The 144,179-nt window shown below is 29.0% G+C and overlaps 8 protein-coding genes, 1 non-coding gene and 3 pseudogenes across 20 annotated transcripts; 7 read left to right on the forward strand and 5 right to left on the reverse strand.

The window, feature by feature from the left end:
- Positions 1 to 5,313: 5,313 nt before the first annotated feature.
- On the forward strand, positions 5,314 to 26,161 carry LOC111312512 (glycine-rich RNA-binding protein RZ1A-like). 6 transcript variants are annotated; one of them, XR_016345220.1, is made up of 6 exons: positions 5,314 to 5,902; positions 22,266 to 22,384; positions 22,914 to 23,458; positions 24,145 to 24,342; positions 25,592 to 25,790; positions 25,865 to 26,161. XR_016345220.1 is itself a non-coding variant. In XM_089765959.1 (4 exons), exons 1-3 carry the CDS (start codon positions 5,782 to 5,784, stop codon positions 23,442 to 23,444), a joined length of 771 nt encoding a protein of 256 aa, XP_089622085.1. In that variant the 5' UTR covers positions 5,314 to 5,781; the 3' UTR covers positions 23,445 to 23,458; positions 25,865 to 26,161. The 6 variants fall into 6 exon arrangements, 5 of the variants coding, with proteins under 5 accessions (XP_089622085.1, XP_089622083.1, XP_089622084.1 ...); XM_089765959.1 differs by lacking the exons at positions 24,145 to 24,342; positions 25,592 to 25,790; XM_089765957.1 differs by lacking the exons at positions 24,145 to 24,342; positions 25,865 to 26,161 and having other exon boundaries at positions 25,592 to 25,858.
- Positions 26,162 to 47,273: 21,112 nt separating this feature from the next.
- On the forward strand, positions 47,274 to 48,455 carry LOC111303452 (protein RKD3-like). The gene is made up of 4 exons (XM_089765226.1): positions 47,274 to 47,392; positions 47,471 to 47,610; positions 47,685 to 48,025; positions 48,123 to 48,455. The coding sequence occupies exons 1-4, from the start codon at positions 47,274 to 47,276 to the stop codon at positions 48,453 to 48,455; spliced, it is 933 nt and encodes a 310-aa protein (XP_089621352.1).
- Positions 48,456 to 49,259: 804 nt separating this feature from the next.
- On the reverse strand, positions 49,260 to 52,413 carry LOC111312527 (malate dehydrogenase, chloroplastic pseudogene; annotated as a pseudogene). 2 transcript variants are annotated; one of them, XR_016345222.1, is made up of 2 exons: positions 52,074 to 52,413; positions 49,260 to 50,843 (listed from the first exon to the last, which is right to left on the reverse strand). The product of XR_016345222.1 is annotated as a malate dehydrogenase, chloroplastic pseudogene, transcript variant X2 (transcript). The 2 variants fall into 2 exon arrangements; XR_016345221.1 differs by having other exon boundaries at positions 49,260 to 50,875; positions 52,074 to 52,408.
- A 3,249-nt stretch (positions 52,414 to 55,662) lies between these two features.
- On the reverse strand, positions 55,663 to 58,322 carry LOC111317484 (geranylgeranyl diphosphate reductase, chloroplastic-like). The gene is made up of 2 exons (XM_022919919.2): positions 57,573 to 58,322; positions 55,663 to 56,514 (listed from the first exon to the last, which is right to left on the reverse strand). The coding sequence occupies exons 1-2, from the start codon at positions 58,251 to 58,253 to the stop codon at positions 55,813 to 55,815; spliced, it is 1,383 nt and encodes a 460-aa protein (XP_022775654.2). The 5' UTR covers positions 58,254 to 58,322; the 3' UTR covers positions 55,663 to 55,812.
- A 3,715-nt stretch (positions 58,323 to 62,037) lies between these two features.
- Positions 62,038 to 64,674, forward strand: LOC111317494 (GDSL esterase/lipase At1g74460-like). 4 transcript variants are annotated; one of them, XR_016345225.1, is made up of 7 exons: positions 62,038 to 62,440; positions 62,559 to 62,689; positions 62,788 to 63,027; positions 63,115 to 63,364; positions 63,508 to 64,203; positions 64,379 to 64,419; positions 64,582 to 64,674. XR_016345225.1 is itself a non-coding variant. In XM_022919930.2 (5 exons), the coding sequence occupies exons 1-5, from the start codon at positions 62,176 to 62,178 to the stop codon at positions 63,753 to 63,755; spliced, it is 1,134 nt and encodes a 377-aa protein (XP_022775665.2). In that variant the 5' UTR covers positions 62,038 to 62,175; the 3' UTR covers positions 63,756 to 64,292. The 4 variants fall into 4 exon arrangements, 1 of the variants encoding a protein (XP_022775665.2); XR_016345224.1 differs by lacking the exon at positions 64,582 to 64,674 and having other exon boundaries at positions 64,379 to 64,494; XR_016345223.1 differs by lacking the exon at positions 64,582 to 64,674 and having other exon boundaries at positions 64,326 to 64,444.
- LOC149516900 (uncharacterized) lies at positions 64,633 to 66,217 on the reverse strand. Its single transcript, XM_089765961.1, has 4 exons — positions 66,080 to 66,217; positions 65,938 to 65,996; positions 65,669 to 65,835; positions 64,633 to 64,762 (listed from the first exon to the last, which is right to left on the reverse strand). The coding sequence occupies exons 1-3, from the start codon at positions 66,159 to 66,161 to the stop codon at positions 65,701 to 65,703; spliced, it is 276 nt and encodes a 91-aa protein (XP_089622087.1). The 5' UTR covers positions 66,162 to 66,217; the 3' UTR covers positions 64,633 to 64,762; positions 65,669 to 65,700.
- Positions 66,218 to 74,516: 8,299 nt separating this feature from the next.
- LOC111303457 (putative calcium-binding protein CML47) lies at positions 74,517 to 75,576 on the forward strand. The gene has a single exon (XM_022899737.2). It carries the CDS (start codon positions 74,673 to 74,675, stop codon positions 75,450 to 75,452), a length of 780 nt encoding a protein of 259 aa, XP_022755472.1. The 5' UTR covers positions 74,517 to 74,672; the 3' UTR covers positions 75,453 to 75,576.
- A 6,405-nt stretch (positions 75,577 to 81,981) lies between these two features.
- Positions 81,982 to 83,163, forward strand: LOC111303463 (chlorophyll a-b binding protein 4, chloroplastic-like; annotated as a pseudogene).
- Positions 83,164 to 83,516: 353 nt separating this feature from the next.
- LOC111317505 (agamous-like MADS-box protein AGL65) lies at positions 83,517 to 88,812 on the reverse strand (annotated as a pseudogene).
- A 4,880-nt stretch (positions 88,813 to 93,692) lies between these two features.
- LOC111317515 (thioredoxin-like 1-2, chloroplastic) lies at positions 93,693 to 95,422 on the reverse strand. The gene is made up of 4 exons (XM_022919949.2): positions 94,961 to 95,422; positions 94,677 to 94,856; positions 94,281 to 94,445; positions 93,693 to 94,178 (listed from the first exon to the last, which is right to left on the reverse strand). Exons 1-4 carry the CDS (start codon positions 95,183 to 95,185, stop codon positions 93,927 to 93,929), a joined length of 822 nt encoding a protein of 273 aa, XP_022775684.2. The 5' UTR covers positions 95,186 to 95,422; the 3' UTR covers positions 93,693 to 93,926.
- Positions 95,423 to 108,341: 12,919 nt separating this feature from the next.
- On the forward strand, positions 108,342 to 108,415 carry TRNAI-AAU (transfer RNA isoleucine (anticodon AAU)). Its single transcript has one exon. It is a non-coding gene; the product is annotated as a tRNA-Ile (tRNA).
- Positions 108,416 to 136,453: 28,038 nt separating this feature from the next.
- On the forward strand, positions 136,454 to 138,956 carry LOC111312536 (2-hydroxy-palmitic acid dioxygenase MPO1-like). Of its 2 annotated transcripts, XM_022912903.2 has the most exons (5): positions 136,454 to 136,748; positions 136,863 to 136,987; positions 138,347 to 138,409; positions 138,502 to 138,573; positions 138,668 to 138,956. In XM_022912903.2, exons 1-5 carry the CDS (start codon positions 136,631 to 136,633, stop codon positions 138,782 to 138,784), a joined length of 495 nt encoding a protein of 164 aa, XP_022768638.1. In that variant the 5' UTR covers positions 136,454 to 136,630; the 3' UTR covers positions 138,785 to 138,956. The 2 variants fall into 2 exon arrangements, with proteins under 2 accessions (XP_022768638.1, XP_022768629.2); XM_022912894.2 differs by having other exon boundaries at positions 136,454 to 136,987.
- Positions 138,957 to 144,179: the final 5,223 nt, after the last annotated feature.

Here is a 144,179-nt window from a genome sequence, read left to right on the forward strand (position 1 = left end):
TTTGTTAGTATTTTGCTTATTCTAGGTCTAATAGCATTATTTATTTATTATAATTACTTTTTATCTCATCAAATTTTAATATTTAAAATTTATTTTTAAAAAATAATTATTCAAACAATACTATTACAAATTCTATTATTTTAAATGATACATTTTCAAAATACTAGTATTTCAAAATTTTAAAATTCTTCATCTGAATGCACTCTAAAAATAATTAGAGATAGAAAAAAAATGAAGTAACAATAATTAATATCAACCTTAAAAAAATATTTTTTGTATTGTTGAGACTTACTCGAAATACAATTTTTTAATAAAAAAAAACATAATTGAAGAGAAGATATTTCTCAAATATTCTCAACGTTAAAGATAATTGCATAAATCAATTAAGTTAAATTTTAAAGTCAAAATACAACTTTTTTTTAGATTTTTTAATAATTATCAAATTTGAGAATATGAAAGTTTTATAAGAAATTGTTTTGTGAGTTTTGATCCAAAATTTAACATTTTTCCTCAAGATGATTTAAACATGTTTTTAGTAAATTATGGTTGAAGAATGAAGCAAATAAATTTTGGATTAGAAAACCCATTTAATATCTTTATAAACGGTAGTATTGATTTTAAAATGTTATAAATTAAGAAAAATTATGATACACATCAATAAAAATTTCATAAATGAGATTAAAAATTTGATACATGTCTCATTCATATATATTTTATAAAAAATAATAAATTAATTAATTATTAAATATTTGTTAATCATTTAATTTTTTATAAGATTTAAAAAAGAATAATAATGAGAAACTATAAAAATAAATAACTTTATTTAAATTAATTCAAAGTAAGGATGCACTACACGAAACATAAAAATCTCTTATCATTAAAAAAAGAAATTTGAAGAAGCATATAGATGTTTGAAATCAACATATTTGTAAGGGGAGTTTTGTAATTTAATCTAATTATTATTTGCTAATTACACACTTTTTGTTTTAAAAGAAAAGAATGAATCTAAGTAGTTAAAAAAATATTTACAAACCTCAAAGCATAGACAATTGTAAATAAAAATGCAAAATGTGTTTTAGAAAACATATTTAGAAAGTCTTTTCAACATAAAAATAGAATATTAATATTTTTATGATTGAAATAAATATGAAAAATTAAATTTTAATATATTTTTAAAAAAATGAAGAGTGAAAGACCCGCTATAGGTTTTGTTGGGTGGAAAATTTCTTGGCCGTGGATATTGACTTCTTGCAAATATCTTTGCGTTCCACCAATCCAACTCACCAAGCCTACTTTCTTTTGGGAATTGAGATGAAGACATTTTCCATTTTCTTGACTTTGACCATGTCTCTTAGCATTTTTTTTCTCTTTTGAAACTACGGAGTTTTTTTGCCAACCCATCACATCAATTTTCAATTCAACTATCAAATATGAAACTTAAAAATAAATAAATATTGCATTTGCCTTTTTTTTTAAAATCTTAATTTAAAAATAATAAAATTATAAATGTTAGAATTTAAATTTTATATTTATTAAATATTACTTTCTAAAAATAATGAAAGAAAATAATTGAGTTAAGAATTAGTTCTACATTTGTTTATTTAAGCAAAAAAAAAAAATTTGTAGTTTGATCTAGTATTTAATATTATATTAATATAATTTTTTAATTTTACAAGTTGGATTAAGGGATTGATTATGTGCTAATTTTTAATTAATTTTTTGTTTTTAAATACACTTTTAAAATATATATTATTTTATTAATTTTATTTATTAAGTATAAAAACTTTACTTGTAATGAATGAAATAATTTTTTTTTAATTTATAATGATGGGGAAATGGGTGGTTAGTTGAATGTTAAGCCAAATTTTTGTCGTAAGATTGGAATATGAGATGAAATAGGGAATGTAATGTTAGATATTTTTAGTGGTGGGTAGCTAAAAACATGCAATTGATATCAATTGGGCTAAGGCCCTAGGCCCTAGGCAATAATTTGAAGAGATATACATGTATGAACTTAATCGATGGTTCTTTTGAACAAACATTATCATTACAAACATGATAATTAAGCGACTCTAAACATGTTTTTTATTTTTTTAAAATAATAGTAATAATTTTTAAAGTTAAATGATATATCAAAATATGCAGCAGTCTCACCTTTCGGCTCTTTCTCATGCCAATATAGCTACAACTAAAATTTAGTAGCCGTGTAGATTTTATTTTCGATGTGATGTAATTAAATTTATCACATTTTTAATTAAATTTAAATGTTAATTTTAGTGAAATTAAATTAATATAAAATTTTTATTAAATTTTTTTTAATTATAGCTATAAAATTTTTTTTTCAATTATAATTATAGTAAATTTTATTACTATTTTTAATTTCACTGTCCATTTAAATTGAATTTTAATAGTGTATTTAGATTGAGGAGAGAAGAAGGAAAGTAAAGTAAAAGAATGTTAAGAAAACAAAACCACATTCTCTTATTTGGATAAATTTTTAATTTAAAGAAAGAGAAAAAAGTGAAAATCAAATAACTTTTGGTTTCTTTTATAAATCTAATTTTTTTAATACCCCAATTTAGAGGAAAAGTTAAGAAAAATAAAGCTGAAAATTATTTTTTATAAAAAGATTATTATGTTCATATTTTTATTAATACTAAAAATCTAATAAAAAAACTTAAACAGATTACAATTATTTTGTAATTTTTTTCAAAATCATATCTTTTTTGGAGTAAGTTTTACATATTTCTTCCAATATAAAAATTTTTTTATAATTTTTTGATGATTTGATTTTGATAAATGATTAAATATGAATAGATATATTTTTTGGATTTATGAGATGACAGATCAACTCAAAATCTATCAATGCATGTTTGTAAAATATTTTTCTATTTCACTTGATTAAAAAATATTGATATAGCAGTAATTGTAAGGTCAAACAAGATAACAAACATATCATGATTCAAAAGTGCTCAAAAATCACAAATAATAAAAGATTATAATTAAAAAAAATTATTATAATGAATCATTTTTTTTATCCAAATAATAATTATTAGAATTCATTTTTTTTATTAATTTTAATTATTCAAATAAAAGTTACATATATCATTTTCTTTCTTTTAAAAAATATTTTTTTTAATTTTTTTTATTAATATTTATCCAAAGGGGAAAAAATGAAAACAAACTCTCTGGACAACAACCTTGCTCTCTCTCGTGAAAAAGAAGATGCTCTTCGGTGCAGCACAAAGAAAATCAAAGATTCTCACACTGGGAAAGAAAGTAGTGAGGGAGAAAACTCTATTACCCTCACCCAAAGAAAAACGATTTCTTATCGTGATTCCTTACTGGAAGCTGCATATGGAAAAAATGAAAACAAACTCTCTCGACAACAACCTTGCTCTCTCTCGTGAAAAAGAAGATGCTCTTCGGTGCAGCACAAAGAAAATCAAAGATTCTCACACTGGGAAAGAAAGTAGTGAGGGAGAAAACTCTATTACCCTCACCCAAAGAAAAACGATTTCTTATCGTGATTCCTTACTGGAAGCTGCATATGGAGCGACGGATCAAAACTATGTGGAACCTGAGGAAACTGACTCCGAGGAGGAGCCAATGGACCAGGAGAATGGAGATGAAACTGATAATGTAAATATCAAGCTCAGCATGGAAGAAAAAAACAGAATCAGGATCAAATGGGCCAAAATGCTGATAGTTAAAGTTTTTGGAAGAAACGTTGGCTACCAGAATCTTGTCTTCAAATTAAATCAAATATGGAAGACACAAGCCAAATTCTATGCCATTGACCTAGGATGCGATTACTTTCTAATCAAATTTCAGAACTTAGACGACTATGATTATGGTATTAAAAGGGGGCTATGGTTTGTGGGAGCTCATTTTCTAGCTATAAGGAAATAGTCACCAAGCTTCAGAGCTTCAGAGGCATCATTCTCCTCGGTGGCAGTATGGTCTAGACTGCCTGAGCTACTTATCGAGAATTATGACATTGGAATCCTAACCAAGATAGGTAAGCACATTGGTATGCTATTACGAGTGAATAGTTGCACCCTGAATAAGGAAAGAGGGAAATTTGCAAGGCTATGTTGCAAGTTAACTTGGATAAACCCTTGAAGAGCTTTGTCATGGTGAAGGGGAAGAAACAAGCAATCATTTACGAGGGGATTGGTATGCTGTGCTTTGTTTGTGGGAAAATTGGGCAAAGAAAAGATTTTTGTCCTGAAATACCATTAATTACTGCTACAAACAACCTCAACAAGGAAGAAGAAGCTCCTGCATCAAGCATGAATGCAAAAAAGGACGAAGATGATCATGATGGGTATGGACAGTGGATGTTGGTCCAAAGGAAAAAGACAAAACAGAAGCCAAAAGTTTCAACAGTCAACAAACCATACAGCACAACCTCAGTCTCTCTAACACAAAAAAGGGAGACAATCAAGGTAAAAATATTGAGACAGGAGGTAAAACACAGTTGGCTCAGAAACGAGGTATCAAGGAAAGCGTAATCGCAAACCCTGGCAGGATGAGTGACAAACAGAAAGGCAAAAAGCCTATGCCCCTATTTAAAACAAATCTGGGGTTGTAGGAAAAGAAAGATTTGATTGTAGATAAAAGTAAGGGACCTGTAAGGAGAGTACAATTGGTGACAAGATGTTAGAAGATCGTGTTCCAAGGCAGGTAAAGAAGAAGTGGTAAGGAGCAGTAAATTGGAGATAGCTCCAAGAAGTGATAATCCCTCTCACGTGAAAAATAGTGGCACCATGCAAGTGGACATGCAGATGGACAAGACAATTCACATGGCTTCAATCCCTTACGCCTAAGCAAAAACCCTTAAGGCAACAATACCATCCATACAGAAAATACCATCCAAGAACAACCAGAGAAGATCAAGCTGCCTTTAATGTTGACGCCGTGGAATCATCGACGTTTTCACAGGCCAGAATTCAGAGGGCTGAACGCAAGCCAACGCATGAAAATATGCCTTAACAAACGACTGAGGAGAGAAAGGCTACAACAGACAAGCAACAAGGCCCCCTCCCAAACTTCTTCAAATTCTCCTTTGGGCTTTCTAGGATACAACCACGACCCTCTTCGCCAAGCACTAAGCGAGATCAACGTGAGGGAAGACCTAACAGATCAATTTCACCATGAGACAAAGGATACCAGGGAATCCCAAGGACAAAGGAGACTGGCCCCACCACATCCAACAGTGAAATTGTGGTCCACCCCTCCACTACTAATATACCCCACCTGTTTTGGTTTTCCTACACCAGACAACCCATTTCCCAGAAATGCTGAACCCACTCAGCTCGTCGGTTTAGGAGATTGCTCGAGGAAAAACTCAATGGACAGCAAACATTCCCATGGTCCTACTTCAGAAGAGAACTATGGAGATGCATGTCAAGAACACTCAGATCTCGGCAATAAAGCTAGTGGTGGACAGATCAACCCACCAATTTAAAATTTTTGCAAGCTCTCTAGCGATACAAGGGATAGAGAACCTGCTTCACAAAATAGAGGTGATACCGAGGGTGGACTTGGAGTTATCCCAGAAATGGAACATGAATCTATTCTCGAGATATCCAAACCCCCATCAACTCAGTAATCCCATGTCTATTGTGTTTTGGAACTGCCGTGGGGCACGCCACCCAGATTTCATTGGGACAACAAAAAACCTAGCTAACTTCCACCAACCCCTTATCATGGTGATAATGGAAACACGTGTGAGAAGAGAAGACGTCAAGCACATCATTAACCAACTCCCTTTTGATGCGTGGAAGGACACAGAGACGGTCGGATACCAAGGTGGCATTTGGATGCTGTGGAGGTCTGATCTGGTCTTGGTGTATGAAATCTGCCACACTGAACAGAAATTCATACCTCAATCAAGGTAATGTCCTCAAATTCTTCTTGGTTATTTTCTGCTATTTATGCCAGTCCTAGATTAAAGAAAAGGAAATTACTCTAGGAAAACCTTAAATTGGTAGCTGCAAATCATGATTTGCCCTGGTTAATAGCAGGCGATTTTAATAAAGTCTTATCATCTGAAGACAAAAGAGGGGGGCACTAGTCTCTGGTCTTAGATTAAGGAAACTTCACTATTGCCTAACGATTGTAATCTGTTTGACTTTGGGTTCAAAGGTCTAAAATATACTTGGTCTAATATGAGAGGTGCTCAACACCTCATTCAAGAACGGATTGACCACGTGCTTGTGAACCCGGCTTGGAATCTCCTGTACCTCAAGGCTAAGGTCACTCACCTTCCCAGAATAAGATCTGATCACTGCCCTGTCCTCATTTCCCTTAAAGATTGCAGCCCTTCCTTTGGAAACAAACCCTTCAGGTTTCAAAGGATGTGGCTTGAGCATCCCGAATTTGATCAAACTTTGGTTCGTGGTTAGTCTTCACCGGCACTGCCCCTTAATCAAACCATTGAAGAATTTGTTAAGCATTTGAACGCCTGGAATAGAGAAAAGTTTGGTAATGTCTTCCACAAAAAAAGAAAACTCTTGGCTAGATTAAGTGGTATCGAAAAAACCCTGGAAAACAGACCCAACGATTTCCTCTGAGCCTCCAAAAACTATTGATGAGTGAGTACCAAGCAGTGCTTAAAGATGATGAAACTTTATAGGCTATGAAATCCAGGATAAATTGGTTGATCGATAGGAATAGGAACACGAAGTTCTTCCATATTTCTACCTTAACCAAGAGAAGAGAAACAAAATCGGTGGTCTAACGAACTCCAATGAGCATTGGATCAATAGCAACACAGGGGTCAAAGATATTATCATGGAGCACTTCACGTCTCAGTTCTCAACCTCCAAGGTGATGGAGTTTATTAATAATGATTAAAATGGTCTCAATGGGTGACCTTAAATGAGGAAGAAATCCACTAGCTTCTTTGCCCTCTTCAGGAGGAGTAGATTTGCAGGGCTTTGTGGAGCCTTAAACCTTTCAAAACCCTTGGTCCTGATAGGTTTTTTTCAGCATTATTGGGATAAGGTTAAAAGAAAAGTTTGTGAGGCCATTAGAGATGTGTTCGAGAAGAGAAGACTGCAAGAGGGAATGAATGAATCGCTTATCACTCTCATTCTTAAGAGCCAATCTCCTACTTCGATTAGCCAGTACCGACCAATTAGTCTTCTTAACACCACTTACAAAATTGTTTCAAAGATTATAGCGCAAAGGCTTCAACCTCTTCTCAGTAAACTCATCTTATTGCTACAAGGGAGCTTCATTCCAGGAAGACAAGCTATTGACAATGTGGTGATTGTTCAAGAAGTTCTCCATTCCATGAAAAAGAATAAAGGAATGCATGGTATTATGGTTGTTAAACTCGACCTGGAGAAGGCTTATGATTGCCTAAAGTGGGGCTTCATAAAAAAAATAAATCTTTAACTTTTTCAAATTTCCACCTGAATGGATCCAACTGATCATGAATTGTATTACTTCATCAAAGCTCTCAGTGGTCGTTAATGGAGGAAAGTTAGAGAGCTTCCAGCCCTCAAGAGTGTTAAGAAAATGTGGTCCAGCCCCATGTAAATGGTTTTAGACCAAGTAAAGGCTATAGGCCTTGATCTTTTATTTTACACAGAGCCCTAGCTACTTAATAAGAAAGAGGTGGGGTTGTTTTGAGTGTGTGTCAAAAATCAAGTAGATAAAGGAAGAAAAGTCAGGAAAAACAGAGAGAAAAAAGAGAAGGGAGAGTTGGTTGAACGGAAGTCGATCCATGGTCCGATTGAGTTGGAACCTTGTCAGGAGGTTTATGATTCAGAGTTCTACATTCTGAACGGTGAAGATCGAGTTTGAAGCTCTCTAGAAACAAATTCATGATGTATTTATTGAGTCACTTATTTGGTGAGATTTCTTCAATTATTTTTTTTAGTTGTTGTTTAGCTCTAGTTTTAGCTAGAGAAGAACTTTGTAGACCTATTATTTGATAATGAAGATTTTTTTGGTGGTCTGTGATTTTTTTCTTCTACACTGGAGGGTTTTCCACGTAAATCTTGGTGTGTTTTATTTTTTCTGCATATTTGATTATTGATTGTTGTCTATTGCTTCTGTATTATTGTGATTATTGCTTCAGGCGCAACAAATGGTATCAGAGCGAGGGTTATTTTGAGACATCAACACAGAAGTAACCTAAGATAGAAGTAAATTCTGTTTGAGATCATGAAGGGTGATACAGGTTTCATGATAAAATTGACAGCATCAAATTATTCAATTTGAAAGCCTATGATGGAGGATCATCTATACTGCAAAGATTTATATGAGTCAATATTGGGTGATTCAACTAAACCAGCGAATATGAAAGATGAAAGCTGGAAGAAGCTAGGTAGAAAGACGCTGGCTACAATCAAAAAATGGATTGATATCAGTGTGTTTCATCATGTAGCACAGGAGTTAGATGCTCACATTGTTTGAGAAAAATTTACAGCATTGTATGAGAAAAAAATAGGTATGAATAAAGTTATGCTTGTTAAAAAGCTTATAACTTTACAGTACAGGGATGGACGATCTGTTACAGAACACTTGAGTGATTTTCAAGATATATTTAATCGGATGATTATTATGGAGCTTAAGATGGATGATGAAATGAAAGTGTTATTTCTTTTGGGTTCATTGTCAGACAGTTGAAATACTCTAGTTGTGACTGTTCTTAATTTAGCTCCTGATTATAAAGTGATATTGGAGATGGTAAAGGACAATATGCTTAATGAAGAAGCGAGGTGAAAAAATGTAGACCCTGAAAATCAAGCTCTGGTCACAGAGAACATGGGTAGAAACATCGACAGAAGTCAGGACTCAAAAGATCGTGGTAAATCTAAACATAAATCCAAGTCTAGAGATAAAGTAAAGTGTTTCTATTATGGTAAGGCGAGTCATATAAAACGAAACTGTAAAATCTTGAAGCAAGAGCGAAAAGATGAGAAAAATAAGAGTTCAAATGATGATAATGTTATGGCAGTGAATTCAGATAGTGATTCAGTTACTTTGATTTGTACACATGATGATTGTAAGCATGTTAGTGATCCCGACATTGAATGGATAGTTAACACAGAAACGACATATCATTGTGTTCCTAATAGAGAGTTGTTTACAACTTACAAAGCAGGAGACTTTGGTTGTACCAAGATGAAAAATAAAAGTGTATCGTAGATTATTGGGATTGATGATATTATTGTACAAACTAGTACAGGATGCATGTTGACTTTGAAGGATGTTAAACATATTTCAGATATGAGAATGAACTTGCTTGCTATTAATATCTTTGATAAGGAAGAATATGAAAACCAACAAAAGAATGGACAGTGAAAGCTTTTCAAAAGATCATGGTAGTTGTAAGGAGAAAATTATGTTGCACAATGTATAAGACATGGATGCAATTGAACGGTAACCAGGTAAATACCGTTAAAAATGATGCTTCAACAAACTTGTGACACAGGAGGCTGGCACACATGAGTGAAAAAAGATTACAAGTTTTGGCAAGACAGTCTCTTATTCCCTTGACCAAAGGTATATCTTTCGATTCATGTGATTATTATTTGTTTGGTAAGCATCATAGAGTTTTTTTTCGTAAAAGTTCTCAGAAAAGAGAAAATAGATTGGAATTAATTTATTCTGACATATGTGATCCCATTGAGGTTAAGTCATTAGGTGGTAGCAGATATTTTGTTACTTTTATTGATGATGTTTCATGTAAGACTTGAGTGTATATGTTGAAATACAAAAGTTAGGTACTACAGTATTTTTAAAAATTTTATGTCATAGTTGAAAAGATGACAGGGTTACCCTTGAAGTGTATTCGAACTGATAATGGTGAGGAATACACATCTAAAGGCTTTGAAAAGTATTACTCAAAGCATGAGATCAGGCATGAGAGGACAGAACCTGAAACACCGTAGCATAATGGTTAGCTGAAAGAAAGACACCATTGTGAAAAAAGTCAGATGTGCGTTGAGGATGATAAAATTACTAAAGCCATTCTGGGGTGAAGCAGTCAACACAGCTTGTTATTTACTTAACAGGTCACCATCAGTTTCTTTGGGCTTTGACATTTCAGAAAGAGTGTGGACATGAAAAGATACTTCATACTCTCACTTGAAAATTTTTGGGTGTAAAGTATTCATGCATGTGTCGAAAGAATAGAGATCAAAGCTTGACAGTAAAGCTACACAGTGTGTGTTTATAGGATATGATGATGAGGAATTTGGCTACAGGATATGAGATCCAGTAAAGAGAAAGATAGTTAGAAGCAGAGATATGATCTTTCATGAAAAAAAAACATAGCAAACTTTGAGAAAAATGAGAAAACTACACGAGTTACTGTTAAGTGTAATGTTTCAACACCGACAAAAATTCCATAAGAAAGAGCCACAGATGGTGAAAATGAGCAAGAAACAAAACTTGAAGATATGAATGAGCCAGCCACAATAGGTGATGAGCCAGATACAATTAGTTTTGAGTAGTGAGAGCAATCCTCTCTATCTGAGAGTGTTGAGTAGGGAGAGCTACCTTCGACATCAAGTGATGTAGAGTCTCAGCTTAAGAAATCTACTAGAGAGCGCATGCCATCTACCAAGTATCCAAGTTTAGATTTTATTTTAGTTACCAGTGAAAGAGAGCCAAAAAACTTTCAAGATGTATAGGCTACTCTGGATAGAGAGCACTGGTTAAAAGTAATGAAAGAAGAGATAGAGTCATTACAAAAGAATAGTACTTATGATCTTGTTAAACTTCTAACAGAAAAGAGGCCATTAAAGAATAAATGGGTGTTCAAGTTGAAAAAATATGGTGACAAACTAGTGAGGTACAAAGCTCGATTGATAGTAAAAAGTTTTTCTCAGAAACCAGACATCGATTTTGATGAGATTTTTACTCCAGTTGTAAAGATGAGTTCTATTTAAGTGGTACTGAGATTGGCAGCTAGTTTGAATCTTGAGCTTGAGCAACTTGATGTTAAAACTACATTTTTACATGGTGATTTGCAGGAGGATATTTATATGAATCAGTCTAAGGGTTTTGAAGTGAAAGAAAAAGAGCACTTAGTTTGCAAATTGAAAAAAAGCTTGTATGGCTTAAAACAAGCTCTGTGACAGTAGTATAAGAAGTTTGATTCTTTTATGGTGAGTCATAACTATAAAAGAACAACAGCAGATTCTTGTGTGTATGTTAAACAATTCTCTAATGGTAACTTCATTATCCTATTATTATATGTTGATGATATGTTGATTGTAGGACAAGATGCTAGTATAGTTTACAAGTTGAAAGAACAATTGTCTAAGTCATTTGATATGAAAGATTTAGGTCCAGCAAAGTAGATTCTTGGTATGGATATTATCCAAGATAAAAAAATTAGAAAGTTATGGTTGTCACAGGAAAAGTATGTTGAATGAGTGCTTGGTAGATTCAACATGTAACATGCTAAATCAGTTAGCAGTTCACTTATCAACCATTTTCATCTAAGTAAAAAATCTTGTCCAGTGTCTAAGAAAGAGCAACTAGCTATGTCTAGTATTCTTTATTCTTCTGCAGTCGATTCTTTAATGTATCTTATAATTTGTACAAAGCTTGACATTACTCATGCAGTTGGTGTAGTGAACAGATTTCTTTCTAATCTAGGGAAGGTTCACTGAGAAACAGTGAAATAGATTTTTAGATATTTGAAGGGTACCTAAAAAATGTGCTTGACTTATGGAGTTTCACAATCAGTTCTAGAAAGGTTTACTGATACTAACATGACAGGCGATCTTGATGGTAAAAAATCTACTTCAGGGTATTTGTTCACTTTTATAGGAGGAGCTGTATCTTGGCAATCTAAGTTGTAAAAGTGTTTGCTTTATCAACTACAGAGGTTGAGTATATTACAGCAACCGAAGCATGTAAAAAAATACTTTGGATGAAATATTTTTTTCTTGAATTAGGATTAAATCAGAAAGAGTATGTGATATTTTGTGATAGTCAAAGTGCTTTAGATTTACGTAAGAATGCAATGTACCATACTAGAACAAAGCACATTGATGTTAGATATCATTAATTACGTTCAGTGATTGAAAAATATCATATGCTATTAAAAAAAGTCCATACTGATAAGAATATAGCAGATATGTTGACTAAGATACTTTTTAGGAAAAAGCTTGAGCTTTGCAGTAACTTGACCGAAATGAGTTCCCTGGCCAAGGTAAGTTTCAAATAAAACTGTTATGGTGATTAATCTCCTCCTAATGGGACTGAAAGGGGAGATTGTTAGAAAAATAAGGTTCAGCCCCATGTAAGTGGTTTTGGACCAAGTAAAGGCCATAGGCCTTGATCTTTTATTTTACATAGAGCCCTAGCTACTTAATAAGAAAGAGGTGGGGTTATTTTAAGTGTGTGTCGAAAACCAAGTAGAGAAAGGAAAAAAAACCAAGAAAAGTAGAAAAAAAAAAGAGAATGGAGTGTTGGTTGAACGGAAGTCAATCCGTGATCCGATTGAGTTGGAACCTTGTCAGGAGGTTTATGATTCAGAGTTCTACATTCTGAACGGTGAAGATCGGGTTTGAAGCTCTTTAGGAACAAATCCAAGGTGTATTTGTTGAGTCACTTATTTGGTAAGATTTCTTCAATTATTTTTTCTAGTTGTTGTTTAGCTCTAGTTTTAGCTAGAGAAGAACTTTGTAGACTTATTATTTGATAGTGAAAATTTTTCTGGTGGTCCGTAATTTTTTTTCTCTACACTTGAAGATTTTTTATGTAAATTTTGGTGTGCTTTATTTTTTCTGCATCTTTGATTATTGATTGTTGTCTATTACTTCTGTATTGTTGTGATTATTGCTTCAGACGTAATAAAGAGAAATCAGGCAAGGTGACCTCATTTACCAGTATATATTCATTTTATGCATGGAATACCTTAATGTTTTGATTCAAGATGCTTGTGAAAAACTAAACGTGGTATCTAATCAGGATGTCGAGGAAGGGGTCGTATATTTCCTATTTTCTTTTTGCAGATGATGTTATACTGTTCTCAAGGACGAATAAAAAGTCTGTGATTACCATCAGTAATATCATAGATTTATTTATGGAAGAATAAGGTCATAAGGTCAACTTTGAAAAATCGAGAATTGTGTTCTCAAAAAACATTACAAGAAATCATCAAGATTGGATTAAAAAGTGCCTTAACGTTAGAAGTACTAATGAACTTGGAAAATATCTTGGGTTTCCCACACACAACAAACAAGTGAGAAACCAAGACTTTGATTTCATCATTGAAAAAGTGAATTACAAGCTTGTTGGTTGGAAAGCTAGTCTCCTATTCCCTGCTGGGAGATTAGTGTTGATTCAATCCACTATGGAAGCCCTCTCAACTTACCATATGCAATGTAAGGCACTTCTCATCTTCATTTGCTCAGAGTTGGATAAAATAAATAGAAGATTTTTATGGGTGGAGAAAGTAACAGGAAAAAGCTCCACATAATGAATTGGACTGAAGTTTCCAAAGCTAAAGATGAAGGTGGTCATGGCCTGACGTCAAATTGGGCAAGAAATAGAGCTATCCTAACCAAACAGTGCTGGAGGATGATAAATAACTAAAATGATCTGTGGGTTAAGGTTCTAAAGGAGAAGTATCTACCTAACATGAATAATAAAGGAAAGGCTACTGACATATCAGTCACTTAAAAAGCTTTAAAAGGTTGCCATCACGTTTTAGAAAGGGTATAAGGTGGTCGATCCACGATGGAGCCCGTAAAAGCTTTTGAGATGACAATTAAACTGGTCTTAGGAAAATTAAGGCCTTGGTTGAAAGTTTTCTAAATCGTGATGATGAAGGCATCACTGTTAAGTAGTTCAACAAAGGCTTTTTTTCTGGCAATCAACTTCTAAGCTTTTTAGATCTTCCTAGAGAGATCTGGCAAACGATACAGAGTATCCCTTTCAACTCTCTTGATGGTGAAAATGACTCCGTATGCTGGAACTTTTCCAAGTTAGGGGAATTTGGCTTAAACAGTGCTTATAAAATCACCCTTAATCAAGATACGTATATTGGGAAAACTAAGAGAGAAAGATGTGTTAGGCTAAAAAGCCTCAATCCCATCACACCAGTGAAAACGAAATTAAATAATCAATCAATCACATAAGAAATAATAATTTAACGTAGTTCGATCCAATCAACCTACATCTATGGATGGGAAACAAAATCCACTAGTTGTAGAGAATTATAAACATACAAATCAAATCATCAATCTCTCAACAATCAATACTCATAAGACACTTTCAATATCTTCTAGTCTTATAGAGTATTCTCGACCCAAACAAACACATCACATGTGCACTTTTTCAATACAAAAAAAATACATATCTATATGTACCATTCATTATACTTATGTGGATCATCTCAGTCTCTTTTAGTCCACTCTCATGCTCCATACAAATATACATATTCATAAGACATAAATTATTAGTACTCTTATGAGGTGTCTATCTTATAAAATTTTATAACTCTCTTACATCTTTTTCTCATACCTAACTCTATAGAGACTTCACTTATTTATAATCATACAAACTTATCTATTAAAAATCTCTTTCCTTTTAAAATTTTTCTCCTGCAAGTTAAACTTACCTATTGAGAATCTTTTTTCTTTTAGTATTCTTTTTTTGCAAGTTTTTTTATCCATCAAGCAATATCTGATCAATCTCAAACAAATCTCTTATAAGATTTGAGTTATTATTCCCAACAATCTTCACCTTGACTCAAATTTCATTAAATCATCTGTCTTCATGCTAAACATGCTTGACTTCACTTGTAATGAAAAATCTCACAATCATTTTTTCTTGTGTGTCTTCATGCTTCACGTAAATCAATCCTCAAACTTGAACTTGAACTCTTCTTTTAAATCGAGCTTCTCTAGACTTACCTTTTCATGTGTCTCAAACCATGCTTTGATATCACTTGTTGAAAATTATCACAGCTTTAATACCACTTGTTAGGTAAAAAGGCCCCAATCTAATCATATCAATGAAAGAAAAATCAAACAATTAAATAATCATAAGAGACAATAATTTAACGTTGTTTGATCCAATCAACCTATGTCTACGGATGAAAAATAAGATCTACTAGTTGTAGAGAATTACAAACATACAAATCAATCATTAACCTCTCAACAATTAATACTCATAAGACACTTTCAATCTTTTCTAGTCCTATAAAGTATTATTAATCCAAACAAATACATCTCATGTGCACCATTTCAACATAAATAAATACATACCCATATGTACCCATTCATCATACGTATGTGGACTCTCTCAATCTCCTCTAATCCACTTCCATGCATCATATAAACATATATACCATTAAAACATAAATTTTCGATACTCTTATGGGGTATCATCCCATAAAATCCTATAACTCTTTTACATCTTTTTTCCATATCTAACCCTATAAAGACTTCACTTATTTATAACCATACAAACTTACCTATTAAAATTCATTTTCCTTTTAAAAATTTTTTTTTGCAAGTCAAACTTGTCTATTGAGAATCTTTTTTCTTTTAGAATTTTTCTTCTGTAAGTTTTCTTATCCATCAAGCAATATCTGACTAATTTCAAATAAATCTCTTATAGGATTTGAGTCATTATTCCTAATAAGATGAATCTAAATATGGAAGAAAAAAATCCCCTTCAAACTAAAATTTTTTATGTGAGAATATGCTAGGAGAATTCTCCTCACGAGCCTTTCTTAGGGGAAGAGGGTTGAATATTTAGGAAGGATGTCCTTTTTGTAATGATCATGAGGAAATGTTAACCCATATGCTTGCTAAGTGCACCATTGTTAAATCTTGGTGGGCTTCATTTCATCACCCCGTTCAAATAAACTTCACCAATAACAACTCATAGGAAAAATGGCTCAAGTTTAACGCCACTGATAAAACTTGGTTGGCAGACAATTAAGCCCCTTGGAGTTATACATTTGTCTTTATGGTATGGGAAATTTGGAAGACTAGAAATAAGATCATTTTTTAAGGCAAGCCATTAAAATCAAAAGTAACTGAATTAGCCTAGAACCATACTACTGAATATACTGCCTTAGCTGGTGAATTGAAGAGAGTCCTACTTTCCTCGAACATTGCTATCCAATGGAAACCACCGACTCAGGGCTAGTTTAAACTTAATATGAATGGCTCTTTGAAGGGTAATCTAAGCAAAACAGGGGTTGGGGCAATTATAAGAAACCACGAAGGGTCATGGATTAAGGGGATGGGCAAACACATTCCTAAAGCCATTAGCGTTGAAGCTAAATTATGGGCCCTATGTGATGGCCTAATCCTAGCAAAGGAAGAAAGAATAAGAATGCTAGAAATTGAGTTGGATGTGATGGTCGTGATCAATATGATTAACAATTCTAGCATTACAAATTGGCATCTAAAAAATACTATTTAAATTTAATAATTCAAAATTATTAACTAAAAAATATTTAGCTTAGAATAGTTTTATGGTTAAGAGTTAAATTCATATTTTATTAAAAAAAATTAAAAAATTGATTACTTTCAAAAAGTAAATTAGCTTTTAAACAAAAATAAAAAAATAAATTTTATCAAAACAATATTTTTTATTTATTCAAAAAAAGGAAAAGAGAGAAGAAAAGAAAAGAAAAAATAAAGAAAAAAAGAAGGAAAAAAATAAAGTAGGGAAAAAAAGAAAACAAGAAAAAATTAAAAAAAAAAGTTTTGGTTAACCAATTAAATAATGACACTTATTAACTTATTAAATGTTTAAGTCAAATTTTAAATATGAATTTTAGGAGTAAAATATGTAATTTATAATGAACTATTATATAATCTTATAAGATTAAAAATAATTTTTTTAGAAGTTTTAATTATCCTATATGATCATTTTATTCTATCAATAATTGTATACTCTACACATGGGCTAAGAGCTTACAAATTTATATTTATCTAGAAATTGTTGATAGATTAATGGAAAATGATTTAAATAGCAAAAAATGTTCTTAGTGTTTCACTTGATATAAAATGAAAAGTCATAGTATAAAAGAACATAATGTCAAGACATGATGCAAATGTCAGTTATTTTAGGTTTTTGTTTAGTAACTTTTACATGTTCTCCTTTTTTTAGGTTTATTGCCACCATTTATGATCTACTAGAGAGTTAATCAAATAGTCATAAGATGTCATAAAATTTTTATTTGATTTCATTTTGTGCTAACTAAATCAAACATCTAAATACTTATTAATGAGTGAAAAATTTGTATATTTTACGAAAAAAATAGTGAATAAAAGATTTCTACTATTTTCAAAGAATGAAATGTGATGTCGCCAAAAAAAAAAAACGTGTTTGATAAATCATTAAAATTTTAGATGATTTTATATTTTCAATGCATTTGATAAACTACTTTTAAAAGCCACTTAATTGAAGATTTTCAATGAAATAATATTGAAAATGCTAAGTAGATTTTAACTACTTAATGTGTTAATTCAATTTTATTTAAAGAAAAAATGCTATCTAATTGCATTAATTCCATATTTTTCGTTTTAACATTTTACTATTTCTTTTTTAACTTTTATCAATTAAAAATAATTATAAAATAATATCTCTTTTTATAAAAGATTAATAAAATTTTTTTCTTAATATTTAATTTTCACTAGCATATCAAACAATTTTTATATCATAAATTCAATATTTAAAATTTTCAAAACTAAAAATTCAATACTTAATTTTCAAAGTTAAATTTGTTCAATTTATCAAACAACATCTAAATATGATGTAATCTAAATTCTTGTTGTGTTTAATATGGTAAAATGATCTTTCACTTATTTTATTTATAGAAATCTTGGTCAAAAGTTATGATTTTTATTATGCTTTTTTTTTTGCCAATAAAAAAAATCAAATTATGTTGATTAATCAATTAATTTATCTTTTTATTATATCATTGAATCCAAATATATCAAAACTCAATTGATGCCACTAACAATTCTTTACAAATGAAAGAATACTTTTAAAAGAAGTTTACAGTCTCTTTGGTTAGGGTGAATGGCAATTCCATTCCTCCTTGTTCAATGACGAATAGCTAAGCTAAGGTTTGGTTCATGGAATTATTTTTTAATGGAATAGACATTCAATGATTATTCCTCAAAATAATGAAAAATCATTTCAAGCGTATACCTTAAAGTAGCTATTTTGTGCTTCACATAATAAGCATCAATATTTTTTAACCATTTTGCTCTTATATTTTTACTTAATTTCAATCTTATCCTAGTTAAGGAGAGAAAAGTTTGCTGTCACCACATGTCCATCATTGAAAACTTCATTGGAGATAAAATAACAAGAGTGTTGGGATTAACTTAAATCTTATAAGAGATTTGGATAGAGATTTATTTAAGATAGGATTAGTTAGATATTGCTTGATAGATACAAAGATTTGCAAGAGAAAAATTCTAAGAGAAAATAAATTCTTGATAAACAAATTTGTATGCCTATAAATAGTGAAAGTCTCTATAAAATTAGGTATAAAATATATATATATATATATATATAAGAGTTGTAAGATTTTATATGGTAAACACCTCAGAAGCCTTTTGGATATTGAGATATCCTTTATAGATGTGTATGTTTGAGTGGATTAGAGAAGAATGAAAAGGTCCATAAAAGTATGATAATTTTATGTTTGTTTGGATGAATTATAAGAAACTGAGATGGGCTACATATGGATAGGTGAACATAAATATGTGTTTATTTTACAAACCAAAATTCATAATACTTATTCTACCTTATTCTATTTTCATATAATTCTTATTTCATTTCATTTTTTTATTTCATTCTACGAAGCAAACTAGTTGGTACATAAAAGAATAGTCAAATTATGTTTGAGGTTTTTATACTTTGCGAAAATTTAAAATTTAATTCTTGTACTATAATTCATATAAATTTAGTTCTCGTACTATTCTAATTTTATAATCTTAGTCCAATTACTAGCTTCATTAATTTTTTATTGTTAAAAATACTAACATGATCGTTGACTTGATGACATGGAGGTTGACTTTACTGATATGGCATTAACTTAATGACATGACAACTTAAATGGATAAAATCAGTTATTAAATTATGTAAATAGTCCTTATAATCATATAAAATTTGAAATTTAGTCTTATAGTCACATAAAATTTGAAATTTAGTCTTTGTATTCATATGAAATTTGAAATATAATCCCTTTAATATAAAATATATTATGAATTTTTTAGCTTTTTAAAAATATTAAATTTTAAAAAATTTTAGTTCTTCTAATTCGAAAATATTTTTTGAAATATATTGGTTTTTATTATATAAAATTAATTATTAATAATATCTTATTAATAATATTATTAATAATATTGTATTAATAATAATATTATTATAATTTATATTAATTAATTATAATATTAATAATTTAAATTAATATGTCAAAGTTAATATTATTTTAATTAGTTTAAATATATTATATAACAAATTTTATAATGAACTGAACTATTGAATAGAGTTGCATTTATAATGAATTCGATATAAAACATGAATGAAATGACCATTCTATCCAATTAAACAAAATAAAAGAATCAAACTTAGATTTTTACGAGGGACAAAGTCCTATTAATTTGAATTACGAACTTTGAATCTTTAAAAAACAAAAGAAAGAAATGATTTATTTGATAAATTGAAACATTAATATCATATATCACAATGAAAACTTTCAATCTTTTGTGTCTTAGCAAAAAAAAAAGAACTTATCTAAATAATTATGTTAAAGTAAATAATGAGATTAATTTTAAAAGTAATACACATTAAGTTTAGTGAATTACTTTAATGTATTTAGAATCTTAAACCTAGATTTGATTATACAAAATCATTTAAATAGAGTTTAATTTAAATAAATATAAACATTGTTTAATGGATAATTTTACTCTTATGAGATATAATTATAATTATAATTTATTTAATAAATTAACAAAAAAATATTTTTATTAAAATTAAATAGTAACAGATTTGTATCATATGTGATAAATTTGGGATAGATTTTTAATATATTGGTTTAAGATTTTTTTTTATATGGCCACAATATATTAAAATTGTGATAGAAAAGTATAATAAAATTAGTAATAGATTTATATTTTATGATAGAATTTAACAAGAAATAGTGATAAAATTAATAACAGTATTTTAAATGAGTGACAAAAAATTGTGAAAGATTTAATGATAATATATTAAAATTATGACAAATTATTATGTTAAAAATTTCAATATTATGATTAAATATTATGAGAAAACATTGTGGTAATTTTTAAATATTAATATTTTAAAAAGCTAGAAAATTTTTAAATATTTAAAATATTTTTTGTATTAGAAGAATTGTATTTCAAATTTTGTGCAAGTATAAAAACTAAAATTTAAATTTCGTATAAATATAAAGATTAAATTTTAAATTTAGTATGAGTATAAAAATCATTAGCATAATTTAACAATTGATGTCATTAATTTCAATTGTTACGTCAGTAAGTTAATGTTATATTAATAAAGTCAACAACCACATTAATATTTTAAAAATTAAAAATTAATGAAACTAGTGATTGAATTAAAATTATCAAATTAAAAAAAAAGATAATTATATTTAATTAAATTATAATATAGAGATTAAATTTTAAATTTTTACATAATATCGGGACTTATGAAAGAAATGCAAATCCCTTGTAATGCATTTCCTTGTATCCGTTTATATACATATATGGTATGGGGTTAGTATCACTATCATAGAACTAGCCTCATATGAATATTTCTCGGAACCAAAACAAGATTTTGACACCGCCTAGACTTACACCACCGACTCCGCTGCCGATTCTCTCTCTTTCTCTCACTCTCACTCTCCATCCACAGTTAATATTTTAAGTTTCCTTCGAAACAGAGCAAACTTAACAATTCTTTTGAAGTTTACTTCTCCTTCGCCTCTGCTTCTTTGGTACGCTAATTCTCTCTCTATTCTCAATCCCTAATATTTCCATTAAATCTGCTTCTTTTCTGCAATATTGTTTTTTTTATCGATTTGGTTTTGCTTAATTGCTTGTTGGCTTCAGATCTGACTAATTGAATTTTTTTGTACTGTTTTTAAATGCAATCTGTCATTTTCAATCGGTTTGCTGATGTGAAGTGTTTAATTATCGGCTTTTTAAGTAAAATTTGGAATTATTTTCGAATAAGCTATATAAACATATTTGTTGCTGACTCTTTTCTTTTAGGGTTTTGTGAAAACCGATTTTGAATTTTGAATTTTGAATTTGAATGTGTACAGTTAGCTAAATCGATTGATTGAGATGTTGCACAATTGCATTCACATGATTGATAATATAGTTTGGATTACGTTGGTAAGTAAGAAAGGGGATTTAAAAAAAAAAATTTATTTCTGGATATGTATATAGGGCTATCTTAATTTCAGTGATTAATGTAGAGTGGAGATTTGTGGCAATTGTAGGCCAAGCTTGTTTTTTTGTTAGTTCTGCTAGCAGAAGCAAAATGGTATTGGAAGCAAAACACAAGAAGTGCCTTTATATATACAAAAACAAATATTAATAATACTTTTTGAATGGTTGAAAAGTGAAAACTAAAATTTCTAAAACAGCTAAAGGCATTTTTTTTTTTACTTTAATGTCGAGCAATCATAATTGAATGTGTTGGATTTAATTATTTGCTCTTTTTCAATCAAATATGATTTGTTTTTTCATTGTTTGCTTTTCCCTTTTTAGCAACACTTGTGGAAGCAAAAAGGGAACAACCAAGCAGTGCCTGATGTTTTCTATTTTGAACTTGGTTAATTGAATGCAATGAAGTGATTTTTTACATGTCATTCATTTAATTCTTTTATTACCCAAAAAGTTGGTACCTTTAACCATTTTTATTTCTCATAAGTGATTGCTTTTGAATGTGTGGTGTGGCATTTATTAATATGGAGTGTTTTTCCATCTATTGGGTTATGATCTTTCCAAATAAAAGATGCTGTGAATGCAAGAAAATGAATTCCTTATGGTCATAGAAGTTTTAATAGACATAAGCTGCTTCTTATTCTTTTGGTTGCTTGGACTTCGAATTCTTTGTACTCGATCCTTATTTTTTTTTTATCATGTTGCCTTGCTGATCTTGTGAGGTGATCGCCTGTTTATTCCAAGAAGATGTCTCACATTGATATAACATGCATGTGCTATTGGATATTTTTGTGTTGATGTTTATTTGCTGAAAAAATGCAGCTTACAGTATGCCAGAAGACGTAGAATACCGCTGTTTTATTGGTAACCTTTCATGGACAACGTCAGATAGGGACCTAAAAGATGCATTTGAAAAGTTTGGGAATCTTCTTGAGGCTAAGGTAAAACTCTCTTTTCCTGAAATCTCTTATCTTATTCATTTTTTTCTTTAAATACTTGACTTCATAATTGTGCGTTATCGAATTTGATCCTGGTCAAGACATTTTGTTTCTTTCATCCTATCTTTTACACAAGATAATAGTTTTCATTAGTTCGTAAGCTTTTTCAGTGTCTTTGTTTTCACTTCCATTCTGCCACCTCCTGTCCTTGAATGCGTGACCTATCTCCCTTTCGAAAATTATTCTTCTACCTCCAGGTGTCAATTTATTCTCCAATTTAGAGTGAAGGCAATGCAAAACCTGAAAGATTTAAATACTTTGATGAAAATTATTTGTTTTATGGAACAAAACTAGTAATTGTGATAGCCCTGTTTGTTATAAGCATTATAACTGATAAACTATTATGGAACTTTACTGTCTTTTAATGCGTTATGGCATTAATTTTTCTGGTTCTGGCCTGCACTTCTAACTATATTTTATTATTTTTTAATTAATCATGAAAAAGATTTGACTGAACTTTCATTTGATTCAGGTTGCTGTTGACAAGTTTTCTGGCCGTTCTCGTGGATTTGGATTTGTTACTTTTGATGATAAAATGGCAATGGAAGAAGCTATTGAAGCAATGAACGGAATGGATTTGGATGGGCGGAATATAACTGTTGATAGAGCTAAGCCTCATCAAGGGTCAGGGAGAGATTATGATGGTGATCATAACCGTGATCGTGGACGTGATCATGACCGTGATCGTAACAGGGGGTATGATAGTGGGCATCGACCTAATGGTGGTGAGTGTTATAAGTGTGGGAAACCTGGACACTTTGCTAGGGAGTGTCCTGGTGACGGGGGTAGGGGGGGCAAGTATGGTGGTAGGGGCGATCATTATGGTGGAGGTGGTGGTGGTGGCAGTGGCAGTGGTCGTTACGGTCCTGATCGGAATGGAGATCGATTTGGTGGGCGCAGCAGGGATGCAGGTATTCGCGGGGGGCTTGGAAGTGATAGATACAATCGTGATCGTTCTGGACCGTATGAACGTCGTGGAACTGGAGGTCCTCGTTCTGGATAAGATGATTGTGCGTGGTAATGCGTAATTTACTTGTATTCATTTTGCTTGCTACTTTCTTCTTCTTTTTCTATTTTGAATTTAAACTTATGAGTATCGTTGTACTGATGGAAGTGTATTTTGATTGCGGCTGACGAACTAGGATTGCTGCTTTTATGCTCTCGATGATTTTTTTTTTTTTTTTGCTGGATGTGATTTCTTCATTGTTGGGGTGGAACAATATAATAGTTCAGTCCTTTGAAGAATGAAACGTGGCATGAATCTACGACTATTTATGTGTTCCTAAAATGCTGTGTTCGATGTTTTGGTCCAATGGAATCTTGTGCTTTCTTGAAATGCTCTTTCAAACATGGTCTTGTGCTCTCTGAATGCTCCATTTTTTGTGACTCATGCATTGTCAACAGCAATTGCCATTACTTCTGTCAGACTTCTCATTGACTTTTTTGAATGCCCAATTATGGAAGATGGTTTGGTCTTTGCATGGGTATATGGAAGGATGATGGGAGGGGCCCACCATTTGGGTTTTTGCTTCTCACTTGAGGAGTTGAATCATTCTTTTAAGTAAATGCCCAATTTGGCTGCCCTGTTTTCAGTATGTTAAGAAATAAACAGGAGTCAAGCGGGTAATTTATTTTTCTTACATATTGCTTTGCTCTATGCTAGTTCTTTTTGTGCAGTATTAATACTGTTGACCTTTTGGCAGGATGCTTGGCTGTTTCTGGCCTTTATGGATACTTGATTGGGTTTCTTTGTTGCAAATTGGCCATGGTTTTATAAACTTTAAAATTGTGAGTTTTTTTGGGCGAAACAAGGGTTCTGCATACTAACTGAATATAAGGACACCCCATGTTCTTCATGGCGCACTGATGGAAGAGTTCCATTTCCTCTAAACACATGGCAGGTTGTTTGGAAGCTCTTTGATGAGTTCAGCAACTTGTATTATTTCGTTCCCTTGAGTCTATACTGTGTTGCTCTGTCTGGGTGCAGATTGCTGTTCTTGCCTTATTTGTGTATTGGGCTGTAGTGTCATGATCTTTTTGGCTAAAATTCAGAAAAGTGGTTAATATAGTTCTTTCAGCTCAGATTGTGCTTTGCAAGACGTTTTTGGTTCCTATTTTCCAAACTCTTCAACTTTGAGGGTTGGTCTGCCTCTGGCCATGTAGGAGATTGATGCTACCTTAGCTCTTTCTGAAATATCACCGAAAGGAAACTGCTTTTCGGTTCTTCTCCTAGTTCTTGATTTGTTGTTTTCTTTTTTCCAACTTCAACTTGGAAGTCTTGACCCTTCGTCCTTTAATTATTGGAGTGCACTATAGGCATGATGGAATAGTTTTGTGATTTACCTGTATTGCTGCTTGCATGCTTGAATTGTTTGTTGAGTTTGTTTTTTGGATTTTGTTTATAGGCACGATAGAATATTTTTGTGGTTTACCTGCATTGCTGCCTACATGCTTGAATTGTTTGTTGAGTTTGTTTTTTAGATTTTGCTTACATGCTTGCTTTTGTGATAGGGCCTGCTTGTTTGATTGGTATGAATAATGATAATTAATTTGAATCACTGTATATTATGTGTAAATGGATATTAATTTTAATATCCCATCAAAGGGATACATAGAAAGCAATAGAAAATTTCAAGTTCTTGTATTCAAGTTAGATGAGGAAGATGCTATATGTACTCTTCATCTTCTTCTTGGTTGCCAGATGTTAGTTATGTTAATATAGGCATGCATATGTAGCATTTAGCTTTTCTTTAGGATCCAAAGTGATTGGTCCAGCTGGCCTTTTTTCTATAAATAGTAGTAGGACCTGAATGGCTTCTCTGCAAAGCTCAAGCTATGTACTTGTCATAATGTTAAGAAATTAGGATTCGTTTTAAATATTTAGATAGATAATTGAAAAATTGGATGTGACATTAGTTTATGCTGTGAAGACTGAAATTGTGAGTACATACATCAAAGCCAACAGTCCCTCCCATTTATTTTTTCTCTTCCATGCATTTTTAATCCTGGAAAATAAAGAAGCTAGCATTCTCTACCCTGGTAGTAACCAACCTTTTTCACCTGCATGACATTTCATTGTTATATATAAGTAGCTGGGTGCTTTTGTCCCAAGACATTTATATTGTAGACTTGAATCTTCTTCAAATACAGGCATAAAATAGCCAGAATTCCAAGTTACCGCCCAACTGATTTGGCAGCTGCTGTTTCTCTGTCTTTTCACCATCTAATTGTACTCTGCCTCCCATTTTCGTCTCTTTGTTCGTTCGAGTCTCGTTGCTTTACTACAGGCCTCTGCTACTAGCCCTGCAAAACTATTACTTGCCAGCATTTCTTTCAAGTGTTCCCTGAGGTTTGTTTCAGTAGATGTGAACTCATCATCATCTCCAGGTTCTTGGTAGTGACTTTTCTTACAATAATCCACAGTTCTGAAGAAGTTTTCTACATCATTGGGTGACGATGGTTGGTGAGCAGTTGATGCCATATGCATGAATTGGAAAAGTTAAAAGAATGTGAAGGGGAAGAAGAAATTGAGAACGGATGCTTGTGGAAGACACGAGCAATGAATCTTTGGAGGGTATTTATAGAATGAGATTTATCATTCATTATTTTGTCTTGAGTCGTGTTATAGCCTTTAAGGTGAGGATGCCGTGGAAGACACGTTAACCCTTCAAACTTGCATTTGATTTAATATATGAGTATAATTTTTGGTTTTGCCACTAATTTTTTAGGCTGCTATTGCTTTGGGTTTAGTCTGATTCTACCAGAATTTGCTTTTGGTTGCCCTAAGTGTGTCTTGAAGTGTAGGTCCAATAGCTTTTTGCTAGTAAGAGGAGTCACACAAAATTGAAATTGTTTGGCAAAATCACTTCCAAATTCTTCAAACATTCTTGCTTATGCTTAAACTCTTTCAACATTTAACATTTGCATAAATCTATATGGCATACATATTTGTGTATATATAATTTTCCTTGATAATTTGATTTTGTCAAGATTAAATGATGTTGGCGTATTTCATAAATGTCATCTTTACAAACCTCTGCCAACTTTTGTCAAATGAAATGAATTATTCAATTCAAGAAGACTGGGTGATGAATAATGGAATAATGGAACACTGCTGCACTTAACAGAGAAAGAGTTTGCGCAGCTTATGCTGTGGAGGTCGTAGGAGTGTGCTTTTAACACAAAAGAACAGGTTTTTCATTTTGTAAGGCTTAGTGTTAGGTATGATATGTGGATTATAGTAAAATGTTTAATATAATATTAAATTTTAAAAATGTTTAGTGTAATATTTAAATTATAAATTTGTTAATTAATATAATATTAATTTTTAACATTGTTAGCTATCAATGATGATATATGGTTGATGAATAATTTTTTAAATATCATATTAATTAATAAATTTGTAACTTAAATATTATATTAAAAATTTTTAAAATTTAAGTATTATATTAAATGTTTATTATATTTTATGATTATTTATGATATTATTTTTTATTTATCAGTGAGAGAAGTACTCTAACCAGATAAAGTTCACTTGATCTTGACCAGCATAGCTAGGTGTTACACATGATCTGCTTAGTTATAAACTGTTACAAACAACAAATATATGTGGGTTTAACCAATTTTTATTGAAAAACATCTCAAGTCATTAATTAAAAGTATAACACATAAACTACCAAAAAGAAGCTAACTGATGAATAGGAAGGCATTAAAAATTGAAATGGGAAGTAAATTTTATTTTATGATTATGAAATTTAATCAAGTTAACATATGTCTGCAGCATATCTTACGTACTAATTATAAATTATCAAGAGTGTGCATTCCACACGAAAGTTACGTGAAGGACATGGCTACTAAAAACTTGGGCCTTTACTTTACATCTTAGGCTCTAATGGCACTATAAACTTGGGTTGGATCTCTTCTCAGCAGCTAGCTATCAATGATAATCTTTCCTCTCATGAGTTTAGCTCATTAATCATTATTGATAATTCTTGGGTAATTTAACATTGGAAAATCAGTCACCAAAACTCCAAAAAAAAAAAAGAAAAAAGCTTTTTTTAAATGGAAAAAAAATTGGGGAACGAACTTTAGTAAGTTTAGATTTTAGGTTTGACTATATATACTAATGGCATAATGTACCATTTAATTAAATTATTGTTTATAGCAATATTTTATATTAAATACAATACTTATTTAATTCAAAAAAATACAATACTTACTAATTAATTTGACGAATTTTAATGCATTGAAAATTGTAACTTATTTCTAAGTATGATAAGCTTAAAGGATGCTCCTAAGCATTCCTTCGCAAAATTCTAATTTTAATTGGTGGCGGCGGGAGTTATAGATGGAAATTACATTATTTCTTTTGCTAATGTGCTATTCAAGGTCGCATTGGTTTTAATTATGCCATATATAAGAAAGCAATAATTGGAGAAATAAAAAAAAAAGGTGGTGATCAAACCAAATGTCAATTAATTTGGCAGCCTCTAACTCTATCTTTTTCTCTCTTTGCAGAGAGATGGATCAAATTGTGAATAATTGAACTGTACTTGTTGAGTTAATAGTGCAGAAGTTGCAAAAGGAGGAATTAGGAGAGGGAAGGCATACAGGGTTTACTTTTGAAGGAGAGGAAGATGAGGGAAGAGATACTGGATTTACAACTAGAAATCAAAGACCAAGAGTGCGTAGGCCTGGGTTACAGTTGCGGTTGATTATAACTTTTTTTTTTTTTTTTTATCAGAATACAATGTTAAATAATAAAATTTTTTTACTTTTCAATCTAAAAATCTGATTTTTTTTTTCATTTTTAAGTATACCTGACAATTCATGTTTCTATTTCGTGTCTATATAGTGTTTAAAACGTATAATGAAATGAATTATTAAAACATGAATATGATATATTATAAAATATATTTAAATCTTAAATACGAATACAATATGTTTAATATACGCGTTACACATGATAAGATATGATTAACATGTGTATTATTTAATTCGTTTAAACACGATATAAATAAACACAAATAATATGAATATACACGAATAGACATGACTAATACAAATAGACATGAACAGATATGACTAAAACGAATATATACAAAAACACAACTAAAATAATAAATAATTATAAACTATCCATTATTTATAATTTAATAAATTTGACATATTAATAATATAAAAAAAAACTTACATATTAAAAAAATAAAAAAATTTAATACTCATTTAATATGTATTTAATATATATATTTAAATTTTAATTTACATTACAAAATTATATTAATTTTTAGTATCAAATTTAAAATTATAAACTATTAAAGATTAAAGAATAAAATAATAATGTACAGGACTAATATTAATATTTATATTGTATTTATATTATTAAAAATTTTGTAATAATTATTAAATAAATATCATAACTAAATGTTTAAAATAATTTTTATATGAAATTAAATAGCAAATTAAGTATCATAATTAAAAGATTAAAAATTAAAATAATCTTTATATGTTTTATATTAAATTAAAATAAATATAAAAAAATATATTAAACGTGTTAAACATATTAAACGTGTATTCATATGATTAAATTTAATTAAATGTGTTATTCATATTGTATCACATATTTAGACAAGTAAATACATATACAACACGAATTGTGTCATGTTAAAATTCATGTCGACACGAAAAAACATGAAATATATATTTTTAAAATACATACGATTTTTTTCATATCATTTTCGTGTTGTATCACCATATTATATTTAAAATTATCAAATCTATTTTTTGTGGTGAAAAGTATGTTTGGAATAGAAAATCACTTTATTATCCTTATATTTATAATATTTTATTATTTTATACATATATTTTTAGGTAATTTAATTACTCATAATATTTTTTTACAACAATACCAAACACTTAAAATTTCTAACCATATTCCTCTCATCACATTTTTTAAGCGCATTTTTTTAACTCAAATTTTTTACAATCACAACAATAATTTTAAACTAATTCTTAATCTACAAGCTTGTTTCAAGGCAAGTTATTATAAGAAGAGAAAATTGATGATGATGGAGTTCCAAGTATATATAATCTTCTCTGTTATATATATATGTATATAAAACATTGCAAGGGTTTAAGTTTTTAGTGACATTTTTTTTAACATTTAGCGATGTTTATAAACGCTACTAAAAGATTTGCGGCCTTTGCGAAAAATGTCACTCAGAGTGCCCACTATACACGCGTCATAGAAAATAGCGACGTTTTAAAAAAAACATCGCCATTTTACAGGCGTTTTTATCTTTGAAACGTCGTTAAATTATTTGCATTTTTATAAGAAAAACATCATTGCTTTGGTGACATTTGTAACTGAAAACGTCACTACTTTGGAGGCGTTTGTATCTAAAAATACCTTTATATTAGCGGTGTTATATCTTTGAGATGTCGTTAATTTAGTAGCGTTTTTATGAGAAAAGCATCATTGCTTTTGTGGCATTTGTAACTGAAAACGTCGCTACTTTAGAGGTGTTTGTATCTGAAAACGCATCTATATTAGCGACGTTTGTATCTTTGAGACGTCACTAATTTAGTGACATTTTTATAAAAAAAAATACCATTGCTTTGGTGTCGTTTTTGTATAAAGAATGCCACTTACTAGCGACGTTTGCTGGTAAGAGCGCCGCTACTTTTAATCATGTTTTATGATACAAATGTCACTAAATTATTCATTTGGTAACATTGTTGAACGCAAATGCTGTCATTATGTACAAATGTATTTTTTTTTAATTTTTGTTAATAAATTTTAATTTTATTAAATAGCTTAAATTCAGAAACTGAAATTAATATAAACTTAATTCACATTTAAGTATGCATTTAATTAATACAAAGTTTAATAATTAGTATAATAACATTCAAATATTTTTAATACATTAAGAAAATAAAAATTAAAATGTATGAAATGGATGACTGCATACATTTTGTCGGCTGCCGATTGATGAGGAAAATTTTTCACTTTGGTCATTAGCGTGCTTAAGAACATATTGAATAATACCATACAATTTTGACACTTCATTGTAACTTTTTTCTATATTTAAAAATTTAAATATTTATTAAATATAATACTTGAGTTAGTGGAGCACCAAGATCATTTCTTGAAAATTATTGTTGCATAAAATTCATAAGATGATCAAATCGATTATGCAATTGCTAAAATTTTGCATGCTCTTACTTCATTCTAGTATGTTCTTTTTCAATTTTGCCATGCTTTTGTTCTCTTTCTGCTTCCATTTACTGAAAATGTTGTTCATAGTTTGCAACTCCCCTCTTAATATCGAAATGTCTCGCGAAGACTGACTTACTGAGGATGTAAATTGCTGAAAGCTATGTCCATAGTAGGCAGATGATGTTGGATCTAATTTAAGGCCTTAGACCCGTCCATGCCTTTCTTTTCCAGCAACTTCTATGAATATCCGATTTTTCATTTCTTGCATGTTGAGAGAACCATCAGATGTTACTTCAATCTTAGTAGCCATTTTCTCTTTCACTTTCTCCTGTGAATTTGTCATATACAACTATCAAGTTTAATGATTAATTGATAATATGTTAAAAAGAGTAAATATTTATTTTTTATTAAAATAAATGATACAAATTACCACAATTTCTTGTGTTTTAACATTAATGTAAGATTCATCTTTTTTTGTATGTGTTATGTGAAAAAGTTTCACACTTCCAATTGTACCACCCATCACATTCTTCTATATAAAAAAATATGTTATTTGATAGGATACATATCAAACGTAACTTATTCATGCATATTAAGCCTATCAATCAAGTATTAACATTTCGAATAATTTTAATCTAATGTATTTATATTTTGGCTCCGTAACAACACAATAGTCTTAAACATAATCACACCTAAAAGCATTTTGGGCTTTCACACATATAGATCATGGAAACCAAATTCAATTATTTTCTCCCGATTTAATATCATGGATTGAAGCCATTCAATATGTTGAAAGCCATCCAAAAATTTAATTTTTATATTTACCTTTTATATGTAAAAATAGTCCCAAATAGACATAAACGTCAACTTTTTCTCTCATATCAACTGTAGAAACCAAGTTCAATCAATCGGACAAGTTTAATATCAAGTACTGAAGCTATCCAAACTGTTAAAATACAACAATAACAACAAATTTGTATTTTTACCTAAATATACATAAACAATAACTTTTTCATACATATCATCCATGTCAACTAAGTTCAAAACTTTTGATAAGTTTAATATCATGTATTGAAACTATCAAAACTATTAAAATAGAACAATAACTATTAATTTGTATATTTACCTTTTAATGACAGAAAAAGTTCATTCATTGGAATAAGTTTATTATCATAAATTTACTATTTCTTTTTGCTTTCTTGTAAAAATTTTTGATCCACTTGTGTGGGAATATTTCTGTTGCTTTTTGCTATCAATCCCAATCTATTCTTTTTCCTATCATAAAATATAATTGCGTATATGATAGAAATACAAATATTACCAACTTAAAACACTTTCATCATTTCATTCTACTATACAAAGTTATAAACTAGTATCTCTCATTTTCTTGAGAACCAAAATCTAAATAATTGTTCATATTGTCACCTAATCACATTACGGGGTAGATTTTTCATCATTGTCTCTACAGAAGTATTTTGATCGAAATACTTATTCTTCAAACTATGCTTATAATCTTTTCATTTATTTTCCAATGACTTAAACACAAATGAAGTTAATATTTCAAGTACAAATCTTGACTATAATAACACAATAAGAAAAGTTTGAATAAGTAAACAAAATATAAAATAAAAATTTTTTTATTTCTAATTAATTATACTAATACCTCAATAAAGTTTAAAGTATTGGCCTTAACTTTTTTTGGAACTTTATACCATGTTTCATAATGAATAGGCAATTTCATTCCATTACGGGCTAGTATGCCTAAAAATTCAGCCAATAGTTGAGCCTTTTCACCAATTAGTTACCTATCGGAGTTTGCAGACACTACAATACGCTCGTTAGAAGGTAGTGCAAACAATTTCTTCAAAGTTATCTGGCCTTTGGTCCTCAATTGACCATTGTTATTAATTGTAACAAATAAAAAATAAATTTGTAAAATCGTAATACTTTTATCATTATACTCGAATTCTAAAATTGGAGTATATCATACCTGCATTCAAATTTAAAGCATAATCAATTGATGTGGTACTATCTACACTTGAACCTCCTGTATTGCCAGATCCAATATTAGTTAAAGGGTTAGAAGTGATGGAGTTAGATCTGACAGTACATTCATTTTCTTTCAAAGGATTCAGTCCATAGCCAATATTTACAGGTGCTACAGACGGTTATGAACTAATATCTATGATATGTTTTTCTTTCAACCTACTCCTTTGCATTTTAGTTTACATACATCATAAAAGAGAATATGGAAAATATATTAGTTTAGAACATATATAAAGCCATTGAGAAGTTAAGAAATCAAAACCTATGATATATAAAGAACATATTGATTTAGTTAAATCAAAAGATAATGTATGATTTAAAGTACAATAATTATATAATAGTGAATGTGACATTAATTACATACAATCATTTACTACATTATGTCTTAAACACTCGAATTATAAATTATAGATGCACCATTTCATGGTTCATAAATGTCTTCAGTAACATCTTCGCGGACCATTGAGCATAGGTATTGGAGATATTTTCATCCAAGTTTTGTTCAGTAAAATGACAACATTCAGTTCTATGTTCAACATAATTTTTGGTATCTAATCCTATATCAAATAAGTCTCTAAGTGTGTTTCGAAGAACAACAACCAACCTAATTCTTTGGGATCTTCAGAGTAAAATACTTGTTTGACTTAATATGAAAAAACATAAGGTTCATCAATGAGTAGTTGTTCAGTGTGAATTAATCGAAAAAAATTCATAAGTGTAAATCCATACTGATCTTTCTTAATACCTATTGGACTATTCACATCAGCCTAATCACACCAAAATAAGACAACTTTTCACTTGCCATAATAATCTAACTTAATGATGTCATTAATCATCCATAATAATCAACATTTTCCTCTAAAGGGTTTGTATCTTAGCACTAGTATAGCTAATAGTTGATGAAGTCACAACAACTCTTAAATTTTATGTACTTTTAAATCTCTCATAGGATTTAGTGTGAAATCTAAATCTATTGATGATGAAACCTTTGTATCATTTCATAATCTGGTTCAAACCGTGTGAAAAACACTTCACCTCTTCATAACAAACCTTCCACTCCAAACCTATAAAAGTGGAATAAATATATATATGTTGTTAATGTTATTTATACCGTAAGCATTCTATGTAGATTTCTCATAATGGAAAGTATGGCATTACTTACAGTTGCTCTTAACTATTCATGAAAGTTTTTAGTGAACAACTTATCAAGCTCTCAAGGGTTTGATCGTCGATAATGTGCAGGATCTCTCAAATTATTTCTATACTCACTATAAAATATCATGATAAAGTATTAAAAAAAAAAGACAATAAATTATGCTTAATGTAATAAATAACTTTTGTGCTAAAAAACTTATGTGCGAAATGATTCAATTGAGTCATGATGAGAAAGAACATATTGATGTGCTTGTACCCAAGATTTATCATCTAACTCTACCAATTCAGCTTGGTCTGTTAGTTGTCCAAAACTTTGAAAAAGATAATTGTATGTAGAGTTTGTATGCTGCATACCAACATTTCTCGATGGTATGTTAAATCTCGTTTCAACATATTTCAAATAATGAGAACAAAATGTCATACACTTTTCTGGTAAATATCCTTCAGTAATAGAACCTTCCGGATAGTGTTTGTTGTGACAATAAGACTTTAACATCCTCAAAAACCTATAGCATAAAACATTAGTCATATGCTATTTTAAGTAGAGTGGCTTGATCATCAATAAAAACTAATCAATCTATTAACAAATGATACTTTTTAATAGGATACATCCATCGATAATAAACTGGCCCATCGACTTTTGCTTCATATGAAAAGTGAATAACCAAATGCATCATAATAGTGAAAAAGTTTGAAGGAAAAGTTTTCTTTAAATGGTATAAAGTAATCACAGCTCGATCTTGAAATTTGTCAAGCTCTTCCACATTCATACATTTCTGACATAGAGATTTAAATATGTTACTCAATTCAATTACCACAGAAGTGACTCAGTTTGATATTGATGAAAGTAAAGCAATCGAAAATAAGTCTTGCATCAAAATGTGATAATCATATGGCTTCAATGAAGAAAGTTTTTACTTCTTCAGATTCACACATCTTGATATATTTGACGCATAGCCATCTGAAACTTTGACATTTTTTAAAACCTTACAAAATATATTTTTTTCAGCTTTAGAAATCCCAAAATAAGTAGCAGGTAATTGACATTTGCCATTAGAAAGAAACTTTGGATGAAGGTCTGAGTGAATCCCCATATCAACTAGGTCAAGCTGACTCTTTAAGTCATCCTTAGATCTTCTATTCACATTGAAAATTATCCTGATAAAATTTTCGTAAACATTCTTCAAATCAAGGTTATAATGTAATGAATTATATTCTCAATAAGGTAACTATAAAAAAACTTATTTTTTTTCATAACTCAGACTCATTATGATCATCTACTTTATCATCTTTTTCATCACTTTGAAAATCAAGATCACCAATTTGAGTATGAGTATCACCAACTTACGTAATATGAAGCCATACACCTTCAAAGATATCCCTCACTCTATTTCTTGATGGAGTTATTTTTTTATAAGTGAAATTGATATCTTTTAACTTTAATAAGATATTTGACCCACTAATGGGTAAATGTGATCTCCTTAACTCTTCAGTTTCATTAAAGAGATATTTTTAAAATCTAAATCGATGATTGTCATCTAACCATTAACGATGTCCCATATAACAGAACTTCCTATCATTAGGTAACTACATTGAACATGTCTGTACAGCACAACATGAATAAGCATAATGACCTTTTGTACTTCAACCAGATAAATTCGTATAAGTAAAAAATCATTGATAGTCCATAATAAAGCAGCACGTATATTGAAGTTCTCTTCTTTTGATGCATAATAGGTCTCAACTCCTTCTTATAATTACTTTAACTCTTTAATAAGAAGTTGTAAGTAGATATCTATATCATTGCCTGGATCTTTTTTTCCAGAAAATTATCATAGACAATATAAATGATTGTTACTTCATAGCTATCTATGGTGGTAAATTATAAAAAATCAATACAACTAGCTAAGTACTATAAGAAGTACTCATCATTTTGAATGGGTTGAATCCATCAGATGTTAGTCCAAATATAACATTTCGAGGATCAGATGCAAAGTCTGAAAACCTAGAATGAAATGATTTTCATGCTAAAAAATCTATAGAATGCCTTAATGATCCATTATCCGTCCATTTTTCATGATGCCACCTCATTGAATCTGCGGTTTTGAAAAACATGAAGAGTTGTTGAAATCTTGGTATTAATGAAAAATAACGTAAAATCTTAATAGGCTTCGTTTTGACACTTACCTCATCACCATCCTCATTTAACCTTTCATTAGAGTTTTTGTCCACCTAATGAGAAATACCACACAAATGACAAGATTCTTGATTTTTTCTATTCTCTCAATACAACATGCAATCATTGGGACAACTATGAATTTTTTCATATTCGAAACCTAAATCTTTGATCATCTTCTTTGATTCCTTACAAGATTCAAGGATTTTTATAAAAGGAAACATTTTTTTCATAAACTCTAATAATAAAATCAGAGAATTTTTTGTCATCCACATAGATTTCAAGTGAAAAAGATGAACACAGAAAGATAACCTTGAATGCTTTGATCCCTCAAAAAGTTTTTCATTCATATCCTCGAGCAACCTATAAAACTTTGATGCTTCTTCTCTAGGTTATTGGTTACGTACACCTATCTCAAGTTCACTAAATTCATGCATTTCAACATTGGACTGATTAAATCTTTCATTTTGGGGAGAAAGATTATGAAAATATTGGTTATGAATATTAAAAGCATATCGCAATATGCCTTCAATGTCATTTGCTATAAAAAGATCATATTGGTGTTGGGGAGCCCTTGAAGTTGAAAAAACTCTAGTGGAAGACCTTGATGGTACAGACTCTCCATGAAAATATCAATTAACATATCCCAAAAGAAATTCAATACAAATTAAATGTTTAAAAATAACTTAACACATTTGTCACTCGATATTAACACACTTCACATATAGGCATAATATCATATTATCTTCACTTGTATTCTCAAATGCAAAATTAAGAAAAATTTTAATTTCATCTTTGTACTCTTGACTTAATCTTGACTTTTGCATCCAACTCTTATCCATTTAGTACTTGCTACATTATCAAACCAAATGTATATAAATAATTTATATGAAAACGAACATGTACAATACTTAAGTTTACTATGTTTTAAACAAAAATAATAACAAGACCAGTACTTACACAAAATGAAAACTCCTTGTTGTGAAGTAATTTATCAGCTATCAAATATTATGAATATTAAAACTCTATTGCTAACATAGATAGTACCCAAGAGTATTTGTAGTTGAGGTTGAAATAAGGTGAAATAAGGTGGGTTTTAGAGAAAATTGTTTACACCAAAAAGAAAATCATGAATTGCAAAAGTTGAAAGAGTAGTCGAATGAAGTAAAAGCTAAAGTAAATAAGTAATGAATAGTTAAAATAGGGTTTTAAAAGACAATGCTTGAATACTAAAAGTTAAAGGAAAGGAAAAGTAAATTGTACTTAGTTTGGAAAGAGAAATAGTATAATAATAAAGATGAAGCTTGAAGTTGATAATTAGATGCGCTAAGTTTGAAAAGATTTTTATTGGACCAGATTATGGAAGGCATTTACTAAGAAAAATGCCTACAATAATTTCATCCTAAATATTTTTTGAATATATTATAGGTGTCTTCAACAAAGTTGTGATAGAAAAGTTATGTAATATTAAAGGCGTTTACGCCATAAAAAATACTGTCACTAATTTTATCTAAATTTTTTGTGTATTTATTAAAGGTATTTTTTACATAATAAGCCTTCAATAATTCTCTTATTTTTATCTTACAATATTAGTGAAGATGATTTTCTACAAAAAACACCTTCAAAAATTTTCCTTTAAAAATTGTTTGGGATTATTAAAGGCATATTCTATTGAAAAATACCTTTAATATTACATGACTTATATTTTAAAGGGTTATTGAAGGCTTTTATTCTAAAAAAATGCCTTCACTAATTTGTTTTATTTTTTGAAGCAATTTATTGAAGGCGTCTTCTAGTGCAAAATGCCTTCAATATCATACTGCTCAAATTTTAAAATGAACAGTGAAGACGTTTATTATAGAAAAATACCTTTACTAAATGCTTTATTTTATTTTAAGTACAAACGCATTAAATAATTTTTAATTAAAATTATTGGTATTATTAATGGCATCTTCTAGCAAAAAATACCTTCAATAATTGAGAACTTAAAATTTTTAACAGTTAGTGAAGGCGTTTATTCCATAAAACTACCTTCACTGACTACATTTTATTATGTACATAATTATTAAAGGTGTTATTTATAACAACCACTTTCAATAATTTTTGTTTAAAAATTTTGGGATTATTAAAAGCGTCTTCTACAGAAAAATGCATTCAATATAATACTACAGTTATAGAAGGCATTTATTTCATAGAAACACTTTTAATAATTTTCCTCTAAAAAATTTTGGATTTATTAAAAGTGTCTTCTACTGACAAAAGCCTTTAATAATTTCATTTAAATTATCTACATAAATATTAAAGGTGTTTTTTGATAATAAACGTCTTCTAAAATTTGTAGGGATTATTAAATGCGTTTTCTACTATAAAACGCCTGCAATATACAGCTACATAAATTTTAACACAATAATTAAAGGCATATATTCAAGAAAAATACCTTTAATAATTCCTTTTAAATTTTGTAGATAATTATTGAAGGCTTTTTTAAATAACAACCATCGTCAATAATTTCCTCCTAAAAAATTTTTGGGATTATTAAAGGTGTCTTCTACTAAAAAACACCTTCAATATACCATTATGGTTATAGAAGGCATTTATTTCAAAAAAATACCTTTAATAATTCATTTAAACTTAGTACATAATTACTGAAGGCATTTGTTAATAATACACGCCTTCAATAATTTTTCTCTAAAAAAAATTTGAAACTATTAAAGGCGTCTTCTACTGACAAATGCCTTTAATAAATAAATTTTAAATTATCTTCATAAAAATTGAAGGCATTTCTTTATAATAAACGCTTTCAATAATTTTCTTTTAAAATTTGTTGGGATTATTAAAGATGTCTTCTACTGTAAAATGCCTTCAATATAACGCCACACAAATATTAACACGATTAATAAAAGCGTATATTCAAGAAAACGTCTTTTATTATAAATTATTTACATAAATATTGAAGGCATTTCTTGATAATAAATGCCTTCTAAATTTTATTGGGATTATTAAAGGCGTATTTTACTGTGAAACGCCTTCAATATATAGCAACACAAATTTTAACATGGTAATTGAAGGCGTATATTCAAGAACAATGCCTTTAATAATTCATTTTAAATTTTTAGATAATTAGTGAAGGCATTTTCATATAACAATCGCCGTCAATAATTTTTTTAAAAAAAGTTTTGGGATTATTAAAGGCGTCTTTTGTTGGAAAAGGCCTTCAATATACCACTATGATTAGAAAATGTGTTTATTCTAGAAAAATACATTTAATAATTCTTTTAAACTTACTGAAGACGTTTGTTGATAAGACACGCCTTCAATAATTTCCATATAAAAACTTTTTTTAGGGTTATTAAATGAGTCTTTTATTATAAACATCTTCAATAATTTGATATAAACTTTTGAAGTCCATAATTATTGAAGGCATTTTTTACATAATACGCCATCAATAATTCCCTCCATCTTTATCACAAGCATATTAGTAAAGGCAATTTTCTACTCAAAATGCTTTTAATAATTTTTAAAAATTGTGAAAGGCAATTTTTGAGGATAAATACCTTGAATAATTTTGTTGAAAAATCATTTTTTGGATTACTAAAGGTGTCTTTTTGTAAAAAAAAAAATGCATTCAATAATCTCCAATAAAATTTTAAGGGGATTATTGAAGGCATTGTTTCCAGAAAAATACCTTTAATAATAAATTATATATTCATTTTCCTACCTTGAACATCGGAATGACAAACTGCTAGTACACAAAATAATTAAAAGCTGCATTATTCAACCAAACCAAACCCTTAAATACATTTTTATTAGACCGTTCATTTCTTTATCCTTATCGTCACCATCTACCTTTAACAAATCAATGATGCACACCTCTTTTTCTATCGGTAAGTCTTTTTTTTAATTTATTGTATTATTTATAATATTTGATAGAGATTTTTTTTTTCGGTTCCTTAATATTTACATATGTGTTTATATATTTTCATTAACTTCATTGTAAGTATAGTCGTCCAAGTACCTTTCATTACATATATGTTGTTTCTATGTAATACGCCTTAAATATTGTGGTTTACTAAACCTTGTTGTCTGATTTTTTTTACTGAATTGTATTGTATAATATTAGAGGGCTGAATCGTATGCTGAATGATTTACTGAACCTTGTTGTATGATATTGTATTATCGAATGGTATTGTATGATATTGGGAGGCTGAATCATATATTGAATGGTTTGCTAAACCTTGTTATCTGATATTATTTTACTGAATGGTTTTGTATGATATTAGGGGGTTGAATCGTATGTTGAATAGTTTACTGAATGGTGTTTTTGAGTGATTTACTGAAGGGTGTGTCTGAGCACATTGCTGATTGGTGTGCTGAAAGGTATTTCTGTATATAGTATGGTATTGGTTGTATTTAATAACATATAGTGTTAAATTTAGATGATCATATTGTGTAATTCGTATAATTATGATCAATATTACAGGTATCATGAACTTCGAACAACATCATTCTCTTTTTAATGAATATGCACAAGATACAACTGTAGGCTAAAAAGAAAAGGAAGGGGCTTAAATAAACAAATTAAAGTAAGTGACACAAAAATTCATGTTGACTTAATCAAAATGGGTAGCATGTGTCTAAAGGAGCTACCAAGATGGCTATTTATATTGGAGCTGTCGTCCGTCATAGGATTTTCATTACATACACCAATTGGCGACGAGTTTCTGATGATTTAAATGATGAGATATGACAATCGGTTGTGGTATGTTTATTCAATTATTTCATAAAATTTGTTAAATGATCATTTAATTAAAATTCAATGTGTTCATACTAATTGTGTTAACTTATTTAGGAATGGTTCAACGTCCCAATTAACTGTAAAAAGATTGTGTTGCAATTTGCTGAAAAAATATTCAGAGACTTTAAAAGTAGATTGACAACCTAATATATTTTACCGTTGGCTGGTGAAGGTGATGTATTGGTTGTTCCACCTACGGCATATGCAGATGTGATAAGTGTTCAAGATTGGATAAATTTTATTCAATATCGACTTTTAAAAGATTTCTCAGTATACAAACCCATTACCAAAAAAATTATTTGTAAGTCTTTATGCAATATAGCCTTTGATCTTCATATGTGATTGACATAATTTCTTGATTTTATAGAAAATCAAAGAACAGCAATGGGACATTCGGGCCAAACAACAATATCACCATCGGACAGCAAGAAAAAGATATACTAATGTGAAGTATGAGCTTGTATGTATTCACACACTTGTTTTATACTTATTAATGAATATTTATGAACATTTATTTCATACATTATGATTTTTTTATTACGATAATTTAATAAAAATCAACGAGATCTGGCACAAAAGTTTTCAGATGGGATGTTTGCAAACAATGACATTTCTAGAAGGATGGATCTTTTGTAGATGAAGCAATTGAGAAAATTTTAAAAAAGATTGTATGTATAACTATTTTTTTAATAAAATGTATGATTGGCATTGTGGTTGTATGCATGAGTGTATACTAGCATGTATAGATTTATTGTTACAGCCCATCTTATTATTATCCTTTAAGATGATTATACTGCCAAAGTCCAATCTGATGAACTGGTAACCCAATATGGTGAAGATAATTTGTCTTTAGCATTAGGTGCTAAAGAAAGGCCTGGTCAAGTTGTGAGATTGGTAAATTTGTCTTGCCATCAAAGTTTTTGGTAATTAACAAAAAACCCCGCGAATGAGAAATGCATAATATGAAGCAATCATTGAGTAATAACAGCAACGAATTAATGATCATGAGCAATGCCTCAATGAGCAACAACAAAGACTCATTGTTTTAGAGTCCATGTTGGCAACAATGCAGCATAACATGCCAGTACACCGATCTGACAACATTGTTCCTGTAAGAGAAACTTTTGTTGTAAGTAAAGAAGTGAACCCATCCTCTGTTACCACCTAAGAAGTATGATATTGTTTATAATTTTAATATTAATTTGTTTATTATATTGATTGATTTGGTTTTAATACTTATATTTCATTAAATATTGTAGCAGGATGTTCGAACTCACAGTATGACCTTTACTCAGGCTTCCATGGATGAGTTATCCAAATATTCGTTGGAACATTTTTTTAGAGAAAACTTCATAACGATTGAGTCTGAGGAAGGGTTATTTGATAAACCATCATTTTTTTTTCATTGGTGTGGAGAAGGTTAAAAAATTTTATGAACTGGATGAATTATCAACTGCTGAGATCGTTGCTTATATGAGGTTAGCTTATAAATACAAATATGCACATTCAGTATGTAGTAATCTATATTAGATTCTAATACTAACTAGTAGTGTTGATTGTTATTGTGTAGCTTTCTATATAGAGAGCTCAATAGGAGACAATTGACCAATATATTTAGATTCATTGACCCCAACTTCATTAGTGAGCAGAGTGGGACAGTTGCTTATTATGCTAATCATGTGATCCTATGTATGAAAACACCAGCTGATTATTATTTGCTCCCATATAATGCGTAGTAAGCTATATTCTAACCTTAATTACTCTAACCTTACCCAAATCTGATTTGATGCGTAATCTAAATATATCATTGTTATTATTTTACAGTCGTCATTGAGTACTTATTGTGATTGACACCAAATCCTTAACGTCATACTTACTTAATTCAATTAATCTAATGGCAATGCCTAACATTGATATTCAAACTTTTATAAAGAGGTATTACATTTTATTATATTATATATCTTTTGTTTCTTCATAAGTAATTTTATTTATGTATTAAGTAATTTTTTTTCTTTTTAATTTAAGGTAATATCTGCATTCGATAAGAAGATAAAAAAATTGAAATGGGTGTCATTACCGATAAATGTGAAATATATTCTTTTATGCCAAGTTTGTGTAGATAAATATTTCCTAAACCCACTCAATTTAATTTTTTGATACCTCATCAACCCGGTAATATTGAATATGGATATTATATCCTTCGTTTTATGCAAGAGATAATGTTACATGATTTTATGACTACACCATTCAATGTTAGTATAAATTTCATAAACTCGTTATATCTTCAAAAAAAAAAAAGGTACATTATGTTCTCATTTCTTAGCATTTACTTCTGATATTTTTTTTTAGTGGAAGAGTAAAGAAAGCTTCACAGAAGAGGAACTGGATAAAGTTCGTAAAAAATGGTGTGATTATATATTATCATTTATCAATGTTGATAAACCTTCAGGTTAGACATTGTTGGTTGAATGTAAATATATAAGGAACAAAATGTTATAATGTTTTGACCATGCCATGTTGAATGGAAACTTTAAGTTTGTACATTGGGGTATTGGTTTAATAATATTATTATACTTAATATGAATATACTATGTGTACTTAATAAATTATTGAGTACGATTATTTTAGAAAAGTATATTAATATGACAATGTTATCAGTTTTTATTTTGGATGTGTGATCAATTTATTGAAATACAATAATGTTCATTATGTAAATTCCAAAATGTAATTCATAGTATCACATATAAAAACTAAATATTTTTTGGGCATTAATATACAATTAACAATAAATGTTTTCTGGGTATAAACCTACAACTGACTTGACATATACAATATCAAATATGTTTTTTTGATGAGATTATTAAAGGTGTTTTTAGCAAAAAAAATGCCTTGAATCATCCATAATAGAAAATTTTGAAGGCGTTTTTAATCAAAACTGCTTTCAATAATCACCCAAAAAATTAATTGTGTGAAATATTAAAGGCGTTTTGAGAAAAAAATGCCTTCAAGAATCTGTTGTATCTTTTGTGTATGAATTATTGAAGGCATTTTAAAAAAACACCTTTAATAATACTAACTAAAAATTAATCGAATGGATTATGAAGGGCGTTTTCTTACGGGTAACGCTTTGAATAATCCATAACAAGGCATTTCTGGATATAACCACTTTCAATAATCCGACCATCAAAATTTATCGTCTGAAATGTTAATGACGTTTTTTACCAAAACGACCTTCAATAATCCTACCAAAAATTTATTGTGTGAAATATTAAAGGCATTTTGGGCAAAATACACTTTAAAAAATCGGTCGCGTCTTTTTTGTATAAATTATTGAAGGTGTTTTAAAAAAAATACATTCAATAATACCAACTAAAAATTAATCGAATGGATTATAAATGGCATTTTCCTATGGGTAACGCCTTGAATAATCCATAACAAAATGTTATTAAAGGCATTTCTGGATCAATAGTCCTACCATCAAAATTTATCTTTTGAAATATTAATGACGTTTTTTACTAAAATTGTCTTCAATAATCCCACCAAAAATTTATTGTGTGGGATATTAAATGCGTTTTGGGTAAAAAATGCCTTCAAGAATCCGTTGAGTCTTTTTTGTATAAATTATTGAAGGTATTTTAAAAAAAACACCTTCAATAATACCAACTAAAAATTAATCGAATGGATTATAAAGGGTGTTTTCCTATGGTAACGCTTTAAATAATCCCTAACAAAATTTTATTAAAGGCATTTATGGATATAACCACCTTCAATAATTTGACCTTTAAAAGTTATTATCTGGAATATTAAAGGCGTTTTGAGCTAAAAATGCCTTCAATCATCTGTTCAAACTTTTATCTATGAATTAGTGATGGCATTTTTACAAAAACTGCCTTTAATAATCATAACAAAAATTTATTGATTGAGTATAGAAGGGAGTTCGGCCAAAAATGCCTTTAAGAATCCGTTCCATATTTTTTCTATAAATTATTAAGGACGTTTCTTTGCGGAAAACACCCTCAATATTCTCAGCAAAATTTTTTAAAGTAATTGATAAATGTGTTTTTGCCAAGAAAACACATACTATAATCAATTACAAATAATCTCTGTAAAAACCCAAAAAAAGTTAAAGGGAGGGATCGAACCTACAACCTTGTGATTAACATTCGTACGATCTAAATATTTTGATATGATATTTATTGAAGGTATTTTTTAACAAAAACGACTTCAATAAGCTAGTGGAATTTTTTGGTTAAATTATTAAAGGCATTTCTTATAGAAAACGCCTTTAATAATCTCATACAATTTTTTATTAGATAATTATTGAAGGCGTTGTTTGTTAAAAACACATATTTAGTATTCATTAAAATTTTTAAGGCCGGATTATTCAAGGCGTTTTAATTAAGAAACGTCACTTATATCAAGTCGTGGGTAGCGTTTATAAGTAACAACGTAACTATTTGAATATTTAGTGACGTTTTGATAATAAACACCTTAAGTTTTATAAAAACACGAAAGCTAGCGACGCTTACAAAGTGAATGGTCGCTACAAAACTGTCGCTAATATGTAATTTTCTTGTAGTGAAAGCTTGTTTCAAGGTAAATTATTATAAAAAGAGAAAGCTGATGATAATAGAGTTCCAAGTAGAGAGAGATCAACTTACATCAATATAAAATTAAAAAATCTTATATTTTTTTAACCATTAGTTTTAATAAATTCAAAAAATGAAATAGACAAGTTAAAAAAAAAAAATCTCATCTCTTAAATACATTGAAATCAATAATTAAAAAAATTAAAATTTTTTATATAATTTGATTCTTCATATATATATATATGTATGTATATACTGCACTTAAAATGCTTTTCAAATTCTCTTTTGGATTATCTAATATTTAGCATCTAATAACTATGAGTGTTTGATTAGACTATTGGATATAACAATAATCGGGATTATGTGTTCATGATCAATTGCAATGAAAAATCCTCGATATAAATATTATTTTTATATAAAAAAGCCATATATTAAGAATAAGAGAAAAAGTACAAATATAAAAATTTAAATTTAAACTTTAATATTATTTTTAAAAATAATTCTATGAATTAATTGGATTAAATATTAAATTTAAGTTTAAAAGAGGCAAATCAATATTGCATATATATAATTTCACTTTTTTTTAGAAAATTTTCCTCCTATTCAGCAAATGACAATTTGGTATCCCAAAAAATTACATTAAATAATGAGAAGGGATTCACTTATAACGATTTAAATATTATACTTTTTTATATTTAAAAAAAATTCTTAAAATTATGTTCATATATCTCAATAAATTATCACAGTTTTCAATTACAAACATAGTAACCACAACTATAATTATGATGATAAAGTTGATAAATTGGCATGTCATGTCAAGATGTAAGAGATTACTAAGAAAACTGAAACCTTGGTTTTGTTTGGTTTGTTTGAGAATAAGATGAGGTCCTTCATTCTGCTAGTTTTCATTGCTTTAATGTCAATGTATCGTAATTAATTAATTAAAATTTAGTATTATTTAAAATTTATAAAAAATATATAAAATATACATTTTTAAATGTTAAATTTTATAAAAATAATAATTATTATTGATTAATTGTAATATTATAATAAATTTATATTTGATGTATTATTTATATAAATTTAATATAACACTTCGAGTAAACATATAATTTTATAAACATTTAAAATAAATATAAAAAATTTATCATGCAATGATATAACATAATTTACTAACAATTTATAAAATATATACATAAATAATACATCATATATATATATATATATATATATATATATATATAATACACCATTCCACCTTTTAAGTTTTCATTATTATAGGGAGTTACATTGAAACACATAATTTTCATTTGATCACAATCAGTAATTTACAGTTACAAAAAATTAACTCTTAAGGCAGTTGTTATTAGCCTAAGCTTATTATGAGCCTTTAAAGACTAGTTATTAGTCAACTTTCTTTTCTTCTTTTTTCCCACTCATTTAAACACCCTTTTTCTTGGGAAGATTCATATATAAAAAAACCCTTTTTCGTGATTTAAATCACTCATACACACTATGAGAAACACTATTTATGTTACATTCTGCTTTTAATCTCATATATCAACCAATATTTTCTCTTTGTATCCCCCGATAACTAACTTTGTGAATCTCACAAGCACATAGAGCAAGGATTAAATAAGCAACGCCATGCATGCATGACGGCGCACCACCTTCCACAAATAAATATCCACTCAATAATTACTACATTAAGATCTTGATTTAATCACTTCACTTCTTCACTATATATACAACCATTACCGCCTCTCCACATTTCCAAGCCCCTCCCCCCCCACAACTTCCCAATCACAGCATATTCAACCTACTTAATTTCCTCTCGTAGTCTCAAAAAAGAAATGGGAAGTCACTACTCGCTTAAGGGTTGGTCTAAGTCTGAACTTCATGCGGCAAAAGAAGAAGAAGAAGAAGAAGAAGAAGACTCTCCTTTTCCACTCCAGCTTCCTCTAGATTCAAGGTGGCATTACATCAGTTTTTCTACTTAACTTTCATGGTTTCTCTTCTTCTTATGAATCTTCTGCTTGAAACCTTTCAGTGCAAGTGTGCATTGGCAAAACCATGAGTTTCCTATAGTCCCAGAGAGCTTTTATGATGCTGTTCCTTTGATGAGCAGTTTCTATACGGATCCTTTATACGCTTCATTGTGCATTGAACAAAGTTCAAGTCTAACTCAAGGTGATTTATTTTATATATTTCATACACTGAAAAAATAAGGAAAATTTTTGTAATTTTAGTATGCATCTTTGCAGAGAACATCCTACTTGGTTATGAAAATGGCAATGGATTTTGGAATGAGCTGGATGCCTTGTTTGAACCCAACAAGCAAATGTTTTCTCAAGGTAACAATACTGGAGAAGAATTGAAGGAAGAGAGGAAGGCTAAAAGATGCAGGGAAAAGAAATGCAACAGTACTACCAAAATGCTGTCTAGAAAAGTTATCTCCCAATACTTTTACATGCCTATAACTCAAGCTGCAAAGGAGCTTAACGTTGGGTTAACACTATTGAAGAAAAGGTGTAGGGAACTGGGAATCCATAGGTGGCCTCACCGCAAGCTTATGAGCCTCCAAACTCTTATCAACAACTTTCAAGTACATTTCATCCTTGGGTTGATCCTCTTTTGTTCTCCATTTCTTTCTATTTTTGGCTAATGGATTAACTTGGGTTTTGGTTACATGACTAATACAGGAGTTGCAGAAGGAGGAAGGAGAGGAAAGTGAAGGGAAACTGAGGGAAGCATTGGAGGTTTTGGAAAAGGAGAAGAAGTTGTTGGAAGAGATGCCTGACTTGAAATTGGAAGACAAAACCAAAAGACTTAGACAAGCCTGTTTCAAGGCAAATTACAAGAAGAGAAAGCTGATGATGATAATGATGGAGTCACAACCGTCTTCTGGTGGTAGCCGCCTAGCAAGTTTGGGTTTAAGTAGAGCTCATGACATGGAAAATGAAGAAGAAGAAGAAGATGAAGAAATGAAACCTCTTTTGTCTGACTCTTTTTCATCAACCAACATCATGATCTAAGTCTAAGAAGTGACTTCATCTCTAACAATTAATATTTGTGGTTTATGTTGCTTTCTTTTGAACAATTTGCCAGTTACATGTATAAAGATACTATGAATATTGACCAGATGAAGTTTTTTATGTTTCTCTATCTGATCATTAGAAGGAGTAAGAGATCGCACTTAGAAGTGTAGGAATATCAAGTTTTGTTCAACTACTTCATTTCTTTTGAACTAGTGGTGGAAAATTAAATTCAATTAGATATATTGACAGCAATCTTCTATTTCATAATTTTTACATTTTATGCCTTACTAATTTCCACAAAATTTTGTAACATTTATAGTTACTTTCTTTAAATTTGTTTAAAAGGTAATTTCTTCTAGATAGATGCAAAAGAATTATCCTTTTGATAAGAGTTACTTTTTTTACTTCAATAATAAAAAATTTTGAAAAAAATCAATCAAATTGAATTCATTTTCTTATCTCCAAACTATCGCCTGAACTCATGTTTCTTCTTTAGTACAAAAAAATCTATGATCTTGATATTGGGTATTAACTAAAATTTAATTAGCCCATCCGAAAGATAAAACATGAATATGGTTTGTGAGAAGTATTTTACTTGATTATAATGCTTCAATTCGACGACAGATGAAGTGAAGAACTGATGCAAATTACAAAATTTTGTTGTTTTCAGTCCATTCATTGACATCATTGTTAAGATATTATTTACACGAAATACATTAAAAACGGCCTAATATGGTGAATATTTACTGAGAAATGTACTATTTTCTCTATGTAATCAGGAAATGGTAACCGACAATCATCTGAAGCTATCAACAAAAATCTTATCATTATTATTAAAGAAAGTTGAATTTAGCACTCAATTATACAATAATAAAAGTAATGTAGCGGAATAGCCATGTTATTCCAAAACAGTCAAATGTACAACAAACTCTGAGAAATGATTACATTCTTCTCATCTACAGCACCAAAATACCCTTTAAATTTCCTGCTCTGTGATCATCATTGGAAAAGGAAACTAAAAAACTTCCCATTCTACAAAACTGGTACTGATGAAGGGAGAAATCGAACAAAATCACCAGACTTAGCTATCTCTCTCTTAAACATTATTTTGAGGAGGTTAGAGCTTCAAAAACTTTAGTTTTAAGCAGTAATCGGTTGGTTCTGCACAAATGCAATTCCCTTCTCAATGCTGGCCTTCAGCTCTGGCTTAAGAGCTTCCAAAGCCTTCTCTTCATACTCAGATAACCCTGCAAGGTCAGATCGAATCAAAGCTTCAATCCCTTTCCTTCCAAGCTTGATCCTGGATGCAAAGAATGGAAGATCAGTCAGATCTGACTGCACAAAAGAGCACTCATAGACATCCCCGTCTCCATCCAGAGCACGAAGGGATGATTCAACAAATCTTGCAGCTGCATAGGCCATGGACAGGGTGGCAGACCCTGCACCTGCCTTCGCCTCCACGACCTCTGTCCCAGCATTTTGAATCCTCACAGTTAATTGCTGCACTTCTTCATCAGTAAAGCTAACAGAGGGTTTCGTCTTTGACAGCAAGGGTAAAATGGTGATACCAGCATGTCCGCCTACAACTGGAACATCCACATCAATAATCTTAAGGTTTTTCTTCTGAGCAATGAATGTGTTAGCTCTCACAACATCCAATGTGGTAACACCAAAAAGCTTCTTTGGATCATAAACACCCTTCTGCTTCAGAACTTCAGCAGCAATTGGTACTGTAGAGTTAACTGGATTGCTAATAATGTGGATGAAGGCATCAGGACAGTTATCAGCTACAGCCTCGACCAAGGTCTTCACAATGTTGGCATTGATGTTGAAGAGGTCATCACGAGTCATACCAGGCTTTCTTGGAACTCCTGCAGGAATAACCACTACATTCACACCCTTCAAACAATTTCCTAATTCAGAAGCACCAGTGAAATCCAGAACTTGAGATGGAGTATTGCAGTGACTGAGGTCAGCAGCAACTCCCTTGACATTTTCTATATCATAGAGGTTCAGGGCTGAAACTAGCGGGGACATCTTGATTAGAAGTGCCAATGGCTGACCTATCCCTCCATCAGCTCCAAGTATTGCCACTTTGTAAGTTGCCAGAGGCTGTAGGCCATACTGAGGCCTCTGGTTTGCTTTCTGTGCTTTTAGTGCAAAAGAGCCTCTAAGAGCTGCACTGCTTTCATTGCCTAGGAAGGAGGATACGGATTCACAGTTCACAGAAGTTGCTGCCTTGAGACCACAGAAACTTGCAAGTAAATTTTGGGAGGTGAACCTTACAGCAAAACGTTTTGTTTGGGGAAGTGGGCTCCCCCTGCTTCTAAAGGAGACAGTTGATCCAATCAAGAAGGTAGTTGCTGATGTTGTAGCCATCTCACACTATAAAGGAAGGAAAAGTGTCAACACCTAGCCTACAGATACAAAACCAGATATCAAGTAATATAATCAACAAGCTGGATGACTCACAACCAAAATTTACGTTCTCATTTGCAAAAGTAAAAAAGAAGCAGATGTCATAGACAAACAAATAGATGCAAAAGAAATAAACATGAAGTTCATATATAGGAATGTTTGCATCCTAAAATATGAAAAACAAAATATTAAGCATATATTTATATCTCAATAATCATGAATTAGCATTGAAAGGGAACAAAACGAAAAAGGAATTATTAGAGCCATTATGCCTTTAGATCAAAGGCTGGAAATAATAGCAGGGGCCTTCCATGAAACCAACGGTGTCAATTCATATTCACTATCATTTCAAAGCAAAATGAGCCATTCTCGTCCTTTGCAAAATCCCTCTGTCATCTGAGAAAATCAGATCCTAGAAACCTTATAGAAAAACACTGAGATCCCATTGCGTTTGCAGCACATGTCCAGTTGACAAATCTACTCAAAAAGACAAATCAGGTTTCTTTGCTATATAAATTGGGATGCCATTTCCCAATAACTTGGTTTTGAGTTACCATAGTCTTTCTATTAATCAAATATCCCTTATCCATAATCCACAAATCTTGGATGTTGAATCTAGGAATTTCAATATTGAGGACCATCTTTCCCCTTTTACAAATCACCCTTTTACAAATCATTGAAAATAAACACCCAGGTTAATTTTTAACTGTTTGCTCGGCAGCATCAATAAACAAGCTCCTCTTCGCTCACGAACATTTACTCAGGCAACAGAAGAAAAATCAAGAAACAACTTTCCCCAACAACATAGCATACTTTTCAAGAGATAACCTCAAGGCATACATTTCTATCAAAAGTATAACAACAAACTAATCATAGAAAAAGCAAAGAAAAGAAACAATAATCCCAAGTTCCAAGCTGAAAATGAAAGAAATATTAATCAAATAAAGAAATCGAAAGCAGCAGATCTAATCAATATTGCATCTTAGTCCTTTACTAAGAAAAGATTACAAGAAAAATGAACATCTTAAACAGAAGAAACTAACACAAAAAGAATCACAAACAACCAAAGAAACCAAACCCAGAACATAATATAGATAAATAATCAAAACCCAAATCATAATTTGGATAAATAAACAAAAGCCTAAGCTTAGATTTGAAGAATTATAACTCCAAATGAAGAACAAAAATAAAACGAACCTCGATATCTGAACAGAGAGAGAGCTAGCTTAAATGAAGCGAGTAATATATAAGAAAAATGGCCGCTTTTTCAGCTTTTGATTATAGGAAACTCCGCCAATGAGCTTGAACAAATCACCAAAAATTTTCAACCACACCTACTCTTTTAGCAGCGCTGTTTTCTGTTTCCCAAAATTTTTTCTTCGTTTTTCTTTCTGCGTTCCGAATGCACCGCCGCTCACGGAAAAGAATCTACCCCAAAGCATTATAGTTTCTGGTTTTGTTTTTTCACGTTTTGTTGGCAAGAAGAGATGGTGACCGTTGGCTGATGGTTGAATTGGTGCTTTCCACGGCTTAGATTAAAGCTTGCGTTTGCGCTTTTACTTGCCTTTATTCCTTCTCCAAATCCATTTAATTGCTATTTTGCATGGTAGCTTATTTTGTTTTCTTGTCAGTTGTCAAATATTGTTTTGGTTATTATATACATCAGAAAAAATCAGATTTTAATTCAAAAAAAATAAAACCAGATTTTATTTAGTGCATAGGAAAATGCAATTTGTTCGTCTCTTGTTTGGTTTCAAAGGTTAGGAGCTTGAGTATCTGAATGGTACATTAGTATATTCATTGAACAGCTAACGTAAACAAAAGTTTAAAAGGAAAAGGCTTATTACTAACCAAAAATTAAAAATGAAGATCCTGAGTTATTTTTATTTTTTGTTCATATGAGATTGTTAGAATTTTAAATTTGATTACTACTAGAATTAAAAATTCATAATTTAAATCACAATAATTAACTTTAAAAATTTAATATTTTATTAACAAATTACATGAACCAGTTTTATTAACAAATCCTATAGTGCAATTTTATTAACAAATCACTTTGTTACAATTTTATTAACAAATCACTTTATTGCATGACTCTATTAACAAATGATTATGTAATCATTTGGATTCAAAAATGCAGTATGATTAAATTTATCATACTTTCAATTGAATTTAAACATCAATTTCAATGAAATCAAATCAACATAAATTTTTCATTAAATTTTTTTTAATTATAATTACAGTAATTTTTTTTTCAATCATAATTATAATAAATTTTATTACTGTTTTCAATCTCATTATAATCAATATTACCGTTCTTTCTAATTGAGCCTATACCAACAAACCAGTCAATGACTCGACTGACTCTCTATCAACAAACTGCACCAACTCTGCTCCTTCAACAAATCATGCAACTCCATTAATAAACTACGCAGCTGTTAGGAAGGACAATAATGTTGGGTTCACCCCTTAGTTATCTAACCTATGAATAGTAATTTTGTACAGTTACCCGCTACAGTGTACAGTATAATTTTATCTACAATATCACTACAGTGACTTGCTACAGTGTCTTTCGTAGTAGGTCTCTATCTTTTTCTGCTACAGTGACATCTTATTTTCTGCTACAGTTGACTGTTACAGTGTTTTCTGTTTGCTAGTCGTTGGTGCCGAATGAAGTTTTGTCCTTTTGTCTCGGCTGTCTATTCTGGCTTATCCTAGATTAGAATATGCACAGTTTATCCTTCCATAGCATTGTTTAAGTTAACCTCTATACCATGCACACCTACTGACCTACTATACCGGTATCAAGAAGGATGGAAGATGTGGAACAAATCACATTCTGGATCTCCTTAATCTCCCCAATCCCTTAACGCACTGGATGAAGAATTTCATAACTTAAACAATGCTATGAAAATATAAACTGTGCATATTCTAACCAGGATAAGTCAGAACAGATAACCAACACAAAAGAACAAAACGTTATTCGGCACCAACGACTAGCAGACAGAAAATACTGTAACAATCACTGTAGTAGAAGATAAGATGTCACTGTAACAGAAAAAGACAGAGACCTACTACAGAAGACACTGTAGCAATTCACTGTAGCGGTATTGTAAATAAAAATTCTACTGTACATTGTAACGGGCAACTGTACAGAGTTACTATTCATAGGTTAGATTTTTTCTATTTAAAGCCTCATTGTAACTAAGCTCGGAAAGGAAAATTCTTCTTACTTTCTCTCTCATACACACACTCTCTCTACAATCCTTTTTTCTGTCCTCTATTTGTATACAAATATATATAGCTTTTGTAATCCTTTATATATAGATCCTTTTCGCACCCCCTTGTAAATGATATCAGAGCTCTAGACTTGTACAAAGGTTTGCTAAAGCTTGTATTGCAGGTTCTACAATAAAGATCTACTTATTATTCATCTTATAAGATTTTTTTTACTCTTACTTGCATCTTCTTCTTAAGCTCTTTGTTTCAAAGTTCATACGTGCATATCTGAGTTATAGCTGACTTTTATGGCCTGAGTTACCTTTTGTTGCTAGCGTTTCAAAACGGCACATCGATTTTAAACACCAGAAACATGAAAACTTATGAAAAAAATTCTTGTATTTGTCAAGATAAGTCTTATAAGCATGACTTGCATATAGATCCTAAATATGAATCTAGTAATATCAGCATAAGTAGAACTGTAAATGGTTTAATCGATTTAACTTCTTCTTTTTTTCATAAACGTTTTGTAAAAATTGATAATATTAAAGATAAAGTAGATATGCTTGTAGAAAAGATGGACCAAAAGCATGTTTCTTCAGATACATCAACAAACTTTGGACCACTTTATTATGACAATATTATGATGAACGATGACGAACCCTCATCTTCCTTAGCAAAAAAGAAACAAGAAGAACTTGATTTTGACTCTTATAAATATATTATTGAAAATTTTAAAAAAATGAAAAAAATTAAAGATCCGCAATAACGAATTGATTATCTTCAAGCAATAAAGACTCTTTATGAAGAACATAAAAACCTCTTTATTAAATATAAATATCATTATATGCTTAACTATGATACAACCAGTGCTAGTAGTAATGAAGTAAATGATGATATAGTAGAAGATAATTTTGAAATTCTTGCTACTAACCCAGTAGTCAATGATGAACCACCTTCATCAGATGAAACCACATTAGAGGAAGAAAATAGTTCTGATGATCAACCATATCTAGAACAACGTGAAATTTCAACCCCTCAAATAGAGACGCATGGGAAGAGAAAAGCCGAAGCAATATCTAATCCATATATTGATGATTTAAGGTGATTTTTAAATTTATTAGATCCTGATATAATGGATCAACATCTTCCTCATTTAAAGGAAAAATATTCTCACCTAAACAAGGATGAGGATGAGATTAAACAAACTTCTGATTCTGGCCAAACAAGTCAGGTTCAGATTGAAACTCCTGTAATCGACTCATTAAACAAACGAACGGTTTCTCAAGGAGGTACTTATTTAAACTTAACCAAAGTCCCTCTTCAAAACTATGAAAAAACCATAAATGATTGGGCACTATTGTTGTCACAAGTTACAAAGAGACTTGAAACAAAGAAAGATTCCTCAACTACTTTTGTGGCACATGGCAAGGTGATGTCCATGCACGCCTGACCCCATTTACGATCTAATAGATGTGGTTGTTCTTTACTCTATTTAATGTTATTGAACCATTTTCAACTTTCACGTCACTTTCTAAAAGAAACTTACAATAATGCAGTAACATCATCACTTGAACATCATTATGATCTATGGAATTAAATAGAAATGCAACTTTGTTCTTCTAAATACAAAGATGATCTCTCACAAGCAAAGTGGTAAGAAGGAAAGGAACATCACTCTAACAAAGACCAGTTACCCGAAACCAGTGAGAATATCTCATATGTTTAGCTTTTCCATTTCCTTCCTAAGTGCATTGGCTCTCACCAAGCTCCCGATGGTATTCACAGCCAACTTTAGATCCTCCAATGGATTCCCGGGTGCCACTGTCTTGTACAAGTAACTGTCGAATGTCATTTTCTGCACATACTCGTCTGCGCACATCTCTACAAAAGCTTCCCTTGCAGGATTGGATCTGTAGAAGACCTTCTGCAAGACATCCAGAACCTTGTAAGTAGGCCAGTATGTCTTGTCCCACTTCTCCAAGTACTTCCTCAAGTCCCCTTCGTCCACCATCTTTTTCCCATTCTGTGACCCCTCGACAATGGCCTCAGCACACATTCTCCCGCTCTTAGCTGCAAAGTAGATACCTTCGCCTGAACATTTTGTCACATATCCAGCTGCATCCCCAACTAAGGCTACTCTCCCTGATAACCTACGTGGACGAGGGTGCTCAGGAATTGGGTGTGCTTCCACTCGGATAATCTTACCGCCAAGGATCTTGTCCTTTGCTCTGTTTCTAGTGGCTAGCTGGAACTTCTTGATGTCACTCTTGTGAGTCACTGTGCCAGTTCCAACCGCAACATGATCACATTTGGGGAAGACCCAACCATAGAAATCTGGTGAGACATCGTCGCCTACATACATTTCAGCAAGATTCTCATAGTACACCATTTTGTCATCAGGGATTTTGATTCTCTCCTGCAATCACAATGAGATTTCATGAATCATTCAATGACCAAGTAATTAAAGATTCAGATACATGATAAAATAGAAATGGCCATGCACAATGGCCAGACAAATTCCTAATCCTCCAACTTAACTATACAAATATTTAATACTAGTAATAGAAAGAATAACAGAACCACAATTATGAAGTCAAAAACATGCTTTCTCAAAATCAGATAGAACTTTGCTTAATAAGCTAATCAAATGCATCTGAGCTCTTAATTATCCATCATAAAAAACGAGCAAAGAACCCGAATCTGTATTTTCAACACATGTTCTTCAATTAACGATTTGTTTAACTCCATAGATTAGTGTCTAACTTCTTTAAATTTAGTGTAAAATAAACACTATGTAGGAAAGGAACCCCACCAATGAAAAATTTTGTGCTCAATTATATATGTAATACTATATTTCAAGTAAAAACCCTTTAATAACAATTCTTTCACTTCTTGACCATGCACATAAATCATTTAAGATCTGTCAGAGCCTTCTCAAAATAAAAAAAATCAAATAATAATACTTCTAGTAAAATATACTCAAAACACTCGATTGGTAAGAAGACCTCGGTACTGTTAGGTTTCAGGTTCAAACCCTACCTTACATGAATTTTCTTTAATTATTTGCGGGTTAGTCAGTTCAATTACTTTCCAATTTCCTAATTACTACGATATGCTAAAGGATGTTTGATTATGATCCTACTTTCTACTCGTTCATCCATGGTTGATCTGCAATTTTAATTATCAACGGTGAGAGATACGAAAACAATACCAAAAAAACAAAAAGCAATTTAAAATTTTAACAAAAATTATATATGAATTTAAAAAAAATACAAAAAATGTTTGACACGACAGTTTTCGAATTTTTATATTTTACATGTCACGAAATAGACACGAAAATGATATAGGATTCATCAAGTCTAACTGTTATCCATGGATCTTCTGCAAAAATAAAAATGATTCCAAAAACAATAACTCAAAAAGGGAAAAATATAAAAGAAATGAAAAGTGAAGCTACGTCTCAGAAATGTATACCTGAAATGCAATAGCATAATCATAATCACCAGCATTAATCGCTTTAGCGACTCGAGAATTAGCCCCATCAGCTCCAATCACAGCATCGACTTCCAAAGTAACTTTCTCCCCCATAGCACCCTTCTTCCCATCATACTCGGTGTAATGCAAAACATAAGGCTCATCCCAATGCTTAGGCATATCCATCTTCAAGAACAACCCATTTATGACATTAGCCCCATTCTCCTTTGCTCTGTCTCTCAAGTAAGCATCCAACACTTCCCTTCTCACCATCCCAATATACTCATGCGGCTTCAGCGTTTGACCGATGTCAACAGCTATGTTGGAAGGCGAAATCATCTTCATTTTGGTGACTCGCCGGTCGATGATGTCCAATGGCAGGTCAAACTCACCCACCATGCAAAGTGGGATGGCTCCACCGCAAGGTTTGCAGTTGTCCAGTTTGCGCTCGATAAGGAACGTTTCGATGCCACCCTTTGCGAGCGTTTCAGCGGCTGCGCCCCCGGCCGGACCACCGCCTATGACGGCTACCCTTAGGCCACGGTTGCTTAATTTTGGAGAGGTTTTGGCGGCTGACACATGGAATTTGATTACAGGTTTGGAGGGGGTAGTGTTGGTAGTGGTGGGCACGGCGGAACTACGGCGGAGGCCGGTGAAGGGTTTGAAAGCAATGGAGCTCATTTCAGAGACAGTACGTGAAAGAGAGGCTTGACAGTATCAGCAACGAGAGAGCTACATTGCAGTGTTTTTGCAATAAAAGGTTAGATATGGTAAGGGATATGAGTGGTAAGTGGCCGTTGGATTTAGAAAATGAACGGTGAGGATTGGATTCTGGATACTGTAGAGATAGATTTTGATTTTTTCTTAAATGTGGGAGGATTATGGCTAGTTTTTTGCCACGTCATATACTTTTTAAGTCAGCTTCAGTTTAAATAACTTGACATTCATACAACGTCATGTGAGTGATAAATTTTGATTTTTTATATGAATTTATTTATTAAATATTTTGAATAATAAAATTAAAAATATGGTGTACTCTATTAGATCAATTGAATATTAATTCAAATAATACATATAAGTTTTAAAAATTATGAATTAAAAAAATTTTAAATGCACAATATTTTTAAATAAATTAAATAGATAAAAATTAAAGATTAAAATAAATAAAAATTTCAAAAAAATGCTAAATTGCAAACTCAAGACCTATATTATGAATCTCACATGGAAAAACAAAAGATAATTTTAGACTTCTAAATCATAAATATTTTTATCTGACATATATTTTTAAATTAAATATATAAACTTATAACAAATATCTCCGTTAATATGTTCTCATAAAAAAAAAAAAAAAAAAAGGATCGATAAAGGTCCGACCTTGAAAATTGACAAATAAAACACTTCAGACTTGAGCTGGTGGGGCTTCTTGGTTTGTAGGATGGGCTGGATGCTATGAATCAATAAATCCTTAACCGCCTCCTTAACGCCAATCATAAATTGGGCAGTTGGCATTGAAATCAGGGCCTGCTGCCCTTTGAATTAAAGATTACTGTTTTGGAAAAGATTCTTTTCACTTTTTTTTTTATTATTTCAAAATAATTTCAATTGTTTTATTTAATGATAAATAATGTATTTTTATATAAATTTATAATTTATAATTTATATTTGGTTAAATATTTTTTTATTTTTAATTAACTTTATTTATTTAAAAACTCAATTTAAAATCAATCATATTAATATAAATCTAGATAAAAGTATAATATTCATCATTAAATAAAATAATGAAAACTTTCCTACTTTTTAAGCAACAAAAGAATCTTGGCTCTGCTGCTCCACTCAATATGGCTTAAAATTATGACTTTAATCGGTAACCCCTTTTCTCTAGTAATGGCATACCATTATTATGGTTTGGGATCACCAAAATACTGTATAGAATTATAATGGAAGTTTATAAACACTAATTAAAAGTCCTAATGTACAATGGAAAAGAATGATTTATAAATTTTTTAAGTTTTATATTTTTAATTATTGATTTTAATGTATTAATATCATATTTGGTGTATAGAATAATGAATAAAATAAGATAATAGTTATATTATATTATATTTAAGTTGTATCTAAAAAAAAGAATAGGATTACAATAATGATTAATTATTCTCTTGGAATAGAATGATTCAATCTTTTTAGAGTGGAGAGAATTATTTTTAATTTATAAAATTAAATTTACATATTTTATTATATTTTAAAAATTACATAAATAATTTAAATTGGATAAAGTTTGAGGAAAGATAATTTTTATTAATAAATAAATTATTCTATAATAATTCTTGTACAAAGTACATTTTAAATATAAAATAAGATGACGTTATTTAATTTAATCTTAATCATAATATTATCTTATCCTATTTTATTATAATTTTGTATACTAAATGTGATCTAAATGGATGAGATTAGAACTTTTTTTTTTTCTTGTTGACTTGTCTATCTCATTTTTTGAATTTATTAAAATCAATTATTAAAAACAATAGAAAATTAAAAAATTTTACACTAGCTTAAATTGATCTTTTCCATGTCCAATAATTTGTTCATTATTATATATTTTTGCTTGCTAATATATAATAAATTTCAGAATGATAAGTAGATATGATAATTTTTGACATGACTTAATGTTATAATGTTAAAAATAATATGAAAAATAATATGAAATGATATGGTTTACAAGTGACAAAATCATATATAAAATTGGCCAAAATTTTTTTTTAACATATTGATATAAATTGTGATATAATAATTTTTATATTTTAAATATATTTAACATGAAACAAATACTAAACAAATATAAGAATTTTTAGGTTTACTATGATAACTTTACTTATCTTTCTTTTTTTGCTTTTAAAAGTCTATTTGAATAGGTAATAAGATTAGTTCTGATGAGATTAAAAATAATTATGAAGATGAGATTAATTATTGTAATAATGAGATTTATTACTGTAATAATAAAATTAAAATAAGTGGTGAGATATATATTTAAATGTAAAGTAGCAACGATGGTGGAGTAAATTATAGTGAGAAGAGAAAATAATTATTAAAAATATTAAATTAAAGTTTAGTTTAATAATTTTTATTTTAAAGTTTGAATACTATAATTTTTATAACAATGTGCTTAATGATCGGTAGATTGAAATTATTTTTACTCATATTAAATTAAAAATTAATAATATTTATTTATTTTATTATTTATGTAATTATTTATTTTAAAGTCTTTCTCATCATGCTTCACATGATTTCATTTGAATTAAAAAGCTAATTTTTTTGGGTTGTCAACTGCACTTCATCGTGGTTTCAGTTGCTTCCAAACCAACCCTAAGACAGCAAAAGTTAAATTTTAAAGGAAAACCAAGTTTTAGGAATGTCAAACATAAACTAATTAAAAGGATCAATTGAAATGGATTGGTTTTACAGTAAACATCAAACATATCTTATGAGTTTTGGGGCTCTTTTTTTTTTTTATTTTATTTTCTGCTGCTCAAACAAGTTGATTCAACCATAGTTTCACCAAAGTTTTAACAATGTTGTTGCCCAACATTTTTTTATTTTTGGACAAGATTGTTGCGTGACATTTGAAAGAGATTGCTCCAATTCTCCCATTCATGAAATTGAACATGCTAGGTAAACTTACCTTAAACCTACTAAAAAGAAAAAGAAATCCGCCTACTCACCTTCAAGTTATCTTAAAAAGATCTTCCTCTTATATTATATTATATTGTTATATATATATATATATATATATATATGTATAGAAAGATAAGTCTCCGTCTAAATTTAAAAGCTTATTTAAAACTTTAAATAATTTGAATAATAATATTAAACTTATTAAATCGATCTAAATTTAAATTAAAAATTCTTTTTTAAATAGTTCGAATCTTAAATATAATATTTAAATATAACATTTAAAATTTACGCTCAATTGATAATTTTATATATTATATATATAATTATATTACATAAAATACATATTAATATTTTATATTATTGTGTACTCAATTTTATGCAAACATCAAATTAAATTATTGAAATAATCTTTTTTAAATGTATTTTATTGGTTGTTTATTTTGTCAAATTTAATATTTATTATAGACTATTTTTATTTTTATTTGAAAAAATTTTGAAATTTAACCGGATTTCGAAAGGCCCGAAATGACACCCGCAGTATTGAGTTAGACCATTTCCTCCCTTCAATTTTCTCTTTTAGTAGCAAAAGAAAGCTCACGTGTCGTACACGTTCGTCTTTAACAAGTCAACTGTTGCACCAAGCCACCGTCTCCAATGATTTCTGTTCTTGGTCAAAATATTCTTAATCAAAACGTATGTTCGATACACCGTTGCAACAAGAAAAAGAGTAGTTATAGTTAGGTCTGAAACCCGCCGACAAAGTTGGTTCATCTGACCATGTAACCGTTCCCTCTAACTTTTCTTGCTGGTTCCACCTTTCCCAGGCTCTCATATTTGTAGACATGTTCCTTTTAAAAGGGAAATTCACGTAAGTTTAAAACCCAAACTTTATAGTATCAATTTTCCAAACATATAACTTTTTAAAGGTCCTGGAATGCACTGCGTCCCCTGCCTGTCAAACATGAAGTTCAATGAGGCACTGACTTTACTTCTTGTGAGCCTTGTGGGAATTGCCATTCAAGGTTGCCATGGAAAGGCTGTGCAGTTTATTTTCGGGGATTCCTTGTCTGACGTTGGTAATAACATGTACCTTTCTAAGAGCCTGGCTAAGGCCAGCTTGCCTTATTATGGTATTGATTTTGGCAGTGGTCTGCCCAATGGAAGGTTCACCAATGGCCGAACTGTTGCTGATATAATAGGTAATTCATTAACTAGAAGCAGTTAAATTTCAAAGTTTAAGCTCATAAATGGTAGTACTGGTTTGTCTTTGAGAATTCTGACCACTGTCATGTTACTTCTGTTCTTCATCTACATCAGGTGACAACACTAGTCTCCCAAGGCCACCAGCTTTCATGGATCCATCTTTGACTGAGGACGTGATATTGGAAAATGGGGTAAATTATGCCTCTGGAGGAGGTGGGATTTTGAATGAAACAGGAGGTTACTTTGTAAGTTGCATAATCTTAAGTTTCCTGCATTTTGTTCCTAGAACAAAAAAATTGGATGTCTCACCTGCTCTTGAAACAATATCTATAACCTGTTGCAGATTCAGAGGCTGTCTCTTTGGAGGCAAATTGAGCTATTCCAGGGGACAACTGAATTGATTAAGAACAAACTTGGCAAGCAAGCTGCGGAGAAGTTCTTTCAAGACGGTCTCTTTGTGGTTGCTTTGGGGAGCAATGACTTCATTAACAATTACTTGATGCCAGTTTATAGTGACTCATGGAAGTACAATGATCAAACTTTTGTTGAATACTTAATGGAGACACTTCAGGAACAACTCCTGGTAAACTGGTTATAATCGCACGGATTGCTTTCTTACATTCATCTACAACTGCAATGCTAATTAACTCTCTGTATGTGTTTTATAAAGGCATTACACAACCTAGGCGCACGGAAGTTAATGGTGTTCGGTCTAGGACCAATGGGATGCATACCACTGCAAAGGGTCCTAAGCACATCTGGACAGTGCCAGGAAAGAGCAAACAAGCTGGCTCTTAGCTTCAATAAAGCTGCAAGCAAGTTATTAGTCAATTTGGAAAGTAAACTTCCCAATGCTACCCTCAAGTTTGGAGATGCTTATGACGTTGTAGATGATGTGATTCGCAATCCATACAAATATGGTGAGTCCATGTCCAAAAAATAGCAATTTTGCCTTCATGGCAAAGAAAAAGTTATGACTAAAAAAAGAAAAAGAATGAAGCCTTCATCTTTTTCCAGGATTTAATCTGCATATGATGATTGATTCCGACTTTGATCTTTGCAGGATTTAATAACTCCAACTCGCCATGTTGCTCATTGGGAAAGATTCGACCTGCTCTCACATGCTTACCAGCTTCAACATTGTGTAGAGATAGAAGCAAATATGTCTTTTGGGATGAGTACCACCCATCAGATAGTGCCAATGAGCTCATTGCTAATGAGCTTATAAAAAAATTTGGATTCCTAGGTGTTAATGCAAATGTTCCTGCTCCTACTCCAGAATCTGCCATTGCTCCATCCCCACATGAATAACATATATCATGCCCTCACTTTTAACTGTTTGAAAAAGAAGCAGCTTTCTTTAACATTTTTAATGAGTTGGTATAATGTATTAAGTATTTTAATTGTTTGACAATTTTCATCTGTTAGTATTTTTTTGGCCAGAATTTTCTGTTTAGTATAAATAATCCCTTTTAAATTGTAACTGGTATTGAGCAATTCCCTAAAGACTTCCTATTACCATCTCTCTTTCTTTCAACTCTTTATCTTTTCTCCCTCTAATCAGAAATTAAGGCCTCTGTTTTAAGCCTGATCCAGACTTGGTACTCATGATTCTGCAGGATCAAGTTTTGAGCCTGAACAATTAGAGGTATCCACATAATTTTCTTAATGTTTCCCAAATTTTCTTCCCAGTTGCTGCTACCACCTATATTTTGATCAGCATGAAGTTGATCTTTTGGTGGCTTCTGCATTCGATCTGGTTAGTTTATGCCAACATATCCAAATTACTACTTTTCTTTGTAGTCATAGATACATTTGTATAATTTTCTGAGATAATTTTTATGAGTTTATCTAATATATGTTCCCATCCATTTCAAGCAGTACATTTGTTCCCACAAAATGCCTCAAAATACTTTGATATTTGCCATCTACAGGAGACACACAAAAAGGACCAAGCAGAATGGAAAATGTAGTGGTAATTAAGAAATTGAATGCTTAACACATCACACTCCATTTTCTCCACTAAAAAACACAAAGCACATGTAGAAACTGCCTTCAGATATTTTCAAAGGCTTTGTGAGTGGTTCACCTGCAGATTCTTTAAAGAGTGCTTATTGGTTCTAATGAACTTTCTCAGAGCTTGGTCTGCAAAATATATACATTTTCACCCGGATTGTGCTCTTTTCTCCCCAAATAAGTGTAAAGCACATTGCAAGGTCAAGCATTTTTATGGCAAAGTTCGCAGAAATTTGGGTTGCCCAGCGCCATTGCTCCAATTAAATTGTTTATCATGTAACCTATTCACTTTTGAGCAAATTCTGCAAGAAAAAGGATGGAGAGTTATCCTTAATTTCATCATCCAACTAGATAAATCTCTCCTGTATTGCAAATTTTCTTATTGATATTGAAATTTGATCAGTTAGCTGTAAGAACAATACTTGCTTATTGAAGCATGAAAACTAAGAGATACTGCTAAGAGGTGGCATTCAAGAAGTGTGAGGTTCAAATCTTAACACATGTAGGCCCTTTCTCTATCCCAGGTCGTGGTCTCCTATGTTTGATGACATCTATTGGTTCGAAGTTCAAATCTTAGTACTTGCAATCATTTCCTCTATCCCCAGACTGCGACCTTCTATGTACTAAAAAATAAGAAAACTAAGAAATACTGACTTTGAGGCAAGTTTTAATCTCTCACTATATGGAGGCAATGCAGTTTCACTTTCACTACATGACATTTTAAGAGACAATCGAAAACATAAAACATACATCAAAAATAGGAAATCCGACACTAAGGATATGGACTGCTGAATTCCAATCCAAGCTGCCAGAACTTTTAGTTGTATTATTCCAAGTAACACAGAGGAAAAGGCTTCCCCTTCTTTTGGAAATTTAACAATTCCAAAATGGAAAGGCCCCCATTAAACAATCGAAGCCACTGTCTTTGATTTCTTTTATTGAAACCACAACAGATTCCACTTCTTAAGCAGGAACATACAATAAAGGTGCACCAGGAGGATGGACTGCGCAGCGAAGGGGCAGATTTTGCAGCACACCAAAATTAAACAATCATTATCTTGTGCAGCCAAACTGAGTGGTGAAATGCAGTTAACTTCACAACTCTCACTTAATTTATGAACTCCACTCATAGAAAGGTGACAAGAAAAACAAATTGAGAGATTATAGATCAAAATCATGTTTACAGCTATCTTAACATTATATTGTACCTTGAAGAACATACACCTACTATTTTGAGAAACTAACAATCAGAACATCTGCCGAATTGAGGCCTTGGAGTGTGGCGGTTATTAGCTCCTGACCCTGGATAATCATTCAGCTGCACATCCATCCACCCCTCAATGATTTGTGCCTCTGAACTTTTGTCTGCAACTTCCTATGAAAAAGAAAGATATGTCACTAAGTTGAATCGTGAGTTTCATATATGCTTCCAGCAGAAGAAGAAAGATGTACTTCAACTGCTTTGTTAATAAAGTACCAGGTGAGTATTGTCTGGAACTTGATGAACTTGGGGTCCATGCATTAGGCTTCCGATTCCTGCAAGCAAAAATGAACATGATATGGCATGCAGAAGAATAAGAAAGGTTAGAGATAGAGGTTATAATTTACAGAATATTTACTTGTAACTGGGACAGCGTTCAAACATATAATGTGAGATAACCCCAATAGAACAAGAAGTAGGCGAAAGAGAGAGCTTTCCATTGCTGACTTGCTATGACAGTCTTTCTTGTTAACAACTTCAATATATACTTATAAAATTGCTATTCAATATATACATTTACCTCATAGACATTTCTAGACGCTCATGAAGATGATGGAGGGTAACAATCCCAAAGTCAAAAAGTAATGCGGTTCCAATTTCAGCAGAGCTCTCATTCTATTTTCTCGCTGTAAATAAGAATCATGGATAAGAAAATCACATACTGTATACACTAAGGCTAAGTGGAGTGTGATATCGTGATAATATATTCAAGCCACAAGGTGAGTAAAGATGGAGCACATTGTGCAAGTGGAAGGTGACAAAAGAATGGTGTGGCAGCACCATGAGGTCTGCATTTATTTTAAGCCAAAGTTATGGTGGGGAATTGTCATTAGCATTTAAGGATATTCAATGAATTGAACCGGCACCGAAATGAAAGGTTGCCATCATGCAAAAGCAGGAAATCCCCTAAAAGGCTAGAACAGTTCAAAATGTTTTGGTTTGATTGCAAGCGCAACCTGGATTAGAAAATGGAAGCAGAAAAGACTACAGCTACTGATAATGGTAGCAACATGGCATATGCAGCTTTAGGTTATTACAGGTGGAGAAGACATTCTATAATTTGATGAGATCCAAGGTCATATAAATCTCTAGTTTTCTATTCATTTTGGCCTTGATTAGATAGCTAAGGAGAAGAAAAGAAAAACCAAGATTGCAAAAAAAACTTTTCAATATGCAAAATCTATGCATGTTTGTGCAATATCACCTAATCACTATCCCATTACATCTTTCTCGAATAATCTAGTGCTATCATATTTCAAATCAACGCGGAAAGTCTTCAGCTGTAACGGGCAGCCAATGGATCATCAAATTTAACAGGCCACTTTGTACACCAGAGGTCTCAATCGCTATTGGAATGTAAAATGAAACACATCAATATCATTAAGCATGCATATTTGTGCTTCGATAATTAGTCAAAATGGAGAACTGATGGACTTTCACTCAAAGTTTATTCGACAATATTTCAGTTTGGACGGCATATGATGCTGCAAAAAATTCTAGATATCTGTGCAATATGAGAGATATTAAAGAATGCTAGGAACTTGCAATGAGATTTGAGTAAAATTTCTGCCTGTTTTTCTTGGTCAATCAAGAAAGATCACTGTTCAATTTCATCCGAAGAATCATAATTAATACTACCCGAGGAACATCTTGACTTACTCTTCATGAAATTTCCTAGCTGTTTCTTAGAAGAACCATAATTGTTTGGTTCGCAATTCTTAGATATTGACAAAACAAGTGATTTCAAAAAAGTGATAATTAAAGGAATGAGTGATTCCGTATTTATTAATTTTAGAAAATATAAAATTATTTTATTTGACTCGTAAAATCTAAAATTACTTAATAAATTTTTTAATATATTATTCTTAATAACACGTGAATAATACAAATATTCATAAAATAATTAAATATCTTCTTTATTTAATATTTTATAATTTATTTATTTATTTAACTTGCAAATGATTTATTTAAATTAATTTATATATTTATATTACATGCAAGTTATTAATATAAAAAAAGATGCTATTTGTTTATGATAATCGCCCTCTATTGTATTAAAAAAACGAGTTTTATTATAAACAAACGTCATATATTATAATTAAGTGGGCTTAGTTTTTTATTTTACCTTTTCCAGATTGTTTAAAAGCTTACTTCAAACTTTAAAGGAGATCATATAGGAGGCCTATAGGAGAATGGGTGAAAATAAACTTTGATGGGGCTTTAAATAGTTTAGAGGCAGTAAGGGGAATTGGGGCTGTAATTTGGAACAAAACAGGGGCTGTTCGCTGAGCACTATCCATGCAGGTGATGGCAGAAAGCAAGGCTTTAGAGTTTGCAGTTGACAGGTGTTTTAACCAGCCGATGTTTTAGGGCTAATCTGATTTAAGAGATGAAACTGAGATTGGTATGTTTTGAAGAATCAAGTTGCATTCATATAAGAAGAGATGCTAATGAGGCTTGCTTTAGCTAATAAAGATGATAGATGTTGGATGGAGGAGCTTCAACATCTCCCCATTATAGGCGACGGTGAACAACCGTAGTCTATTGTTATATTAGACGACAGTTGCTTGAACAAACATAGTCTATTGTGAAATGTAAATTACGTTGATTTGTAATTTATATTTTATATATGACTGTCTATTTTGTCACACGTAGTCTATAATCCTATTAGATGGCGTGTATTAATTTCAAATGTAATCATATTGAATCAAAATTCAAAATAATAAAATAAAATAAATGAAGAATTTTCTATTTAAAAAAAAAAAGATTTTTTTATTACTCAATGTTAATCGTCAAATGTTGGGTTCCGAATGTTTATGTGCATGTCAGATTTATTGTTAGGTTTTAATAGGTATAATAGTCTAGGAATACTAATTATTCAGGATCAAAATGAAATAAAATTTATTTTTGGTCAAAAATCTTTAAAAAATTTTAAAAAATAAGGGTATTTATTCGAAATATTTTTTTTTCTTCTAAACACTATTAAAAATTTTAAATTTTGTAAATCAAATATAAAAATCACTTTATGAAAAGTAAAAGTTTTGAAAAAAATCTAAGATTTTTTAGACTAAACACCCCTTTATAATTTTGTTTCAATATTTTTCAATAATTAAAACATTAAATTTTAAATTTTAATCATTAAAATTAAATCTTTAATATTTTATTAATAAATTACACAACTATTAACAGTTTGTGTTGCATAATACCTTTTAAATCCGTCAATGAAAGGTTGACTTTTTAACAAACAATAGCAAAAGCTGTGATCCTTGAAACAACACAAATCGTTAGATAAAAGTTAAAAAAGTTAAAATACATAAAATTAAAAAGTGGCACCTTTAGCCTAAAATCTTTATCGTGATACTTGTGTCGCAAATTTAAAAAAGAATATTAAATTTTATATTCAATATAAAAGGAAGATTATTGAAATATAAAAAGATTCACATCATTTTTTTTATGAGACGAGTTTTATAAAATAAAATCGTGAGGATAAGAAGATCAGAACGAATAATAACTCACAAAAATATAAATTGTGATAAGTAGATTGATCTAAAATATCGAATAAATGAATGTCCGATTAAAAAAGAATATTAAATTTCATATCGAATATAAAAGAAAAATTATTGAGATATAAAAAAATTTACATCATTTTTTTTTATAAGACGCCTTTTGTAAGAAAAAATCCTGAGGTTAAGAAGGTCAGAGCAGATAATACTTCACAAAGATGTAAATTGTGACAAGTAGATTGATCTAAAATATCGGATAAGTGGATGCTCGGGTGCTGCAGCTGCGCGAATCGTAGTTTAAGCCTCGACCCATGAAAAGTGATATTAAAACCAACCTTAAACCGTTCAATCCATACCAAACATCTTTAAAGAAGTAGACAAAATGATCAGTTTCCGTGACGAAAATATCACGATGATCGAATATAAAAAGAGGATCGTTAAGGTATAAAAAAGTTTACACTATCTTTTTTTTGTGAGACATATTTTATAGGATAAAATTTTGAGACCAGAGGATTAAAACAGATAATACCTCACAAAAATATAAATCATGATAGATAGACTGATCTGAGACGTCGAATGAGTAAATATTCGGATCTTAAAATTATGAGGGTCAAAATTTTTATTTTTCAACTTGTAACACTTGAATAAAAATAAAATAAATTTAAAATATTTATTGAATATAAATATAAAAATAAAAATAATATAAAAAAAATGAAGATAAAAAATATTTCACCCATCTCATACGTTATCTATTAACATCCTTACATAATAGAGAGATTCATATATTCCAACCTAATCTTTGCCATGCCATTGACTCCTTTTGTCAGAGATATTTATTTTATATACTCATATTGATTGTTTGGTTCAACACGCAAGAAAGTGAAAACGAAATTAAATAATATTTTTTATTTTTATAGATAAAAAATTTTTATTAATTATAAAAAATTACAATCAAATCAAACATTCAACACTCAAACAATCAAATTCAGTTACAACCAATCCCAATCTCATAAATAAACAAACAATCCGAAACACTTACCAAAACCGTATCAATCAAAACCCAAATCTATGACACCCATGGGCACTCTCCTTTACGTCAATGAGATGTCTATACACCCAATTTTGTAAATTCTACAACTCTGTATTTTTCTATCATACCTTAGTCAACTAAGAATTCCTTACAAGCCCACTAACTTATCCGACAAACAGACTTGACTGCCAAACAATATCATTAACAATAAAAAAAATATATGTCAAAATTATTTCATTAAATTTTTTAAAATTTGAGTCAATATCTTAAAACCGACAACGAAATTTCCATTGTATGTTGCTCCTCCTTCTTGTTGAACTATCTAAATTTCCTGGAACCAAAGTCTTTATGGTCGACAAAGAAAAATTCCTTCTTATCAATGTCTAATATATCATGCTTAGTTCAACGGATGCCGAATAAAAAAGTGTTTGTCACGATTCATGCAGTAGGTTTTTTCCTTATGATTTTGGTGGAATTGTATGTAAGCTTATCTCTACACCTCAACCAACTTTATTCGAAAGGGTTTTTCACGATTTATCCAAAAAGAAGTTCCATATAATAGAATAATTATATGTTTGCATGCAGACATGAGCATGATAAATAAATTTTATCATAAGTCTCAAATCAATTTCTTCGAAATTCAACTGAATTTCATCTAAAGAAAAATCTATGAATAATCAACTTTCCAGATTTATTAACCTATTCCAAAGTCATGATCAGAAATATTAATTTGAATCCATAACAAGGCTAATTTTCTCTCTTTTTGAAATGGACGTCCAAATGTCTATGTAATCCCTATGACGTTGGAATAATGACATAAGCACTTGAAGAGAAAGTGGTTAGGATGTATTTAATATATAAAATATAAAAAAATAAGATAAGATGATATTATGAATAAGATTAGATTAAATAATATCATTTTATTTTGTATTTGATATGTATACAAATTAAAATAAAATAATATATTTATTGATCAAAAGTATCTTTTCTTAAAGTTATATAATTTAAATTATTAATATAAAATTTAAAATCTAATAGAACATATAAATTTAATTTTATAAATTAAAATAATCTTCTTCTTTTTTAAAGGATTGAATTATCTTATACACAACAAATAATTAATTTTCTTTATAATTTTATTTTTTTCTTTAGCTTCAAAATAAATATAATATAAAATAATTATTATTTTATCATATCTATCATCTATACATCAAATATGATTTTAGTATATTAGTTGACTTTCGGTCATGCATGAAATTTCCAATGACTTCTCTAAAACCCAAAACAATCAACTTGTTCTCTCTTCATTCCCCCACTCCTCGTTGTCCTCGTACAGAGTATCTGTGGAAAAACGCTACAAAACCTTACCTAACTTATAAAAAGTGAACTTTTTCCCTTTTTTTAATAACAAATTCCCCTTTTTTATTGTCTTGTTATCATATATTTTCTATCTTAATTCATTAATTCATTATTGTTTCGTTTGGTTGATACTTTTGTAATTTATTTTTTATTTTTTCAATAGAAAGTTAAAAGTAAAAAGATAAAAAAAATTTGAAAATAAGAGACAAATAACCAAAAAAAAAAAAAAATGGACAAGGCCTCGTTTAGTTGGTAAAGCAAGGAATTCTCTCTTCTTGTCAATTTAGATTCTAATTTTTTGAAAAATATTTAGAGAGTAAAATTTTGAATATATCATATCAATAGAGATTATATCATTAAAATTATTTGGTTGTAAAAAATATAACTACCAACCAAACAAAACCCATATCCTTACAAAAGACTAAAAACCAAAACACTATGTAAAATATACTAAAATAATAAGTTGATTCAATTGATAAGGTGATCCATCTCTCAACATAAATAATTCTGAGTTTTAATTTTTTTTTATAATGGGTACTCTTAAATTTTGTTTGAGTTTAATTTTCTCTCAATATCGAATTGATGTGTTCAAAATTTTATTTTTCAAACAGCTTCTCAGTTACCAACTAAACTAACCTTTGTGGGTGTCCCATGTAGCTTAATGCTACAAAAAAAATAATTATTTATCCAAATTTTATACCAAAATAAAATTCATTAAATAGTGTCTATATATATAATAATTTATTATCTAGGCCCACAATGACTTGAGTAGGTGTTTGTGACGCATTGATTGAGGCGTTGCGTGCACAGCAGGTTTTTCTTTGGAGTAACTTACACATTATGTTTACTATAAATAATTCGTTGACGAAGATATATAAATGTTTGTCATGCAGTGAGGTACCATGCATGTTCTCCATCTTTTTCCCTTTGATAGGGGAAGGAAAATGAAAGAAATGAAATGTTATCGTGGAAGAGATTAAAATGAGCTTAAAACAAGGAATTAAAATTAATATAACTATAAAAAGAGTTGAAGGTAGCAGCTTACAAATATTATATAATAGTGCCGTCAAAGTTGATTCGAATGTGAAATATTTGCTCAATTGTTTAAATTTTACTTGATTAAAAAATTAATAATTCAAATAAAAATTTAAACTAATTTAAACTCAAAATTAATTTTAATAAAATAATTCGAATATAAAATTCTCCAAACCTAAAATGACAAAAAAAAAAAAAGTCATGGACCGTTTAGCTTTATCTTAGATCTTAAACCTTTGAAAAATAAGGGGCCTATCAAGCAATAGGCTTAGTAGTTGCAACCTATATCTTTAATTATAACCATAATTAAAAAGTAAAATTTGGTTAGAAATTGTTTGGTGTTCACGATATTGCACAAGTATCATATTTTGTCCATATTAGATTTAGTCTCCAAATATATATATATATATATATATATATATAGTTTTCGTTTGTTTAGTTGAAAATGATTTTTGAAAAATGATTTTTATATTTCAAGTATTTGTTTGGAAAAAAAATTAATTGATCAACAAAAAATAATTTACTGATCAATAAAAAATAATATAATTTTTTGAAAATTGACTTGTCCTTTTTCAAAAGAGAAATAATTTTTTAAAAAAAGTTATTTATAAGTAAAATTATTTATCGATGTGTTTGAGCATAATTTTAACTCAAGCCAAATCTTGTATATAATTTTTTAAACATAAATTTAATTTGGTCCGATCTAAAATATTATTATATTAATAAATAATATTTTTATTTAATTTTACTTAAAAAATTAAAATATTAATATTAACAATTTTTAATATTTTAATATTAAATATTTTTATAATAATACTCAAATAAGATTTTGAATATAATATTTTAAATTCGAATTTAATTTGATTCAACTTAAAATATTATTATATTAATAAAAATATTTTATTTAATTTTAATTAAATTATTAAATTATTAGCATTAAAAATCTTTTGATATTTCAATTTTAAATATTTTTATTTTGTATATTATTTAACATAAATTTTTTTAATATTTCAATAATAAATAGTATTATTTATTATTTTAATAATAAATAACAACATATATAATAATATTTTTATTATTTTAATCATTAATGTTAAATAATATAATATTATTATTTTCTTAGTATGAATATTTTTAATAATTTTTTTATTTTTTAGTTTAAAATTTAAAATTTTATTTATTATTGTATTTATATTACTATTTTAATAATAAATATAAATAAAAAAGATTTTTGTTATGATTTAATAATAGATACTTTCAATATAAAATATAAATATTTTAATAATATATATTACTGTTTTAATATTAATAAAATAATATTTTAAGAATACTAATATTATTTTAAATATTTTAAAATATTAATATAAAGAATAATAAATAGTTTTATTTAAGTATTTTTATATTAATATAATACTTTAATATTAAATATTATTATTAAAATATAATTATTCTTGAACATTAATAATTTCAATAATAAATAATTTCAATATACTTTAATAATAAATAATTTTTAATATTTAATAGTTATATTAATATTATTTTTTTAAAAAAATAATTTTTTCAGAAAATAATCAAATAAAAAAAAATATTTGTTATTAACTCATCAATAAAAAATTTTATTTTTTCAAAAAATATAAATATTTTTCGAAAATTATTTTTTAAAAGTAAATTTCTACGAAACAAAGAGAACCACGTGTTCTTCATCGAAATTTCCATGCATGAAATTATATACAAGATTCTACCCATTTTCCACATTTTTTAGTCACGATAAGCAGGAAAGTGCTATGAAGTTGCACGTATCCAGGTAAAAAGAAATATGGAATATAATTAATATATGGTTAACGTCAATGGAAGGAAATTTGGGATGATAATGGCATTGTTTTTCCCGGTCTTTTCCCCAGTCTTTTCCCCAATGTTACCTATATCCAAGCAAAATTAAACTCTCTGAATATCTATATATTAGGGCAGTATGTCATCGATACTCCAACTCCATTCCTCTCTCTGTATCTCTGCCAACAGTAATCATGGATGCACACATGGATGCTCAGTTGACAACAATTTGCAGTTCTTCTTCGGCTTTTCATATCGAAATGGAGAACACAGTGATGAAACAGGTTTGGTCCCATGGTTGTTACTCTTTGATCAGTAGAGAGTCAAGAACCAAGATTGGTATCCCTTCACCACCTTCGGTTTCGGTCAATGGTAGTACTACCAAAAGGAAAATAGAGAAATCATCATCAACGGAGCTGATTCCGCTGTGTGGAATCATCGTATCTCTTGTAATTCTTAACTTGGTAATTATACTTCAGGATTTCTATTCCAGTTTTCATTGCGTAGTCAGTATCTTCAAATCATTCCTACGAATCCTTTCTTGTATTTCGAATACTTGTGCTGCAACAACAACTGCTAAACGTCGATCAGTTGAAATTAAGCCACCAAGAAATCAAACAGAAACCGATGATCGAAATCTCCCTTTATTAGAAGTGAAAAAGGTGATCCAAGGAGCTTTGTGGGACTTAGAAAGCTACAGAACTGAGAAGAGTCTTGGAGCAGATAAAATTGGTGGGCTGTTCGAGGAAGAGGAACCAAGTCTAGAGGAAGTTAAAGAAGCTTTTGATGTATTCGATGAGAACAAGGATGGGTTCATAGATGCAAAGGAATTAGGGAATGTCATGTTTTCGTTAGGTTTCATGCAAGCTTCGGAAGATGAATGCAAAAGAATGATCAAAGGCTTTGATGATAACTTTGATGGACGGATTGATTTAACTGAATTTATCAAAGTTATGGAGAGAAGCTTATTCTGAACTAACATTCATTCCATCTCTATCTATCCTTATCAAAATTTTCTTTAAATTACCTATTGTTATGCGGAATGGTGTTAGAGTATTAAACTTTTAAGTTTAGCTACAAAAATTAGATCATTGATAACTTTGAATGAAAAAATAAAATTATCTTTAAGTTTGAATAATTGGCCATTCTATCTCTTTTTTGCTCTCTTTTTCTTTTCTTTTTGAAAATTAAAGACATTTTATTTATATTCTATCATCAATAAAATGATGATTAAATAGTGTTTTAATTGTTAGCTTCACCATTCTAGTGAATAAATTACTTTATTGGATACTCAATTATCCAAGATGACTAAGTAGAATTATTTTTCTAAATAAATATAAAAAATTATTCTATAAACAAATTTGAAGCCAAAAACACTACCATTTTAAATTTGAGTAATGGAGTCGGATTTTAGATTATTTTTTAAGCTTAATTTTTATTTTTATTTCATTTGTTAATTAATAGTATTTTTAAGGACCATTATTATTATTCATGAAGTGGACATTCCAATTCTAATAATTACAGCTCTTTTTTCTTGTCATTACTCATTACCCCTTTTATTTTTTGAAGGGGGGAATTGGATTTTGGTATCAAAATGGTTGAACTAAATGAAAAAAGAAAGCTGCATAAGTATAATCATATATTTCATTGCCTGCAAACTGGAATTTTACCAATTAACGCCGGTCTCAACCATCAGCCATGGCGATGAACGGTATAAATTGAAATGCTTCTATTTGAAAATGGACAATAACAACACTCGAGGGAATCTTATTTCACAATCATTATTTCGATTTCTGCATCTTTCTGATCTATGTTTGAGGAGATTAACATGTAATTAATTTCATCTGCACCATTATTTTTAATCTCATCAAAATTAAATCCAAATGTATTCAAGTGCTACTGAACGGCTCAGTGATTCATGGATATCGTCTAAAAGCACCCATTAACAAAACCATTACTTTGTTCTCGATGAAAAATCCTGCCTGCATTCTGCTTACCCTATGGATATCTTCTGCTTAGATGTAACCCTGACTGCCATATGTCATGCAACCATTGGCTGTAAAAGACTCCGACTGGATCTTCCTATGTAAGCCAAGACGGGTCCAAAATGAACTTTCCTCAACCAACAGCAACAAAGAAAGAGATTTGTGGATATGGCACCTAGATAAAGGGATGAGCATTAATTCATTGGATCCACAAAAACCAACCATCAGCTTCCAACGTTTAATGACAACCACATGAATACCCATACAAAGATCAGCCATGCACTAAAACATTTACATTTCCTTGGCCTATACACTGCTACTACTGCCCCTGTTGCTTCCCTTTACTCCAGACCCAATTTTCAGCGGGAAATCGTGGCTACCGTCACAACACAAGCCTTAGCTTCCAGAAATTTAGGCTTAAAGCAATAAACACAATAACGCAAAAGTAATATATAGTAATAAACTCATAATAATAAACAATAATCAATAATCAACAACAACAACAACAAAAATAAAATATACCAATATTTACATGAAAAATCCTCTAGTGTAAAGGAAAAAAACTATAGAGCACCACAAAAAAAACTTCACTATCAAATAATGGATATACAATATTTTTCTCTAGCTAAGACTAAAAGTAATCAACAATTAAAGAGACAATTGAAGAAATTTTACCAAATAGGTGACTCAACAAATACATACTAGATTTATTCCTAGAGAGCTTCAAACTCAATTTTCATCGTTAGAATGTAGAACTTTGAATTATAAATCTACTGACAAAATTTCAGCTCAATCGAACCACAAACTGACTTCCATTCAATCATCCCTTCTCCCTTTTCTTTCTATTTTCTTAGCTTCTTTTCTTGGTTTGCGACTCCACCTTTTTTTCACCTTAAAATAGCGCCCACCTCTTTTTATTAAATAGCTAGAGTCTATATAAAAAGAAAAACCAAGGCCTATGACATTTGATTGGTCTAAACCCAATTACATGGGGCTGGACCCCACTTTACTAATAATCTCTCCCCCAGTCTCATCAGGAGAAGATTTATTACCATAGCAGTTTTATTTAAAATTTACTTTGGCCAAAGAATCCATTTCGGCCAAGTTACTGCAGAACTCAAGCTTCTCTTTGAAAAGTGTCTCAGCCAATATAGCTACTATATTTTTATCAATATGGACTTTCTTCAATAGCATCTACTGCTTCTCGATCACCAAACATAACCAATGATATCTAACATCAATGTGCTTCGTTCTAGCATGGTACATGGTATTCTTGCTCAAATCTAAAGCACTATAGCTATTATAAAATACCACATACTCTTTCTGATTTAACACTAATTCAAAAAAAAAAAGTTTCATCCAAAGTATTTCTTTACCTACTTCAGTTGCTACAATATACTCAACATCTGTAGTTGACAAAGTATCACACTTCTGTAATTTAGATTGTCAAGACACAACTCCCCTTATAAAAATGAACATATACCCTGAAGTAGATTTTCTACCATCAAGATCACCTATCATGTCAGTATCAATAAACTCTTCTAGAATTAGTTGTGAAACTCTATAACTCAAGCACATTTTTGAAGTGCCACTCAAATATCTGAAAATCCATTTTACTGCTTCTCAATGAACCTTTCTTGAATTAAAAAGAAATCTGCTTACTATACCAATTGTATAAGCAATGTCAAACCGTGTACAAATCATAAGATACATTAAAGAATCATCTATAGAAGAATAACGAATATTAGACATAGCTAGTTACTCTTTCTTAGTCACTGAATAAGATTTTTTACTCAGATGAAATTGGTTGGCAAGTAAACTACTAATCGATTTAGTATGTTGCATGTTGAACTTACTAAGCACATATTCAACATATTTTTTTTGTAATAACCATAATTTTCTAGCTTTAATATCTCGGATAATGTCCATACCGAGAATTTAAATTACTGGACCTAAATCTTTCATGTCAAAGGACTTAGACAATTGTTCTTTCAACTTGCGAACCATACCAACATCTTGTCTCACAATCAACATATCATTAATATATAATAAGAGAATAATAAAGTTACCATCAAAAAATTTTCTAAGATATGCATAAGGATCTGCTACCATTCTTTTATAATTTTGACTCATCATAAAAGAATCAAACTTTTTATACTATTGTCATGAAGCTTGTTTCAAGCCATACAAGTTTTTCTTCAGTTGATAAACTAAATGCTCTTTTTCTTTCACTTCAAAACCCTCAAGCTAATTCATATAAATGTTCTCCTGTAAGTCATCATACAAGAATGTAATCTTTACATCAAGTTACTCAAGCTCAAAATTCAAACTAATAGTTAATCTCAGTACCACTTAAATGAAACTCATCTTCATAATTAGAGAGAAAATTTCATCAAAATCAATGCCTGGTTTCTGAGAAAACTTTTTTACCACCAATTGAGCTTTGTACCTCACTAGCGTGTCACCATCTTTTTTCAACTTGAACACCCATTTATTTTTCAATGGCCTCATCTCTTTCGAAAGTTTAACAAGATTATATGTACTTTTTTTTGTAATGACTTTATCTTTTCTTTCATTGCTTTTAACCAATATTCTTTATTTGGAGTAGCTTGCACATCTTTGAAGCTCTCTAATTTTTTCTCACTGGTAACTAAAATAAAATATGAACTTGGATACCTGGTAGATGGCCTGTGCTCTCTAGTAGATCTTTTAGGCTGAGACTTTACACCACCTAATGCCAAAGGTAGCTCTCTATGCTAAACACTCTTTGGTGGAAAAGATTGCTCACCCTACTCAACATTCTCAGGTAAAAAAGATTGCTCTTTCTACTCAAAGCTGATTACATTTTGCTCATCACTAACTATGGCTGGCTCATTTATATCCTTAAGTTCTGTTTGTTGTTCATTTTCATCATTTGTGGCTCCTTTTTATGAAATCTTTGTCGGTGTTGAAACATCACACTTAACAGTAACTTGTGTAGCCTTTTTATTTTTCTCGAGTTCTGCTATGATTTTTTTCATGAAAGATCATATCTCTGTTTTTGACTGTCTTTTTCTTCATTGGATCCCATACCTTATAGTCAAATTTCTCATCACTATATCCTACAAACACACACTGTGTGACTTTACTAACAAGCTTTAATCTTTACTCTTTTAGCACATGTATGAATGCTTTACATCTGAAAACTTTCAAGTAAGAGTATTAAGTATCTTTTTTTGGTCACACTCTTTCTAGAATATCAAAATCCAAAGGAACTAATGGTGATTTGTTAAGCAAATAGTAAGCTATGTTGACTATTTCACTTCAGAATAGCTTTAGTAATTTTGTCATCCTCAACATACGTCTGACTTTTTTCACAATGGTGCGATTCATCCTTCCAGCTATACCATTATGCTGTTGTGTTTCAAGTTCTATCATTTCATGCATGATCTCATGCTTTGAACAATATTCTTCAAAATCTTTGGATGTGTATTCCCTACCATTAACAGTCTGAATACACCTTAAGGGTAACCCTATCAACCTTTCCACCATGGCATAAAATTTTTGAAAATATTGTAATACTTGATTTTTATTTTTCAACATAGACACTCAAGTTTTACGTGAAACATCATTAATAAAAGTAACAAAATATCTACTATCACCTAATGACTCAACCTTAATAGGACTGCATATGTTAGAATAAATCAATTACAATATATTTTCTTTTCTCTAAGAATTCTTAAGAAAAAAAACTCTAAGATTCTTACCAAACAAATAATGATCAGATAAATCGAGAGATGTACCTTTAATCAAAGGAATGAAAGACTGTCTTGCCAAAACTTGTAACACTTTCTTGCTCATATATGCCATCCTCTTGTGTCATAAGTTTGTCAAAGCATCATTTTCAATGGCATTTATCTTATTGCTGCTCAATTGCATCCATGTCTTATATATTGTGTAGTATAGTTTTTCTCTTGCAATTACTATAGATCCTTTGAGAAGCTTCCATTATTCATTCTTTTATTGACTCTCATATCCTTTCTTATCAAAGAATTAATAGCAAGCAAGTTCATTCTCATATCCGAAGTATGTCTGACATCTTTTAAAGTCAACATGCAACTCATACTAGTTTATACAATAATATCACCAATCCCAACAATCTATGATACACTCTTATTTTTTATTTTGGTACAACCAAAGTCCCTTACTTTATAAGTTGTAAACAACTCCATCTTAGGAACACAATGATATGTCACTCTTATGTCAACTATCCACTTAATACCGAGATCAGTAACATGATTACAATTACATTGTGTATAAATTAAAATAACTGAATCACTATTTAAATTCACTATTGCAACATTGTCATAATCTGAACTATTACCTTTTTCCTCTTTTCACTCTTGTTTCAAGATTTTACAGTATCGTTTTATATAACCTGCTTTACCACAATAGAAACATTTTACTTTATTTCTGAACTTGGATCTATGTTAGACTTACTATGATCTTTTGAGTTTTGACCTCTGTCAATATTTTTTCTCCTATTCTCTGTGACCAGAGCTTGATTCTCAAGGTCTAAATCTTTTCGCCTTACTTCTTCATTAAGCATATTGTCCTTTACCATCTCCAATGTCACTTTGTAATTAGGAGTTAAATTAAAAACAATCACAATTAGAGTATTCCAACTATTTAGCAATGAATCCAAAAGAAACAATGCCTTTATTTCATCATCTATCTTAAGCTCAATAGTAGTCATCTGATTAAATATATCTTAAAAATCACTTTAATGCTATGTAATCGATCATTCATCCATGTACTATAAAGTTACAAGCATTATTACTAAGTATAACTTTATTCAAACATGTTTTTCTTTCATACAATGCTGTCAATTTTTCTCAAACAGTGTGAGCATCTGTTTCTGCACTATATGATGGAACACATTTATATCAATTCATTTTTTGATTGTAGCTAGTATTTTTTTTGCCTAACTTCTTTCAGCTTTCAGCTTTCATCTTTCATATCTGCTATTTGAGCTAAATCACCCACTACTAGTTCATACAAATCTTTACAATATAAATGATCTTCCATTATAGGCTTTCAAATTGAATAATTTGATGATATCAATTTTATCATAGAACCTGTATCTTTCTCCATAATCTTAAACAAAATTTACTTCTATCTTGGGTTGCTTTTGTATTGATATATCAAAATAACCCAAGCTATGATAGCACTTATCGGGCCTAAAGTAATAAATACAATAACGCAGAAGTAATATATCGTAATAAACTCACAGTAATAGACAATAATCAATAATCAACAATACAGGAAAAATAAAGTATACCAAGATTTACCTCCAAAGTAGAGAGAAAAAACCATGGACCTCTAGAAAAAAAACTCCATTATCAAATAATGGATATATAAAGTTCTTCTTTAGCTAAAACTAGAGCTAATCAACAACTAAAGAGATAATTAGAGAATTTCACCAAATATGTGACTCAATAAATACACATTGGATTTGTTTTTAGAGAGCTTCAAATCCGATATTCACCATTCAAAATATAGAACTCTGAATCATAAACCTATTGACAAAATTTCAGTTCAATCAGCCCATGAATCGACTTCCGTTCAACCAACTCTCCTTTCTCTCTTTCTCTATATTTTCTTGGCTTTTTTTCTTGGTTTGCGGCGTCACCTTCTTTTTCATCTTAAAACAGCTCCCACCTCTTTTTATTAAGTAACTAAGGCTTTATGTAAAAAGAAAAACCAAGGCCAATGGCCTTTGATTGATTCAAACCTAATTACATGGGGCTAGACCCCACTTTCCTAACAAAAACAAGGTTTCTTGCTGGGTCTTCTAGTAAGTTAAATAGAGAAGTTTGCTTTAAAACAATGGCTTTTACATTACCTAGCTCATTCAAAGTTGAAGCCAAGAAAGGGGAGTGGTTGCTAGGTCTGCCTTCACCAGCTTACCTCAATGGCAGGTACATTCTTTAATTATCTAGCTTAAGTTATTTAGTTATACTGTTGGCATTTTGAAAGGAAGCTAGAATATATGATTATGAACTAAACCTGTATAGACTTGCAGTCTTCCAGGTGACAATGGTTTTGATCCTCTTGGACTGGCTGAGGACCCCGAGAACTTGAAATGGTTTGTTCAAGCTGAGCTTGTGAACGGGCGTTGGGCTATGTTGGGTGTTGCAGGATGCTTTTGGCTGAAGTTTTCACTAAGATTGGGATAATCAATGCTCCTCAATGGTATGATGCTGGGAAAGCAGAATACTTTGCATCCTCATCAACCCTCATTGTTATTGAATTCATTTTGTTCCACTATGTGGAGATCAGAAGGTGGCAAGATATAAAGAACCCAGGATGCGTGAACCAAGACCCCATCTTCAAGCAATGCAGCTTGCCTCCAAATGAATGTGGCTACCCTGGTGGCATTTTCAAACCCCTCAACGTTGCACCTACCCCTGAGGCCAAGGAAAAGGAGCTTGCCAATGGTATTATAATATTTATATTCACAAAGGCTCTGGTTTATTTTGTATATACAGGTTGGCTAAGCTTGTGTTTCGTTGAATATGCAGGAAGATTGGCAATGTTGGCATTCTTGGGATTTATTATTCAACACAATGTGACTGGCAAAGGATCTTTTGAGAACCTGTTGCAGCACTTGTCAGACCCATGGCACAACACCATCATCAACACAATCAGGGTTTACTAAATCATTTTGAAGTTGAGTTTTAGATCAATGCTTTTCAAGATTTAAGCATATATTCCATGAAAACAAGTAAATTTCATTTTACAGGGGAACATCAGATTGTATCTATATTATTATTTATATTAACTTCATTCTGCAAATCAGAGATGATTTTTAATTGTTAAAGAAATCTGAGCAGTAGATACAAACAACAGAAAAAAAAGGATCTCAGAAGAGAGAAGACCATCGATTTTAATTGAAACTAATGTTAGTAAGTCATGTTCATTTTCTACAAGAGTATTATAGTGTACAACTTGGGGGACTGGGAAGTATTTTCAAAACCTGTATCTTTGAAAACTGTGTTTAGATTAAAACAAGAAGAGTTAATATACAGAAGCCAATGATCCTGTATAAATAAGCAAGAAACATGTTCAGCAGCCAAAAATGAGCAGATGATAATAGTCCATCTCTTGGGGCGTGTTAAATGTTTAACCTATTAATTCCATTGCTGGATCAATTCTATCACAAGAAACGGACACAAGCAGGAAATGGTCAGATTCTAATGCACATCTGTGAGTCCTTCAGCTACAAATTATGACATTGACCAGATGGAGGTGTCTGATTCATGAAAGTCGATTTAGTTTGCCGCAATAAACAATGATTCAGAATCAATGACCTTTGAAAGCAGATTCAATTCCTTATTGAACACAATAAACTAAAAGAAGCATAGACGAGAAGAAAAACTAGATAAGAGTAAGGCTCTGTTTGTTTTTGAAGAAAATGATTTTCAAAAAATTATTTCTTTATTTTTTATTTTTATATTTGTTTGACAAAAAATTAAATGGATAACAAAAAATAACTTAGTGATCAATGAAAAAACTTCCAATAGATAAAGTTGCTTGCCAAACCCATGAGCCTAGTTCAACTTGAGCTAAACCTTGAACATGACTTTTTAGATTCAGACTTAACTTAAGCCTGACATAAAATATTATTAATAAAAAGTTTTATTTTGTTTTAATTAAAAAATATTATTAATAAAAAGTCTTTTAATATTTTAATTTTAAATATTTATATTTTGAATATTATTAAACATAAACTTTTAATAATACATAGAATTTAATTATATCATTACAGAAGCATAGAATATGAGGTCCCAAATTTTGATCATCTAACATAACAAGATAATCCAGTGGTGTTTGTTTAATTGACAACTGGCAAGGGCAGTTAATCACAATGTTAAAATAATTGGCTCATGGCACTCTTAGCAGGAATGCAGATTTCGATCTAAGCCAAAAATTTTCAGTATAAAAAGTGAAGCCAATACATAAAAATTGTTGGACAACTAGATTTTATCCTTTTCAATGGTTATTCATCGTCTAAAATTGTAACATGATTGAACAGTTCAACTAGGCATCACTACATGCACAGAAAATAAAATAATTCACTAACTTAATTATATCCTATAGAGTTATGGATAGATCAGACAAAAGAAAATCCTTACCTGATGGTAAGAATTCCCATCAAACATTGCAATGCTACAAGGGCCAGAAGATGATATCCAAGCTTGATGCCGGCCATTATATGTAGGTCTAGGGATTTCAAAGTTGCTAATAACTTGGTAAACCGCAGGATTTCCTTGTAAGTTTACCTCCATCTCTGGCTTCAACTTCCCACCATCTTGCAAACTTGAAGCCCTATGTGGCGGGTGCAAATATTGCTCACCAAGTTCTAAACTTAAGCAAGCGTTACTCCCTAACTCATTCAGGGCATTACTTTCCCGCACTGCATTACCAACTTGTCCTGGACTGCCGATTTCTGTTTGTTTAACTGAGGCAAAGAAACCAGAATAGCCTGCACCGGAGCCATTTGCAAGCACTCTGTATCTCTGGCGCAAAAGAAACTCATCAGCCAATGGTAAAGAGAAACACCAAAAAAAAAAATGTGATTTTTTGGCTACTTATGCAATAAAACATTCAAGAAAAAACCAACCATGTGTCTGCTGGTAGGCCACGAGACTCAAGGTTATTTTCAAGTAGAAATTCATATTCATAAGTTGAATATCCCATAAGACTAACAGGAATTGAATTTGAAGGTATATATCCCTAACAGTCCTACCGATGAGGTAGAAAGTTTGGTTCATTATGCAATAACATAAGTTGATTTTCATTGCTGGGAAGCCATAAAACAGGTTGGCCTTCTTGCACCCTACCAATCATCATAGGCAAAGGTATCCCATTCTTAAACTGTAAGACAGATTAAGTCATTAGATATTTCTCTCAAACCAGAGAGAGAGAGAGAGAGTAAATATTTTGCTACCTGGCTAGTGCATTCTACTGGCATAAAATGGTGCTTTCCATAGTTTTCCTGCCAAGAAAGTAGCAGGCATAAGTAATTTATAGGAAAATATGACAGATTATTAAATTGGTAACTCAACTAGCATTCTTTATCAGTATCTATAAAGTGGTTAACCAACCAAACAGTTTTCATAAGGATCTGGTATAGGTAACCTATAATGCAGTTAAACAACACTATCATTTGAACCAAGTAAATACATGAAATATCTTGATTATGTTTTATATATTTATGCATGTGGCATATAAAGATAATGTACAAAATCAGTGCTAGAGGACTATTACCAGAAGAAAACACCACACCTTGTGTATCCAGATACGCTCAATGGATTCTCTTAGTGAATCTTCCATCCGCCTAAGATGTTCTATATTGTCAATTTTATCCGGATTACACCAATAGCTGAAATCATTACATGATAATATAAGAATTACTCCATAAAGCAAATAAATCATGTTCTTGCAGTAGTAATATGCATTTTTGTCAACGCACATGTTACTGTTCACACTGCGATGGTAAACACAAACGGTTAAGGAACATAGCCAAAATAATTCGGATAGACAGAATGCAGATAAAGTTACAAATAAAATCAACAATTAATCACACTATCATCCAAAGGTTAGTGGCCCGGTATTGATTGACAGCAGTTACAGAGGTTGAGTTATGGAAAAAACATAGCACTTAATAAGATTTTTAGAACAGAGGCACTATTATTTTTTGGCCAGTTATGTGATAATAAAAAATTTAAAATCCGGGTTATTCTATTTCTGGATGATCTAGCTTTAATCCACAAGGAAATCCCTTACATTATAATGCTCCCATTATAATATCATCAAGATAATATACAGCAACATTAAACATATGAATCTAGTTCATTCCCACTATAACTTAGTTCCATTCAAATTAACAATAAGCTCACCGCTAAAAATCCTAATGCAGCATTAGCATTGAAACTTTCACAATGATTTGATAATGCATCTTCTTTTTCCTGTCCTTCGGAAAATATTAACCTAGAACACCCAACTAAGAAAAGTAATTAATCAGGGCCTAAACCTCTGTATAAAGGATGTTATAATGGATAAAGGTTGCAAGTCTTGCACCGCATTGGTGTTATTATTAGAGTTTACAAATATGAGAGCCTGTAAGGCTCTGATCATTATACCTCTGGTCCGAAAGTTGGGGAGGTAAAAGAGAGGGAGAAGCCTCTTATGAAATCAAATACAAATATAATTTTCTATAACATGATAACTAAAAATAGTAGGATTTGATATTCATCTCATGCTAACATTTTACAAGCAACACCAAAAAGAAAAAGCAATACTTTAATAACCAAAAGCTCCAAAGGTGCACCTCAGTCTCTTATGTACTTCAGTAAGCTGAGCTTGCAACATTGATACTTCATTAGTCATTTCCTGAGAAAAGCATTTTCCCAGAAATATAACAAAAATGAAAATAACTTGAAATTCTAAGATCAAAATGAACACAGGTAATGTCAGCAAACTTGATACCTCAACAGATTGACTGCTGCAAGGGACAAAAATAGAATTTAGATTATTCCCAATCTCTTACTTAAACAGAAACATAGTATCCAGAAGAAAATGAAATAAAGGTTACATACATTGCACCTAGAAAGTCCTGTATGTTTACATCATGATCCAACTTCTTGAAGGTTTTCTTCAGCGCCTAAATTCTCAATAAGAAGACCAAAAAATTAGCTTGATTAAAGAGTAAAAATGTTTTCTCTTCACTTAGTGAGAAAGGAAGCAGAAAATGTTGAAGAATATGAGTTGCAAGAGTCTTACTTCGAGGCTCTCCAGCTTCCTGTTTCGAACCAACAAAAATCAGTTAGCTACAATGCCATTTGAATGCAAACAAACAATTCAAGGAAGTTAAAATTTCAGAGCACACACCATTTTGCCCTTTCTTGTGGTGTTAATTTTGCAAACTTAGCGATAACCTCTTCAATATTGCTGGATAAAGCAAACAAGCACACAAATTGAACCCCATTGTTACCCTACTCTATTTCTTCTTCAAATATGTTATCCTTCTAATGGCATCTCATGTCGGCTATATAAATACATAACTAATGCAGAAATATATGATTATTTAGACAGTCATATAGCCATGGCTATTTTGAAGTGTTTGATATTTGCCTGATACAGTGTTATTAGAAAAGCAAAGAATCACTGTAACATAGATTCTTATACATATTTGTATACTGTTAAATAGAGAAATCCAAACAAAGCACAAATCCAGAGATGAAATGGCAAACAATACATTATTAAAAAAAAAAATTGCAAGGTACACCTGCACAAGCATTTCTATCTTTATCTGCAGTTAATATAAAACATAAACAAATTACCACCATATCTTCTTACACTATTGTTGATATAAATTGATTTCTCCAACTAATGAAAACCAATGGATATCGGAAGGTTAAATGTGAGTACGGTTTGCAAAAAAAAAGAAAGGATTTAAAATGTTTCAAAAAAGTAACAGTGGGTGCACAAGAAATAGCAATGATGGGAATAACCATCATCGATAATACAATCTATGGCAAAATGAAGAATAAATCTCTTGTGAAACATAAACTTTTGCCCTCCAAGAAATTAGACCATGATTTCATTCTTACAATACCTGCTCTCTCCATGGAATAACGTAGGCTTTCCAGTTGGAGAAAACATGAGAAGGATAATATGAGTGTCACATAATATTGATAATTCCTTAGCTTTCTTTAAGATTCCAGTTCTGCGTTTTGAATATGTTACTAGTCTGTTGCTATGGCTCTCTAACCTTTTTATTTTTAGTTTAACTCTTCCCATCCTGCAAAAATTCACAAGAAAATCCCAGGTCATTTTCTTAACCCATATTTTCATTCTATGTCCAAAAATCTCAAAATTTACTCACTTTAATCAAGCAGAAATAAAGTTGTGCAAGTGGAGCTCATCCCAGGCAATAACATTAAACAACCATATGATCTTCAATACAATTTCAAACACAAACCTCAAAATAGATAAAATAATCGAAACTTCAATAGAAAAAGATGAAACGTCAAAAACAAATGGCATTTGTTGACACCCATGATCATGTTCCTTTTCCACACATACAGAGCACATCTTACCATGCAGAGAACAAGTTTTTAAGGTGTATATGATTGAAGTTAAAACCCCTAAAAAGGAAATGACCATAGAATTTAAAAACAAAAAAGAAAAAAGAAAATTTGTTGACACCCAATTGAGAGAAGACAAAAAATTTTCTCTTTGTCCCTCTAGGAAAAGGAAAAGCCAATTTAACCGGCAAAAGAAAAACAAGACAACTTATTTAAAAGAAAATCCAATTTACAGAAATGAAGTATACCCAGATAAGAAAATCATTGAGGCATTAAAAGTAATAAATTTTGTGATGAATTCAATCAGAGAGAAGAAAAAAAAACAAGTTCTTACAGTGAAGCTAAAAGGGTAAAAAATATAGTTAAAATTTTAAATTATATTATTTCATATTTTATATTTATATTATATTTCTATGCATCATTGTATCCGTTTTAAATTATAATGTCGAAGATGGGACAGGGAAGAGAGTCGGGCCATTGAACGGTGAAATGTTCAATGAACACACTCAAGTCTAAAAAATTTTCTTTTTTTTTTTGAAAGAAATACTCTTTCTTATTTTCTTTCTTTTTTTTTTATTATAAAAAAATCTCATTACATTTTTAGATATATTTTAAAATTAAATACATTACTCCCTAATGATCAATAATTAATAACATCAATAACATGCTATAATTTTTGTCCCCATTTAATATCAAAATTATGGGGCATTATTTATTGGATAAGTAGGATGAGAAAATAAATTTAATTAAAACTGAAAGTATTTTGATATCACCATAGATAAACTAAATTTGATAACAGAAAAAAAAAATCATAACCTCGTATAGATGCTAAAATATTATTCACTATGTCCCATAATTAATGTTTAATTAAATTTTAGATGAAGGGTTTCCAAGGAGCTTTTCTTTGATATGCTAATGGTCCTTGTCGTCCGTAACTTGAAAGGCTTTGGTTTGTCTGTGATGCATCTTAATGCACTTATTATCAGATGAAAGAATGATAATATCTGATAATTGTCACTAACTCTGAGACAGACCATAGAAAATTTCTCTTGGATTTGCTTTGATTGTTCATTGTGAGTCTTTCACGTACAAATTTAGTACCTGATAATTACTGTCAATTTTGGAGTTTTCCATCAATGTATGGCTGCATCTTCCATGGCCTTGTGGAGCAGCTTAACTGCCATTGCTTCTTGGTCCAGGCCATGGTCATACATTTTTCGCTGAAGTTCATCTTTAAGCTTTAAGAACCAGTGGCCCACGAGGATATCCATAACAAAATACCTTCTTTCGGGACAGAATGGCTTTCCAAGCCTTGATGTCCGTTTGCAAATCTAAGGCCATGCTCTGGTTACTTGTTCATTGTATTTCTTAACCAAGTTATTAAGATCTTGTGATGCATTTATGCTGTGCATCAAAAACCATAAATTGTCTAGCCTTTTCAGAAACTTTTTGATTGCATTGAGGCTTATGATTTATTTCAATGCCCCTTTACCCTTTAACAGACGTTGACATGATAATGTTCTTCGACCCTGGGGCTTTGTTATTGTTGGAAGGATATATTTCGAACATTCCGACAAATCGATGTTCAATTGAAACTTCTAATGCAGATTTGTACTAATTTGGTTTCAATGTTTGGATGCGGTTTCGCACTCTTTTTCTTCTGTAAAACTGAATTCTTGAGGTTTTGCAAATTATTCAAAGGATTAGAAAATAGTTTATTCTCTATAATTATTAAGTTGTTCCTAAAGCAGATATTAAAAAGCTTGGTCAAAATGTTGAGACTTGTAGCAGTTTTTTTTAATGGAAGTATATTATTTATAATTATTGTAATTAATTATAATTTGAAATTATATGGGATTTATTAAAATATCATTTTAAGTAATTATAATTTTGAATTATATGGAATTTATCAAAATTTTATGAGTAATGAATTTTATATAATTTTTTTATTATGATTGAATAATGATAGAATTATAATAAAAATATTATGGGTGAAATGCATCCTTTTTACACATACTAAAAATTAAAACAAAAAAAAAAAAGGAAAAGGCTAAACATCATCAAATTTGATATAAAAGGAGCATGGTACTTATAATTCTTAGAATACAATTAATTAATTATAATTTAGAATTATATAGGATTTATCAAAATTGTATGTGAAAATCACACTTATAAATGATGAATTTTTACATAATTTTTAATTATAATTAAATAATTGTAATATTATAATAAAAAAATTATAAATGATATACACTCAATAATAAAATGTTTAGAATGAAACTATCGTCGCATTTTCAGAAAATGTACCACCATTTGACGATTTTTCAATAGATTGCAAATGGTTTGTGATTACCAATCCCACTTCCAATTCTCAGATTAAATAACGAGAACATATTGCATTTAGAAATTGACTTTTCAAGCAATTTGAATTAGGCTTGTAGGTATTTGATCAGTGTGTGTATGTGTAGTATATATATATATATATATATATATATATTACCATGAAAGATTAAAATAGAGTTGGGTCGCAAAGAAGATCAGTTTATTAATGATATATTAATGAGAAAATAATGTAAAGCTTGTAGAACTCTTTTGCGCTTTAAATTTAGGATTAAATTTAATTAATTTATGTAATTTTTTTAAAATATAAAATTTAATAAATTTAAAATCTAAATTCAAATATTTTTTAATCCCAACGTATTTTATACGGAGTCGACTTTCTATATAATCACGAGAAACAAACAGAAAAGGAAAAAACATGAGCTTACTTGAGCCGTGAAATCTGAGGTGTAAATCTTATGTCCGTAAATTTTCCTGGAGAGATAAATGATTGGAGACCATTGGGCAGTTGGCCATTCTAATCCACATTATTTGCAGTGGGGTCAACTCTGATTAGGAATCTGGGTAATCCATGTCAGTGCCATGGCTATCTGACTCAACTTTACTTTGTTTAATCCGCCGTTTGGGACCCTCTTCTTTTTCCTGAGCTATATTTTCTTTGTAGCCTGTTGGGTAGGTGGGTGCCAGTCTCTTTCGACGATCCATTATGGTTCATGCCACCATTTATCCACTTGCCAATTTTTATCATATTGAAATAAATATTAACCACAAATTTTATTTTTTATTTTATAACGCATCAAGTAGATTCAATTTTTATCCACTACCCTTTTTTTTTTATTTTGTATAATCCTATGCACTCATTGTGTCGCTTTTGATATAGTTTTTTTTTTTTTGTTTTTTTGGTATATATATATATATATATGTGGTTATATAATGAGAGATAATTTAAACGAATAGATGATTGATGATAAAAAAAATATTTTTTATTATTTTAATTTAAATTTATAAAAAATTTATAAAAAATAATTTTTATAAATTTATTAAATTTAATATAAATAAATTTATTTATATCGATCCATCAAATAGATATATCGAACAAAATTTAAAAATATTTTTTATTCTCAAAAAATTTTGAAATTAGAAATTTTCATAATGAAATTTAAACTTTTACAACTTGGTGTCTTATTCAATATATTTCTATATATCTATACATTATGTGTCCTGATGATTTGATTTATACCTAAATTGAAATGAGATAAAATTCAAATACATTGTTCAATAGTGCAATGACTATTGCACAAAACTCGTGCATTTGTTTGCGTTGTATGATTGCCGCATATTTTAGACTTTTGATAGTCTGCCATGTATTAAGACTTTGGATCCCCCGACCAAACAAATCTCTAAGTTTTTGTTGCTTTGTTCATGACATAGGATTTTGTCTAATTGCAAACCTGTTTCTTCAGTTTGTTTTGTATATATATATATATATATTTTTTTTTTTTTTTTTTTTGGCCGACACTGCTTCCCATTCAATTCACTCATTTTTTAATACAAATTTCTTGAAAAAGAAAAACGTGTTTCTTCCAGTGCTTCACTTTATTCCCATAATTTTCTGTTTGATGTGATCAAGCACCATTTTTCTTTAGTCATATTTTGAAAAGCTTCATTTCCATGAAATAAAAACCTGGTTGTCAATGTCTCCGACGGTAGCTTAGAATTTATGATTCTATATTACAGATTTTGGATGCAAATTCTGAGATGAGCAGAGTGAAACTTTATCAGACGAGAACATGTAGCTGAAAAATCCCTATGTACCAAAAAAATCAAGTTGCTGACAGTGTTTAACCACGAGGATCTTGCCCAAATCATTGAAAGGATTTTACTTGGACCCAGTTTTAGATTTTGGTTGTTTTTATATCTAAAGGAAATGACAAGAACATAAGAAAGCAGTTTTTTTTTTCTTGACAAAAAAAAAACAAAAAGAGCTCACTAATACTTGTGGTTGAGGTCAGCAATTTAACTCATCATTGACGGTTTCGATCAGACTCGATTTTATAGAATTTATTTTTTTTTTTTGAAATTTGAATTTTGGATCAGATTCAAATTTTAAGCAAATCCGATGATATCCGATCCGATATTATATAAAAAATTATTTTTTAATTAATTATTTAATTTTTTATTTATATAATGATATTTTTAAATATTTATATTAAAAAAATAATTTTTATTAATTTTGAGTCAAATCAAATCGAATACTGTTTATATAATATCGAATCGAGATCGAATTCAAATATAAAAAAATTAAATTAAATTTAAATAAAATTAAATTCAAATTTAATAATACATAAAATTGAATCAAATTCGAAGGAACAAAAACTCACTCCGAATCTAACTCGACGCCAACTCTACTTGTGGTTCGCAATCATCACATTGAAAATTTTCGATTCCAGTGGTGTCCGTAGCAATTCCAAAGGTTATTTTACATTTTCTCTCTCTTTTGATTTTTTTTTTCCAAATGTCTTAGACAGATAAAACCATGCAAAGTACTTCAGATTTTTAATGGAACTTCCAGCTTTATAATGAGTAGTTAGGTCATATTATATACGGCTGTAAATGGCAAAAAAAAAAAAAAAAAAAACCTTTGCAATGCGGGAAATGGTCAATGTCACGCAAATGAAATCAATAAGTGTTGCATTAATATTTAACATTGCATATGAATTTAGCAATGGATTTGCAGGAAAAGTAATCAGTAATGTAGAACAAATCTGGAAGTTGAATTGTTTCAAAATGGTATCAACCACTTATTCATAACAATGTTATAGACTAAATGTTGAGTACTGCTATATACCAATTTCCTTGATAAGAATACAATGTCCAATCATGATATATATAAAATTGGCAGGGGTCAACTCAAAAAACCCAGGAGCCTGCTTATGTAAAACCCAGCTAACATAGACGAGGAAAATTGAGCTTAATATCAAATCAAAACCTACAGTAGAGCAGCCTCTTTTTCAAGCTTCATCTTATTACTATCTGCTTTGTTCAAGATACCAGACATTTCCATGCTTCTCGTGAGCAAATCCTCCATTCTTTCTTCCTTAATGGAAGGCAATTGTAAATTGGTTGATAATTCACCAGCTGCTACTAATTTCATCAGCTCAGACTCATCCAAACCTTTTGCAGGGCCAAGGCTGCATCGATCAGATCCATGCTTTGCCAATGCATCTTTGAATTTTTTGATCTGCAATACAAAAGCTTCACATTTACAATCTGTAGGGAACATGATCTATTAAGACTTACAGTCAAGAAACTAAGGAACACTATTCGATCGTGAAAAACTTACAGTAGCATTAGTGCAGCTAAAGCTGCATAGACGCCCCTCAGCACCTCTATAAAACCTAAAGAATGGTAAGACATGAATGTTGAGACACTGGCACATGTTGTTTAGCTCTTCATAGTTAACTTCTAGGAAAATTGCATTTGGATTCCGTTCAGCCAGCTGACAGATCTGTTAGAAAAATAAGCCACTGTCAACAAATGTGATTTAAAATTAAGGAATTAAAATCAATTTTGATATTCTTCACCATTTTATTGAAGCTTAGATTTTATACACAAAATATAAATTCCAATTAAAGGCGCAGTAGTCCATCCATCATCACTACTGATTCATTTAGATTGGCAAGAATTCAGAATAAGGCATCCCAAAATGAAACATGTGACCATAAATGGCCAAACATACCTTAGGATGGAGAGCTTTGCAGCCTCCACAAGCAGGTGAATAGAAGCCAATGATAACCAGTCTATCACCAGCATTTTGCAAGGAATCCACAAGTTCTTCAGCCGAGTGGATCTGCAACATGTTGGGTTTAAGATTCTTCTCCCACCATCTCATACCTTTGCTGAGACAGGTTGTTTCTGCCTGGAAAACCAATCGGTTTGACATCAGTTTTTGAGGCCAACACACAAAAGTAAAAAGAACAAAATAGGACTTTAAGATCCAAAATGTAAAGCAAAAGTTTTCACTTGAACAGAGAATCTGTTTCCAGGTTTAATGCTCCAATTTCTTGCTGGGACAACTAGTGGTTTGCCCAAAAAATCAATGTTCAAGAGAGGAAACTGTTTTGATGTTGAATCCTTAGACTCTAAAGAACTCAATGTGCAAAAACCGGCAACCCTATTGGAATTTGAGCCCAACATAGTCTCATTGAACCCAGAAAAATATGAACCACTCTTCAATGACGAGGCCATGAAATCCCTTGACAACCAAAAATAAAAAAAACTATACCCACTTCTGAAAATCAATCAAAAGTGAAGAATTTGAAAAAAAAAAAAAAAAGTTCTTTTTGACAGAAAGGAGTGGTTGAAGAAAGAGAGAGAGAGAGGGGGACAAAAAAGCAGTTTTTATTTGATGTTTCAACTCTCAGAAGCTTCAAAATTCAAAAGGAGAAGAGCAGGAAAAGAAATTGTTGGGAATAAAAAGAGAAGAGAGCAAGGTGGGGTCAGAATGATTTGGATTTTAGTTTATCCAAATTTCATTAGTGTCTGATGTGTAAATCAACAATTTTTTAGTCTAATGAGAGATGGTTTCTCTTTTTTATTATATTCAATGAAAGATGTTTGATATGTAAGATTTTACTATATTTTAGGAACCACTGTTTTGACACTTTTTGACAGTTAGCCATGTTTTCCTATGATACGGTTTAACGGAGTATCAACGCTGTGTTTGCCAGTTCAAATTTTGGATAAAATCCATCCAATTGTAGAGAAAAAAGCCAAAAAATAGGATCAATTTACATGGAGTAAATTTTTTTAATTTTATATGATTTTTTAATTAAATTTTAATAAATTCAAAGAATTAAATTAAAACTTTTCTTTCTTTCTTTCTCTTTTTTCTTTTTTTCTTTCGCTTTTAAATTTTTTTATAATTTTTAAAAATAAAGTATTGTACGTAAATATGAAGCTTGGCATTTGTTCCATCATTAAAAATAATTTTTAATGGTTATCTGGTTTATCTACACTTGGATTGTACAATTTTAAGCTCCGTTTAATAACAGATAAATAACACCCAGAAAATAAAAAATTTTCTTTAAAGATATTTTCTAAAAAAGAAATAATTTTAAAGTACTTGGATCACTTTATTTTATGGTATTTGTTTCAATAGAAAACAAAAACATTTTCTTCACTGTTCATCTTCTCCTTCTAATCTTTTCTTTAAAATCTTTCTTTAACTCAACATACTCATTTTAAAAACATAAAAATTTACAAAATAAACACAATAAAATAACCAAATAACTATATTTGAGGAAAAAAAAAAAAAAAGAAAGATTTTTTTTTTTTTTTTGAAATTCTCGTAGACTACAAGATTAACTGGGAGATTGAAACTTAAAAAGAGAGATCATGGAAGATAAGGAATGCTTGTGGAGAAGAAATTTATTTTTATGAGATCTTGTGAGCTTTCTTGTTGGTACTATAGGAATGGTGGGAGCATTTTTGTTTTTTGGTGGTTTATTGTATTTGAAGGAAGAGAAGAAATCAAGAAGAAATAAGTTTAGAAGAGTGATTTGGTGTAATACAAGGAAATTGGGGCTTTTTTGCTATATTTGTGAAGATTCTAAGCTAAAGTGTCATAAATGTGCTTGACTATTGAGAGAATGAGAGATGAGTTGAGTAGGATGAAATTGTTTTCCTAACTAAAAAAACGGCAGACAATTTCTCTCAAATTAACATTATTAATTTTTCACTAGAAATCAATTTCTATTGACTCAGTCATTTTTTGGTTGTCGTAATGGTTTTGAAGTTATTTGATGAATATAAAAATATAAAATTATCATCAATTTTTTTAATTAGATATAATTGATTACTTATTAAAATTTATCTTTTTAATAAAATCTTAAAATTAATTATAATTTATTAAAAAAATAATTTTAGAATATGTGAAACAATCTAAATTTGAAAGTCGATTACACGTAAAAAAAATATTAACATTCTTACAATGTTTGTTTAGAATGATATCAATTAATTACATGTTATCCATTAATTATGATAAAAACAATATTAATTTCGATGTTTAAAAAGTAATTTCTTTGACAAAAACAATATTAATTTCGATATTTATCAAAGTTTTAGTTTTATTATTATTTGTAATTTCATTTTATTTGAGAAAAATAAATTAGAATCTTTTTATTAAAATAATTTTTAAAATATTATAGTACGTTGATAATATTAGAAGAACTCTTTCTCACTTAGAGATTTCTTAGGCATCACTTATCGGAATACCTTAAAATTCTATCCTCGAAGAATCTTATTTGTTTTTTGTAAAAATAAGATCATGCATGCAATGTGAATGGTAATATATTGATGCACATATTTTATTTTAATTTTAAAATTTTTATTGGTTTTTTATTTAAATTTTTGAGGGAAAGAAGAATTTTTATCATATTAAAGATTTTTTATAATTACTCCAATACAATGATAGTATTTTTTAAAAAAATTTTCACCTAAGAATGTTATAAAGCATCACTTTTTAAAATACTTTTATAATCCTATCATTAGGTATAATTTTCTTTTTCCTCACTTTTTGTCGTTATATTTTAATAAATTAGTTAATTTTTTATTTTATTTAATAACAAAATTTTTTTTACTGTATTAAAAATTTTTTATAAATACTTCAATATGTTGGTAGTATTTAAAAAAAATCTTTTTACCTAAAAATTTCGTAGGTATTGTTACTTGGGATACCTCTAAATCTCATCATTGAATAAAAATTTTTTTTTCTTGCATTTTTATTAATTTTATATTATTTTTATTAATAATTTTTACTATTTTTAATTTTAAAAATTTATTAAAAGAATCAATTTTTTATTATATCATTATTTTATAAGGTTTATTTCAAATTTTAACTATATGTTTCATTATTTATTTATTTTTTTGTTTTTATTTTTACTAATTATTATTATAAAAATAACAAAGATTTATTATAGCAAATTTAAATATTTTAACATGTACAAATATTAATGACAAAAATTCAAAATAACAAAAATAATATTAAAAAAATAAATTAAATTTTTTAAAAAAAAAATTTACCTGATCCAGACCTATCAATGTCGGTTTGGACTAGTTCAAATGTATCGATCATAGGTCAAAGGAGAGTTGGGTCGTAGGTCAGTTGCCCGGACATTAGGTTGGGTCACCAAGTTGACACACGAATCCTTCTAAACTTAAATGACATTTTTTTAATCCCCAATTGCTTATATATAAACTTGTTTTTTTTACTTCATTTTTCGCTAAGTTAGGTCACCAAGTTGACACACGAATCCTTCTAAACCTAAATGACATTTTTTTAATCCCTAATTGCTTATATATAAACTTGTTTTTTTCTTACTTCATTTTTCGCTCTTTAAAAAAAAAACAAAACTCCGAAAAAGCTTTCTCCTCTTTTCCCTCAATAGTCCCCAAAGCCGATCACTTTCCACCGTGACACCCACAGTGCTCCTCGTCGTTGATGTTCATGTGGCCATCGTGCCGGCTATCGAAAAAACCCAAAAAAACACCTAAATATCCCTTCAACCTCTTTTCTCCAAATCTAACATCTTTTTTTATCAAAAACCTTCCAATCTTTTTAAATTTGCCTTGAAACCCTTTGGTTCAAAAAACCCTTTTTTTTTTTGTTTTGTTGATTTTTTTTAGGCCAGCAATAGGTTCCCTCACCAAAGGAACTGTGTTATGTTGTATGGGTTTTAACAAAAAAATTATTTTTTTTGATTTGGCAAAATTTTTTATTATTATTATTTTTGGATAAGGTTTTCTTCTTCTCTAGATTTTTTTTTTGTCAGGATTTTCCCTTTTTTTGGGTTTTTTCTTTTTTTTTTTCATTTCTATCTTTTGTAGCTCTGTTTATAAAACTAAATCAAAATTTTAAAAATTTTGAGATTTAATTAAATTTTGACCACCTAGAGTTAAAGTGGCTGTCAAAGCAGTGACCAATAACTGTTAGAGTTATTGATAGTATGGCTACTGACAATTGATAGAAAATATACGAATAAATAAATAAATGAGTGTTTACATTGGTCATTCAAACACAAAAAATCATTTTCCAAAGTGATTTTTTATTGTACCAAATGAAAGCTTTATGGTAATTATATGAAAAAAAAAAAGATTTTAATGTCTTGAGTAGATAGGTGATACAGTCCAATTAATTTTGATACTTAAGCAATCTTTCCTTGATTAGAATATAATATAAATTTTCATTAAAATTTGTAGGATGCTTTGATTTCGAAATAAGATAACTTTTTATCACATAATTTTTTTTTTGAAAAATAGTGATAAACTGCACTTTTAGTTTGTTTATAATTAAAAAGAAATAAAACTTAAGCAATGGGATAATTGTAAGCTATTAGCCATAATTTTACTTTATAACATGTACTATTTTGTAAATTCCTTTCCTTTTTTGGTTGACGACGATTAAGCTTTTTTATTCTCATTTATAATCATTTACTATTACTTATATTAATGTACTTTATGATAATTATAAGAAATTAAAATAAACCATTATCAATGAAATCATATAAATGTCAACATAAAATCTATTATATATAAATATTTGTGTAATATTAAACTCTTAATTTTATTAATCATAATTTAAAATTTAATGATATAATTATTAGAATCAAACAACTTTGATTGTTTTGTTCCCTCTATATTAGGGACGGCAATCCAATCCGTTCCCGTCGGGTTCCGACCCGACACTATGAGGTCATTTTTTTTTTTTTAAATTCGAGTTTCAAGTCTGATCGAGTAGGATAAGATTAGGGAATAATCGGGTTTGGGTTTTAGGTAAATCCGACCCGATTCGACTCGATATTATATAAAAAATTATTTTTTAATTAATTTTTTAATTTATATATATTTATATAATGATATTTTTAAATATTTATATTTAAAAAATAATATTTTATTAATTTCAAGTCGGGTGAAAATCGGGTACGATTTATATAGTATCGGATCGAAGTCGGGTATAAAAAAAAAATCAAATAAGATCGGGTTCGAATTTATTAATGCATAAAGTCGGGTCAGGCCCGCCCTGATGCCAATCTTACTTTATATTAAGGATCAAGATTTTCATGAATATCAGATTTTAAAATAAAAATGATAAAATATTTTCAATCACTTAATTTCGAGTGTAATGGGTAACTAAAATTTATCATTTTAAAATATTATATGATTTGTTAATAAAATATTATATATGCCAATCTTACTTTATATTAAGGATCAAGATTTTCATGAATATCAGATTTTAAAATAAAAATGATAAAATATTTTCAATCACTTAATTTCGAGTGTAATGGGTAACTAAAATTTATCATTTTAAAATATTATATGATTTGTTAATAAAATATTATATTTTTAATAGTCAAATCTTCAACAATTTTAATTATTTAAAAAAACTTTAAAGACTTAAAATTTTGATTTGTTGAATATACAATTGACAACTGACCAGGTAAGAATGATCAACATAATAATTTCTTCTCCGTTAATTACAAAGTTAATACAATTTTTTTTTGCTTGTGACATGAATTGAGACAATGCAAAGGAACAAAATTATGGGCGTCCCCAAATGGAAGAAAGAACCTTTAATTTGGGCATTTGGACCCGCCACAAGCCTCTCGACATTCAGGGTAAGAGCCGTTCATGCCAAAGTAAAATCTTATATGCTATTTGTTTCTGTCTCCTTTGTGAAAACAAATCTTTATTGTCTAATTTCTCTTAAAATAAATATTATGAATCTTAATCCCCAAACCATTAAAAAAAAGAAACCAATAGTGTGAAAGGGATGTCACGAAGGATGTAACCAGTTCTTTGCATTAGATAGCCACTGCTATATCTTCATATGGGGAAGAAATTGAACGGATCTACAACTTGTTCATAGAAATTGACAGAAGGGCAATGGAAGACAAACCAGTAAGGTTTGTTTCTGCTATCCATTCTCAACTTGTGAGGAGATAAGATATTGACGTTGAATTTGTTCATCACTAATTCTATCACTTTTTGTGTTCCATGACTTTACCGCAAAAGGATGGATGGATGGATAAAATTTTGATTTTGGATGAAGATATGGGGAGTTAGCTTAAGCTATAGCCCACAGGTTTTGGAAGTTTCAGCATTATCTGAGAGACGATACCCACTGTTTTGGAACCGCAGTTTGCTAAAACAAGGCTTTGACAATTTTAAGGGTATAAATAATAGATTAATATTCATAAATTATTTAAATTTGATTAGAATAAAATTTAAATTTAGTTTGATTATTATCGAATTGAACTTAAATAACTCAACCCATCGATTGAATCGAGTTCAAGCATTCTTATACCAAACTCTAATAGCTCACGAATTTAATCGAATTTTTATATTTAAATATATTTTTATTATTTTAATTAATAAAATATCTTAAACTCGAGTTCGAGGACAAATAATCGAGTTTTTAGTTGAATATAAAAATTGAGTTTATTTTTAGATATTAATCGAGTCTAATCGAATGAGTTCGAGTAGTTTAATTTTTATTTTGAATCGAATTCGAGCTAAAAAAATAAAGCTCGATCGAATTTGAGTAAAATTTTGAATCTCAAATTTTAAATCAAAATCAAATTCGAATTTAATATTATATCGATTTAAACTCGATCAATTACATCTTAAATAATTACATATTTATATATCCGAAACTGGCACGATGGACCTTCCACGTATAAGACAAAGTGCATCCCTTTTTTTTTTTTTTTGGGTGGAATATTGGAGAAATGGCCACATTAGCGTAGAGCCGATAAAAAATTTGAAAAAAAAAAAATAATATTTTAAAGATTCAGAGTTCTTGTTTGGATTTGGATGAAGAAAAAAAATACTTGGATATGGTCTATTGATTAATTTGTTGTCTTTCAATCATACTAATTTTATTATTTTTTATCCGAATCAATGATTTGATAAACATAGCATTTTATAGTTATGTACTCATAATTAACACAATGAAATCTTATTAATTAGCATATATTTTGGGATGAATTATTTAAATTTTTTACAGTTGTCATTGGAAATGACTATAGGTATTATTTCGCAAATTTTCATGATTTTTTTATTGAGGAAAGAAAGAAGGATTAACTCGATTCCTTGAATAAAAAAGTACACACCTTATGATTTTTTTTAGAAAAAATGACTAATAATAGGGATTAATAAGGATATCAACCTTTCATTAACCAAAATATATATATTTATCATTAAATCAAATTTTTAAATAAAAAATCTTTATGATTTTTTAGTTTAATATTAAGATAAAATTAATTCTTTTTTTCTTTTGAATTTGCTGTAATATGATCATCCTAACTACTAAATATATATATAATAAGGTAATGTTTGATATAAAGTGATCATTTTAAAAATTATAATAATTAGATTATTATATTTGATAAGCACTCGAAATTATCATGTTATTATTTTAGAAGATGATCTAATACTCATATAAAAAGAGAAGAAACTTTTATCATCAAAGTGATCTTATATTAAAAATTAATAATGATCAATATTATTCATTTAATCTATAAATTAAAAATTTGCTTACTCTTAAAATTATAATTATTTTATATTATAAATTTTTATATTTTGAAATCAATATTCAATGTACAAGTTAAATTGTGTATTTTAATTTGTTTAATATTTTATATAATATAATTTTATATTTTTCTTTTATTATGAATTTAATAGATTAGTTTTATTTTCAAATTTAAATATTTTTATATTATTTATATTATAAAAATTAATTTACCTATTAATTAATAATTTATTAATTTAATTATATTTATTATAAAATAAATAAAATATTACTAATATTTCATAAATTATTATCTTTAAGCAAAATTAAAATTATTAACTTGTTTAATTATTATAATATGTATAGTTATTTTTGTATTTTGAAATAAAATAATTTTAATTTTTAAGAATACTAATTGCCAAACACATTTATCTTCAATTCTTAAAATTTAATCATTATTAATCAAATAAAGTGATTTAAAATTAGGAGTGATAAGATCATTTTAATAATAAAAATTACCTCATTAATTATATTATCATGATAACCTTGCAAAAGTAGCAAATGCTAACTAAGGGAAATGCTAATTCAATTGGGAAACATTTAAAGTTTGTATAATTTTTTATTAAAAATAATTAAATAAAAATTAAATTTGAAAATAAAAAAAATCTAATAGCGAACTTAATTTTTATATATTTCTCAAATTTAATTTTTATTTGATCACTTTTATTAAAGAAAATTTCACAAACTTTATTAAAAAAATGTTATCTATTTTTTTAAATAAATAATTATTACAATTTAGGGCAGACTTTACTACTATTTGGAGCATGCGATGCGGGAATACAATAAGAATTTGGGCAATGACAACGAAATAACGAGGGGCATGGATCCTACTCATTTGTGTTGGTCAATTTTTCCAAAGAGTAAAAAAATTAAAATAAACCATATTTAAAAAATTAAAATAAAACAAATAATTTGGTCATTTGGGGGGGGGGGGGGGGGATGAACAATTTGGCTAACCTTTTTTTAAATAGATAATGCAATCTTCGTCATTAAATGAGATTCCATATCAATTCAATTTTCTTGATCAGGTTGCCAGCTTTTATATATTTAACATTCAATTACAAATTACAATCATAAAACTTTGGCAATTAGTGCTACCATATTATCCACTTAGGCAGCACAATTTCTCTTTTATATTTAAATAATTCATTTTTCAGAACATGTTGTTTTCACTTTGTAGTAAAAAAAAAAAACTATTTGAATTTGAGATTTATTATAATTAATTCATACAATCATTTTAAAATGTGTCATTCAATAAATATAATTTAAATTTTAAAATTTATAATTTATAATCTTTTTCTTTAAATTATTGCCCTTTTTTTTTTTTTTAACAAAAATACTACTTAAGTTTTAACTCTTTTTGATAAAAAAATTATTTTTAATTCCGATTTGTAGGCATGCCTTTCCTTTTCCATGCATTAAAAAATAAAAATGAAAATATTTCTACATCTTTAGTGTGTTCTTTAAAATATCATGTTTACCAAAAAATAAAATAAAATTATTGGAGGCCTTGAATCATATATAATGTTATATTACAAGATAGATAATTACCTTATAAGATTTACTTCGTTTTAATCATATGTAAACAATCTATATTATTAATACATAAGATAGTTTTTAAATTGTAGTTGGTTACCAAATAACTTTATTATTTAAATTTTAAAAATGTTTCAAATATTAAAAAATTATATTTATTTAAATCTTTTTATGTTAAATAATTTATAATCTTCATTCTCATTTAATCGAGATAAAGTTATTGAGACCATTACAATGAAAACAAAAATCTCATTTAAAATTAACTTGAGCATTTTTATTTAAAACATGTACATATTTTTTATCTTTCTTTTAAACTATGTAGGTACATTGTAAAATAATTTTGAAGTTTTGGACTTCATTTATTTATTTATTATTAATATTAGATGTTATGTAAAATCTAGATATATTTGGATATTGTATTCTTATTATTAGATTTGTAATATATATTTTTAATATTTTTAATCTTAAATTAATGAATTTTGTTTAGTTTGTCAATAAAACTAAATGCATGCATCAAATATGTGTATTGTTATAATTTCATCTTATATGGTAAATCTATAACCAACTTTTATTTTCATTTATTTTTCAATGTATAAATTTAAGTAAAGTGTTATAAAAAGATTTTCTTTAATAAATTAAATAAGACCATAGGTCCATAACAATATATAATACTCATCGTAATTTTCTATTGTCATTATAATAATATTTTTTTAATGTTTCATATATCCTATGACTTATATAGAAGAATGGTAATTATCTATAAAATTTCTTAAGAAAATAATTAAGAATAAAATAAGAAAAAAATTTTTATATAGATGGTAAATTAAAAATTTGGCATGTGGTTAGATGACATCCTCTAGATCATAAGATAATATATGACGAAACATTCATTAATCGAGTAATTAATTTTTAATTAAAATAATAATAAATTAAAAATTTTAAATTATTGATTTTTTACTATAAATATGCAAAAAAATAATTAAAAACAAAACAATTCTCTTTTAAATTTAAAATCATACATATCTCTTCTATCTTTTTCAAATTTCAAACACCTTATTATTAATTTCTTTTTAAATTAAAAAAACACATATCATTTAAATGCTACGTTATTTTTTTGCCAATATTTAAATTTTTAAGATTTATATTGCTTTTATGATTTTGTTGTTTATTTTACTTAGATGATTTCTTCTTTTGATTTTATTTTTATTCAATTCTTTTTTATTTGTCACTATTAATTTCTTAATTGATATTTTTTCAGTATTTGGATCAAAATCATAATTTAATAAAACTATATCAATACTTCTTTTATTATTTAATTGATCATTCAATAATTTGTTTTTATATTCTTCTAAAAATCCAATATTATATTTATATATATATTTTTACTTTTCGATCCGTATTTAATATCTCCTATTTTTCACATTTATTTTAAACATTTTGATCAAAATATTAATAGTACCATTTAATTTTCTTATGACAAGTTAATTAGACATATATTTATATTTTTATATGTCACAAAATATAAAAACCTACATATAATTGTAGTAAAAATACAAAATTTGTGACATAAATACAGTAAAATAATTCATACATTTTATGGGTCGGAAATATCTATACTTCAATTGAAACTATCCTAAGATGACACTTAGCATTACAGTTGGCGTTATTTTATTGGATAATATTTTTAATTTGTGAAATGTTTGTCAATTTAATATTGTTTTGAGATATGGCCCGGTTATGAGGCTTTATCAAATGGCTTTGTTTCGGCATATGGGTGGGTAACAAATGGGCTGATATTTCGTATATATAAAACCAAAAAAAAAAAAAAAAGAAAGAGAAAAACAGGCTTTGTTTTTTTTTTTTTTGTTGCTATTTGACTGCTCTACTATTCTCTTGAATTTCACCTTCATCATGTTTTAAAGCAATTCTTGAATTACTACATTTTTCCTTTTGGGCCACAAGTTGCGTAAATTTTTTATTCCTTTGAAATTATTTGATTAAAAAAATATATTATACGTCTAAATTTTTTAAAATTTTTAAATATTAATTTTAATAATATATCAATTGATCCAAAAAATAATCTATTAGATTAATTTTTAATTGATGATAAATAAATCATAATACGTCATTTAATTAGCCACTCATAATTTTTTTAATTTTTACTTTTGGAATATTTGTTTTTGCTTTTTGTTAAAAATAAAATAGAATAATGTCGGAAAAATAAGAGAAAAGGAAAATAGTGATTTTTTTATTATTTTTTATTAATTTTTACTTTTATTGTTTAGAAAAATATGTAATAATAAATAAAAATATAAAACACCAAAAAAATGAAAATTATTTCATTAAAAATTATGATTTTTGTACTGTTTTTGTTTTCACAAAAAATATATATAATATATGATAAATTAAAAAAAGCATACAATTGATCAAATCCTTTAAAAAAAATTACAATACTCTTAACATAACATGAAAAGTTAATAACAAAAATAATAATCAGAACATATCAAATATTATATTTAAATTTTTTAAAGTTTTAATATTCTTATAGTATTTTGTGTGTATTAAAAAAATTTTATTATTTTTAGCTAAAATAATAATAAATATATTAAAAATAAAAAAATGACAAAAAAAAAAAAATCAACCCGACCAAATTCTAATTATAATTACACTCAAATATTATATATTATATAAAATTTCAATAAATTAAATTGAATAAATAAATAAATCTAGTGCTTACAAAAAACGCTAGAATCTTTCCTCGATTGAGGAGGTAGCATTGGATCTCTTATCTCGACAGGTAGCATTAGGATCCTTCTTCAACAATACATGCAGATAGTTATACGTTCTAGAATTTATTCTTGTGCTAAAATTAAGTCCAAAATTTAAGCATGTAACAATGTTTAGCCTAAAATAATTTCCTGATCAGCTTGTTTCTGTCAATGACATAGGAACTATATCAAGGTTGAAAAAATATATATACAGTACTGATGCTTGGCATGGTTATTTATAATGGGAAAAGTAAACAAAAAAAAAAATGCATAAACAAAATTAAAAGGATAACTCAATAAAAAGCTTCCACTGGCAATTCTCTTAGCCCTCCAACCTTCTGCTCAATCTCCTGAATCAGCTAGCTCCTCACGCCACAACTCTGCCCTTGAAGATTCTTCAATGTCCTCTTGCTGCATTTCCATAATTACACATTTGATACTTAAACTTAGACATGCTTACTTTGGTGGAACCAAAAAACAAAACATGATGTAGGAAACATCTAAACAGCAGGGCCAAAAGCAATGCTTCAGTTATATATACTTTCAAATTGAATAAGTGAGAGCTATACTCAAATGGCTGAATCAATCATTAACCGATGTGAAAGATGATGAAACACTTACACGTAAGTTTTTAATGGCTTCATCACTCAGATGCCAAATAGATTTGTTGGTTATAATTTCTCTTTGGGCATCGAGTTGTTGAGCATAATGAACTAAAACTGCCATTAGAGGCCAATCAAGGAAAGCATTCACTTTACTAAAGCTCCCCTAATTCTTCCTATAATTGCTGCCTTCGTCAGTCTATATTACAAAATTCAAGTGTTGATGCATTAAAGTTTAGAAATCTATCACTACATGAATGACTCCTCCCCTTTCTTTTGTTAAGATTAAAGAGGAAATTAATAAAGAGAAAAATATTATGATGAATATGGCATTAGAGTCTTTAAAGTTATATTTTACCTGCTGCCCTGCCACCCATTTTTGAATAGACTAGAACTGCTTGAACATTGCCTGTGCGGCAAATGCAAAAACAAGTAACCATATACTTAATTTATTAGTAATACCACCAATGATGAAAACTTTAAAGATCGAACCAAAACTTAGTTCGATTAGTTCATTCAACTACTCCTAAGAGTTAATATTTAATAGAATTGAAATTCAAATTTTAATATCTACAATATTTTCTCTTATCTTGAATTGCAATCTCTTTTGTTAAAAAAAAAAAAAAAAAATTAAAGATCAGCTTGTGAAGGGATGAGAAGAGGTATTACTAATCCCCAAGATGGGTAGTTGCCAAATTTGGTGGCATGAGATAACTGTGGATGCGTGATTCTATAATGGTGAATCTCAAGAATTTTGCTTCAGCCATTGTTTTAAAATGTAGGAGTAGTTTTTCTGCTAGGATTTGGTTACTTTGTAGGAGAAAACCTGTATAAGACAACATTAAAAAAATAATTCTGCAATACCAATTGGCCTATTAGCTCAGTTGGTTAGAGCGTCGTGCTAATAACGCGAAGGTCGCAGGTTCGAAACCTGCATGGGCCATTTAATTTAAAGAGGTAATTGTATTTTGTTGTGAGTAAATATTTTTTATTTTGCTATCTTTATTCACCACATTTTTTTTATAAAATTTATCTAATTAAAAATGAAAGATAAAAAAATAAAATTACATATTGATATCTTAATTAACAATTTCTTATAAAATTTGTCTAATAAAAAAATAAATAAAAAATTGAAAAAATAAAAAATGAGGAAAATAAAAAAATAAAAAACAAAAAAATGAGAAAAAAAAAACTCAAAGAGGTTCTATATTAACATCCCGTATTAAGTTTAAAATATTAATTTCTTAAATTAAGATAAAAAATAACTTTATCAATCAATGCACATATATGTATATAATTAAATAAATGATAAAAAATATATTTTATATATACCACAAAATGGGTAAAGGTAAAGTATTCTAAATATACTCCCGACTTGAACTCGTTTTTTTTTTAAAGAATTTGATTTGTCTCAAGTCAATTTCGATTTAAAAAATTGTCTCTTATTAGATTGAGACAAATCGAAACCTATCGAATATCGATTTTTTTAGCATCTCTATCAATTAATATATTTTGTTACAAAATTAATATAATTAAAAAATACAAAAATGTGAAATAAAAAAAAAAACAAAAGGAATGCCACATTGACACTTCTATTTTTTTTTCACAAAATTAGTTTAATAAAAAATAAAAATAAAAAAATGTGAAATTTCCTCTATCAATTGATACATTTTGTTGCAAAATTAATATAATTAAAAAAATAAAAATGTAAAATTAAAAAAAAAAAGGAATGCCAAATTGACTCCTGTTTTGTTTTTTCTTTTTCATAAAATTAGTTTAATAAAAAATAAAAATAAATAAAAATAAAAATGTGACACTTCCTTTTAAAAATTTTAAACTAAAAAAGAAAAAAAAACGAAAGTGAGAACACAAAAAAAATGAAATCTAAAAAATATTTATTAAATATGTAAAAAAAAAAAAAGAAAAAAATACAACATACTCATTTCAAATGGATCTCACAAAAAAAAAATTAAAATCTAAAACATATTTATTAAAAAATAAAAAAACCAAAAAAAGTTTCGTATAAAATGGGTCATATTAAAAATTTTAAATCTTTAAAAGAATATTAAAAATTAAAAAATTATTAAAAGGTTTAAAAAATAAAAAAAATAAGGGAAGTGTGAAGTGACATATGACACTAAAAAATTTAATAAAATATAAAAGTATAGATTTATTGATATACTATGTTGGTTTAATCTGTACTACTTTTTATATTTACTAGCCAGCAAGCCTACACTAAGCTGCAAGTTGGTTTTAACTATAAAAATAAAGTTTTTTGAAATAAAAGAAAAGCTGTTAAAATGATAAGAGTTAAAATCAAAGTTTACAGTATAATAATAAGGAAGATTATTCATAATCATAATAGTTGATCACTTGAAAAATTTGTAAAATATGGTAATACTATTTAAGCACTAAAAACTAAGGATGGGCATTTGATAACAGTGTATGCACATCATTTTGTATTAAAAAGAAATATTTCTTGGATGAATAAGCCATAAACAACCAAATTAAGGTACCTTATAGCGCAAAATATCACTACAATCTTTGCTAAAAAATAATGAATTACTTACAAATCCAAAGATTTCAAAAAAGAACATTTCTGTATAAGGGACATTATTCTCCAACTTGCAACATTTGGACACCAAATGAAGCTCAACTTTTCTAGTTTAGAAAAACCATCAACAATCATGGTCAAATCAACATCTGTCAAATAAAATAATTCGTAATCCCTTTCTTCAAACCCGCTTGTTTTAGTCGTTTTGTGCACCTTGAAAAATGTTAGCTAGTTCTCATCTTTGCCACGTCTTTTCTCTTACAACAACAACTTAAATTATTTATGACATCTAATTTTATCCAAATTGATTAAACTTTATTCGTTTTTTGCGATTGATTCAAATAATTTAATTTGAACTAATTTGAATGATTTGTTAGGGCTTATTTCAAATTAATTCCTTTTGAATCATTTTATATGGGTTAAAATCCAGTCCAATTCATTTGGGCTAAGACCCAATGTAAACCAAAATCTTAGCTAACTTATACATAATAAAAATTTCACAAAGAAAACCATCATCTACCTCCACTCCAGCCTCCACCACAATTCCCATATTCATCACACCATTTACGATCTTAACGAATAGCAAAAAAAAAATCATTCTCAAATTGTAACCCACCATCACAGTCAAATACCATACCAGTTGAAATCCACACTGGAAAAATTGAAACAACAAACAATACCATTCGGTCATCAAGCAACAGCTTTCAACACCTATTTTGTATCCATGTCTCCATCTTTCAACATCTAACAAAAAAACAAATCAACCTCCCCTCCTATACCCAACGAAATCCTAACCTATTCATAGCCCAAACACCACTCGAAAACAAAAAAGAAAGCCCATTTTCAGCCTCAAACTCACACTCTACAATCTCCTTTAAAGCGAAAATCAAATAAAAATAATAATCAAATACAGCACCACAGTCCTCACTAGATTGATCAGAAACCTAGCAAAAAAGTTTCAAAAAAAATTTTGGTGAACTCTTTGGCCATTCGGTTGAAAATGGGGGAAAAAGAAAAAAAAAAAAGGGAGAAAGAAGAAGAAAGAAAGAAAAAAATAAATGAAGGAAAATAGCGATTGACTTTTCAAAGGGGGTTGATTTTTTAAATATATATATATATAATAAACACATTAAAAAAAAAGAAAAAGGGAATAGATGGGTAACTTAACCCAGATCCAAAAGCTTTACTTGATCCGGCCCAAGCCTACTCTGACCTAATAGCTTATTTTCTTGAGTTTAAGTGGACTTTTTGTTTGGGCTTCAACAAAATTTTGTTGGGTACAATCTCTTTGCCTTAATTATTTCATCAAGTTTTTATTTTTCATTTATTTTTGCTTTGTATGCATGCCATGGAAAGTGATATTTATGAAAATAAAATTGTGAATGTTTGATACTATAATGTTATCATTATCATAAAGTGATTACAAACAAATGACTATTTCTGGAAACAAAAAAGAATGTGGTATCTTTAAGTAAAGAAAAAAATTTTAAAAACCCTACCTAAATATTGGAAGGAATCTAAATTTTTTTTTTTACAAAGAAATGTCACCTATATTTTTGCAAAAGTTATTTTATGAATTTTTAAGTGAAAATTTTATTTTTTAATTCCATCTAGATATTGAAAATTTTAAAAATAAAATAAAAAACATGAATAAAAATAAAAATAAACATTTTTTACACAAAAAATGCTATTGCCGTCTTAAGAAAAAATTCATTTGAAAAAACACAATTACATGTATTATTTACTTTATGGTGATAATGTCATGTATGCCTTTCATGCATTAATAATAAATAGTAAGGTATTAATTTTAAAATTTTTTAGAAAAATAAAATAATGTTTTTCTTAAAAAAATGATTTTTAAAGACCCTACCTAAATATTAGAGGAAATTTAAAATATATTTTGAAGGATTAATTTTCTCAAAATTTCCCATAGATGTTGAGGAATTAAAGAAAATTTTTCTTCAAAAAAAATAAAATAAAATTTCTTTCATTAATGATAAAAAGTAGGATTAAATGAATATTAGATACATTAAGTTGGTTAATTATTTGTATTTACATAATTTACTTACTTCTTGTTACATTATGACTTGAAATAATAGTGTGAATTACTAATTTATAAATTTTAAAAATTACTTTTTTAAATAATGCTTAATATTCTTACATAAAAATAATTATTAAGATTCTATTTAGATATTGGAGGGTTTTTCAATAATTATTTTTACAAAAGAATATTATGCCAAACTTTAAAGATTATCGTGAGAATTCTAAGTAAATAATTTTTTTAAAAAAATTATGCTTAAATATTGAAAAATTAAAAAATATTTTAATATTAAATATTTTCATCTTATTCCTAAATAAAAAGTTTTATTCCTAAAAAATGAATAAAATTTAAATATATGTTAGATAAATTTAGTTAGGTGTCTACATTTTAATTTGTATTCGTATTATACATCTACTCCATATAATATGTGCTTGCATTTCATTGCTTTAAAAATTTAATAAATGGTGGTTTTGGGAAAAAACTATTTCAATTAAATTAAAAAAAAAACTAATATTCCTAAGTAAAAATAATTCTTAGGACCTTACATAAATATTGGTGGGTTTTTCAAAAATTATTTTTTATGAAAGGATATTATGCGAATTTTGTATGGAATTAGTACGAAAATCCCAAATAAAGAGATATTTTTCAAAATTGTATCTAGATATTGGAGAATTTGATAATATTTTAATTATAAAAATTTTCATCTTATTCCTAAATAAAGGGTTTTAAAAAAGGTGATTTTTATGAAAAAAAATAAAATTTGATGAAATCGTTTTTAAATATTAACATTAAGATAATTTTTATCAATAATTAGGATAACATATGATTAATTGATACTACTTTTAAAATGGGTATTTTAGGGATGCTAATCCTACACATAATTGTACTATCGAATCCAACTTTCTTTTCATAGAATCAAATTGTATTTTTGATAAATCTTAAACTCATTTTATTATTTTATTAAAAAGATAAATTTTTTAAATGGCCAATTATACCTAAACAAAAAATATTTGTGACGACTCCTTCTGTTTTTTTCATTTTAAAAAAATTTTCATCTAGCGATTCTAAAACCCGTTATAACACTACCTCATTAACTGTCTATCATTTAGTCATTGCATTCACTATTTCCTTATTGCATCTCCATAAAAAAACAACTTTCTCAAACTCAAACATAAATTATAAACCAACTCTCTTACCAAGCACTAACAAAATCACAATGAAAACAAAAATAGACTAACATACAATTAAAATCAGAAACAAAATTAAATAAATAAAAAAAAACCAACATCAACAGCTTAACATAATAAAAATCTATTTTAAAGTTGTTAAAACCTCAACTTTAATCTTCACATCAAGCCTTTGAAATGACCTTAAAATCAACAAGTTTCTACAAACCATGAAATCAAGAATAAAATAAGAACAAAACTTCAAAATAAAACAAAAACTTGATAAAACAAAGATAATAACCACACAAATCTATCAATAACAAAGTCTAAAACTCACACAACAAAGCATCAATAAAATTAATTTTTTTGAGATTGAAAATTAATAAACAGATCAATCACAGATGCTAAAAATATATAGCATACTTTGACCAATTTAAAAAACAAAACATACTACAAGATAGATTTGTCAAATCATGTAAAGAACAACATAGGTGATAACTCAAATTTAATATCCAACGTGTAACATTGATAACACACTATTAATTAACCTGTCTCATGCATTTCTACTTCTACTTCTTCCTTTTCAGTTTTGAGCAAAAATAAAATTTACTTGATAATGTTCCATTCCAGAAACCACATATTCTTTCCCTAACTATTATTTCAAGTTTTCACTACTTTATCCAATAATGATAAATATACTCTCAACTAAATCTAAAATTAAAATTTAATGATTTTAAATCAAATCATTAATAGAAGTTGATAAAAGGGTAACATTAGATCAATAGTAAAATCATAAAGATGAAAAGTTGGGCTAAATTCTAATTCATTTAAAATCTAGTTTGGCCTGATGTGGTTAAATGTTAACTTCATTCCTTATAGAAATTTATTATATTTCATGAAAGTTGTGATTGCAAACTAAATGGCTTTCAATGCCTTTAACTCATCTAACATAATCAATGGGCATTCATTAAAGGTAAGGACATATATGATACAAATGTTCGTCTATTTTGTAAAGTTGTCCTACGCTTATCAGTGGTTTAGTACACTATCATTGATTTACTTTCTAATGCTTAAATTCAATTTGGCTTTTAGTTTAATCTAATGAGCATACAAGAAGAAATGGTTTTAATTTTTCCCATGTACTTTGATTGTATTTGTTACTTTGATAGCTTTTAATGCAATCCTTCATTATAAAGTGTTCCTAACAGGAATTTGTAAATTTTTTGTAGTATAACCAAACTAGGTAGGGTAGAAATTGGAAAACTTCAATACAATAAGACAAATTATGGATATTTTGAACCAGCTAAGAAGCATATTAAAAGGAGAAGAGTAAAGAGTCTCATTCTCTTGGGCTACTAAAAGTAACATTATGGTCACAACATCCATGCTACATAGCTTTAACAAGCAAAAAATCATGTATTTAATCTGCAACAACAAAAGAAACTAATAAAAGAGACTTAAAAAGTACAAAAAAAAAAAAACTTGAAGTGAAAAAAGGAAGACTTAAAGTAATAATGATTAAGAGAATACAAAAAAAAGCACAAAGTAAAACCAATTCAATACCTGATATGCACAATGCAATCCATTTTTATAGCTTTAAACGCTTTCTCATTACAACATAAGACAGGTTTAACCATGTTAATGGGTGTTGTAATTAAGGTGTTCACCAAGCCAACAATTGTACTTGTGCTTCAAGAGATACAAAAACCTAAGAAAAAATAGCGTCAAAAGAAAAGTTTTCACTAACATAATGGCATATTATAAAACACTAAGCTGATAATTAAAGTATCGAAATTTAAATCTTTGTTTTTCATTCTTAAACCAAATATTTACTTAAGTTAAATTAATTTTTATTTCCATATGTTTATTTTTTTGCTACAATTTTCAAGTTCATCCATAGCTTGTCAACTCTTACAGTTTATATAATAAGGCCAAGAAGAAAAAGAAAGTATGAATAGTGTCATATAAGAGATACAGATAAAATCATTCTTCAAGAAATGTCCATTTCACCAATATCTACATTAATAGAATTTTAGAAAGCTTTAAAATTGGAAAAGAAAAATAAAAACACGATGTATCTAAATGATAAATCAAATATGAAATAAATCATCAAAAACTTTGAAAATTACTTCATGGATATTTAAATTAAAAAACATTGTGTTTAGAAATTGACTCGCTTAGATTCATCATATGTTGCAAGCTATGAAGCAATTAAAGTAGTAGTTCTAGCTATTGCAGGGTTAACACCTTTTTAAAGAGCATCTATTCCCTCTTTGAAGAGAATGCTGTGTATTTTTACAATCAACCATTTTTATCTCAAACATCTGTTCACCTATAATCGCACTTGATGATAGAAACCTATTTCTTAGATATACAATTACTTTAAAAGATCAGATTATATAATGTTGTAACACTACCTTCATAATTTCCATAAGATTGCTCATGGTAGTTGAAATGGCATAAAAAAATACTCCAAAACGTAACCTTAACCAAGATGTTAGGGGAATCAAATGCCTATTCACAGGCATATTTTAATGGTTTATATAAGCTTAGACAGAGACCTTCATATAGAAGAAACCTGGTCAATGCAGGCATAAATCCCAAATATAGAAACTTTAGTACTTTATTTTTCAATACTTGAACAAACAATGGTCTCTGCTTACACAATCCAAACACCATACCTGTAAAGCAAAGATAAAATTAAAAACTAAACACCAATTCTATTAATTGGCAACCTACGTTTCAAAACTTTACCTAACAAACAAAGATCACTTCTGACAAAAAAAAAAAAAAACAGCACTGATCATTCCCAAAAAGAAAAAAGCACCATGTATAAAAATAAACCAACCAAAAAAAAAAAAAACAAATACTTAGATGTAGACACTAAATTTTATCTGGGTCTATTGATGCTTTAAATCACATTTATGATTTTTGTTTATCAATATTAAACTATTAATAATAATAGAAAAATATTGATAATAAAATATTAATATTACTTTAATATTGAAAAACATACAAAAAAATAAAAAAAATAGAAATTTAATATAAAAAAAGAAAAGCCAAAAAACAAGGGGGCTGACGTACGACGCCGTTATCTAGTCCTATCAAACCAACCACCCTAGTTCTATCAGACCAGCCACCCGTACAGCCTACCCTAACTATATCTACAGCCACCTAGATCCCTAGCTCCTTAAAGCCCTAGCTTCCTCCACTCTTAGACACCAAAAGCCTACATAGACACACTGTTATCCCAAACTACCAAGCTCTCATTCATACCCAGAAGCCATATCTCCAGAGCCTAAGCCCTTCACTCTTTGGACCACCAGACACATATTCGAATAGACCACAGAACCCAAGAAGCTCTCCTCTCAGTCTCACTACCCTCAAAAACCAAAAACCCCAATCAGCCCCCACTAGTTATTTCACCAAAAAAACCAGAGTCTTAACCTGCTTCATAGCACTCAAAACCCTTCACCCACCAAAAACCAAAACACATATAACAACAAAAAAAAAACACCACACAATCATCCCCGTAAGAAGGAACCCAGCATAAAAAAAGGTACCTGCAACAAGAAAAAATAACATCAATTTTGGTTTTTAAAAAAACAAAAAAAAAGAAGAACCGAAAGCTTTGAACCTCGATCTACGTCGATCAAGGCTGTTTTTAGCAAAATGAGTATCAGATCTGAAAAGATCATGTTGAGGTGAACGTTTGAGAGAGTTTTGTGTTTTTTAACCACCGACGATGGTAGGTGCAATGGCACAGACGTCGGAGGTCGAACGTCGACCGAGCCTCAGAGCTCCTCTAGGACTTCTGCAAATTTTTTTCTGGCAAAAAGGGCAAAATAAATTGAAAATTTTTTTTGGTCTAATATAAAAGGTTGAGAGTCAAAACGATGTCGTTTAGAGAAAGACTTGAAACGATGCCATTTTAACCAAAGAGGATCAGCGCATGGACTCGAATCTGACTCAGGATCTGCGCAACTCGACCCGTTGACCCGGTCTGAATCAAACCAAATCGTAGATCGACCTCTTGAACCACTAACTAAACTGTCGAATCGGTTAAACCGACATTGACCAGTCCGGTTCAGGTAAAAAAATTTTTTTTTTGAATTTTTGAATTTTTTTTATATATTATCATTTTTGTCATTTTGAGTATTCTTTTTATATTTATGTATGATAATTTTTCAAATTTGTTAGAATAAATATTTGATTGTTTTTAATAATAATAAAATGAAATAAAATAGGATAATAACTAAAAAAAAAAACTAAAAGTGCTAAAATAATAATAATAATAATAATAATAATAATAATAATAATAATCTACAAAAATAATAAAAATTGAATAATATATATTTTTAAATTTATTTTCCCTGTCTAGATGTTGGAGGGAATAAAATTATACTTTTAAAAATATTTCGCCTAGTTGTTGGAAAATTATTATATAAAGATTAATTAATAAAAAAAATAATATAATAATAATAGTAATAATATAAATAATATAATAATAATAATAATAAAATATGAAAATTTTAATTAATTTTTAAAAATTATAAAAATCGAACTTGCTTCAAGAATCTACCTAAATGTTAGAGATTTTTAGAGATGTTCGTATTTTTTTTAAACCCCAATTTTCAAATCCCTAAAACATAAAAAACCCTTTAAATCCAAACCTCAAAACTCCAAACTCTAAAATTGAAACCCTAAAATCTAAAATCCCAAACACAAAAACCCTAAACCTAAAAATCCAAATTTCTAAAAACCCCTAAAATCCAAACCTCAAACCTCCAAACCCTAAAATCGAAAACCTAAATCCCAAAATCTGAAACTTGAAAACCTAACCCTAAAATCCAAAATCCCAAACCCTAACATCTAAAACCTAAAAATCCAAAAGTCTAAAGACCTAAATTTGATACGCATTTTCGAATCTTCAAAATCTTGAAACCCTAACCTTTAAAACCTCAACTTAAGCTCTAACAAAAGCCATCTCAAAATCCTAAGGACACGTGTATAAAAATCTTGAAATAATTTGTTCTTGAATGTCGCCTAGATGATGGGGTATTTAAGAAACTTTATTTCATTAAGTTTTCATGATAGTCCTTAATTTGCTTTAACCATGGGATTAAAATCAATAAATAAAAAAAAAGTGCTAATAAAATGGGATGTTAAATATAAATAATCGCACTTAAGCTCTGCCTAGATGTTTAAGAGTCAAGGTGGTCATATTATATTTAAGAATCCAATTTCAAGTTTGCATTTCATCATTATACATAGCACCTATTAGCTTAATTGCATTTATTTGTTATTGTTTGCACTCATTTTGCATATTTGTTTACTACCTGATAGTATCATCATTTATTTTTTCATACAAAATGTTTTTTATTCACTTACTTTTAAAAATGTGCAATTTTAAAATAAAACAAAAATAACATTTTGAAAGAAATAATTTTTGGTACTCTACCTAGATGTTGGAAAGTCACCCACAATTATCTTCTGTAAAGGATGTTATTTTCATTTTCAAGGGATGTCGTGGTAAATATTAATCAAAAGTATTATCTTTAAAGTTCTGCCTAGATGTTGGAGAATTTTAAAATAATTTATTAACTTAGAGATTTCCTCGATACTCTTGAATAAAGAATTTTGATAAAATTAATTTTAAAAAAATAAAAGAGAATTTATATTATTAAATATCAATTTGAAACCATTTCATCCAACACTAAAAATAGCGCATAATTAAATGGTACCGATTTATGGGTGATGTGTGGGTGTTAATCATTCCCTACACGTAACCAACTCCCGAGCCTAACCTAGTTTTTCGTAGATAAAAATTTATCTTTTTGATAAACTTTAAGCTCGATTTTATAATTTTATTAAAAGGATAAACTTTTGGGTGGCCAATCACACCCAAATAAAGATTAACGGTGACTCCCCTTTTATTTTTCTTGATTTTAAAATCCTTTACGTCCTGACCGTCCTAAAATCGTTACGACAGTTTGACAACTCCACTGGGGACCTTTGAGAGTCAGGCCAAAACTTTAATTATGCGTTATTAACAATAATTGGATTTAATTGGTTTTATTTGGTATTTAATTTAATTTCCTTTATTTTAATTTTTCATAAAAATATATATATACAAGTTAATAAATAAAATAAATTGCATGATGGTTATTACTTTATTTTGATTCTATGTTTATGATTTATTTATGTTATATTGATTAATACATCACTTTGCACACATTTTGCATATTCATTCCTATGCATGAGCTCTAAACCTGGGCTTTTTTCCTTTTAGGAGGAAGTAAAGTAGTTACGCTCTCGTGAGGTGATAACTTCTGCATTTGCTAGTGAAACGCTTTCACTCAGATTGAACCATTTTTGTTAGTAGCCTAGAATGGGTGAGGATCGAAGAGCCTTACTAGTCTATAATAGACGATTATGTAAGGTATGGTATGGGAACCTTAAATAAATAAATCCTAACCCAGCATATCATGAGCCATAGGAAGCTTGCCTAAGGTAGAGCCCTGCCGACCTTTTTATAGAAATAGTTTAAAATTGTATTAAAAACTGAAAAAAAATAAAAAATGAAAGAAAAGCATTTTCTTGAAAAAAATAAATTTTCTCTTAAGATATTTATTTAATTGGTAATTGTCCAAAATTTGCATTTTCATAACAAATTTTAGAATAAGATTTTTTTAGCATTATTCAACAAGTAAAAAAAAAAAAAGCAAAACGAAAAAGAAAAAAAGTTTTTCAGAAAAAGAATTAAAGATTTTTCTTAAATTCTTTGTTTATTGACCAAATAAAAATTAATTTTCAAGTCCTTGTTATTTTATTTTTCCTTTTCATATTTTTTTTTTGGTATTTTCTTTCATCATTTGCATTTCATACATCATAATAAATAATACATGTATCCCATCCCATATGCATCGTGATAGGATAATATGAGCATTCCATCCCATCTATATTAATGAATAGTGCATGCATCCCATGTTATGCAATCCATATGCATCTTAATAGGTAGTGCGCACATTCCATTTCATTACATATTTAAAGGTAATGTCAGTGCATTAGGATGACATAACACAAGCATTGCATTTCATGTAAAAATATAATGAGCACTTGATAGGTTCATGCATTTCATACAAGTATGTTGCAGTATTCATAAGTATACATCTCATTATTCATGTAAGTATGTCATTGCATTTCATGCATATCGATTCATGAATAGTAGGGTTTCATGGAACATACATTGCATTTCATGTCCCACCATCCCTGTAACATAACATTACATTCCTTGTATACATATTCATGGTTGATGAAAATTTTCATTTGAGCCTTTATAAATATTAAAATTCATTGCATTAAGCATATATGCATTTCAGGACATTCATTAGGCATCATTGTCACATTCATGAACATGCTATGTGTGTTATGTAAGTTAGAAATTGTTTTGTGGCATTCATTTAATAAGGGTAATAATATAGAATTTTTGGTCTAAGTCCCGGAATAAAATGTCTATCTTGGTAAAAATTAGAATGGTAAAAATGAAAGATCGATTGGAAGCAAGAATTAGTGCTTTCGAGTTAAATCAAGAAAAATTATGGCTCGAGCTTTAAGAGATGAAACAACAGATGGCTCAATTGATGGAAATGGTTAAAAGTAGTGTTGAAGTTGAGTTTGTTCCTCCTCAAGGATCATTGTCACTTTCGATTCCATCAAATCAAGATCAACTGGCTCCTACTAGTCTAGCACTTTTCCAGAGCATACTAATGCATCGGATGATTTGAATAGTGATCAAGGTTTGGGCGAACTCAAGAGAGGAATGGGTGAACTAGCTGTGCAAATGATTGAGCTCAAAAGTTTGATTTTTAAGAATGAGTCACCTGGTTTCAAACAACCTTCACCAATTATTCTGAGTCCTAACCCCGTACCTGAATCCTTGTTATGACTACTTTCAACTTTCTTTCCAAGCACCTAGAATTAAGCCTCCAAGTGTCACGCTACCTTCAAAAATTCCACACCTAAATCCACATCCCTCACCTCACATTTCACAATCGATTGTTCAGCATGTTATCTAATCACCATTTTATCAACCTAATCTTTAACCCAGAGTTTCTCAATTCACCTCGATACCAATTATACCACCATCTTTTCAGTAAAGTAAACCAATCATAAGACAAAAAAACTCTGGCAACACCAATGAAAAAGCCCCTATTGATCCAATACCCATGTCTTACACAGAGTTATATCCATTGCTTCTAGAAAACTATCTCATTGCCCTCATCCCTACTGAACCTCATAAACCACCTTTTTTTAAATGGTATGACGCTAATGCGCGATGTGAATATCATTTTGGCATCATAGGCCATTCTTTTGAAGACTGCATAGCTTTGAAGCATAAGGTGCAAAGACTGATAAAAGCCAGATATTTAGATTTTGACATCAAAATGAAGTCAATTGTTCACAAGAATCCTTCATCAATTCATGTTGAGATAGCAAGTAGTGCTATAGATGGTAGTCAAATTGACCAAGATGTTGAATGAAAATAATAAGCCTTTAGGCATAGGGATATCATTACCAGTAGTTATAGTCTATTTTTTTTTTTTTTTTGATTTCTTAGGCAAGACAAGAGGAAGTGAGAATAGGTCTAGCACTTTTTAGCCATAGCCTTAAAATGGTTCATGATGTGTAAACTTGATATTTTTAGGAATGAATGGGAACTTCTTTTGAATCGATGCCTCTGTTCACTTTTAATAATTGTTTGCCTAAATGAGCTTATGAAAAAGCGATGGTTGTGAATATGCTTTCACCAAACTTTTGAAGAAATATCTTTAGATAACCCAGCTAGAATATAGGATGAAACTCAAGTTTTTCCTTTTTAATAATAATAAAATTTGACTTGCACATCATACATCATCTGTTTGAATTCATTGTTTTTCATGCCAGCTAAGCACAAAAGATGATGATTATGAATATGCTTTTGTTTAACCCTCAGAGCTAAAAGATTTTTTTATAATAAAATTCATGTCATGCATTTCTGACTTTTGATAATCAATAAAAGGTTTAAGGAAAGCTATCATAGAAAACGAGATCAATTAAGTCTACACACTTATAGCACTCGAGTCAATACCATAATCATAGAAAATGAAGATGCAAGTTGAATGGACAGAGTAGAAAAAGCTTAAGGAGAGATCATAAAAATAGTTATGAGAATGCAACAGAACGTGAACAGACAATTAGTAGAATTAAAATAGATGATAGTAAAGTTGACAAAAGAAGAAAGAATTATTGAAACGTATAAGGCAAGAAAAGAAACAGTTGTTAAGACACCATTGTATCCAATTGGGTTCACATATGTTCAAAACCCTCATACGTCGTAAGCACCTCTAACAACTCATCAACCTTATACTGACCCTTCTACCAAGCTGCCATCAATTTAGACAAATGTCAATCTCGAGCCTACTCCTTACCACTCCACTACTGTGCCTAATGAGGATGATCCTAAAGAATTGAAGAGATTGAAAAAGGTGTTAGCTTCATCAGAAGATATAGAAATGAAAGATAAGTATGCTTATTAAAAGGAAAATTGAAGGTAATTGAAGGTTATGATATGTACGAAAATGTCGACGCCAATGAACTTAGTCTAGTGTCTGATCTCATTATTCCATCAAAATTTAAAGTCTTAGATTTTAAGAAGTATGATAAAACGAAATACCTTTTAACACATATCACCATGTATTATCGAATAATGACAGGCCACACTCATGATGATAAACTGTTGATCCATTATTTTTAGGATAGTCTTACTCGGTCTGTAACAAGATGGTATGCTTAACTAGACTGAAATAAAATTTACTCTTTGAATGATTTGGCTAGGGCCTTCCTAGAACAATATAAGCATGTTGAAAATAAGGCACTAGATAGGATATCCCTGCAGAACGTGAAAAAAAAGTCAACTAAAATTTTCAAAGAGTATGTACACAGATGAAGAGACATACTGACCCAAGTACAACCACCTTTGTCAGAGAAAGAGATTGCTGTTATGTTTGTCAATTCCTTGAACACTCCATATTATGAAAGAATGATTGGAAATGTTTTCAAAAACTTTTCTGATATGATGATTTCTGGTGAGATTATAGAAAATACAATTAAAAATGACAGGATTAAGTTGAAAAATGCAACAGATGTTGAAAAAGAAAGACATTAAAAAATAATGAAAGAAAAATGCAAGCAATCACAATAAAGGGGCATCTACCCAATAGCATCATCTCATGCAATCCATATCCTTTTCATCAACCTCATCACCCTGTTACATACGGTATATCTCATAACTCATATCCTTACCAACCAAACCAGCATTTGGACTTTTCAGCAAATTTCCATCCTCAAATGGCCATTCATGATCTTGTTCCTACATTTGAACCCACCACTCGACAAATAAAGAATAAAAAAAGACTAAAAAATGATCAAGAGAAATTACCCATCCTTATTTCTTAACTTTTATCTTTACTAATAAAAGGTCAGTATCTCACTCCTGTGCCTCTAAAAATGACACTAAATCCATTAACAAGGAGTTATGATCCCAATGGAAAGTGTGATTATCATATGAGAGTAATCGATCACTTAACTGAAAAATACAGACAGCTGAAAAAAAAGATTGAAGATCTTATCAAGAGTGGTATTCTAACTCTAGAGATGATAGAATAATGGAAATTGACTCTATCCAATTGCCAAATGTGAAGACTTAAGATAAAGAAGGAAGTCTTGAGTTCTGAAAAATCAAAATAGCATGATTTTCTCTTGAATCCTTTTACTATGTATGTATGACATGTGCATTGTGTCCTTAAGAGTTATCTAACTTATTTTGGAAGAATTGAATGCTTTGGATCTTTTTTTTATGAAATTTTCTCCTTATGCATTTGTTTGAATAAAAAGTCCCATATAAGTAACTTTCAAGATAAAATAAATAAATAAAAAATAAGATAAAAAAAAGAAAAAAAAAAGGTTTTCTTCTGTAATAAAGATGGAAGGATTCTTGAAGGAAATGGTGATTACTATTAGAAAAGATTTCATCGAATACCTTCGCACCTTTTGAATACTTTTATGCTCCTAATCACTCAAGTGATTTGACTCATCAATCATAATCTCTTAAGGAATGTGAGTTTGAATTCATACTTTAAAAGGTTAATAATCTTTTCTTGGACAAAGAACGAAAGATTTAATTTTAAAAATTTATTTTGAATTTCAAAAAAATCAGATACTCTTTCAAATTTTTAATTGTTAATTCAATGTGTGTCAAAATTTTACTATGACCATAGACATAAAAATGCTTGAACCTATTCTCTTAAGTAACCCTTATTTCATGTCTTAAGGCACATTGATTAAAAAAGTAGAATCTTTTTTTACCTAAGACAATTTGTTTCATATCTTTATACATTTTTCCTTCCTTTCACCAAGAAAATACAAAAAAAAATTAGAACCCAAAAAGCCTTTTTAAACTATGCGATCGATCTCATATGACTTGATTGTCATTAGAACCTTGAGTGAAAAAAAAAACAAAACGGAGCATTACAAAACAAAAAAAAATAAAAACAAAAGAAAAATAAAAAAAAAGATAAAAAAATAAAAAAATAAAAAGGATATTTTCAATAATTTGCTCTTTTAACCAAGTAATCATGTTTGAAATGATGAATGGCCATCTTTCTTTATCCTTCTCGCATATAAAAATTATCCATTTGCTACCCATTTGAGCCTATTAAGTTTTTTGTTCCAAAATGAACCTTGGCCAAGGATTATTTTTTATATTAAGGGGTAAAATAAAGATACCTTCAAGAGACCAACTTCAATGAAAGTATTTAGAGATGAGAGTCTAGGACAAAAAGTGAATAAAGCTTTAATTGAAATCTCAAGAATTCAAGGGAGTGAATAACTAAAGATGAAGTTAGGCATTTCCAAGGAAGAACAAAGAAACCTTAGAGATAAGAATTTGAAGCTTTAATTAGAATTAAAAAAAAACAAAAAAAAGAAAAAAGAAAACATGTACATTGAAAACGAGAATTCAAAAAAAAAGGTGGATAAAGTTACTAAAATCAAAGCTAGATGTTTTACAAAAAAAAAAAAAAAAAAAACAAAGAAAGAAAGTCAAAGAATGCTCTCCAAGATCCCTTGCCTAATCACCATGAATAATATATTTTGAGCCTATTTATCCATTCTTTCATAATCCTGAACCTCGACTTACATTACATACCTTGAAAAGTCCATTTTGATCAAATGTGGACACTTGGATTGAAGAGCAGTGTCATTGAATTTATTTATATTTGTTGAATTCTTCATTAATAAAAAATATAGCTTTAAGATGAAAACCCCAAAAGGCAATTTAGAGCTAAAATCATTCTTGATGCCCTAAATTGAATTTTAGAGTTTCAAGGTTCTATCCAGAATAAAAAAAAAATTTTTTGGTGCAAAACCTTTTGAAAAATCAATACCCATTAAAGACCTTACATTCCTAAAAAAAAAAAAAAAAGAAAACCAGCCTTATCCTCTTCTCATATCTTGTTTGAAAGGTAATGACTAGTTTTGACACACATTGAAGTATCACGTTTTCAATAAAAGAAATTTTTTAGAAAATTTTCTTCCGTGAACCCAAGAGAAATTCTTGCAATCTTCGTTGAGCTTTTCGTGAGATATGCCACCAGTGAAAAAAATTGAATTACCCCACCCATAAACCTTTCAAATAGTAATCATCAATTCTCAAGAGGTTCAGAAGTCATGAGTTTTAACTTTTTCATTTAATTGCAAAAATACTTTATGTGGGGTATTTTTTTATCACTTTTGAAAATTTTTAAGATTATTTAAGCATTTTGTACATAATACTTAGATCATTTTTTTGGTGAAAATGAAACAGTAAAAAATAAACAGAGATTTTTCAAAAAAAAAGGGGGCGACAAGAAAAGCCTTTGCATTTGCATCGCTTGCATCTACGTTATAAGAAAGACAGTCATATTTGCATTATTTGTGATGGCACTTATATAAGACATTTGTATTCGCACCATACGAAAAATTTGCATTTACATTATATCATTTGCATCTTAAGAAAAGGTATTTGTGAGGGCATTTACATGAAAAGAACATTGTCATTTGCATTGTAAAAAAGTCAAATGTATTGGCATCAAGTATTCGCATTCTTGCGTTGGCATTAACATTTGGATTGACATTTCCATTAGCATCATTTGATGAGGATAGACATTGGTATCATGATTGCATTTATCAACTTTGTAATTATCAAAAACAAAAAAAAAGAAAAAAATATGAAAAAGAAAAAAGAGAGCAAGTTTCAAAGATTTCAAAGCCTCTGTTTAAGAGGAACCAATTTCAATCAAGATTGCAAAGCCTCTGTTTAGGAGAAACCTTCTTCAAACAAGACCTTTAGAGTCACAAAAATCTCTGATCATGTGAAAACCATGTTTAAAAGGATTTTTAAATTTTCAAAGTTTCATTGCCTCTGATTAGGAGGACATTCAAAGATTTTGAAATTTCTAAGGCTTCCAGGCATAACTTTCAAGACCTCCGAGCAAAAGACTTTCAAATTTTTAAAGTTTCATTACCTCTGATTAGAGGAGTATTCAAAGATTTTGAGATTTGTAAGACCTTCGGGAACAACTTTCAAGACATTCGGACAAAAGTCTTTTAAATTGTCAAAGTTTACAGACCTCTTATTAGAGGAGCATTCAAAGATGTTGGTTTCTAAGACCTCTAGGCATAATTTTGATTCACGGTGTTGTCTCGATCGATTCTTTATTTTTCAACCTGCGATGTTGTCCCAGTCAATTCTGTAAAACCTTCGGGTATAATTTTGATTCGTGGTGTTATCCCGATTGATTCTTTATTTTTTGACCTACGGTGTTGTCTCAGTAGATTCTGTAAAACCTCCGGGCATAATTTTGAATCACAGTGTTGTCCCAATCGATTCCTTATTTTTTGACTTGCAATGTTGTCCCAGTCGATTCTGTAAAACCTTCAAGCATAATTTCAATTCTCGATATTGTCCCGATCGATTCCTTATTTTTCAACCTGTGATATTGTCTCAGTCGATTCTACAAAACCTTCGAGCATGATTTCTAAGACCTCCGGGCATAATTTCGATTTACGGTGTTGTTCTGATAGATTTCTTATTTTTGACTTACGGTATTGTTTCAGTCAATTCTGTAAGACCTTCAGACATGATTTTTAAGACTTTCGGGCATAATCTTTAATACCTTTGTGCATAATTTCGATTCACAGTGTTGTCTCGATCGATTCTTTATTTTTTGACTTGTGGTGTTGTCCTGGTCGATTCTTTATTTCTCAACTAACGGTGTCATCCGATCGTTGTCTTTATCACTTGACTTAAGGTTTAATCACCAAAAAAAAAAATCTTTGATTTTTTTTCAAACAAAATTATTGTCCTTATTTTTTACCTATTCCTAATTCTCAGTAATGTGCAAAAAGGGACAGCTGTAGACACTAAATTTTATCCAGGTCTATTGATGCTTTAAATCACATTTATGATTTATGTTTATCAATATTAAACTATTAATAATAATAGAAAATTGTAAATAATAAAATATTAATATTACTTTAATATTGAAAAAACTACAAAAAAAAAGAAAATTAATATAAAAAAGGAAAAGATAAAAAACAAAAGGGTTGGCATACGGCACCGCCACCCAGTCCCATCAGACCAACCACCCTACAGTCACCCTACAGCCACCCCTATAGCCTACCCTAGCCATATCTACAACCACCTAGATCCCCAGTTCCTTAAAACCCTAGCTTCTTCCACTCTTAGACACCAGAAGCCCACATAGACACACTACTATCCCGAACTACCAAGCTCTCATTCATACCCAGAAGCTAGCCTCTCTAGAGCCTAAGCCATTCACCTTTTTGCCCATCAGACACATCTTCGAACAAACCAGAGAACCTAGGAAGCTCTTCCCTCAGTCACACTACTGTCGAAAACCCAGAAACCCCAACAGCCCCCACAAGTTATTTTACCAAAAAAATCAGAGTCTTAACATGTATCATAACACTTAAAACCCCTCACCTACCAGAAACCAAAACACACACAACAATAAAAAAACAAAAAAAAACACCACACAGCTTTCCCCGTAAGAAGGAACCCTGAGCCAAAGAAAGTGCCTACAACAAGAAAAAAAAAAGCATCAATTTTGGTTTTACAAAAAAACAAAAAAAAAAAAAGAAAAGACCAAAAGCTTTGAGCCTGATTTATGCCAATCGAGGCTGTTAAAGCAAAATGGGCACTAAATTTGAAAAGATCACGTTGAGGTGAACGTTTGAGAGAGTTTTGTATTTTTTGACCACCAGCGATAGTAGGTGTGACAACCGACACGGTGGCATGACGTCGGAGGTCGAACATCGACCGAGCCTCAGAGCTCCCCTAAGAGCTTTGTAATTTGTTTTTGGCAAAAAAGGCAAAATGAATTAAAAAAAAAATTTGGTCTTATATAGAGGGTTGAGACTCAAAACGACATCGTTTAGGAAAAGACCTGAAACAACGTCGTTTTAGACAAAGAAGATCCGCGCATTAACCCGGATCTGACTCGGGATCCGTGTAACCCGACCCGTGTAACCCGTTCCTTCAATAGCTGCTGATTGGTCTAATTGAATTGGATCAAATCATAGATCGGCCTCTCGAACCGTTGACTAAATCGTCAAACCGATCAAATCAATGTTGACCGGATCGTTGACCAATTCAGGTAAAAAAAATTTTTTTAAAATTTTTGAATTTTTTTATATATTATCATTTTTGTCATTTTGAGTATTCTTTTTATATTTATGCATGATAAATTTTTAAATTTGTTAGAATAAATATTTGATTGTTTTTAATAATAATAAAATGAAATAAAATAGGATAATAACTAAAAAAATACTAAAAGTGCTAAAATAATAATAATAATAATAATAATAATAATAATAATAATAATAATAATAATAATAATAATAATAATCTACAAAAAATAATAAAAATTGAATAATATATATTTTTAATTTTATTTTTCCTGCCTAGATGTTGGAGGGAATAAAATTATACTTTTAAAAATAATTTCGCCTAAAAGTTAGAGAATTATTATATAAAGATTAATTAATAAAAAAAATTATATAATAATAATAATAATAGTAATAATATAAATAATATAATAATAATAATAATAAATATGAAATTTTTAATTACTTTTCAAATTTTATAAAAATCGAACTTGCGTCAAGAATCTACCTAAATGTTGGAGATTTTTAGAGATATTCGTATTTTCATTAAACCCCAATTCTCAAATCCTTAAAACATAAAAAACCCCTAAAATTCAAACCTTAAACCTCTAAACCCTAAAATCCAAAATCTCAAACACTAAAACCCCAAACCTAAAAATCCAAATTTTTAAAAACCCTTAAAATCCAAACCTCAAACCTCCAAACCCTAAAATTGAAAACCTAAATCCCAAAATCTAAAACTTGAAAACCTAACCCTAAAATCCAAAATCTCAAACCCTAAAATCTAAAACCTAAAAATCTAAAAGTCTAAAGACCCAAATTTGATATGCATTTTCGAATCTTCAAAATCTTGAAATCCTAACCTTTAAAACCTCAACTTAAGCTCTAACCAAAACCATTTCAAAATCCTAAGGATACATGTATAAAAATCTTGAAATAATTTATTCTTGAATGCCGCCTAGATGATGGGGTATTTAAGAACTTTATTTCATTAAGTTTTCATGGTAGTCTTTAATTTGCTTCAACCATGGGATTAAAATCAATAAATAAAAAAAGATGCTAATAAAATGGAATCTTAAATATAAATAATCGCACCTAAGCTCTGCTTAAATGTTAAAGAGTCAAGATGGTCTCATTATATTTAAGAATCCAATTTTAAGTTTGCATTTCATCATTATACATGGCACTTATTAGCTTAATTGCATTTATTTGTTATTGTTTGCACTCATTTTGCATATTTGTTTGCTACCTGATAGTATCATCATTTACTTTTTCATACAAAATATTTTTTATTTACTTACTTTTAAAAATGTGCAATTTTAAAATAAAACAAAAATAACATTCCGAAAGAAATAATTTTTGGTACTCTACCTAGATGTTGGAGAGTCACCAACAATTATCTTCTGTAAAAGATGTTATTTCCATTTTCAAGGGATGTCATGGTAAATATCAGTCAAAAGTATTATCTTAAAGTTTTTCCTAGATGTTGGAGAATTTTAAAATAATTCTTTAACTTAGAGATTTCCTTGATACTCTTAAATAAAGAATTTTGATAAAATTAATTTTGAAAAAATAAAAGAGAATTTATATTATTAAATATCAAATCAAAACCATTTCATCCAATACTAAAAATAGTGCATAATTAAATGGTACCAATTTATGGGCGTTGTAGAGGTGCTAATCTTTTTCTACACGTAACCGACTCCTAAGCCTAACCTAATTTTTCGTAAACCAAAATTTATCTTTTTAATAAACTTTAAACTCAAATTTATAGTTTTATTAAAAGGATAAACTTTTAGATGGTCAATCACACCCTAACAAAGATTGGTGGCGACTCCTCTTTTATTTTTTTCGATTTTAAAATCCTTTACGTCCTGACCGTCCCAAAACCGTTATGACATTAGAAAAATAGCTTTTAATATATGCAAAAAAGAAACTCCACCAACACATGCAAAGAAACCAATGCATGAAATTAGAAACCCTAAATGGAAATAATAAATCTAAAACATAGCATGTCCTATATACCTATAAGATCCAAACTCCCTAATCTAAAAAAATTAAAGTTACCAACAAACCCCAAAAAAATCCTCCACAGTCTCAAATAGGAAAAAAAAATACAAAAACTCACCTGAACCAAGAATAGAAAAGATGAAGCAATGAATAACTGCAAAAAAGATGAAAAACCAAAAGTTGTAATAAGGGAAAACTTTATAAAAAAAAAAAAAAAAAAGAACCTCCATCAAAACACAAAAAAATTGGAAAAAAAATCTTTCTAGCCTACTGGAAACCCTAACAAAAAATCAGACATAAATCAGTAAATACATCCCTTGGAACAAGGAACCAACACCATAAAAAACACATAAAAAAAAGAAAAATTTTATTTTTTGGGTTTTAAACCGAGGGATTTTGTTTAGATCTAAGAGTTTTGTAGGGTAGTTTCAAGCAAAAGGAAAGTTGATAGTAAGTAGATGAGGCCAATGAGACTTTTTTTTTGCTTTTTTTGGGAGATATTTTTATGATCGAAAATGGTGGTCACATGACGAAAGATGATGGTGGCTAACTTTTCTAGGCAAAAAAGTTTGAGAGAGTTTTATTGTGTTTTGAGGTTTTTTTTTTTTTTTTTTAAAGAAAAAAAAGGTAAAAAAAAAATGAAAGCAAAATAGACTAAAAGCAAAAAACACGCTATAGATTTTTTCCCAAAATTAACTTGTAATTTTTTTTTTTTTTTACATTGCTTAGCTATCCTTCAACATATATTGGGGATAACTTTTAATGTAAGTTATAGATAAGATTCAATGAACAATTAATTTCTTGAATTCCCAACCTAATCCTTTATAAGCAATATGTTTCATTGTTCTTCACTTCATAGTAATTGCAAATTATTTCTTTTTAATAGTTATTGAATATTATAATTTTTAAATTTATATAATTTTCATTACAAGCTTTGATTAAGGGGTCAAATGTAATAAATTTAGGACGAATGTGAGGGGTCAAACAAGGTCAACCCCACAACATTTATATAATTGAACTATATAAATGAGAGGGAAATTTCAATTATTTTCTTTTCGCAAAAAGGTATGAAAAAATATGTTATTTTCATAAAAGGAAATTTTGTTAAGGTTTTGTTTTTTTTTTTTGTTTTTTTGAAAAGAGAAGATTGTCAAGTTTAAATCATAAGAAAAAAAAATAAAGTTATAGATGGTCAAATTATGCAATTAGTCCATGTATTTATATGAAATTTGAACTTTATTCTTTATATAATAATTTACAAAAATTAGATCCTCATCCTAGTTTAATTTAACAATGTTAATCCAATTGATAACAGCGTTACTTAATCTTTGTTAAATTAGCTAGCACGGCCGTTAATTATGCTAATGTGGCATTGACTTATTGGCGTGGCAATTGAGATTGATGAATCAATTGTTAAATTATGCAAATGATCCTTATATTCACGCGAAATTTGAAATTTAGTCTTTTTATTATAAAAAATATTTTGAATTTTTAGAAATTTTCTAGTTTTTTAAGACATTAAATTTTAAGAATTGCTATAATATTTCCTTATAATATTTTATCATAACATTGAAAAATCTCACTATATTTAGTCACAATTTTCATATATTGTCACTAAATTTGTTACAATTTTTTGTCACCCATATAAAATATTATTACTAGTTCTATTACTATTTATTGTTACATTTTGTCATAAAATATAAATCTATTACAAATTTTGTCACACTTTCCTATCACAATTATAGTATATTGTGGGCATATGAAAAAAAATCTTAAACCAATCTATTAAAAATCTACATAAAATTGTCAATATATGATACAAATCAATCACTATCTAATTTTAATAAAATTATTATTTTTTACTAATTTATCTAATAAATTAGAATTATAATTACATCCCATAAGAGCAAAATTATCCATAAAACAAAGTTTATATTCCTTTAAATTAAATATTATTTAAATGATTTTTTTATAATCAAATATAGGTTCAATATTCTAAGTACATTAAAGTAATTTACTAAATTTAATGTATATTGGTTTTAAAATTAATCTTATTATTTAATTTAACATAATTATTTAAATAAGTCTTTTTTTTTTGTGAAGACTCAAAAAATTGAAAACTTTCATTATGATACACGATACTGATGTTTCGGTTTATCAAACAAATTATTTTCTATTTTTGTTTTGTTAAAATTCAAAGTATGTCCTTCAAATAAATAAAAGCTTGTCCTTTGTAAGAATCTAGATTTGAATATTTTATTTTGTTTGGTTAGATGGAATGATCATTTCATTCATAGTCTATTTCGGATTTATTACATGCAAATACAACTCTATTCCATAGCTTAGTTCATTGTAAATTTTGCTATATGATATATTTATACTAATTAAAATAATATTAACTTTGATATATTAATTGAAATTATTAATATTATAATTGATTAATATAAATGATAATAATAATATTATTAATTTGATATTATTAATAATTAATTATATATAATAAAAACTAAAATATTAAAGAAACTAAAATATTTTTAAAATTTAAAATTTTAAAAAAACTAAAAAATTCAAAATATTTTTTTATATTAGAAGATTAAATTTCAAATTTCGTGCAAATGTAAAGACTTAATTTCAAATTTCGTATGAGTACAAAGATTATTTGTATAATTTAACAACTGATTTCATCAATTCTAATATCACGTCAGCAAGTCAATGTCATGTCATTGAAGTAAATAACATGTCAACACGGTCAATGACTACATCAACTAATTAATAGAGATAAAATAATATTGTTATGAATTAGATCACCATTATTAAATTAAACTAGTATGAAGATTTAATTTTTGCAAATTGTCATGAAAGGACTAAAGTTCAAATTTCATATGTGTAGAGACTAATTGCATAATTCGATCTTTATAGATCGAGATAAAGTCATAGCTATATATTTTGTGTGACTTTATTATAACTCAAAATTTGATAAATTGTTCTACATAAAAAATGATATCACTTATTTAAAAATGATAATTTTAAATATGATATGATAATATTATATGAAAATCATATAAAAATACATTAAAACAATAAGATTTAAAATTTTAATAAAAAATCAAAAAAAAATTTGAAAAAAAATTAAAAAAAATTTGTATTTGACGTATTGACATAAATTATTACATTATAACTTTCATATTATACGTATATTTGATACGAAACAAATACAAAATAGATATATAAATCAACAAATCTAATCCACTATTTAAATAGAAAATTAGACACCTTAATGTGTATTTAGATAGGGTATTTGGAGAAGATGTTTTATTTCAATCAAAGTTTTCAAAATTCCAAAAATAAATTTATTTATTTGAGTAAAAATAAAAAATAATTTTAAAATTTAGGTGGATTTTTAAGAGGAAATTTGAGGTGATCAAATTCACTCTTGAAATTCCACATAAGTAGGTGATTTTTTAAAATTTCTTCAAATCCTCCACCTTTTTATTGTATATGGCCCACTATAAAATACAAAACGAAAAAAATAAATATCATTTTATTTAACTCTAATATGTATTTTATATTTTTATAATATTAATAATATCTATATATTTTTATAAATCTAATGATACATATATTGCATATTTTATTTATATATATTTATCTTTAATATTGTTATTCTTCTTTTATAATATTTTTTTATCTAATCAAATTCCATTAGACTAAATTTCTTTCTAAAAAATATTTATCCAAACAAAATAATTACAAATGCTAGCATTTTGAAATGATTCATTTTAAAATATTTTATTTTCAAATTTCTTTAAAATTTTCAAAATTTTTGTGTGCAAAGGCACTAGAATAATTTAATAGCAAGCATATTAATTTGGGTTTATATTTGATACATCGTTAATGTATAAATTTTTTATACTTTAAAAGTGTCAATAAATCGATGATGTTATCTCATTAATAAAATAAATTAGATGACATCACATCATTAATAAATTAAATTTTAAAAAATATTTTTTATATATTTATTTTAAGAGTTTTTTTTATTCATTAATGAAGTAGTATAATTAGATGCACTGATAGTATATCAAATATAAACTCTATTAATATTCCTATTAAAAAAGTCAAAAAATAAAAAAGTTACAATTACTTAAGAGTTTATACACTATCAATATATAAATTTTATAAAATATTAGTGAATCAGATAGTGATACATCATTAATGAAAAAGTTTTTTAAAAATTTAAAATTTTTTATATATTTATTTTAATAATGTGTATGTAAAATAACATTGTGTTGTTGTTTCCTTAAGTTATTTTTAAAACAAGTCATAATCAACTTTTTATACTAGCTGGCCAAAAAAACTTTTATACTAAATTTGAGTTTACTATGATTAATATTGATAATCTCAATGATATAAATTCAGGTATCTTGCCATGGATATAAAAGCGATTTGATTAGAATTTTTTTTTTTAATTCATTGTATTAGAAATTTGTTAAGTTCTACGGGGCTTTTGATTTTGCTTTGTTCTTTTCTCTTTTTTATGGATAATAGGAATTATTTTTTAATTTTTGCACATTTTCCACTAATCATAATTTTTTAATAAAAATAATTAATAAAAAGTATTAATATGAAATTTTGGTAGTTGAATTACATATATATTACATTTTATTTTGCTTGAATTATTGATTTATTATTATAATTTGATAGTTGAATTTATTACAATTTTTTTAACTTTAATTAATTATTTTATAGCAGTGATTTTAGAACATTTTCATTAAAATTATTTATTTTTAATTATTAATATTTTAAAGATATTGTTCAACATGTATGTCTCCAACCTATATTGTTAGCTTTATTCTATTTTAAAAATTTTATTATAAGTTAAAATTATCACTTGCGCATGGTACAGATTTTAATTTAATAAATATATAAAAGTAAAAAATTTTAATACAAAAAAAAATTCTCCATGGATAGCCTACATTTTTTTTTACATGTGGTCTTATTTAAAAAATTACCATATATTTTTAATAAATATATTTTATTTATTTAAAATATTTTATTAGTTAAAATAATTAATTAAATTAAATTAATTTTATTTATTCTCTTTTAAATATTCAATATTCTTATCTTATTTGTAATTAATTTGATCAATGATAAAAATTAAATAAAAGACTAATTAGTCATGAATATATTTTCGTATCTTATAATTAGGACATTAAATAAATATTTTTTTTCTTTTACACACTCTAGCTTACATTATTATAAAATATTATTAATTTATTAAATATCAATTTAAAAAAGTTATAATCTATAAATATATTTTCATGGATAACAAGAGTTTAAAATTAATAAAAATTTATATTTAATCATTGATGATATATCACCATCTAATTCATTGATATACCAATATTGTATTAAATATAAACTTCTTACTTACAACATATAAAGAAAATTATAGTTACCAATTAGCCCAAAAAATGCTATAGTCTTCTGAGAAAAACAAGAAGTTTCCTAATATAAACAATAAGGGCTATATTCCGAAATTTCTTCACTTCTTTTTTCTTCATTATAATTTGTTATTGTTCACAATTTTCTTGAGAAAAACAAAGACAAAAAGTTTTGGGGATGAGAAAGCCAGGATTGTTCGATCTTGAGAATCATTTTGCATTCTATGGGGCATATCACAGTAACCCCATGAACGTTTTGATACATGCTTTATTTGTGTGGCCCATATTTTTCACTGGTCTCGTTCTTTTCTACTTTACTCCGACTATCTATGATCTTACTCAAGCTGGAATTTTGCCCTCTGTGTTTAATCCTATTTTGGTTTTTAATTATGGGTTTGTTTTTGCTCTAGTCTATGGATTGTTTTATATGATTTTGGATAAGAAAGCTGGGTCCTTGGCTGCTTTGCTTTGTTTAGCTTGCTGGGTTGGGGCTAGTTTTCTTGCTGCAAATCTTGGATATTCTCTGGCTTGGAAGGTAAGTGGTATTGGCAAACTGTGGAAAAAGAGAGAGAAAAGATTGCTTTTCTGATATTATGCTATTAACCTCCTTTTTTTATTGTTCAATTTATGCGGATTTTTTTTCTTTTTTTTTTTTTCTGAATAGGTTGTCTTCTTTGTTTAGTATTGTTGGTGTTGGATTGTGGGTTCTTAGTTTTTTTAGTTTTTTGCATGTTGTGGTTCTTGTTGGATGAAACAGAATCTGTGAAACAACCTAGAACAATGTTGAACAATGTCCACTATTTACTTTTCATTAGTCCATATCCATGTGTTACTAGATGGTTAACCAATTTGTTTATTTTGAATATGAGAAATCATTTATTATAGGGATTGTCTTTTCTAGATTGCCATCTAATGTGTTTCTTGATCTTGTTTTGACAAATCCTTGTCTAATATGGATAGTCCTAGTTCTAGTCTGCCCCTTTATTTTGTGCAGTACAGACATTATCAAGGTAATAGTTTTAAATGATGTTTATCAGATAAGGGAATCATTCTCTTGATGGAGAATTGAAGATGATATGTTAAAAATAATTCCATTGTTTCAGAATAGATTTATGATTGCCGCTTTCTGTTTCATTAAGCGACCACTTGGCATATTTCATATTTGTAGTTACTGTGTAGTGTGTAGATCTCGTGCATAGATCTGAAGTTGTAGGTGAATGAATAATTAAGGGAGAAGTCCTGCCAATATCCAGAAAAGTGAAATGAACAAGGTTAATTCCTTCTTTTTGTATTTCAAGCAGAAGTTTTTGGGTACAAAAGAGGCTAGGGATAGGAAAGGGGTTGTAGGTACGGGGATTTGAATCGCAGAGTTGCTGAATGACATTTCTTAAGGGTGGCTGCATGAACTAACTAAGCTAAACTCCGGGTTCATCAAGCACAAGTTTTTCTGACTTATACAGTTAAATGTGGTACGCTTAATGCTAAATACTGGCAATTAAGGGCTCTTTAGATTCATATCTGTTGCAGGGTGAATATTTCCTCAGTCTATGAAGCAGGCTTTGTTGAATTTATGCCTAGTGATAATTTGCACAGGAATGAGAGTACACAAAGCAAGAAAGCTCTTTTAGTGGAAAAGTTACATCGGACAATTTTGTGTAATATGCCTGTGAACGGAAGACATCTATCTAGCAAGTCTTTTATACCTAAGGTTGATTCTTTAGAACATCAATATTTGAACAAACATACATGGATTTCGCTGCTGCTCAATAAGCTATTGTGGAAAAGAAAAGTTACTTGTTATCAATATTTAACCTTTTGTGTATGCAGTTGTGTATTGATCTTTTGCCAAACATGGATTTTTGTTTTGAATTGCAACTCCATACTCTCTATTCAGGTTGTGCTGGTTGCTCAGTTGTTATGTTGGACCGGACAGTTTGTAGGCCATGGAGTGTTTGAGGTGAGTAATGGTGTTGAAATGCTTTCAACTTTTTGCTTTCATTGTTTTTTCTATCACTCTTTAAACACCACTCATTGAAATACTCTTTGTAGAAACGTGCTCCAGCTCTTTTGGACAATCTTGTTCAAGCTTTTGTAATGGCCCCTTTCTTTGTTTTGCTTGAGGTAGGGGGTAGTATTTTTGTTCCTTTATACAAAAATGAAAAGAAAATTTCCAAAGTTTTGAACAGTTTGTGATTTGAGTTTTGATTTGGTGCAGTTTCTTCAAGCATTCTTCAGATATGAACCATATCCAGGCTTTCATGCTCGCGTGAAAGCCAAGATAAAAGCTGAAATCAAGGAGTGGCAGGCCAAGAAACAGAAAAAAGTTTCTTAGCTTTGATTGCTCACCTGCTTATAGAAGAATTCAGGTTGAAAGGTTTTAAACGCAACTAAGGAAACGCTTTATTTATAGCCATGTATTCTCTAAATGTGTGATGATTTTTGTTAAGCTTTCAAAACGTCTTTAACTTTAGTACATGATCTTCCGATTTGATCTCCTTATTCAACATTTTTGTCTACTCTTGATTACCTGATTTAGCAATTTTAGACATAATACGATTATACGATATTGAAAAAAGATATAAAAATAATATGATTTAAAATTTTGATAAAAATTATATAAATTTGGCAAAAATCAAAATATATGTTTCATATTTAATATGTATATAATAATTTATATTTTATATGTGTTTGACGTTAAACAAACTTGTCATTGATATACAAATTGTTAGATCTATAGCGTGTCATCACCGCTATGATCTCGCTATGACAGCAAATGGTCTTCTCACGTGCTCCCATGTTCAATTGTCATATTTTTATTTATTTGGCAGGCAACTAGTGTCAGTTGTTTGAAATGTAATATATTTTATATTGGATAGAAAATTTTAATTATTGATAAATAAATAAAATTATTGTATTAATTTTATTTGTATTCTAAATAATTATATTTGAATAAAAATAATTATTATATATAAATAGTTATAACTATTTGAATATTAATAGATGATTTTTCATATAAGTTATGATTATATAGATGGTTATAATCATTTAAATGTAAATTTATATCTATTTATTTATTATAAATAAATCTTTTAATATAATTATTTTTATTTTTTTAAAAATAATTTTGAGACTTTGTTGACTATTATATCTTGAACACATAATTACTTTTGGAAAATATTTTTTACGCTTCAAAACTAAAATTCATTTATGTTATTTCAATACTCATTATTTTTCTAAGAGCTAGTGCTCTCCTTCAAAGAATCACATTGCATTCAATTGGCACACTCATTGTCAAGCGATAAGCCTCTTCTTCTTCTACCATGCTTCTATGGTGCTTTATTTTCGGTTCATCTGTTGCTTTCTGCTCATTATATCATGATATCTCCTCCCTTGGTCTTTTATTTACCATCCCTCCATGGCTACAAGCAAACAAACTCCCAAGAAAGTAATACAAAAAAGTCCCAAGGCCATATTGTAATGTCCCTCGCTCTGAATGCCCAGAACAATCATTGTGGCCTCATCACCCTGAATATCTTTCCCCAAGCATACCAGTCCACAGGCTGGCCTTTGAACAAAAATTTCAAGCGTGAGCCGGTTTGCCCCATAAAAATATTTCATTATTAAATAATTATTTTTATTTAAATTTAATTTTTAAATATATTTAAGATATTAATATAATTATTTTCAATCGTATTTTATTAATAATTTTAAATTAAACAAATTAAATAGATAAATCAAACCTAATCTGATCCATAAATACTCATATTCTCAAATAGAGACAAAACACATGATATCTTGGTGGTATTTGTTTAGACGCTTGGAATGCTGTCTTCTTGTCCTTAAACAGGCCAAACATGTGTACGTAAGTGTTCCTCAAAAAACCTGTCCCATCTCTCTTCTTTCTTGCATTCTTCTGTAGTGTCTGTCGTTGGAATTTTCATGGTGATAAGTACAGTTGCCAAATCCGCCATTAATTATTTCCATAAAAAAACTCATATAGGTTTTAAATTGTTTCAAAACGGATAAGGCATAATCCATACTTCCATGCTTTGAGGTGGCAAAAAAGATATATGCTGATGAATTCATAGCCGAAACAGAAGCACGTTTTGATCAGAACCAGACTTCGAATTGTAACGTTTTCCTAAAGGACATAAGATTTTGTTCCTTTCTGGACAGAAAGTAGAACTAGGAACTAGTGATTAAATTGAACAAAACATCCATTGAAGACCGTATAGGACAAGGTAATGGCTTCCATCTTCATCGGAATTTAACCATATTAAGATCTAATTTAGTATTGCGATTGACAATAATTTTTGCGTTCAAAGCTACTTTTGATTTAACCTTAATGCTAAATAATAAAAAAATATGATTTTTTTTATTTTAAAAACCCGATTTGTTAATCCAAACCAAAGAATTTCGCTTTTGCAGTGAAAAAATACATTTGAAATATCCATATTATTTATAATATTTTATTATTTTATAAATATCTTTTACACATTTTAATTACTTTTCATAATAATATCAAACATTTAAAATTCCTAATCATATTTTTTCATTACGCTTTTGAAACGCTTCTTTCTCAATCCAATTTGTTTCCAACTACACCAACAATGTTAAACTAGTCATATTTGTCTTAACTATTCTTTTCTGTTGCCAGCTTATCAGTTGACTACCATGAAACCAGTGTAGTTTGCTGGCATTTGAAGTAATTAAGGCACCCTTCAACACCAATGTCATCAAAAAATTTGGAAATTTTCTAAGTTTTGTGTGATTTTCAGCCTCTAATACGCTGTGCAATCGTCACGAAGAAAATGCAGATGGCTGCTAGACCTGACAAATTGATAGAAAAAAAAAATGGGACTAAAAAATTCAGTGCCATCATGGTTAGGTACTGGATTCCAAGTTCATTGGTTGTAATTAGGCCAATCACAACTAGGTCATTTATATAACACATCAGCTGCATTATTTCTAATTTAATCTCACTATCTCTTTCATACCTTCTCCAACCCACATTTTTTTTTATATAAGTCCTAACTTCCCTCCCCCTAATAACAATCATCAAATGAACAGCTTCAATCACTTGAATTCGAGCAAATTGTGGCTTCATTCGATTTGTTGAAACTAATGATCAAATTAATTACCTGATTACGCAATAATTGCTAGATGGAATTTTTGATGATGCTTGTTAACAAACACATGGAGACAATAACATAGGAACAGATTTAGTTTAATTAAGGTATAGTTTTTTAATAGAACTCGGTGTTCTTCTCAATTCTTAATCCATAAAGACATTTTTCTCGAATTTTTAACTATTAGATTAATAAATTTGACTATCAAATATGATTTGGTTATGTAACACTTAGATTAATGAAAAAGTTGAAAATTTTGAGGTTTTTTTCTTAAAAAATGTAAAGTTGGAGGGTAGAAATTTATTTGGACCTTATGTAAAATCTTAATCCTTAATTAACAGTAACAATTATTATACCAAACCAAAACTATTCCCTTTACTTAATAATATCAAAACATTCAAACAAAATATATGAAAAAGACAACAATTTATACATTTTCACCATACAAGGATTGAACCTTTAATTCTAACTTTTAAGCCTCAGTCATCTATAATAACATCTACAAAATTATGCATTTTCTTGAATTTTATCAAATTCTTTTATATGAATTTAATCGAATATAGTAAGAAGTGTTCATGAGCCGAACCATTTACTAAAGTCATACTAACATGATTAATATTTTTAATATATAGTATATGTAAAAAATTACAAGATTGATATGAAGATATTTTTAATATTTTAATAATAGATATAAAATAAGTGGATGAATAAGGTTCACATCTATGTTTAAATCAATTAAGTTCGATTCATTAACACTTTTAATAAAAACTTAACTTGTTGAGTGAAAATTATGACCAATAGATATTAACTTGCTGTATCTTCCAACCTTAATTTATTTTATTTTGAAGAAAAGAGATTAAGATTTGTCCATATATATCATTATCTAGTCAAATTAAGAACAAAAATTGGACAATTAGATACATTTTAATATGCAAAAGTGTATGGATGAGAAGAAAAAGACTTTCTATTTGTTTCATTTCTTCAAGCCCTCAAATATATTGCCTCCAGAGTGCAGACACGTCCCAGCTGACTTTACTCCATGTTTATTTTCCATGTTTTTTTTCATGAAGGTTCGAAGAGAAGATCATGCTTTTAAAAAAAAAAAAAAAAAAAAAACATTGTCATGGTTAGGCTGGTAATTTGAAACATAACATATTAACTTGGTACGAAAATAATATAAATAAAAAATATAAAAATAACACGGATAAAAATGTTTTAAAAAATTATAAATAAGTTTAATAAAATCAAAAAATTATATTTTGTATTTTAATGTCGATATAAATTTTAACACGTGATTTTCATGTAACATACGAATCAAATATAATATTTTATATGATATGATGACATGAAGTGATAGATCGAATAATGGTCTCAAGACATAAATTAGTTGAATTGAATTGAATTAAATAACCGCTTATATTTGCTTTTGAGAATTGAAAACATACATTTGCAATATGATGAGTTATGACTATGAGATAAGATGAGGTAAGGTGTGATTCTAGAAGTGTAAAAAATATTATTGAAGGGAAATATTTCTATTATTCCCTCTATCCCTTTTTTTTTTTTTTGTTTATTTATCTTTGAATGTCCAAAAATTGTATCTTCGTTTTTTTTTTAACATTTAATTCTCTTTTTTTTATATATATTTTAAAATTATTCTTTTATTTTTTATTTTTAACATTAAAAATTATAATACATTAATTGTATAAAAAAATTAATATATTAATATAAAATACATTAAAATAAAAATTTTTCTTAAATTATGTGAAAATCAAATTTGAACAATCAATTTGAGATAAAAACAGTATATTTTTAATCGAAGAAATGTGAGATTTTATAAAAGATTGAAAAGAAGAATCAAACTTAACTTTTAAATCAAAGATATATAAATTTATCATAGAGTTCAACCTTCAAAAATTCTAATTATTAATGGAATTATCAAAATTAGCTTAATGCTGAGTTAATGCCATCTTAAACTTAAGGCATATCTAATGGAAAAAGCAAAATTTGACTCAAACATGTTACAATATCCAAAAGCAAGAAAGTCATGAAATAGTAATTAAATAAACTTAATAATTAAAGCTCTATAAAACTTAAACCCTAAATCAAAACCCTCATTATTCAAAATCAAGTGGGGGACCTTGGCCTACCACTAAATATTCTTTCACCTAAGTTTTGGGGATTTGGATCACTCCTATGCCACAATTCGAAAAAGAAGGAACTTGGTTCAGGTGCCACGTCAGCTTCGAGGTTAATAGTCAACTCTTGGGGTTTATTAAAATTATCCATGTTTGGTTTTGCAAAACCAATAACATGCTGCCAAGTGGCAGATAAAGACGTTGACTATGTGCGAGTTTTAGACGTTTGAAATTCCTCAAAGAGGCCAAACTTGACAGTTGTCGTCCAATTATTGGGTGTTTTCTTGAAGGGGAAATGCTGCTGTCCCCACTATGCTACACAAATAGAATGTATATATTCTTATAATAATTAAAAATAATTAAAAAAAAAAATCACTAGATAAATTCTGCTATTTTGTCCCATCCATTCTGTCTCATAATTGTATAGTTTACTTACTCTTAAATAATAAATATACATATA

The sequence above is a fragment of the Durio zibethinus genome, chromosome 9, assembly GCF_047325235.1.
Source record: "Durio zibethinus cultivar Kanyao isolate XHJ-2024 chromosome 9, ASM4732523v1, whole genome shotgun sequence".
Lineage (NCBI taxonomy): Eukaryota > Viridiplantae > Streptophyta > Magnoliopsida > Malvales > Malvaceae > Durio > Durio zibethinus.

Coding starts and splice junctions, on each gene's coding strand:
- LOC111312512 (XM_089765959.1), top strand. CDS start 5,782: ATGCGTGGAAGGACACAGAGACGGTCGGATACCAAGGTGGCATTTGGA. Junction 5,903..22,265: donor AAATTCATACCTCAATCAAG/GTAATGTCCTCA, acceptor GAAAAAATGCAG/CTTACAGTATGCCAGAAGAC. Junction 22,385..22,913: donor GGAATCTTCTTGAGGCTAAG/GTAAAACTCTCT, acceptor CATTTGATTCAG/GTTGCTGTTGACAAGTTTTC.
- LOC111303452 (XM_089765226.1), top strand. CDS start 47,274: ATGGGAAGTCACTACTCGCTTAAGGGTTGGTCTAAGTCTGAACTTCAT. Junction 47,393..47,470: donor CAGCTTCCTCTAGATTCAAG/GTGGCATTACAT, acceptor GAAACCTTTCAG/TGCAAGTGTGCATTGGCAAA. Junction 48,026..48,122: donor CTCTTATCAACAACTTTCAA/GTACATTTCATC, acceptor TGACTAATACAG/GAGTTGCAGAAGGAGGAAGG.
- LOC111317484 (XM_022919919.2), bottom strand. CDS start 58,253: ATGAGCTCCATTGCTTTCAAACCCTTCACCGGCCTCCGCCGTAGTTCC. Junction 56,515..57,572: donor ATTATGCTATTGCATTTCAG/GTATACATTTCT, acceptor TTGTGATTGCAG/GAGAGAATCAAAATCCCTGA.
- LOC111317494 (XM_022919930.2), top strand. CDS start 62,176: ATGCACTGCGTCCCCTGCCTGTCAAACATGAAGTTCAATGAGGCACTG. Junction 62,441..62,558: donor AACTGTTGCTGATATAATAG/GTAATTCATTAA, acceptor CATCTACATCAG/GTGACAACACTAGTCTCCCA. Junction 63,365..63,507: donor TCGCAATCCATACAAATATG/GTGAGTCCATGT, acceptor TGATCTTTGCAG/GATTTAATAACTCCAACTCG.
- LOC149516900 (XM_089765961.1), bottom strand. CDS start 66,161: ATGGAAAGCTCTCTCTTTCGCCTACTTCTTGTTCTATTGGGGTTATCT. Junction 65,997..66,079: donor GAACGCTGTCCCAGTTACAA/GTAAATATTCTG, acceptor TTTTGCTTGCAG/GAATCGGAAGCCTAATGCAT. Junction 65,836..65,937: donor TTCCAGACAATACTCACCTG/GTACTTTATTAA, acceptor TCTTTTTCATAG/GAAGTTGCAGACAAAAGTTC.
- LOC111303457 (XM_022899737.2), top strand. CDS start 74,673: ATGGATGCACACATGGATGCTCAGTTGACAACAATTTGCAGTTCTTCT.
- LOC111317515 (XM_022919949.2), bottom strand. CDS start 95,185: ATGGCCTCGTCATTGAAGAGTGGTTCATATTTTTCTGGGTTCAATGAG. Junction 94,857..94,960: donor GAAACAGATTCTCTGTTCAA/GTGAAAACTTTT, acceptor TTGGTTTTCCAG/GCAGAAACAACCTGTCTCAG. Junction 94,179..94,280: donor TTAGCTGCACTAATGCTACT/GTAAGTTTTTCA, acceptor TTTGTATTGCAG/ATCAAAAAATTCAAAGATGC.
- LOC111312536 (XM_022912894.2), top strand. CDS start 136,631: ATGAGAAAGCCAGGATTGTTCGATCTTGAGAATCATTTTGCATTCTAT. Junction 136,988..138,346: donor GATATTCTCTGGCTTGGAAG/GTAAGTGGTATT, acceptor CTCTCTATTCAG/GTTGTGCTGGTTGCTCAGTT. Junction 138,574..138,667: donor CTTTCTTTGTTTTGCTTGAG/GTAGGGGGTAGT, acceptor GATTTGGTGCAG/TTTCTTCAAGCATTCTTCAG.